Genomic DNA, 144,179 nt, shown 5'->3' on the forward strand with positions numbered 1-144,179 from the left:
GTACAAATAATCTTTTGTAGCACGTCTAGAAGATCAGAAGGTATAAAGTTTGAATACTTTATTTATTCAGAAGATTCCATTATTGTGTCTACAAATGAAGAAGAACTAAGAAGACGAAGAATCGACGAACAAGTCACAACTTCATTGTTTAAATGACAAGGAATATTTATTTGAGCTAGTTACAGATGAACCAGACAGTACATTTGTGTATCAGCTCATCAGATTAATTATTCTACGTCAAAAGAAAGTGGCCGTTCATTCAAGTCGAAGATCTTAATTGTTTACAGAAGACTGAAGACTCTGAAGAAGAAGAAAAAGGATAGTTGATTATCTAATTATTTAATCCACTTCTCAAAATAATTATATATGATGTGTAATTTATTTATTAAATTAATTCTATCTCGAATTAATTTAATTTATGAATTTATGCATTTAATATAATTAAGTGGATATTAATTGGTTAATTAATTAAAAGAAATAAGGGTTTGTCTTGTTGGATCAAAAGGAAAGACAATTTGGATGATTGTCTTAAGAAACAACAAGGTAAGACAATCAAACAGATTGTCTTACCGTGCCATTTCTCTCCTCCAACACACGGTAAGACAATCTCTGTAATTGTCTTACCGTGCCCCTCATTGTCTTACCGTGTGGATGCCAAGACAATCCTTCTAATTGTCTTACCATGTGGCTTCCATGACAATCCTTCTGATTGTCTTACCATTTGGAGTGTAAGACAATCCTACAGATTGTCTTACCGTGCCCTGATTGTCTTACCGTGTCCCTGGAATTGTCTTACCACTTCAGATTGTCTTACTAAGCTATAGACAATGCTTATGATTGTCTTACCTTATGTTTTTCAGCAAGACAAAGTGCTAAATTGTCTTAGCAACCACTAGATTGTCTTTGCCACCATTGTCTTGCCTAGTTCTTGAGATTTGCCTATAAATATGGCTCATTCTCATTCATTTGTTCTTGTTCAAAGTATTGTAAATCTTTCAAGTTGTGCTAAACTTGCTATTCGTTAAATCCACAGTTTACTGTGCTTTGATCATTCGGTTGTTTTGTTCCGCTGAGTTAGAATACTTTCTGTCAAATTTATTCTACGAACTAGTGGACATTAAAACGAAACATATTAATTATATAACGACTTAAAACATTGTTATATTAATTAATCTTAATCTGATTAACAAGTTACATTCCAATCAGATTTATTCCGCCGCGATTATTTTTAGTGACGATTGTATTTACCCCCCCCCCTTCTACAATCGTTCCAGGACCTAACACTTACAGAAACAATCGGCAAGACAAATTGAATTGTCTTGCAGTGACCACTTGAACTCCTGGTTAGACAAAACAATTGTCTGATCAGCTGAAGACTCCACTCGGTAAGACAATTCTAAATTGTCTTGCTGAGTTGGTTTAGGTGTTAAATAATGAAATTTGTAATTTATATTAAATAGAAAATTATCCACTTAATTAAGTTAATTATATAAATTCATAAATTAAATTAATTCGAGAGTGAATTAATTTAATAAATAAATTACATAATTAATATAATTATGTGTGAAGTGAAATAATAATCTATTAAATATTTAATCACTCAATCTTCAGTAGAATAGTTTCATGTCTTCTTTAAACCTTAATAACTTCTTCTTGATCTGTCGAACGAACGAACTACCACTTCTGCTTGACTTCAAATATTTAATTTGAATAACTGATACACAGATGTACTGTCTAGTTCATCTGTATCTAGTTAAATCAAATATTCTTCGTCAAATAAACAATAAGAAATTGGTTTGTTCATCGAGTCTTCGTCTTGTAAGTACTTCTTCATTAAATGGAATCTTCTGATAAAATAAAGTATAGTAACTTTATATCTTCTGAACTCCTGGACGTGCCACAAAAGATTATTTGTTCACTGAGGCTTGAACATATTAATGAACTTCTTTCAGTTGTGTGCAGCAGCATCCTGGAATTTATCTGACATATAATTCCCATAAATCATTTGACGTTCTTCGTACGGATTCCGATGACTTGCTATTTACTGAGCTTTCTTATCTGAGATGAGTTGTACCTCTTTAAATACAAATAGGCTGAACATATGCCTTTCAGAGGTCGGCCTCAGCGGACATGGGCTGATCAGTTAAGTCTAGACATGGGAGCCCTGAATCTCACAGGTGATATGACGTAAGATAAGAATGCTTGGAGACGGCGTATTAGAGTAGTTGAGACTCGGTCTCGTGGTTTACAGAGATTATGAGTATTATGGTGTTATGCTTTAAGGGTAAGGTTCAGCTCAGACATTGATAGATGCATTGGCGACACAAGGTTTGGAATATTGTGGAGCTCTGTTTTGAAGACAAAGCTCAGATCATTCATTGCCAACTGTATTCACGATAAAGGTAGGTCCCATGTGTCAAGAATCACGGGCCAAGGTACTATTTACTTATATCTCACACAATACTTTGTCTTGCACTAAGCCAGGGGTCTTCACAGAAACAGCCTCCCTACTCTTTGGCGTAGGGGCATGGTCTACGTACATCTTACCCTCCCCAGACCCTGCTCTAATCGGGATATGTTGGATATGTTTTGTTTGGTTCGGTTATCAAGAAGAACGGTATGTATGTACGTTATTTGTGTGTTTTATGTATGTTTTTATTCATGATTGTAATATATTGGTTGTTGAAAGTTGTGCTTGAATCGTATATGATCGGGAACAAACAATAATAAAAGTTTCAAATAAGGTAGCAAAAGTGGCAGCTGGTAAAAGTTGTTGAATAATCGTATAAAATGCAGTTACATATCGATCTTATGCAGTCATGAGTTTGACAGAAGCATATGATCAGGAACAAATACATATAAACATTAATAAAAGTTGCAAATAAGGTAGCAAAAGTTGCAACTGGTAAAAGTAGTTAAAGAAATACATATAAAATTTAGTTTTGTATTGATCTTATGCAGTCATGAGTGTTTGTTGGAGTGTAGTTTTGTGTTTTGGAAAATGAATGCATATTTATGCTATCATGTTTGTGATTAAATGAGACTTTGTTGATAATGTTTGTCATGCTTTATTAAATTAAGTATTCAGTATTTTGTGACATTCTATTAAGGAGGCACAGTAGGGTCTCACATTTTTTTATTAGTGTTTATGTTTATGAGTAGTACGTTAATAAGCACCCTTGGCTGAGATATGCTCCCGATCCCACATGTATTCCTGCACCAAGATATGAGCAATATCTAGTTCATCATTAGGAAAATCCGGCATAGTAGCATAATACTTGTCACATGATAACATGTATATCCCACTGTCTCTGCATCAAGAAAAACATATCAAACTAAATCATAACATATAATATGATTATGTAGTACATCAACTTAATAAACTTGAATAGTTTTGTCACTTACACAGGAACGATGTAAAATCAAAATGATGCAAGAAAACTCCAAACCAATCAAGAGCTGACTTATTAGAATATGCATTTGCTATGAAATCCATATCCGTTCGATCGTAAAAACCAGTTGTCTCGATATACTTTGGCAATAATTGGACGAATGGAATTTCTGCCTTTACTAGAATATCCCTCACACCATCGCAGTTCAGAGTGTTGTATATATGGAACTCCCTAACTATAAAGCTCAATCTCCCAAGAATTCAATGTTCTTGCTCGACAAGCTAGATTAGAATTAAAACAAAATCACCTAAAGCCCAGGGAATATGCATCTGTTATGAAATCTATATCCGTTCGATCGTAAAAACCAGTTGCCTCGAGATACTTTGGCAATAATTGGACGAATGGAATTTCTGCCTTTACTAGAATATCCCTCACACCATCGCAGTTCAGAGTATTGTATACATGGAACTCCCTAACTATAAAGCTCAATCTCCCAAGAATTCAATGTTTTTGCTCGACAAGCTAGATTAGAATTAAAACAAAATCACTTGAAGCCCAGGGAATATTGCAACCGATGATATTGCCCATGATAATTCTTGCAACGTCTTCATCAATCATAATGTCATCAGCTGTTCCAAACAAAGTAGAAAGTCTACTCTGAAAGTTCGAATCAATAGTAGTAACTTTTGCAAATGCAAAGTTCGACTTTAGCTTTTTCCTCAAATGATTAAAAAAAGACATCAACGTGTTGCAAATAGATATTTAGACATATTGTTAACAAGAATTAAAAAAAACCGTGCAAGCTACAACTATACAAACAACAAAACTTACTGAGTTGGTCAAATTATTGTTGCCATACTCTAAAGTATGAAACCAGACCTTTTCAGATATTGAATGATTCCCTAAATTGAGAGGCGGTCTGATCTCATTAATTTTTCTTTAAATAGAATGCAGTTGTCCTGGAAGAATATATGCATAGCATGTGTTAGCCATAGTTGTAATTATAAGTTGCAAATGTGGTTGCAACCTTTGCAACCATAGTTGCACAAGTTGCAAATGTGGTTGCAACATTTGCAGGCATAGTTGCACAAGTTCCAAATGTGGTTGCAAATGTTGCAAACCCATAAAAATATACATTTAAGACTAGTGCCCCTACTGGGCCTATACTGAAATTCAAAATAAGAATAAATGGGACTAGTAAAATACATTTATGTGTGTATGCATGTGTGTGTGAAGTCATACTTTTTCTTCATACTCATCCCACTATCCAACCAAGTTATGAAACTTGTGTTATCTTCTAAACTTGGCAAGTGCCCAATGTTGTCGTCTAAATCAAAAAACCCTTTCAGATTCTTCAAACCTTCAGTATTTTTACCTGAAGTTGAACCAAAATCTTGCAAAAATGATGACTTCAAATATGCAGAAAGTTTAAGGGTCCTTTTTGCAACGGCATGGGTGACATTACTTCCCTAAGACATAGTAAATAAATATGAGTAACTAGAAACTAATGACACAAAAATGAAAAATGCAAGTCGAGAAAGACATATATATATGGCGAAAATACTTTATAAAATTTACCTGTTCAACGGCGGCTTTCGTGTCAACGTCTGCAACTGTTGAATTCCCTAATCCATGTTGCGGCAAAGATTTCCAACCCTCATCTCCAATATATTCAAGAAGCGAATCGTCATTCATATTGACATCATGATCTTGGTTTGTGGTTGCAGCCATCTTTATTGTTGTGTCAAGATCAATCAATTATGTTTCAGACATTGTTCCAGCCTCACCCTCCTCAACAACATTTGGACTCCCAGTTCCATCCTCTATAACCTCCTTCCTAGCCTCTCCAACTCCAACTTCCTCCCTGATCTCATGGACACCCACAACAGCCTCAACCATGTCCTTTACATTATTATCTCACCTTGTCATAGATACATCCCTAGTAGCAATATCTTGGTTGCTTTGTGGCCAAGGATCCCAATCATCATTATTGACCGCAAATTGATTCATATGCGGCAAAGGGTCCAAACTGATTCCATTCTAAAATCAATTCCACAATAAACAATTAGTCATACAAAACATAGACAATCACAAATAATTAGATTTTATTTAAACTTTATGTCTAAATATGGTAAATTATATAAATAATGTTAGAGTTGCAAAGGTTGCAATAGTTGCAACTGACAGAAGTGTAGTTAAATAATATGATGGGTGCCCCTGCGGGGCCAGTTCGCTACAAAGCCAAATAAACATTGCAAAAAAGCTTACAAGAGGAGACGCTACATAGTAATACAAATAAATAAAACTAAACCTAACTTTAATGTTCAAATAATATATTTAAAATCTATGTGCGAACATACATAAAATCCATTTTCAAATAATGCTATAAATTATATACATAATATACGTACTTGTTTCTCAACAATGGCACGCAACTTAAAAAACTCCAAGTCAAAGTGTGAATGCATATCACCTATAGTCTTCTTTAAATCAGCTACCTCGGAAGTCAACAAGGCAATCTTGTTTTCCATTTCCAACTGTGACATACCGGACTGAGGTAGATTAGAATACGTAGAAGCGCCCCTATTTGATGGGGGAGGATGACCAATAGTATCAGCATCCATATGGACAGTATCTTCTAACTGCAATTCTTCAATCTCCTTTTCAGTTGGAGATATATACCTTAATTGCAACTACAGAAAATACATGATTGTCAGTTGAACATATATATAAATACAAAACAAGCATAAAAAAGATAAGGTATGCAATGAAAACATACCTCTGAAGAAGTCAATGACAACGTCTGATACGTTTCCTCAAACTTGGAACCGTATTCACCAAACTATTTTAACATACGGGGAATACAAGCAACATCTTTCATATCACTATATAATCTCCTATTCAGGTACGGACAGCACTCATAAAACCAAAGTTGAAATGCATATGGAAAGCCAACAAGCCTATAGTAGTTGTCTTTGGATGTGATTCTCACAATATATTTCAATGAATCTAAAGTGCACGTAAAAACTTCCTTACCCCAAGGAAAGTTATCAAAATCTTCACCATCTATCAAGTCTAGGTAAGCTGTAGGGACTTGAGAATCATATGTCGAGCTAAGTAGGAAATTTTTCAAGAAATAAATTTAACAAAATTCACGGCATCCTCGTCTGTTTCCCACCTTCGAGATTCAAAAACCTGCTTCACATTGCTACTGTATACACGTTAAGTGTCTCTGAAATATCTGCTCATGAAGTTGTTCTCAGTCCTAGCATAATGCTTCTTGTCAACTAAACCAAAACACCCGAACCAGTGACAAGAGCAAATTCTTTGATGCCAAAACACAGCTTCATTCAACACCAATCCATATCTCGAGAGGGTTCGGCTCTTTTATTTGCCTAAGTAGAAGATTGTGGATGAGCTGGTATTGTATCTTGAAAGATGATAGCCGGGTAAAATTTCCAAAGTAGCCGGAAGCAAAAAGAGATAGCTGTAGTGATGATAACGCGTCCCATATATCCGTAATAAGTTCGTACTTATTGTTGGTACTGAGCTTCGCTGTTTTGTGATTTTTAACTGGAATAACATAATCCATCCCCTGTAGTTGAAAACAAGACATGTGTCGTAATATGTAAGCCTTTACAAATATTTAATTACAAGCTATAACCATGTTTGTAACCTTTGCAAACATGGTTGCAAAAGTTTCAAACATGGTTACAAAAATTGCAAACATGGTTGAGCATGTCTGTAGAAGTTGCAAAAATGGTTGCAGAAGTTGCAATCATGTTTGCAAATTCTGCAAACATGGTTGAAAGGTTGCAACTGATACAAAGAGACAGTTTTTATGAGTGCCCCAGTGGGGCCTATAAAGATAACACAAAAATGGAAAAATAGAAATAGTAAGTACCTCATTAACAGGAATTGGATCTGTTCAGTCCAAAGTATCGTAGAAGGGGGGTTGAATACGATACTCACTACAATTTAAAATTTTTTCGAATCTTGCGGATAAATAAATTGCAGTCCTGTAATGGGTTTCGTGTTCTGGATATTTATCGGTTCGGTTTATGAGGATATGAAAATATTAAACCAACACACAATATTTTAAGATATATCTATATATTGATAAATACCTCGAAGGGTGCTATAAATCCAAACCCGAAGGTTCGGCTGCAATGACCACTCCTCTAAATATTACAAGCCCTATCCACTACAAATATGGTGTAAAACTAGGTTAGGGTGTGTGAATATTTGAGAGGGGTTGTGCACAGCACTTGGCCATCCATGCCTAAGGATGTGTAAATTGTGAGAGCATAACTTACATATTTATAGGCTTCATAAACTAATTATGGTTAACGAGTTCATCTTGGATGAATTGAGTTCGTCCTGGACGAGTTGAGTTCGTCCTGGACGAATTCAAATTTAACCAAGTGCGGTTAAATCTGAATTGGCGCAAGAAATAAAAACAATTAATCAAACTTGCGCCAGGATATATATACAAGTATATATATCACTAACTTGCTCCACTGAAGTTGCTCCACCATGAATTTGCGTCCGAAGTTGCGCCACTTGAAGTTGTACCACTAGTGTTCACTGTGTGTGAATGACTTAGAATAAAATTCTAAGTACAGATGAACTTGCGCCTTTACAGTGAGTCCCTCTTGTTCGCTCTCCTGAACATGTGAATAGGTGAAGTTGCGCCTGGAGTTGTTCCTTGACCACCTAGAGACTTGAATTTGCTCCTCCATACATACAAGGTGTATGTATGGAGCAATTTTGACTTAAAAAAATCTAAGGTAAGATGAACTTGCTCTTCCATTGTAATGGTCCCAGTGTTATCACTCATTTGACTCATATTTGACTTAAGTTTGCTCCTCCATACATACAAGGTGTATGTATGGAGCAACTTCCCTACTGAGCAAATTTCACTCAAATCTGAATTTGTTCCTCCGTAGTGAATGCTTTCCTTGATATCTCTCCTTTGACTGAGATTGACTTGAGTTTGCTGCTCCATACATACAAGGTGTATATGGAGCAACTTCCCTACTTGGCAAATTTTACTCAAATCTTTGAGTTGGCACAATTCATATATTATATATTTATTATATTCATAATATTATATAAATATATGTATAAATAAAGATGGGGGAAACTAAACGTACACGGTTGTATAACGCAACTTTACAACCACTAAATCCTGATCGTTGATTAGGTTAGATCTATGGTGCTGGGCGTCCATCAGTGATTTTAAGTCACGGATACCGTGATATTAAGTCACGGATACCGTGACTTGATATCACTAATGTCCTCCTAATTATCTTTCGCCCACTATACCCTTGCCGTGAAAACAACATCAGTGAGTGGAAGTCCCTGATGGAGTACACATTAACAACATCAGTGAGTTGAAGTCCCTGATGGTGTACACATTAATAACATCAGTGAGATGAAGTCCCTAATGATGTACATATAAATAACATCAGTGATTTGAAAAAAATATTTCTTGATGATTCAACTGTACAGATGTCAAGGTCTGTATGTTCCATTGATATTACAAGAATATCATAAATAAATAAATTTATTTGGATTGAGAACTTAACAGTCAACTAGTGGTTTGACTTGTACTAATAACTAATAATCATGTATTCGTGTTACTATTTTTTAAAAAATATTTCTGAATGATCCAACTGTATGGATGTCAAGGACTATATGTTTTAGTGATATTATAGGAAATTTAGGAAAAATAATTTTATTTGGACTGAGATTATAATAGTGAACTAGTCGTTTGACTTGTACTAGTAACTTGTGTTTTATCATGTATTGGTGTTACCATTTTTTTGAAAATATTTTTTGATGATCCAACTGTATGGATGTCAAGGTCTATATATTTTGATGATATTAAAAAAAATTCAGAAAAAAACAACTCTTTTTCATTTGAGATTTTAACAGTTAACTAGTGGTTTGACTAGTACTTGTAACTAGTGTTTTAACATGTATTGTCGTTTCAATTTTTTTGAAAATATTTCTCGATGATCCAAACGTACAGATGTCAAGGTCTATAGAGAATTTAACAGTCAACTAGTGGTTTCACTTTTACTAATAAATATGTTTTATCATGCATTGTTGTTTTCATTTTTTTGAAAATATTTATGAATGATCCAACCGTACGGATGTCAAGGTCTATATGTTTTTGTGATATTACAGGATTTTCAAAAAAAAAAATTATATTTGGATTGTGAACTTAATAGTCAACTAGTGGTTTGAAATGTACTTGTAATTAGTGTTTTATAATGTATTGTTGTTTCCATTTTTTTTAAAATATTTCTGAATGATCTAACCATACGGATGTCAAGGTCTACATGTTTTAGTGATATTAGATGAATTTTAGAAAAAAAATTTTTTTATTTATTTTGAGATTTTAATAGTCAACTAGTGGTTTAATTTTTAGTGGTAACTAGACATTTATCATGTATTGATGTTTCCATTTTTTTAAAAATATTTCTCGACGATCCAACCGTACGGATGTCAAAGTCTATATATTTTAATGATATTAAAAAAGTTTTAGAAAAAAATAACTGTTTTTCGTTTGAAATTTTAACAGTCAACTAGTGATTTGACTATGTAAGTAGTATTTTATCATGTATTGCCATTTCAATTTTTTTGAAAACATTTCTCGATGATCCAACCGTACGGATGTCAAGATTTATATATTTTGCTGATATTAAATAAGTTTCAGAAAAAAATTCTTTTTTTTGTTTTGATATTTTAGCAGTCAACTAGTGGTTTGACTTGTATATATAAGTAGTATTTTATCATGTATTTCCGTTGCAATTTTTTTTGAAAATATTTCTCGAAGATCCAAACGTACGAATGTCAAGGTTTATATTTTTTAATGATATAAAAAATGTTTCAGAAAAAAAATAACTTTTTTTCGTTTGATATTTTAGCAGTAAACTAGTGGTTTGACTTGTATATGTAAGTAGTATTTTATCATGTATTTCCGTTTCAATTTTTTTGAAAATATTTCTCGAATATCCAAACCTACGAATGTCAAGGTTTATATATTTTGACGATATTAAAAAAGTTTCTGAAAAGAATAACTTTTTTTCGTTTGATATTTTAATAGTCAACTAGTGATTTGAATAATATTTTAGTTATTTGTAAGTCAAATATGTTTGGATGATAATAAAAAAAATATAAATTATATTATTAGTTATAAGTTATGACTTTTTATGTCAAGCAAAATAATCATCTAAATTAAAAAGATAATATATGTTGTGTTGAACTTGTGCAAAATTCCATCCTTTTCATATTATTGTTCTTCAAAAATCATGGACTTAGTTTTTTTCGTGAATCATAGATATAATAAAACTCCTATACCTTATGTTAATCAACAGCTAAACAAAAATTAACAATTTTTTCCAGTTTTACTTAAAATCATATCAGTAACTTGTAATCACTAGTATTTACTTGGAATTTTTTTTCCCGTGTCGCTTATTTGTTACTTGGGATTCTTCCCAAGCCTCTAAATCAATCCCCAGAATTACAACAGTGACTTGAAGTTACTGATGTTCTTTACTTAAAATTTTTTCCAAGAATTACATTAGTGACTTCAAGTCAGTAATGTTCTTTACTTAAAATTTTTTCTAGCCCTCTAGTTTTGGGGAGCTACTGTAATGATTTAATTAGTGACTTAAGCTCACGGATATCTCCGGATATCTCCGGAATTACATTAGTGACTTCAAGTCATTGATGTTCTTTACTTAGAATTTTTTCCAGCAGAATTACATTAGTGACTTCAAGTCATTGATGTTCTTTACTTAGAATTTTTTCCAGCCCTTTAGTTTTGAGGAGCTACTGTAACGATTTCATCAGTGACTTAAGGTCACGGATATCTCCAGAACTACAACAGTGACTTGAAGTCACTGATGTTCTTTACTTAAAATTTTTTCCACCGCTCTAGTCCTGGGAGCTATTGTAACGATTTCATTTCATCAGTGACTTAAGGTCACTGATGTCGCATTTATAATCTTTTACTAGGTAGTTGGGGTGTCGATACGCTGTTGGCTGGTGTAAAATAAATGCAACATCAATGATCTCATGTCACTGAAGGTGTGATGGACAATACCGAAATTTTAGGTTTTTTGCTCAACGTCAGTGACTTCCAATCACTATTTAGTGACTTGAAGTCACTAACGTAGATATTTAATATTTTCTTCACGCGTCCGGAGGTCATGTCACTGATATACTTCATTTAATGCACATCATCAATAACTTCAAGTCACGGGATGTGTGCACATACTGTGTCTTCAAGTCACTGATGGTGTACACCTACCTCCCCTATCCAATTGTGTACATGTAACCGGCCCCATATATATTATATTTAATTAAATATAAATATATATATATATACTTGTACATATACAAATATATAAGTGCATACATATATAAAATAGGTCACGTCCTGATGTGGCAGTAGAGCGGTACTTGCATGGCACTGCATCAGCTGACTTTGGAGATATTTTGAAGGCCTGGCATGGAACAGATGACTTGATAACTTAATCAGTTTTTTCGATTGATAAATACTTTGCATAACTCCATACGTGTTGACGCTTAGTGCACTGGTCTGGTTCACAAACGACTAACACTAAAGTCAAACATTATACCATCCTTGTCAGCAAACATTGATTAGTCGGTTCCGGGTTACTTTATGCTTTAATTGTTGATCGTGAATAATCAACCAAAATATATAAACTTGCTTCAGGGGTTGCACTGAAATCTTCCGAGTACTTGGACAACATCTTCATTGCTTCCACAATCTTGAATACTTCAATCTTTATTCTTCACTGAAGCATGAACATATTAATGAACTTCTTCCAGTGATCTTATTCTTTCAAGACTGTAGATGGCTTCTTCAACCTTTATCTTCGTATCCTCCGATTCCGGTGCAAGCGTAGTATTATTTACCTGTCTTGTTCTGTTGTTGATGTAGCGATTGATAAACTCTCTAATTAGCCATTGATACTTCATGACTAGTGATCGATCTTCACTTCACTTGGATAGATTACTGTAAAGCATAATGTAACGTAAATGTAATTACGATAACTCAACACAACAAAAGACAGGAAACAATACTTAAGTATAATACAGGAATCTACAGGTTGGAGGTTCGATGCGAACAGACAAAGACAATCAAGATATCTGAGACGAGCATCCGTCCACTGAAAGAAGTTCATTAATATGTTCAAGCCTCAGTGAAGAATAAAGTTCTATGTGTTTATGCTATCAAGATTGCCTGAAGATCAAGTATCAAAGACCAGAAGATTCCAGTATATTTAATTTGATTATTTATAATCAAATTTATCGAAGCAACACCTAACCCGGAATGACTGATCAAGTATATTATCAAGCAAAGGATTCAAAGAATTATTTCAGTTCGAGTCGTTCGTGAACCAGACCAGTGCACAGGACGTCAGGACGTACGAAAGTATTCAGTGGATTCAATCAACGAATTAATTGATCAAGTCAATCGAGCTGCTCCTAGATTTATTGCCAAAGGGACCTATTAATTAGATATATATATATATATATATATATTAATTGTGAATTATTTGAATTCAAATAATTCAAGTAATTAATTAAACACAATTAATTATATATATATGTATATTTAATTCTTATACAAAACGGGTAGCCTTATGAAATTGTTTAAGTGATCACTACAGGGGAACCATCATCACTGATGAAGCGCAAACTTTGACTAAGTCAAAGTTTGCGCCTCAACCTTCCTTTAAACACTTAGAAATTTTCTAAGTAACCATTGCATACACCATCTCTCTCAAAGCGCAACTATTGACTGGAAAGTCAAAGCGCAACTTTCAGTTGCCTAATTCTTTCTAAGTCAAGTCATACAGGGGTACACTCTCGTGAAGAGGCGCAAGTTTTGACCGTGTCAAAGCGCAAGGATTGACTTAGTCAAAACATGCGCTTGACAATTAACTCCGTTTTGTGGCTAAGTGAAGATGTACACTCTCCTCTTGTATGGCGCAACTGTTGACTGAAGTGGCGCCAAGTTTGACCACAGTTGTGTATATATGCATTTGGGGCGCAACATTTGTATATATATATACTCACATATATGTATATGAAAGTGGCGCCACCCCTCTGTATATTCTGAGTTAGATTTATTTCTGATAAATCGAATCCGTCCAGGACGAACTCAAGTCGTCCAGAACGAACTCGTTAACCATGGTTAGTTGTTGGAAAGCCTATAAATAGAGGTTGATGTTTTTCATTTGAAAAAAACTACACACTTTGTAAGTGCACACACTATACACATTCTCGAGAGTCAAATTAGAATATCGTTTTATCGAGAGTTTGTAATAGAGTGATTGTAGTCTCTGCAGCCGACACTTGTGTTGGAGTTTGTAGCACCCGAGGATTATTTCTAATACAAGAATATTCCCCGACTTGCTGGAGTTATTTATTTACGATTGATTTAACATGGACTGAAACAAAGATTATCCGCAATTAAATTAAATCGAAGAAATTGGTACGACGTATTCAACCCCCCCCCCCTTCTACGTCTGATTGGACCTAACAATTACATGACTTCAAATATTTACAATTATGTCACCCTATCTATACATCCATTGATAGATCAACTGCTAATCTAAAAAGTATACATTATTATCATATCGATCGCTAACATGCTCCAGCTTTTTTACAGTACCCCATCATCGATTGATGGGTGAATCTGATCGATTGCTACTGTCTTAGCATGCTAGCAATTGATCAGCTGCATTCAGTTTTATTCCAAGTCAGAATAAAACACTTTGTATCATCTAGCATCACATATTCCTAACAATGTTTGCAACTGCCAAAAACATATTTAACAATTATATGTTTATACAAAAACTAAACAACACTAATGCACGTAGTAAATTTAAAGAATCTAGCAAACATAGTACCTATAAACTGATGTGCGCCCATGCGGGGCCTAGAGTATGTAGCATAAAACTGATTAAGATCACTAAATCAGGAGGAATTGTCGACTTATGTACAAGCCTACATAATCCTTACAAACGACCCTACATAATGACAACTAACAACATTCCAATTAAACACAAACATTAGGACAATAAGTATACTTTTATTTACCATAAAATAAGGTGAAAACAGATCAATGCAAAGTGTTTCTTAAGAAAACAACTCGTAAGTAATTGACCAGATGCATCGAAGTTAATTTTAAAATAAAATGTGAACATATGGTGTTCCACAAATCCTCTTAAACAACTCAACACATAAGCAATAATATGCTAACAACTTCATTTTTTATTTTTATTTTTAAAGTGAATCTAACAAATTGATTACTAACATTCTAGACAACGCACATCACTAAACAACCGAGACACATACATTAGACTGGTCAATGCAGCAATAGATACAAATTAATTCACTTGATGAAAGTCACTTCACAACCGAAAAATGACAACACACAGATCAACACAATATAGATGATACAAACCAATTCGCTAAACAAGTCCAAGTTCGTTAAAAATTCAACTATCAACCACAAGATTCTATCATATCCTCTAAAACAACAAATCAGCACTTAACAACATAACACTGATGCTTGTCATGATTTATGTTCATCAACACTTAACAACATTCAATTAAATACAAACATTAGGGCAGTAAGTATAGTGATAGTTAACAAAACAATTATAAATGAAATCAGCAACTAGTTGAATAATCACAAAACAATTTCATAATCACAGACCGTCCAATACTTCAATCTGTATTGTGTGTGTGTGTGAGAGAGAAAGAGAACGAGAGAGAGAGAGGGAGCAAGATAGAGATAGAGACATAGAGAAAGCTCGAGCGCGCGCGCGAGAGAGAGAGGGAGAGTATAACATATCTGTTGAGAGAGGTCGACAGAAGTCAACAGAGTTTCGGTGGAGAGACTTACGAGAGACGAAGGAATGCAGTGCAGTGCTTGAGAGAGAGAGACGAAGGAGAGACTTGTTGAGAAGAAGGTCGTAATTTTGAAAAGAGTAAAGGTGAGAGAGAAAAGTAACGGTATAATTAAAAAAACGGTAGTATAAAATTGAAAGTGCAAGTGAGGTGTAGTAAAGTTGTAAACAAAAGTTAAAAACATATATAATCTTGTAAATTTCTCAAAAAAATTATGCTTTTTGATATCTCCTGTTTTTAATTTTATTTGTTTGAATTCAAAAATTCCTAAAATAAAAAATTGTAACTTTCTTTTTTTGATAATGAGTTGTATTTTTTCGGATGTATGATTTATCTTAATTTATTATTATTATTAGACAAATTGGGTATTTTAAGCAAATTTTTATTAATAATCATTTAATTTATTTTGCCAATTCCAACTAAATTTGAAATTATTATATTTCAGTTTAAAAATTGTCACTAATGGTGAAGTAATCATAATGAGAATAAGGATCTTAAAACAATTTCATGATGCTTTTTCGAGATTAAAACAAATGAATTAATTATTTATTAATAAATTAATAAATAACTAATAAATAAAGCTAGTGGAAAGCTCAATGGTAGCGGAGTATTTAAGCCTGAATTAGAGTTTAACCTGAATAAGTTACACATAGTCGTTGTAATCCCACAATGTACTAACAACTAGGTTTACCTAGGTATCGCAGAATTGGTGCTTATATATGCCTAGTAACCGGGTTGTGACAAAACGGGACAGAGAATAATAACATGATGAGTTCCTGTCTTGATTTCACTGATCCTATTCCCGAGGTTGATTCTGATCATGATTCTGTTTATGTAGAGCACGACAGAATGTTGTTTATTCAAAGTTTAAAAGCAGTCGGGAATTCATTTGCTCTTGTTCGTGAAAGTATTAATGGTTATCCCACCTACTTAATGTATGAAGGTCTCAGTGATGATGATCATTCTCCTACACATATAACTAGAAGTTTAACTCGAAACAATAAGGGAGAGAAGGATCCCAACATCAATGCTGCTCCATCCAGAACACATGGTGTTCTTCGTAGGACGAATAAGAGACCTCGTCGGGGTTTGGGGAAAAGGGGGAGGAAGTATTTGGATGAGGGTGCTAACAATGGGAAAGATGTTTACGATCTTCGTCCTAGGGGAAGTCGAAAACGTAGTGTTGCTAAAAAGCGCAAGTTTGATCAAGGCAAAATTGGTGAAAAAGAGAGGATTTGTGTGATCAAGACTCGGGGTGGGCAAGGTAATCGGGTTGTGAAAGAGAGGAGGATTTGTGTAATGGGAACTCGGGGTGATCAAGGCAATGGTCAAGATTATGGTGATTCTAAAAGGGCATATGATATCTGGCTAAACAATATTGGAAAGGGATGTGGTCTTGAAAATGGTAATGCTGAAACGTCTTCGGACTCTGAATTAGAGGTGTTTGATAAAGATCCGCAATGCAGTGAATGGAAATATACCCCAATTTCAGTTTCTGATGGACTTGATACTTTGGTAAATATTTATTTGAAGTTATTAGTAGTGGTAGTGATTCTATATCTCTTGATATACATGACTTTGATTTATTTATTTATGTGCAATTTTTGTTTTTCTGGTGCTGTTCATGGTAAAGATGAAGGATGATGATCTCCAGTACATAGGAGAGCGCAGTAAACCTGAGAATCCCCAGTTCAGGAAAGATGTTGAGGACATCCTTAGAAGGCCTTATGATGAGAAAGAGTATGAAACCCTTTGGCTACAAATGAATTCAAGAAAGCCGATGCAAGGTTATAGAGAATTACGGGGGAATTTAAAAGCATACTCGAAAGATGCATTGGGAAAATCTTACCTTGATGAGTACCTTGGTATGCTGAACCTCAATCATTAATACTTGCTATTATGTACAACTAAACATATCTTTCTTACAGTGCTTTCATGCTAGGAATATATAATAACCCGAATATATGTTTGATTCTGCTAAACAAACTTCTTATATATCATAAATTTGTAAAGCGAAATAGATGTTTTAGACTTAAAGTTAAAAACAAGTTTTTATCCTGTTATATATAATATGTCTTTTTGCTGCAGACCTTCGAATAAAGCTTGATACATTGGAAACTGATCTGCCTAGAAGGTTGAATGTTTTGCGTGGATTCTTTTACTACTTAAAGGTAATATATATACTGTATCTAGTTAGTTTTCTTATTTTTTTTCCTATCAGGAAATGTTTGCTGTTTTGCCCCATATATATCAGAGTATTATTAGAGAATTCTTCTTAGTAAGAGAATCTAAAGAAACTATTTCACCAGTTCTTTGAATTTGATAACAAATACTAATCTCGGTCATTCACATCAAAGGTAATAAAAGGGGAAATATGTAAGCTAGATTTACCAGTTGAAGTAGAACATCCACCTTCGTCCCGCTAGTGGCCTGGAACCACAGATTAATCACTGACAAATAACTACAAGGTAGGTAACAGTGAAAAGAAACATAATAATGATGATATAATGCATGAAAAAGGCCTCTGTTCCATTTAGTTGAATTAGGTTATTATGACTCTCTGGCCAGCCTCATGGATAAGCAGGAGTATACAGAGTAGTGCGTCAGATTGCTTCAATTTAGGTCAGGGTATCTGGTAGGTTAGGGCTTCCTTTTAATTCTCGTACCTGTATTGATTTCAAATTAGCATTGCAGACATCCTAAAGAAATTGATTGAAAACAGGGAACAAACGAAAAATATAGTGGCTAAAATTCCTAGAGGATGCCTGTCGAACGTTAATTTGATCCCTATAAATTGGTTGATCTGTGACTTTCTATTTCCCTTGAACAAAGTCTAAGGAGGCACTAACTGTGAATAGTTCATCTTCCTTCCAATGCCAAAAGTTCTATATCTTTCCCATATGAATTATCTGTTCGAGATGAACCTCTTTGCAAGTCAATGCCATGCTATACTTGGTTCTAATGCGATAGAATGACACAAAATGCAAAAAAGAAAAAGAAAAACTAATCAACTTCAAATGAGTTTTATATATGAATGCATATATGCATAAATTTATTCTTGGTTTTAATTTGCAAGCAAAGATGGATCCATCCATCCATCCATCCTTGCCATATATATCATTAATAACTACAAATAAAGAGGAAGAGTTAATTTTACCAAAAGCATATTAAATTGGGTAAAAATAAAAAGAGTTAATTAAATTTGAAAGTAGCATTGAAGTGCAAATATTATTTGATTACAGAAAAACACTTGTTGATGCTAACAGTGCCTATAGCTATTTTGCATCTAGCCTCAGGAGAGTAAATTCTGCTGCCAAGACGAGGGATTTTCACCGTTAGTTTACTGGCAAAGTGGTTTTTGAACAATGTATGCTACTTTGCTAAATTACAGAGAAAATTTGTTGATGCTTGCACATTAACCAGTGATGCAAATTCTATTCACTTGGCTCTGCTATCTTTAAATATGTAATGATAGATGACTTCTGTTTCTTAATAAGTTACTGGTAGATATCATTTTGGTTTAGACTCTGTGAAAGATTATGTATCGGTTTATTTCAACTGTACTCTCGAATCTTTAACTATACAGTTAGTTGTTCCCTTAAAATTGATTATTGGTTTGAACATTACACTTTGAGGATGAACAAGTTATATTCTAATTATTTATTTATACACAGTTAAGGTTATCTGGTTAACATCAAGTATTAGTACATAACACATGTTCTGTCTTGAAATTGATTCATTCACAGAAAAGAATTCACTGCAGCATAAAATGTGTTGGATCCAGGATTATGTTTAGACTTGGATATATTACTGTTTTGGTACATTTCCTGCTACATATTTATAAGTTATAACTAACTTATTCTCTTGTGTTTGGATTGTATTAGAATATAGCCAATGATGGAATATTCAAACCATGGTTGGATGAATCATGTTTGGCACTTGACCCAACTACTCAGCAGACTCTTCAAATGGAAATCCAAGATGGATCGATGAGATGCTGAGATCTGACTTGTAATCAAAATGGGTTTTCCACTCTTAAACTTATAATCTTTGTTCCGGCACTTACGATTGTATTCTTTTCTCCCTAAAACAACTCATAATAAAACACCGCATGTTATCATACTGATGTTTGTTTGTTTGTTTGGGATTCTTAGTGGTCATTTGTTAAATCTGGATGTCTATTTCGAATTAGTTCATATTTCTGAATCATTATTAAATCTAAATATTTAAATCAAGTCATTTGATGATTATTTTTTTTTGAATGATTCTGAATTATATCAAAAGAATTTTGAAATTATGTGTTTAACAATTCAATTTATCATACTACTAATTTATACTACTTTTTGATACTTTAATTTGTTTTTCATTTATCTAAGCATACACTGAATATACATTACATGATTAAGAAATAAAATATAAATAAATAATCAATATTTGCTTATAAATACCAATATTAAGTTGAGATAGAATATGGTGCCACTGTGTCAGAGTTCGTTCACAAAAATTTAGACGAAATTAGATTCATTAACATATAAAAATTATTAATCAAATAAGCTGAACATTGTCTTGAAACAAATCTGTTTCATTCAAGAGTTATCAAATGACTTCGTATTCTAAAATATTTACGATTTTACGCTGGTCAACATCTTTTTATATAATAAAAAAATTGAATATGAGTTAAAATTTTGAAGTTGGGAGGATGTATTTTTAGACAACCTATTTTATTTTTAGAATTTTTTCAAACTACACAATATCATTCGAACGAGTAATGTTGAATTATATTTATCAGATGATAGTTAAATTTAACAAGTAACTCTAACACTATCCTCACTCCCGAGTTGGAATATGAAGATAATAAGAGATTAAAAAAAAAAAAGTCAGATTTTTCTATGTTTTGCTCTCACGACTTTCTAAAATATTCCCTTTTATCTTATTTTCTTTAAAATTCCCGATTTGCACTATTCTAATTCTAAGGAAAAAGAAATTTGAAGCATGCTAGAGAAACTATTTTGAAATTTTTCCAGCTTTAGGTCTCTTTCTCATTTTTTATTCAAAACTAATAATATCTTCGTTCCGCCCAAAGTTTTGTAATACCTCTGGAAGTAGCTCTGTCAATGGATCGGGTTCGGATCGGATCAATCTAAATCCATATCCATATCCATTTATTTTATCGGATTCGGATCGGATCGGGACCGGATTTTTTACAGGCTGATCCATATCCGGATCCATTAGGATCGCGGATCGGATATCCGGATCCATTTAACTTTTTCTGATTTTTTTAAAATTAGATTTAAAAGTATTTTAAGAAAATTCATGTAGGTGATTCTTCGAGTTCAGGAAAGACAAGATTAAATGAGACATCATGATGTAGTAGCTTGGTCCATTTTCACATTTTTATTTCTGTAAGAAAAATCACAAATTAAGTGAGAGGAAAATACACATACCAGTACTAATTGTTCTAACTTTACAACTCATACATACTAGTTAATTAAATGATCAGTCAAACACAGTCACAACCCATGACTCACATAAATGTGACTCACATAAATGTATTCAGTGACTATTATAATTAAAAAGTCTTTCTAGTGTGCGCCAACAAGCACATACTAACAACTATTTTTTACTTACTTGAGGAATTTTGATTGGTAGAATTTTTTGTACATGCAAAGGGCCATCATTATTAATGAGATGAGAACCAATAAAATTCAACACTTGAATAAAAAGTAATTATTAGTGTGCCTATGGTCACACACTAGAAAATCAGTAAATAAAAATAACTACTACAATTAAAAAATTATAATAAACATGTTAATATATATATTTATATATATATATGTGTGTGTGTGTATTCTACCAGATCGGATCACCCTAAATCCATATCCGCTCCATTTATTATCGGATTTTTCTTATCGGATCAAATTTCGGATCAGATTTTATTTTGATGAATCCATATCCGCTAAGAAGACCCCGGATCGGATCGGGTCGGAGCTCCGCTCCATTGACAGATCTATCTGGAAGATACATGCAATCGTTAACAGGAATTAATCACGGCCCGATATGTTTCACATTCGTAATGAAAAACCGTCATATCAGGTTATTAAAGGTGGTTTAATCAAAGCAAGAGATGGCTTTCTTGTTCTTTTTCTGTACCTTACTTTGCTAACAGTGCTGAGGCAGATTACATGCTTCAAATTCTCTCAGATCCCAAGCTCGAGTTGAGATGAAGCAGATTTCCAGGCATTACAATGAAGAGGCAGAAGTTTGGGCTAAAACTAGATCCTCGACGCCATATTTGGTTGGAGGGGTAAGTAGTGTAGAGGTCCTAATAATATAGCAACCTAAGAAGAGGGTTTTTGACTCTACCTTTTTAACATCAGTACACTTTTCAATTCAAAGTAAAGAAAAAAAAGTAAGAAACTGGAGCTCCCAATGTAGAAACGTATAAGAAATAGGATAGTATAAGCTGCCCAGACTCCAAGTAGATTGAGCACATGTACAAGTACCTCAGTCAGCAACTTACATAGGATGCAACATTTACAACATATATAGAACAGAGACTGGAGATTGGCTACCAAAATGCACATGGCATAGTGGGTAACACAATTGTCGGAGTCAAGAGTTGATTAAAGCAACACTAAACAATCAGTTACTTATTATCAAGCTTCAACTGATTGATGATGAGTCTGTCTATATACATGAACATTTAGAGGATGCATTTTCTGTTCCATCTGTTAACCAGGTACGAAGTAGTCCATCCTTTCCACAGGCAAGTTCAGAACTGATGTTTCCACCTTGAAAGAGTAGAAAGATATATGTCAAACAAAGTATCATGCCGCATATACGTTCTCACAAACAGCATTTGTAAACACCACCACCAAACAGATATTAAGATTATAAAAATCTCTAGGAAGTCTAAGAACTAGTTATTCATTATATATAAATCGAACACGTTGGATAGATATGCCATGCAACCATAAATAACTAAATTAAATAGCAAATAAGATAATCATAATTTATGTACTTACCAACAACAATAAACCAATAACAACAACAGTAATATACAATAGAAGTAAACTCTTTTTTAAAAGGCTGGTAAACTTGGAAGGTCATTTGCATTTAAAATTCAAAATATTGCATTCAATTATACTTAAATAAATTAGAAAATACTTTATATCATTCACAAAACAAAAAGTAACCATATATGAAATAAGGGTTAAATATCAAAGTGGTCCCTGAAATGGAAATCATATATCACTTTGATCACCGATCTTAACGGGTATTATTTTAAGGGAATATGGATTTTTTTGTCACTCAACTTATTGTGTCCTTAAAAACTTACCACTAAATTATAATTTTTTTTATTTTACTTACTAATGTTAGGTTCAGATTTTTTTTTAACACTAAAGTTAGGTTCGGATTTTATTATTAGCATTATATTAATTCTTTCTAGCATTATTAAAATATGGTGATATTCTGTAATATTTTGATGATTTGATATATGTCTATATCGTTATATACAGTACTTTTTATGCCCCCAAGATCGTTTACCTTGGGTGATAAGAGTTTGACACGCATTTTATGGCTTCTAAAAAATGTAGTTTCTTAAAAATTTAGCGTTCGCATTTTTATACACAAAAAGAAAATCCCAAAAATGAGCTATGAAACTATGTTTTATAAGAGTCCTAAAATCGTTTTAAGTAGTAGAAAAAACTGTAAACAAATGAGAGGGACGGAGGGAATAATAATAACATAAAATGATGCATTATAGAGGACAATCATCGAATATTAAGTTTTCCTCTCTATTTATTTATCTTTATCTTGAAAATTGTGATTAGATATAGTTATTAAAAAAATAATGAAGATAAATTAAAGAGAGATCTTAGGCTTAACTAGTCGATTGAAACTTTAATAGTGAAAGAGATGCATTGTATCACTCAATTAGACTTTATCAATCATTGATTCCGTATTGATGATTTAATGAATTTCTAGAATTCTAATTAATATTTTTTCTAATCTTAATTTTTTATCGGTTCGTTCTATATTATTATTGCTATATATAAATATATAAACATACGTCACATCATCAAAATATTACATAGTATCACTATGTATTTATGATGCTACAAAAAATTATCATAATGTTAGGAATCAAATCCGAACCTAAGTTGGTGACAAAAAAAAATTCCAAACTCAACATAGCAAGTAAAAGGGAAAAAAATTAGGTTGAATGATAAGTTTCCAAAGACACAAAAAGTTCAGTGACAAAAAAATCTATTTTCTCTTATTTGAATTACTAAAGCCATAAGAAATATCAAACAAAAATTTTTAAATATGCGGTCAGGATGTTGAATAATATTTATTGAGTTTTAAACATTTTTTCGAATATTACTGGAACCAAGTAATAAGTTGTGAATTCTAGTATTTCAGATAATATATTTAGATTTTAAAAAGCTTATTTACCATTTATTTTAAATTTTAGAGTTATTTAATTTATTATTTTAATTTAATAAATTTTAATTTATTATTTATTTCAATTAAAAAAAAGGAAATAACTCTAAAATTTAAAATAAATGGTAAATAAGCTTTTCAAAATCTATATATATATTATCTGAAATACTAGAATACAGAACTGTTTACGTGACTCTGGTAACATTCAAAAAAAAGAGCAAAACTTGATCAATATTAGTTTTACTCCCCGAACACATATTTAGAGGCACATGTTTGATATTTATTATGACTTCAGCGATTTAAATGAACCCCGTTAAGATCAATGAACAAAGTGATGTATGACCTCCACTTCACTGACCACTTTGATATTTAACCGTATGAAATAAATACCAGAAACATGACATGGAAGGAAGAAAATACCTCCTCGAAGGGTATGAATACAAAAGGGGTCAGACCCCTCTTATGTGAAATAGCTGGGACGTCAGGGTTGTGTGTTTCATCCTCCTCCCAACCTTCTATGATTTCAAGAATGTTTTCATCAAGGCCAATCATATCAGTGTCATTCACTCCACTCGTCACGAGTGAAAGCAGATCCATCCGATTGTTCGCCCCAACAATTGTACCCCTTAACCTGTTGAAGGAACGCATAAAGTCAATATAGTCCGTGACAAGGATGGCATTATGAGTTTACAGAAAGGGTGAGTTACTGTTGTGTATCTCGTTACAACCAAGGTAGTAACTACCAACATATTTTAGTAAATATAAGTCAATACATCTAGCAGATACAGGCACAAAGTACTGAAATATATAAGTAAATATCCTGAAAATGAATTAAATAGGCGATGTGAAGTGAAGAACTAATTAACTGAATATAACTTCATCCTCAATAACAAATGCTTGATCAACATATTTGACACACACACACATGTACACATGTATATATATAAATGTATCCGAATAGTATAATGCCATGTAGATACGTATTATATATACTTATATATAATAAGCGCAAGGGAGATAATTTGATCGCATGGTTGCATGGTCCAAAAGCTTATCAACCGCTTGATCGTATATTGAACAAATAAGCACCGTTAGATTTAAACAAAATTAACTTTTATTCTATAAAGCAACTGATATCTACTTGCATGTTCATATTTCCTTTTCTGAATCCAAAACAAATTATGTCTTTCACATGTTTATGATTTTTCTTAATCCAAAATAAATATTTCCTACCAGTTTTAATTGTGGAATCATATAAATCGCACCGTCACAAATTATTTCTATCTAATATATTTTAAAATTAATAAGCCGGATATTTTAATCAAAAATAAATATTTCCTACCAGTTTTAATTGTAGAATCATATAAATCGCACTGTCACAAATTTAAATCACATTATAATAATTCTAATATAAAATACATTTATAAATATAATCTAATGGAAGTTGACGTCACATATTTTACTCAAAATATATTAAAATTTGATAGAAAGAATTTAATACTTTGGCATGATGCATATGAGAAAAGGAATGGCTGGATTACAATAGTTTATTTGAAGCCATTAATGGCTGTGATGGTGTATTTCATACTGCATCGTCACTGTCGGATGATCCAACATGTGTGACAAGTTTGTTTGTTTTTTTTACAGAATCAAGTCCGAAAAGTAGAGCCTATATATTTTTACAATAGTTTTGACTTACAAACAAATCATAATTTCAAATTTTATTTAATTTAAAATTTTAATTTATTATTTATAAATTAAATTCTTTCACACCATTTAAAATATATTTAAAAAGTTTATAAATAATTAAAAAGCTCCCGTGCCTTGCACGGGCTATAAGCTAGCATATATTAATGTAATTAATGCCTAAACCACTTGGCTGCGGAATTGTAATCACATATTGACCTGTAAATTTATTTTCAAATCACAATATATTCTCGCAACGCACTGGTGTTAACACCTTTATATCTGATAGATAGGTAATGACCCTGAGCTAGTTGATTAGGACATCCCCTATTACATTATGGGCGTGAATGAAAGAAATTACTACTTTGTTTCAAACATGTCGCACAAACATTCCTCGTTCTTTTCAATTCAGCTTTGTAGTGTGCTCTTGAATCAAGAGAAAGCAAACAAAATAACATATACATGTCCAGATGCACATTACAATCAATCCTCAAGTACCATATTAATGTAATTAATGCCTAAACCACTTGGCTGAGAATTGTAATCACATATTGACCTGTAAATTTATTTTCAAATCACAATATATTCTAGCAACGCACTGGTGTTAACACCTTTATATCTGATAGATAGGTAATGACCCTGAGCTAGTTGATTAGGACATCCCCTATTACATTATGGGCGTGAATGAAAGAAATTACTACTTTGTTTCAAACATATCGCGCACACATTCCTCGTTCTTTTCAATTCAGCCTTGTAGTGTGCTCTTGAATCAAGAGAAAGCAAACAAAATAACATATACATGTCCAGATGCACATTACAATCAATCCTCAAGTACCAAAGAGGCTTAAGGAAGACCACGTCATAAGCAGCCTCACCCTCAGATACCACCCATGACTAATACTAAGAGGATATTATATATATATTTTTTAAATCTGTAGCTTCTTAGATATATGAAGAATATGTTCAGAGACATGATTATTGTTAACGGAAAAGTATATCAATACAGAAAGCTGCTCCTTAGAAAACAAAATATACCTTAAGCGGATTCTCCACACAGTTGGACGTAAACCAGGATATAAGACAGCAGCTTCCACCTGCAATGAAAAAACAAATGTTGATATTTAAAATAGCTGAGAATCACATAAACTTAACTGAGAACATGCATTTCACAAATTAAACGTTTTCTAGTTCTCTCAACAACAAATCCTATCCTGCAGGCTGCAGCAAAGATATTGTGAATAATCTGCAACAGTATTACGTTACATAGTGTAGAGCTGGCATTACTATTTTGAGTCATTAAAATAGGGAAGACCTCTTTGTACTTTGATGGGATCAGGAAAAAAATGGGTAGCTACCTTAAGATTGTATTAATCCTTGTTTCTAAATGGGAGAGAATTCAATACATATGATTTATTAGTATGCTTCTTAAAGCCTAAGAACATAACTATTAGAAGTGGGTGTGGTAAATGGGATTTTCAAGATCTGCCGTTTTGATACTTAATGTGTACCATAGAGATAGAATTAGGATTTGCAAAGTCCGTAATAGAGCCTTGATCCAAGTTTGCAAAGGGAATGGTGCTCCAACAATAATATATGCTTTCAGAGTAGAGACGAAATTTGCACATTGGATATAATCTAAAGGAGACGGTGAGTGCTCAGGGAAGTAACAAAGACCATCTGTGAGTTAGAGTACAGACTACTTAGATGGTTAGTGTACTAAAGAACCTATGACACAAGCCAGTTACACATAAAAGTTATGATCTTTACAAATCTCCAAAGTGAAGAGAAAGTTCTCATTATAAATCAATAGAGATTCTCCATAAAGAATTGATACAACAATATGTGAGGTTTGTTCATAAAAATAATTGACCAAAGATAATGAAGAACATAATTTGACCACTAAGGATGATTGATCTAAGGTTCAAGTGTTTAATTATTATAAATAGAATGGAAAGTAGATTCACTTGAGTGATACATTGCTATGAGCAATGTTGAGGGTCCTTGCATATCAAAAAAGAGCCACTATAAGGCATACTTGTCGAGGCATAATTGGTACAAAGTTAACATTTGTTACCACAAAAAGATACACTGTGATATAACTAAGCAGAGTCAAATTATATATTAGAAATAGTTGATATTGAATAGTAGAACATCTAGGTCTGTTACATCTAGAGACATTGCCCAACTCGCCTAGGCCACACCTAATTTCCCTTCCCCAATAAAATTAAGGCAGGCAGGACGCTTATCCATTTTTTACTGTCTTTCTGCCTAGGCGACCTTAAGAGCTATGTCATAAGGATATCATTTCTTAGTAGTAACAAGGATGGACAGGTGGTTTGCCTGTACTCAGACTAGACAACATCTGTAGTAGATATTTAGAACAGCATACAAATTTAATCCTCTGCAGAACCAAATTTCATAGAGTATCCCTGCTTGAAATTTCTCGGCCACATATAGTAACAAGGAACTAATGAAGCAATTTTCCAAAAAAAGGATCTCGAAAACTTTCTTGCTCCCTTAATATTGAAAACTTGTAGCCCAATGATGAAATCACAAGAAGTATATTAAAGAGCAGCAACTTTCATTACAATCATCTTTTCAATAGACTTGCGACTTAAGATTTTCATGAACGAGGTTATTTGAAGATCCAGTTCTGCCATAAAAACAAGCTCCAGTCTCCTATTCTCCTTTCCAGACATACACTTAAGGCCAGATAAGCATTCAACTGGGACTAGATACTGGACAGAAGTATTTGGAAAAACTAGAGCCTTCTAATTTACATTTAAAACATCATTATAACCTCCTAGCTAGTATAACTTTAGTTGGTTAATTTGGTCATTCATAAAATCATAAACCAAATCTTTTGTTCGATAATTAAATTGTTAAAATTATTTGGGATTCATACATATATACAGTCCTTCCTTGAGGAATGATAAATGGTAATTACCACTATCTTATTTGTTTGCAATTGTGTTTGCACATCCAGATTTTACACAAATAAAATTTTGGTGCCGCTGCTGGAGACTATTTTAGTTATTAATTGCGAATTGATATTCTTACAGTTATGATTTTTATTACTCCCTTAGTGAGATTTATATTGGCCACAATTCCAAATTTACTTGTCCCAAAATTATTGGCCAAATTAAATTTATATTGAAAGTTAAGTGTTAATTATGTTAAGTTATTTACAAAATGATATAGTTCTCCATTAACTATTGGTAAATTTAAGATGATTGAACAAAACATAAAATTTGATTGATGGACAAAATAAGTTGGACGGAGGGAGTACTTTTGTGCTAACGGGAATAATTTTTGTGCTTCTCAAGTTTCCTTGTGTATGAGCATTTACTCCCTGGATTATTTACCTTTAATCTAGTAATCAAGCAAACAATCAACAAAAGAGAAATAAAACACAAGATCAAGGAGACACAAGTAGTTATGGTTGACAACGTTAATAATGGAGTAATTCCTATAGCTCCAATTAGTCTAGTTGTGATAAATGACAGAGATAAATGATAGAGATCGTGTTGTTCGACAGTATGTGGTACCTGCTTTGATGAATTAAATTTGGTAATTATGAGACCCGATACTCAAGCAACACAGTTTGAGCTGAAACCAATCATGTATATACTTTACAGTGCGAGTTAGTTTAGCAGGATGTCTACCGAGGATCCTCACCTTCATCTCTGTTCATTCATGGAGATAACTGATTAATTCAACTATCCAGAAGTAACGGAGGATGCTTTGCGATTGAAATTATTTCTTTGTCCTTTGCGAGACAAAGCTAAAGCTTAGCATAAATTAGTGACTTGTAACGATTTGACTGAAAAATTCTTGAACAAATATTTTCCTTTCACTGTGAATGCAAAGTTCCAAAGTTCCAGAATGGGATCAATTCTTTCCGGCAATTATGAGATTCTCAAGACAATTGCTACGAATAACTATTAGTGGCCATCTTCTAGATGCCAAATAGGTAAAAAAGTAGCTGAGATCTATGTTGTGGACTCTATAATTTCGTTGAAGGCTCAATATCATCTATAGAGAATATGCTCAAGAATATGAGCATGGGCGGTAATCAATCTATCGGTTGGTCATTAAGTTCATTAGTTAATAAAATCAAGTATGTTTCTTGTGTATATATTTAAAGAGCCTTATACTTTTGATAGTTGACCTTCTACTCCGGAATTTGTATACTACATGGGAAATCAAAATAAGGGTGACCCTAATTCAAATACTTATAATCAATCATGGACCCAACATTGTATCTTTTCTTCAAGTAATCAAGGGGCAAACTTCAAGCAACACCATGAGGCCCAATTATCCACCTGAATTTTCTCAACAAGCCCAACAATAGTTTCCACCACAAGCATCTCAGTCTAGTTCAATTTAGAACGAGGTTAATACATCTCAAACAGGAGATCTTGTCCAAAATCAATCAAAATCCCGAAGAAACTAGGAGAATCAGGTTGGGCAACTAGTTAAGCTAAGGAATCATCCACATGACACTCTCCCGAGTCATGCTGAAAAGCCTAGTGGTGTCGGGAATGAACAATGTAAGGTCGTGACATTTAAGAGTTGAAAAGTTTTGAAGAATGCTAATCCCTCCGTTCCCCTCAATTGTTTACGGGGGCGGGTGCTCGGCACGCATTCTAATGCTCTCATACAAATATAGTTTGATAAATTATTTTGAACTTTTTTTTCTTCTAAATAAAAATTTACATAGTAAATTTTTTTAAAAAAAAGTTATGGAACTATGTTTTATATGCACCTTAAAATGCATGTCGAGCAATGATGTTTTTAAGCAACTCCATATCAACAATTCACTTGTAGAGGCCCTTAAGCATATGCCTAACTACATGAAATTCATGAAGGACATCCTTACAATGAAGAGAAGGTTGGGAGTGTTTGAAACAGTAGCTCTAATAAATAAGTGTAGCTCATTCTTACTTATAAAGTATAAACTACCACCAAAGATGAAAGATCTGAGAAGTTTCACTATTCCTTGCACCATAGGTAACTTACTGTGGGATGACATTGTGTGATCTGGGACCTTAGCATAAACTTGATGCAAGAAATTGGGGATCGAAGAAGTTCAACCTACAACCGTCAATCTTCAATTGGCCGAAAGATCTCTTGTTCATCCAGAAGGGAAGGTTGAAGATGTTCCCGTCAAGGTAGACAAATTCATATTTCCCGTTGACTCCATTATGTTTGACTATGAGGCCAATCGAGAAGTTTTCATCATCTTGGGAAGGCCATTCCGTGGTACAACAAGAATTATCAAGATGCAAAATAGGGAGCTAACAATGAGAGTTCAGGATGAAAATTTGACATCAAACTTTTTAAAGCAACGAAATATCTAGATGATGTAGAAGATTGCTCAGCTAGCACTTTATTTACTTTATTTGATGATCTAATTTTCAATATAAATATTGAAATTTTTATAAAGAAAAAGATGATGTTAAACTCTTAGCTTGATTGGAAGCAAGCTAATTAAGAATGATCTAATATTCAAGGTCAATGGTCAGAGACTCAAACCCTTTTTGAAGTATCTATTTGTAAAGGATGTCGAGTGGGTGGATCTTAACTAATCATCCGGTAGTGAGTAGAATTTGCTTCGGATGGAGTCTTCCCCACTTAGTGATGTGGGGGGGGGAGACATGAAAAATCTAATGTTGGACAGTATATGAAGCAAGATTAGTGCACGAATTCTATGAATCCCCGAAATCATTAATAGTTATATTATTCCTGAGAAAAGAATATAATCAAGCCTCATGTATCAGGCGCGGTATAGAGATATAAAACCTAATGGGTTAACAATCCAGGACCAAAACATAATAATAAATACTATAGAGGCGAAAAAGTGGTATATTTGTAATTTTTTCAAAAATATAGAGCCAAACCTTGTCTTCTGACAATGTGTAGCTGCCACTATAAACACCCTCTACTTTCGCTGAGCGAAAATTCATAAACTTGGCCACGTCCTTGACTTTTTGCGATGAATTCTACGTTGCACATTGACAGAATCAAACCACAACATGAAAAGAAGTTTTCATATACAAATAAGGCACCAAGCCATATGACCAATCTAACCTTGTAAAGAAATCTGCCAGAAGGATAAAATCTCATGTAGCGGAAATAGCAGACCTGCATTTCAGAGATAAGAATCAAGTACTAGCTACTCGCAACTGATAGCCTTCTACATAAAGATGAACCCTTCAAAGCAAAACACACTTTATCAATCGAAAATAATTAGAAATAAGAGGCTAACCACATGAACTGGATTCGTAACCTTCCATTCAGCCACCCCGGCTCTTATGTAGGTGTTCCTACTGACATATAGACCTGACGGGACAATACATATCAGTACAATAAGATGTAAAGCTAAAGATGATAGAAGTTATTAGTTTGGCCTAACTTATAATATAAGCACAGAAAAAGATTGAAAGAAGCATAATATAAATATCGCAGTCTAGTCTAATCTAACAATCATTTAAGGGACTACTTGAAACCTAACTGAAGCAGAGAAAGATAAATTAAGCAAGTTCATCTTGCTTTATCCGAGGACAGCTTCGTATTTTCCTCTCATCCATTTTTGTTGCTTAAATTATCATAAAGTTTAAATAAACACTTCTTAGTTGGATTCAGCTGTAAACCAGCAAATAATACAATAGGATCCACAGAAAAAGTTCACATTAACAAGGGAAAGATTTCTGTCCATAAATAAGGAAAGAATTGTAAGTCAAAGAAATTTAAGGGTCTCCTACGAAACCCTGATCAGATTACCACTATGCTAAAGATTTGGTTTTTTTTTTGGCAGGAGCACTATGCTAAAGTTTGATCCCACAAATTTTGATGATTATATAGAAGAGCGTGATGGCTTGAAGCTGCACGATTATCGCAGGAGTATACGAGTAATGATCCTAGACACATATTTCACATCTTAGAAGGGACCTAGGCCTATGAGACCTTTGCTATTTGCATGATCAAGGAGTCTGAAAACTTTATTTAAATGTGCCCCTTTAAACTGTACTATACTTACTTTACAAGTCCTACATTAGAGATAATATTAATATGTCTTGCACATTTAAAGTGGATTAAGAAAACTTATTTGAAAAGTTTAATGCACTTAAAAATACAGGGATATGAAGTTCGACCAATTACTATGCGTTTGAGAAGTCTAGAGGATGATTTAATCGAGTGGTTTTTCTTGCGATTTATGGTGAAAGGGAAATAGAACAAAGAAGAATCGGTGAAGCTCTTTGCAGTTCGTTCGTCCCCGATCCTAGAACAAACGCAACCAAAAAAACGCTCGAAGCAGCATTCCATACGAACACACACGGTTATTGTTGAGATAAACAGATCTATAATTCAGATGATGCCATAGGACATCAAATCGGTTTTCGTTCGATATAATTGTCTGCAGAATGATGAAAAGAAGAAAAGGAACAGTGGTTGTGTGTATATCTAAACGGCCACCGATTCAAAAGGGGTACTAAAGCATACCAGCATTCCGCCCCTTAAATCTCCAGGCCCAATAACTTTTCATATGGATCAACTGTTAGTGTTGAAAATACATGAAGTCTAATGAATTAGCTCATTGGCCCAATTATCTTATAAATCACAAGCTAATTAGTTCTTTTATAATACACAAGACAAAATAATTTAATTTAATATAATTTCAAAAAAATATTAATAAACAGGTAAGTTTATTTCAAAAAAAAAATAAACAGGTAAGTTATTAATTAGAACTGAATATTTACCTTTAAAAAATATCTAATTATATATTAATTTTTTTCGAAACTACCCATAGTACATATTCCTTCGTACCCAAATGTTCCATCGTACCAGATTCACTGAAACTTTCGCGCATCCAATTCGTCCCCTGTTTCGAATCGATCCTCGACCTATGTAACATTGGTATGGAACCGTCGACCAGTCACATAAACTAGAAAAGTCTTTCTATGCCTTAGTTTCTTTCTAGGCCTCTATGGTCATCCTAAATCGTATGATCTAAGACTTGGCCGTTTTATGAACTGGACCATTCTCCTACCAGTTATTCAAAAGCAATCATCTCTGGCCTACCCAAACAAAATTATGGAAGGCCAAAGGGTAGTCCTTGCTCAGGGGGAAGATACAGAAAATAGGCTTTGCTTCTATGATGCAGGTTAGTTTGCACAGGACATTAGAGTTCTAAATCAGAGGTCTTAATGATTGATAGTGATGAGAAAGAGGCGTCTGATTGAGAGGAATTAATACAAGTTAATGAGAAGCTCTACTCATTGTTACTACAGTTGTCATAGTTGAATAAGATCAACAGGGCTCGAAATCAGCCTCATGAAAGATAATTGAGGGATATGCTAAGAGACTTGCAAATGTAGGCAGAGAACATTCAATGCAAGCTTAAAAACAACGAGTCTGTGACCATCGACTTCCCTAATAGAAGAAAACTCATTCTTGGCGTCCTTAGAGCATCTCCAACAGTGTTGGTTAAAATGATTGGCTAAAATGGTATAAAATACTGATTATGTAAAATTTGTTTAAATTGTAACGCGTTATGCTTCAACGGTAGTGGCTATGATGGTTGGCTATATTTCCAAGATATATTATTATTACTATTATTTCAAGTTATAAATAGAATATATTATTTTATTATGGTAATAAATGATACACCTTTTTAATGATAAACTTTTGCAGGATGACAATGGGGTGACTTGTTAATAATATCCTATTAGTCTATTACTCCATAAAACCAAACTCTGGTATGAATAAAGTGTCAAGTTGAAACTGATGATATCCAAACCAAGAGATCGGGTTTTCATCTCTCTTTATCTTTTGATATCTCCCTGTTACCTTAATATTTATGTGCCTCGGTCTGGAGAGGTCATTTCTACATGACTAAAATAAGACTCACAGAGACATGAAAGTACATTTTCTTATATGGCTTGCATAAATTTAGCAATACTAATAGACAGGTTCTATTACAATATCAAGACATCCAGCAACATATAAGTGTATACAGTTTTGGGCAATTGAAATTATAATTACGCTTTAGTTATTGAAAATAATCTTTGCATCCAGACTATAACAATACAACATTATAAATATTTAGTACAACTTTTCTGAATTATTACAAATTAGATTGTTTGCTCTTAACACACGCGCCAAATGGAAGTACATTTTCAAGCAATAAAATTATTATTCTTTCCCAATTTAAAGGCAAATGACGTCTATCAAAGTTTATCTTAAATTGCAATCTTACTTATATTTACACCTTGGTCCAGTTATCATTTTATAAACTCTATTCGCTTGCAAGTTTACAATTGGGGTAAATTATTGAAGACCGCCTAATAACAGCATAAATATTTAATAATTAAGGAGCAGAACGTTTAACCGTAATCTAAGACAAATAATAACAATGACTAGCAATATCAGAGCTTTTATATGAAGAGCAGCATACAGATATGTAGGAAAAGAAACAAAATTATTCACCTTAAAAGTAAGTATTTCCACATCATGAAATTACAGGCCTTGAGGTAATCATTTAAACACTAGTATTAGTGTAAGTCATAAAAAAGGTGAAAGAGTCATATCCTACCGTCAGTGCGAATCCTTGGCCTTAAAAGCCACATTTTCCTCCATGAACCATCATATTTTGATTGGAGAAGCTTATAATTTTCCACAACTCCATAAAGCTTCAAAGACAGCATTTCAATAATTTAAGTCTAGATAATAGTAGCAAATAATGGCAATATGTTCACTACGATTACATTCTACCTGCCAGGCCTTTAAGCATGCATTGCGCCAGTATACAGGGTTACGGATCGTGTATTTCCATTTTCGACAGACACAAGCAGCCCTTCCTAAGGTGTATGGGCTCATTCTTGTAAAAATCTGCAGATTAATATTTCCAAAGGACACTTAATATCATATTTTATAGAGACAAGTTCTTTGTAGACCACAAAAACACTGGAGTATCGGAGACCACATCTCAGCCATCAATTTATTACAATCCAACGGTTATCATATTTCTGTTTATTTTTAAAAAATTATTTATTTATTAACAATACACACAAAAATACGTTTCGTATACTGAACGTACGCTCTGCAGTTATGGCAGTTTGTTTTGCTTATCACCGTGCTATACTTCTCTGTTCTCTAATTACGGACCTCATAATCCTCAACCATAACAGACTTGTTCCTCTGGTCAATTCATTGTGCTCGAAAAGTTATTCACTGCATGCCTCTAAACATTATGCGGGATGCTTTTGCTTGTGGGTTGTGCTGCTGATATCGACACGGTTTATAGTATGTTATCTCCGAGAATCGTTCTGCAATAATCGTGCTGCAATGTTTTGTAACTGCTGTATTTTCGTGAGTAGGTTGCGGGATGCTAATCCCGTATTGTACGTCTATGTCTACAAAACGTACGGTACTTTTAGAGTGTACAAGTGCTGTTATTCAAATTTTAAAAACTGCTGGGACAATCTCAGCCGTGCAACAAATTTGTAATCCAATGGTGGATTAGATGGTCTTCGAAGTCTAAGGAAATAATAGTCCCCCACTGAACCCAACTCTATATATATATATATATAGGCTCATGATCAGATAGAAACCACTCTTAAAATAAAAACTAGAAACCAGTTTCCCCACCACTATTTATAACTACGGGTATCACTAATTTATACTGCACTAATCACTGTTTTTATACAGTATGTAAACAACGATTTTTATTATCAAAATTGGGAAAATCTACTTATCTAAATCATTGATAATCGATTATAGATAATTAATTTCATCTATAGGAAGGTTCTTGGTGGTAGGAAGCCGCAAGAGAAGTTGTATGATGATGGTAAGTAGTCGTAAGTTTTATAGGTTATGATGAAAAGTGTATGTGACTATTGGTGATGATAGACAATGGTGGCAAGTCATAGAAACGTTTGGTAATGGTGGTAAGAGGTCCATTATTACGATTTGGGTGAAGATGATGGTCATATACGTCGCATATATGTGTATATATATGCTTATATTCGCGTGATATGCTATATATAAATTAGTGATATGTTATGTACAAATTAGTGATCTCTTTAGTTAAATATAGTGATAAAAAACTGTCCAGAAACTGGTTTTTAGTTTTTAGGCTAATTTGGTTTCTATTGGAGTAGGACTCTATATATATATATATATATATATATATATATAGAGAGAGAGAGAGAGGGAGAGAGAGAGAGAGAGAGTCATACTCCACTAGAAACCAAATTAATCTAGAAAGTAGAAACTAGTCCCAGACCAATTTTTGATATTTGTTTTTCACTCGTTCATACATCTACTTTGCATATAACATACAATGTATATCATCATCATCATCTTCACCCTGTAATGATGGACCTCTGACCACCAATACCAACACCTTTTACCACGATTTACATGGCCACTACCGTCTACCATCACGAATAGTTATTTCCGCATGCCATCATAACTTACCACCACTAGCAACTACTTACAACCGCCACACACCTCCTAAAACTACAATTGATCATCCTTAATCGACCACTTAAGTGGATTTTCTCAATTAGGAAAAACAAAAATTGATTTTTCCTACATAAAACAGCGATTAATTGTGTATGAACGGGTGATTTCTGTAACGTTAAACACTAAACAGTGACTGCGGGACTAGTTTCTAGTTTTACTAAGAATTGGTTTCTACTACCATACGCACACACACGTAGTCAGATAATTATTTATTATCATAACCTGATGTAATTGATTAGGTATTCTGGTGTTGTGGCATTGTTGGATGCCGTAGTAACTATGCATGCAATATTTTTTATCTTCCGGAAAAGTATGTCACCTTATATATTGTTCGTTTGACCATATTATTACACCATGTACCAAGTTTTATGTGACGTGGCAAAAAGATACCCTTGGATCTTTTAATGCTTTTATAAAGCATAAAATAATGCTATTATAAAGCATAAGATAGCTAATTAACATACAGATGACGTTTCATATAAGTTAAGACACCATAAAAGAATGACGACTGTACCACAACTGGCATCATCGTCAGGAAAATCCTAATAATTTATTAATGCTGGAACCACATTGGTTAAAGTAGTACCTCAAAAAGTAATTCTTCAGGCAAGTATCGGTGAATCAAAGCAGGATCAATAGAGGATTTACTGATTGCACTTCCATAAGGCACCACGGGTTTAATGTAAACACCATAAAGATCTGTAAAAGAATAAAACTAACATAAAATAACGAACCACTCGAATTAGAAAAGAGAAGACGAAGACTAGTACATATATTAGTGTAAAATTGGTACGAGGATGATACAGAGCGTAAATTGTGCAATTTTGATTGAAATTTATCAACAACAATTAATAACAAAGAAATGGAAACAAGTGGATTTAGGGCATCACCAAGCCAAGGCCTCTGTGTTGAAAAGAAATGAGCAGCTCTCAATTGAGAAGCAGATTCAAGCTCAGCTGAAACATCCAATCCATAATCTGAAACGAATAAAATGTCAAACAAGTAGACTTTTATTCAATACAATTTCACAGTGAATTGGGGGAAAACAAACAAGATTTTTAACTGGAATGAATCAACTAAACACAAAAGGCAAACAATTCATGAAAAAATCTGTGCACCTGAAGTCATGAGATTTGATTCGAAGCCCCTAGAAAATCTCGGAATCGCGTTTATCCGTACATATATGTATGTCTCTTCTGGACATAAATATCTCTTCTTTTTAGTTTTTACCCGCGGTGGTCAGAAAAGCCGAGAGTTCATTTGTTTATTTCTTTCCTTTTCCTTTTATCTAATGATATTAATTAATAATATTAATATTTCTCAATTTTTGTTTTATAAAATTGCTTTTTGTCCGATTTGAAAAGTCTATCTACCTAGATTATTATGCGATCACATTAAAAGAATTATCTCTAAATTAAAAGGATGCATGATTTAACTTTAACAGTTATGAAAAACAAAAATAAATAAACAATCATAAAATTTGAAAATATATATTATAAATTGATTCTTAATTGCATAAACAAAAATAGCTAAATAATTTAATTATCTATATAATTCTTAAAGCACGAGTCATTTTTTAAGGCTGGTATGGTAATTTCACATGCTCTTGGATCAACCCATTAAGCTCCGGATCGACCCAGCATCTTCCTCATTCAAATTAACACTATGAAAAGATATTTTGGATCTTTATGTGACCCGACCCGGATAATATTGGATATGCAGCATGTTCTTACCATATCAATAGCGCATCATTGAATGCAGTCCCTTCGATCAGGCCACTCATTACAAGCTCATTCAAATCATATCAGGATCATCATATTAAGATCAGAATTTCAAAATAGCATTAATCACGCATCCTTAAATCGTGCCACTAATCACGACGTCAATTCAGATTTAAGCTTTGCTACTTATTTGCATATGATATTCTTATTAGATCAAAGCAGATAAGTTGAATTTCACATTCGAAATCATTCTTTCTTCCACGCCTCTAATCGCGACGGGTATGTTTTCTTACTTGGCTTTCGAACTGATTTGTGTCCTCGGTCGGATTTTGCTGCAGTACTACTGATCTTGGCTTTCTTTACACATTAATTTCTCTATTTACGGACTTTGCTTTGCGCTTATTTACTATATTGTATAATCAAATTCTACTTATCTTGCACAAATCGCGATGATCAGTGTATGCATCAGGTAGTAGAGATTCACAAAAGATCTGTTCGGGCCAGATCCAGACCGGGCCAAAAAAATCCGGATTTTTTTATAATCAGATCGGGCCGGGTTTTTTTAAAAATCGGGCCGGGCCGGACTTTTCCAAAAATACTAGGCCTGGTTTAGTTATAAAAAGTCCGGATTTTTCAAAAATCCGGATTTTATCCGGATTTTTTTGAAAATACTAGGCCTGTTTTAGGCCCTCGGACCGGGCCGGGCCAGACCGGGTTTTTTTCGGATCGGGTTTTTCAGATTTTTTTCCAGATCGGATCGGATCGGATTTCGGATTTCGGATTTTTTGAACAGCTCTATCAGGTAGTATCCGTCAAAGTCCTCTTGCGACGATGCTTCGACAAAGGACGATGTCTCGAAGTCAAAAAGAGAATAACACCATTGGCCGTGAAATAAGTCTGCACTATTTCCACCTTACTTTACAATATTTGCTCCATTGTGTATATTCGTTCATTCTATTATTTTTGAACGAGTTCTGAAATTTGTTGTTTGAACGCTGCAGGTATCATAATCAGTACATGATTTTGTATTTAACGTGTTTGATAATTTTCTACAGAGAAAAGTTGAGAGATCCGTCCTCGCGATTTATATTGATTTCATGTTCCAGAAATTTGAGAAAAGGTTCGAACACTTTAGTGCAAATGAAAGATTTGTGTTGTGATATAGAACTTGAGATTATTTTTTGAACATCATTTCTAACTCTTCGTGTTGGGATTTGTGTTGTGCAAAAATTAATCTTAGTGTTTTGTTTTTTAATTCTTTTGATTTCAATTTATTTTAATTTTGTTATACTTTGTCATGTATGATTTCTGATTTATGATTAGTATAATTCATAGGTCATAAAGTGTTTGTTAGCATGCCTAAACTAAACTGTCTGTTCTTTGTGATAGGTCCATTATTTTGCACATTTTAACTACCTATTTATTGCTTGTTTTCGAATTTTTATTAGTTAATTGTTTTGTTTACAGATATTTTAGAGAAATCGAGAATTCAAGAGAAAAAGGAACAAAAAGGTGCAAGAAGGGAAAAAGAGGAAGAAAAAGAAAAGAAAAAGAAAAAGAAGAAAGAAGGAAAAGAAAATCAAGACACAAAGACCCTTCTACCCCTAAAACCCTAATCTTGGCCTATATAAACATCCTTTTCTCTCGTTAGCCACCCAACTTAGTCTAGCTTAGTTTACCCTCGTTTTTACCTAGTTGTTAGTAGCCTCCTTTATCATCTTCCACATCTAGAATAGCTTGTTCTTTCAAATTGTAATCTCTCAAATATTGTAAACACTTTCATTTATATAAGTTCAAGTTTGGTTTCTTTATCTCTTGCATTCTTACCTTGTTGAAATTTATGGCTATGACCAACTTTCCCTTCAACAAGTGGATAAAGTGGCATTTATGCCAACCACTTGTGGGTTGAAAGAGCCTTTAGTTTATGTTTTAAGCTTACATTTTTAGTATTTAGCTTGAGCCCCTTTTAATTCTCAATATTATTAGTGGGTTCAATGATTTAGTTGATATTTTGGTTTGTATTTTGATGGGGTTTTGTTAGAAACATGGTAGATAAGCTAGTTTTGAAGTTTGGCTTGATTTGGAGTTAGTTTGGTATGCTTTGGTGTTGTTCTTGTTCTTGGTTTTGGTATTTTTGGGGGGTTTTTGGTGTAAATTTTATTTTATGATTTTGAATTGAGGTTAGTGGGTTTATGTTAGAAATATCATGTTTAGGCTAGATTTGAAATTTGGTGTAGTTTGGAGTTGATATGGTTTAATTTGAGTCTTGTTTGAGTCAAAAATGGGTAGTTTAAGAGCTATTTAGTGTAGACTTTATTGTTGAATTTGGTTTAGAGTTTAGTGGGTTTTTATTTGTCATAGTTGGAATAGTAAGATTTTCCGGTAAAATTAATTTTCCGGCGATATTTAAGCTGCCGCTTGGTTTTTATTTTTTTTTATTTTCCTTTTAATTATTATGTAATCATTATTTAATCATTAGATTAATCATTACAATCATTACATAATCATCACTTCAAATGTTTGTTTTTTCCTTTTTAGTTTACGTAGTGTTTTGATTTCTAATGTTATGTGTTATTTTATTTTATTTTTTTTGCTAAGGTTTTTTTAATCCTTTATTTTAATTATTAATTTAGATTAATCAAAATATCTCAAAATCTTTTGGTCTAATTTGATTAAGTTAAAAATTAAGGTTTTCACGAAAATAAATTTAGTCCTTGGAACGAATCTTATATTACTAAAACGGGATCGTGCACTTGCGATTAATTTCATATATTTCTAGCACATCACTTTGTGTTGTTTAATTCATGTAATATATTTTTTATTCCCAACATGTTAATCTCTTCAAACTCTATTTGTGTTTCACATTAATGTTAAAAGAAATGAATGAAGATCTTAGAGTGAAATCGGTTCAAGTATCACAAAATGAGTTCATAATTGATTTCCACACTAGAGTAAAGTTTCCATAAGTATTTATTTTCAAGATACAGTACTCTTGATCTTGATTTCTAAAAAGCCTTGGACGTGATCGTATTGTTGTTAACTTCATGTAGAATCATTTGTGTGATATACAACAATTTGTAATAAGTTTGTGTATGTTATTTAATAGGTGTTCTCATGTGGGGCGCTCATTTGATTCACCTGATATTAGATTAAGGCAGCCACTGGCTGAAAGTTTGGAAAGATGGAGAGGCTTTTATGAAAGTATACGACTTACACATATGGAATTGTAGCTTAGCATTGGTGTATGTTCTCTTTTTTGTTCCAGTTTTTGGGTTTTTTTTTTATATTGTATAGATGACATGATAATTTGTAATTAATTTTTTAAAATTATTTTTGCATAATTTCATTTCGTATTGATAGTGATTATAATGATGCATATATGTCCTCCATTGTATTTATTGAGCCTCTTTTTGTTATTGAGTTTTCCTTACATGATTCGTCCAGGCCACCATTGGATGCTCATCGTGTGAAAATTTGTATTCACTTTTCCTCAACATCTGCTTTATTGATCTAGAGTTGTTGTTAACTTCTTATCGTGTGCCACTGTTTTTTGACAAGAGACACTGAGAATGAATATGACGCAATCCGGATACATGAATCAAGCCTGCTACAACTCATATGTAAATGGGGAAAAATAGTCAAAATATATTTGATTTTCAATGATTTTGGCATTTGGTTATTACAATCCTTTTTTGTATAATATGTAGTGGTTTCCATATTCACTATGTTAGGTCCAGATATGATTGTAGAAGGGGGGGGTTGAATACAATCGATACCAAATTATCGCGGAAGTGAATCTGATTGAATAAAACTTGTTAATCAGATTATAATTAATTAATATAACAATGTCTGAAGTCGTTATATAATTAATATGGTTCAGTTTTAATGTCCACTAAAGTTCGTAGAATAAATTCGACAGGGTATATTCTAGATTTAGTGATTAAAACAACCGGGTTATCAAAGCACAGAAAACTGTGGATATAACGATCAAGCAAGTTACAAACAACTTGAAAGCTTTACAAATGCTTTGAATATCAAAGTGATGAACACTTGAAATGAAGAATACTAAGCCATATATATATAGGCAAAGCATTTGTACTTGTAAGACAATTGAAAGACAAGACAATTATAAGTAGCAAAGACAAAGTGGCAAGGGCAAGACAAATGCAGATTGCCTTGCAAGCACAAGACAAAGCGGAAAGACAATCCACAAGAAGGGCAAGACAATCCACCTTCGGTAGGACAATTGGAATTGTCTGCAGGAACCATTCGGCCAGACAATCAAGGATTGTCTTGGAAGCTTCATTCGGTCAGACAATCCAAGATTGTCTGGGAAGCCACAAACATTGTCTTGTAGGCAATTAGCTCGGTCAGACAATCCATAATTGTCTTGGAAGCCACAGACATTTGGTAAGACAAAGTGATTGTCTTGCAGACTCACACAACCGGTCAGACAAAAGCAATTGCCTTGGCAGAAGACCAACACACTTCGGTAAGACAATTTTAATTGTCTTGCTGCCATTCATTTCCTTTAGCAGAAAATCGGTAAGACAATACAAATTGTCTTGCTGAGCTTGAGTAGGTGATTGAATGTAATTTGTTGTTTATATTAAATAGAAAATTATCCACTTAATTAATTTAATCATATAAATTCATAAATTAAATTAATTCGAGAGTGAATTAATTTAACAAATAAATTACATAATTAATATAATTATTTGAGAAGTGAAATAATAATCTATTAAATATTTAATCACCCATTCTTCAGTAGAATTGCTTCCCGTCTTCTTTAAACATTAATAACTTCGTCTTGATCTGTCGAACGAACGAACCACCAAATCTGCTTGACTTCAAATATTTAATTTGAATAACTGATACACAGATGTACTGTCTGGTTCATCTGTATCTAGTTAAATCAAATATTCTTTGTCAAATAAACATTAAGAATTTGATTTGTTCGTCGAGTCTTCGTCTTGTAAGTACTTCTTCATTAAATGGAATCTTCTGATAAAATAAAGTATAGAAACTTTATATCTTCTGAACTCCTGGACGTGCCACAAAAGATTATTTGTGCACTGAGGCTTGAACATATTAATGAACTTCTTTCAGTGGTGTGCAGCAGCATCCTAGAATTTATCTGACATATAATTCCCATAAATCATTTGACGTTCTTCGTACGGATTCCGATGACTTGCTATTTACTGAGCTTTCTTATCTGAGTTGAGTTGTACCTCTTTAAATACAAATAGGCTGAACATATGCCTTTCACACTATATTCAATTTTCAAATCTAGACTTTTTGTTATAATTTAAATTAATGGAGTCTTTTTTCACTCCACAATTTTAGCTCTTAATAACGAAGTTTTCATATATTAGATTTTTAAATATTCGAATACATGGATCTGGACTATTATAGCTCATATGCAAATAGGGAAGTCAAGTTTTATTTGATTTCCACTGATTTTGACATTAATTACTAAATAAGGAAAAATAGTCAAAGTTTATTTGATTTAACTGATTTGGCCGATATTATTACACTTTTTTTTGTATAATATATACTGGTTTCCATATTAAATACATTCAATTTCCAAATCAAGACTTTTAGTTATAATTCCTAATCAATGGAACACTTTTTAACACCAACTGATTTTGGCCGTTATTATTACACTCCTTTTTTGTATAATATATACTGGTTTTCATATTCAACACATTCAATTTCCAAATCAAGACTTTTAGTTATAATTCCTTATCAATGGAACACTTTTTAATACCACAATTTTAGCTCTTGATAATAAAGTTTTTATATATTAATTTTTTTATATTTTCCGATACATGCGTATAGACTACTATAACTCATAGCAAGTAAGGTAAAGTAGTCAAATATAATTTGATTTCCACTTATTTTAGCATTTGTTACTACAATATTTTTTCGTATAATTTATGCGGTTTCTATTTTCACTATATTCAATTTTCAAATCGACTTTTTGTTGTAATTTCCGATTAACGGAGTATTTTTTTTCACTCCACAATTTTAACTCTTGATAAGGAAGTTTCTATATATTAGACTTTTTAAATTTTCAGATACATGAATCTAGTCTGGTATAACTTATATGTAAATATGGAAACATAGTCAAAATTTATTTGATTTTCAATGATTTTGGCATCTATTATTATTTTTGTATAGAATATAGTTGCTTCCATATACATTATATTCAATAAGCAAATCAAGACTTTTTGTTATAATTTCAAATTAATGGAGTCTTTTCTCACTCCATAATTTCAGCTCTTGATAAGGAAGTTTTCATATACAAGATTTTTCAAACTTTTGATACATGGATCTGGACTGCTATAGCTTATATGCGAATAGAGAAGTCAAACTTCATTTGATTTCCACTGATTATGACATTTATTATTACAATACTTTTTCGTTTCATTTATGCGGTTTCCATGTTTATTATATTCAATTTTAAATCAAGACTTTTTGTTATAATTGCATTATTAATAGAGTATTTTTTCACTCCACAATTTTAGCTCTTGATAAGTAAGCTTTTATATATTTGACTTTTTAAATTTTCGGATAAATAGGTCTAGCCTGCTATAACTCATATGTAAATAAAGAAAAGTAGTCGATGTTTATTTGATTTTTGCTGATTTTGACATTTTTTATTACAATTCTTTTTTCTAATATATGTACTGGTTTCCATATTCACCACATTCAATTTTCAAAACTAGATTTTTTTTATATAATTTCATATCAATGGAACACTTTTTAACTCCACAATTTTAGTTCTTGATTATGAAGTCTTTATATACTAGGGAATTATGCCCGCGCTTCGCGTGCGGGTAAATTATTAAAATTTTCATTAAAATGAGGTTGGAAAAAGAATTAAACCAATATTAACATTAGATTTTTAATTTTTATTTAGCATATTATGTGTATTATGTATATTTACAGATACTGCATCATCAAAAAATTAATTATTTGGGATATATGGTATTTCCCGTTAAAAATTGAGATTTATGCTAACAAAATATAGTGAAAGTAATATTTGTATCTAAATTATACTTATTAATTTATTAATTTTTATATATTACAGCATTTTTTAAACTAATAATGCCAATATGTCCAAAAGAAATTATTATTCAATTTATGAATACGGACTAAAATAGTAATAATGAATTTAATTATAGTTGACAGAGTAATTCCGTTAAAATCTATGGCTGAATAAATTTTTAAGTTAATTAAGCCAATACATATCAAACTACTTAATAATGAATTTAAAGATTATGTTAATAATGACCAAATTAGTTTATAAGTTAAGCTGTGTATTACTTTATGTTGTGTTTGGTTGGAGAGAATGGAATGGAATGGAATGGAAGGAGTAAAAATTACTTGAAACTAATAGAGATAGGAGGGAAGTTTTGGAATAAATGTAAGTGAGAGCAAAATTGCTATGATGAGATTTGAGAAGAAATTGGGGGTAACAGAGAATAGAGCATTCCATCTCAAATTGAAGGTATGATCTCTAGCACATAATGTAAGGAATGGAATGGATGAAAGAATGAATTTTGTTAACAATTGCCTATAATATAGTTCATATTTCATTTCATTCCTTCTGGAATCATTCACCCCAACCAAACACAACATTAGTGTCTGGAAGTGAATTTCCAAGATCTGCTAGATCAATACATATAATTATACATGTGTTTTTGTAACTATATGGCAATTGTTAAAATTGTTCATAGCCAAACAGACTGCATTTGTTCTCGGTTTCAAAATCTACCTTAAATCTAAGAGGCGTCGCAGCATGATATTATATCGTAAACTAAAAGTTGCTGATGCTCACATTTGGATGATCAAAAAGCAAGAAATACTATAAATACTAATGTTGCGGTTTAGAGGTATGCTGAATTTATAGTCTGTACTATGATATCTTGAGTACATAAGGTTCATGTCCCGACCAACATTACTACGAATGAAGAATTGTGTACCAGAAGCAAAGAAAACAATATATGCTGGAGAAAACTACTTGTCTGTTTATGACTTCTATTGTAGCTGCTTATTCTTTTTTTTATATATGTCAAGTTATCGACCAATCTCAGGATTCTTTGGATCAGACGATTAGTAAATGCATTTACAACACCAAGTTATTGCTTGGTTTTACAAAGAATTAGCCAAACTATATGACAAAATTTTCAGCAGTACCAATCAAGCATTTTCTTCTTTTATAATTTATCTAATCTTGTAGTTCCGGAGGAAGCCATTCATTCAATCACACATTGATGAGATTTGTACAGTCCGTCTGCTAATAATTGAACCATACTTCTCTCAAGTTTTTTTGCTCCTGGACCTGGTCTCAAAACTTCAGCATCGCCCCATTCAGTACAAATGTCATCTTCAGACTCACCTAGACACTAACCCCCAGGAGTTGGCTTCCCTGGATCACGGCCTAGAACATTCTGGTCAATGATATCAAGAACTGGGTCATTTGGGAGAAATGGAGAAGCAGAAGCAGCTCTAGTATTGAATAAATCATCAAGATCACTAGAATTGAGCGGGCCGGGTTCCTATAGGTCGTCAAGGGCAGCATGCTGGAAATTGTGGTTGATTATTGTTTTGCGGAATTGCTTAGAGGTGCATATGAGAGATGGAAAATATACAGACTGAGTTGAAGGAGAGTTTTACAGGTACATGAGTAGAGTCCTTGGAAAGTTTTCTATACCGAAGATGCAAAACTCAACTAACTTGCGGCTCAGTATGCCGGCAGCTGCTTATTCCCAGTGGGCGAGACTCTCAGTGTATAAAAATGAATGATATTGAGTCGGAATCCTACAAATCATGAAATTCTTCACTATCTTCCTGTTAAGATCACACCACACTTATTATTACCATCCACCTTAATGATCTTACCATCTTCTTTTCCAAATGCCATGCACAGCCCCCTGAATACATAATCTTCGCTGATTTTATTTTTGAATATTAGACCTGGAGCATCAGGTTGAGTTATCACTGAATGACAACCTTGCAATAATAGAAAAAACTTGGAAATTATATAGTGTTCTATGAAGTAACTAAAAAATAGAAATAATAGAACTACGATTAAAATGCATCATTCTTACTGAAAGATGTTATGCGGTGATATATTTATAATCTTAAGTGCAGAGAGAGAAATTGGTTCACTATGGTGTTAAAAGATAAAACAAACAAAAGAATAAATTATACAAATTGTGACAACCTGGATTTTCAGGAATTATTCTATTATTTTTATTTGTAATTTTTCCAGAAAAATGAGAAATAAAATTCAATATTTTATTCTAGTTTGATAATTTATAAAACTTATTTGTTTTAATTATATTCCTGGTCTTTGGGGTTATAGGAAATATCTATCAATCGTGCAATTATCTGTTACGAGATTTAATTGAATTATTATTTGTTTAAGATTATGTCTGTGTGTGCATTTATTTCCACTTCTAATATTATTATATTAATTTATTAAATTTGTTACTCTTTTAAATGGATCTTTATTTTTATAAAAACATAAAGATAATTTGAAAAATTATTTTAATTGCTCGATAGTGAACATAAATATTTTAGGAGTTTTTAAAATATTAAAAATCTAATTTCTATAAGAACATGATTTTTAATTAGTTTCTGAACGCAACTAACTTCTAAATTTTGTATACATTTTGAAAATGCTCTATAAATCCCGAAACTTTTATTTGATTAGTTTTATGATAGTCCGGGATTTATAAAATTATTTTGATGATGTTTCCTAGATTATAAAATAGCGAGATATTCCGATAATTTAGTTAAAAGCGGGTCCGAGTCAATTGTTTATTCAGATTATTAAAGGCACGTGGAAGTACAAGACTTAACCACGTACCCTTTTCATCACCGCCCTGGTTTTGCCGACCTTCCTCGCTTTATTACAAAACAAATCTCACCCCTCTCATTCCTTTAAATCTCCCGTTCTCACTCTCTCTCGCGTATTTCTCCTCCATTCCTTTTACCCTTGTTCTTTCTTTTTCCACAAAAAGCAATCTCTCCGCTATTTGCTCTTTCTTCTTTCCTCAACCACGGCCGCCAATCTCTGGCCGGATTACCGCCGCCGAGCTTGAGTCGCCGCCTGTGTTTTGGCGAGTCACTCCATCGCACCTGCTATTCGAATATCAATGGGTATAAAGTTTAGTTTCCCTTGTTGAATCAGTGTATATATATGCGTGTATTTACATGTCGGATAATCGAAATTATAATCGGGTGAACGGTGTTTATACGTGTATAATCTGATTTATGTGTGTATAATCTGATTTATATGTGTTTGTATGTATATAAACTGATTATATGCTTGTAATTGAAGGTTGATTGAATTTCTGAGATTGAGATTGGTGTTAGTAATTGTATGATTGAATTGTGTGCTTAATTGATATTTGAACTGGTTGTTGTAAGTTGATTATAAATAGTGCGCCAACTAGTAGTGTAATCGGATGACTTGGGTACTTGAATTATGGGAATATATAACTGAGTATTCAAGCTTTAAGGTCTGAGATTTTTTGTAAATGTTTTCAAAGTGGTGTTTTAAGAGTTTAAGTATTGGGCTAAAAAAAAAATTTTGATTTACACATATTCGGTTGAATTCTAGATTGCTGTTGATCTGTTTTGAATTACAACTCTGGGATCATAGAGTTGAATTATATGCTTAATATTTGTGTGGTTATGTGCTCCTTAGAGTCTAGTTTATGTGCGCGAAAGAACCGAATCGATTCGATTAGCGAGCTAGGAGATATGACCGTTTTAGTATAGTATGGTGCTGAAAATTCTGGGCAGGGTTGTCCTGTTCCAGGCTCTGTTTTACAGCTTTAAACTTGGATTTTCTTTCTGAAAATTTTACTGTAGGTTGGAATAATATTTAGGAGTGTCTCATAAAAAATTTCGTATTAAAAAGATAAATTTTCAATTTATTAAAAATCATAGACCGAGGGCTGTTTGAACTATTTGTTCTATTTTTCTTTCTTTGCTAGTGCATAGTATGAGGTTATACTTGACTAATTGCATATGATTGATTATTACATTGATTGGCCCGGTTAACCTTGTATATCTAATTAAAAGTGTTTTGCGTATAACAAGTTAGCAATCCTGCTAAAAGATTTTATTATATGTTTACTACAAGTCAAGACAGATTTTCTTATGTGTTTACTGCAAGTCAAGGGATCTTTTTATATTAATAATTCATGTGTTAGCAATAGTATTGGTTGGTTGTTGGCATTGCAAACAGGTGGATAAGCTTATAAACAGAGGAGATGCTGCCGAATTTTCGTTAGAAATTATATGGATTTAATGCCTATAAAAAGGGTTGTTTGTACAACTATGTGCTATGTGTTTATGTGACTGTGGTATGTATATGCGAAGGGTAGATATATATATAGGTCTTAATGCAATTCAGGGTTAGTCAATATGTCTAATCCGACGACTGAAATACTATTTTATCATCGTATAGAATTGAAGACATTGACCGAGGCATTAATCGAGAAGTGATTGAAAGGGGTATTCAGAAATAGCCAAGCAGAATGTTACAAGTTGAAGTAGGACGGAGATTTGTTATAGATAAAAGTGTGTCAGAAGCTGGCAGAAAGGAATGATTATGCGGTATATAGTGTTACTAGGAATCTGAGCTAAACTTTGGAGTTAAGGCAAGTACTTCTACCTTCTCTCGCAATTTAGAAGCAAGTATTTCTACCCTACTCCTCTAGTACCTATAGATACTAAAACCTTCTTTATATCATGATTCAAATTATTTGCAATTACTTTCTTGTGAAGCATATCTAGTACTTTTAAACTTTTTGGTTGAACGGATAACACTTTTGGTATCAACTCTACACTATGATATGCATAAAGAAATTGTTTTAACAAAATGTTATTCTGGCTCTTGAATTACATGATGGAACTGCAGATTGTTTTAAAAATTAAACTATTGGGTTGTTTTTGCGTAAGAGGCTCGGGCACCGGCCCAGCGTGAAAGGTGGCTCCTTAAGCCCGGATTACCGGAATTCGTAATATTTGTCAACCTTGCTGAATAAGCTTGGTTTATGGACTATAGCATGACTGATCATCTGTTATAGCCAGGTGTCCAATTATTTTTAAAGCCCAATAAAATTGTGAATAGTTTAAAAAGAAGTTACCCTGCCTTCAAGAGATATTTGCTTATACATTCATTTCTGCAGTTTTAAATATTTTCACTTCTTTATTATGGCATTGCTGTACAACAAATATCAATTTCATTTTGTTATTCTTGCTGAGCATTATTGCTCATTCTTGCTATTCCTTCTAACCCTTTTCAGCTAGGAATAAAGATGATTCACTTAAGACTAGGCAAGGATTGCAAGTGGTTGAGTTTCAAGCAGATGGACAGGTAGAGTATTTAGGACGATGTCATTAAGACTAGATGCAGTTGGAGTTCTGCAATTCAATTCAGTTGGAAATTAGATTTGTTTATTTGGTTATCAGCTACTCTTCTTATCGAGGTTTAGCTGATAATGTTGTTTAATTTGTAAATAAGATTTTATAGTTTTAGTTTCTGATTTCAATGCTGTAGCCTGTGTGCGATCCTGTTTTCAGGGGGTGAAATTGATTTTGAATTAAAGACCTTCTTTTAAAAAAAAAAAAAATAATAATATCCAGGTTTAGAAATACTTGTTTTTACTTTCTTCCAAAAATACAGGTTTTAAATTGTTTTTCTTTCAGTGGCTCAAAACTACAGGTTTTAAATTATTTTTATTTACACGTGGCACCAGATCCAGACCCCCGGATCTGAGGGTGTCACAGTTGGTATCAGAGCCGCAGGTTATAAGTTATTGAAATCAGAATATAGGTGGTAATATCAGGTTTAATAAAAAGGTGCGTTAAGTGTAACCTCACATAGAGGTAGTCTAGAGCTATTTGGAATAGCATGTGTCAATAGAACCAAGATTCACATATAGTATTGACCTTGAGTATATCATAGTGTGTATGATAGGTTTTCTGTTTCAGAACTAGCAAGTTTATATCTCAAGGAAGAAAGAGCAGGCCTCCACCAGTTTCTATTATATTGAGTATTTAGTACCAATACTAGCAACCAAATAGATTCACTTGTTGAGTCTAGACCGTCCCTAATAATTTCATAGTACCTCGTCACCAAGATAGAGATAAATTGGAAGAGTAACTTTATGTGTTTTTATTATGGATCAAAATTTCTTAACACCAGTTTAATTGAGTTAGAAACTCATAGTAGGTGGATAAGATTTCTTTTGGTGGATTTAGATTCAAAACCATTTGAAGGATGAAAGATACATCTATTAGGTGAACTTTATAATGGGAACCAATAGGTGAACTTTATAATGGGAACCAATTGAGGCTGGACTAGTATAGATTCTCACATAGTCTAGAGTAATCTTTGTAGTGTCTGCCAATTTTTGAATAATATTTGGGGAGTTATCTTTGATTCTTGTTAAAGATATATAGAATTGGTGAAAGAATATAGGTGTTAGCAGGTCTGAATTTAAAGCTTTGTATATAGTGAAGTAGTGAGCATTAGAGCTAATACAAGAATATGAAACTTGTAGGGTCAAGTAAGAAGTTCCGTATATAGTTAAATAATGAACGTTAAAGTTATTTAGAGCTCGTGTAAATTAGTGGATATGGTACTTGTGAGTAAGTTAAGACGTCAACACTCAGTGGTGATGATTATACGAATCTCGATAATATTTCGGACTATGCGAAGCTGAGTAGGACTTCTGACGATCATGGATATTTATAATGAGATCTTCACAGACCATTGTGAGTCAACGATAATTTACGTTATTGAGCATCATCGACCGCTGAAAAATAGAAGAAGATTAGAATCGAATAATGATCCATCAGAGCAGCATATCTTGTAGAATCTTGGCAATACCTTTCTCTTTTATTGATTATATTGATTACTTTCTTCATCAATGAATTGTTTTGACATCTTTTTCCTAGAGACATTTAATAAATACTATATTTTTCTCTCCTGAGTTATAAAATGATGCTTGTGTCTATTTCATCATTTCTAACTAATCTTTTCATCAAAACTAGCACCTTTGGAACTTATTCAATTTTTTTAACCCAAGGTGCGCATCAAAGATTCATTCATCAAAAAGTCAATCATTTTTGGTTGATTTTGAATTTCTATCATATTATTCAACTCTAACTGAGATGAACAACCCTACCTATAGGGGACACAAGGACTACCGGTCTGTGTGATAGGAGTTGGATGGGACGCCATCACTTGTGTGTGTTGTACATTACAAGAAGGTTAACTACCTTTAGTAGTGTCTTAATTTAGACACGCAACACCGAGTTCTTTAGATCATGTTGATCTCTCAGTTACTCTTCAATTTCAATCACGTAACATTTGCTTCGGTAGATGTAATCTTCATATTTCAATCTCCAAAATTCTTGTAATTTTTAATAGTTAAAGGTATGCCAACTAAGTTGTTAAGATAAATTAAGCCTTTGTAGCACGAAGCAACATAAGGAAACGAGGATGATGATGCAGATATACGGAAATAATTAGGAGAATTTTATATCAGAAGGGAGAATCACGTATTAAAGAGATCATACGCTCTAGTTTTCTTTTCGCTGATTCCGAGGACAGAATCCTTTTAAGGGGGGTAGATTGTGACAACCTGGATTTTCAGGAATTATTCTATTATTTTTATTTGTAATTTTTCCAGAAAAATGAGAAATAAAATTCAATATTTTATTCTAGTTTGATAATTTATAAAACTTATTTGTTTTAATTATATTCCTGGTCTTTGGGGTTATAGGAAATATCTATCAATCGTGCAATTATCTGTTACGAGATTTAATTGAATTATTATTTGTTTAAGATTATGTCTGTGTGTGCATTTATTTCCACTTCTAATATTATTATATTAATTTATTAAATTTGTTACTCTTTTAAATGGATCTTTATTTTTATAAAAACATAAAGATAATTTGAAAAATTATTTTAATTGCTCGATAGTGAACATAAATATTTTAGGAGTTTTTAAAATATTAAAAATCTAATTTCTATAAGAACATGATTTTTAATTAGTTTCTGAACGCAACTAACTTCTAAATTTTGTATACATTTTGAAAATGCTCTATAAATCCCGAAACTTTTATTTGATTAGTTTTATGATAGTCCGGGATTTATAAAATTATTTTGATGATGTTTCCTAGATTATAAAATAGCGAGATATTCCGATAATTTAGTTAAAAGCGGGTCCGAGTCAATTGTTTATTCAGATTATTAAAGGCACGTGGAAGTACAAGACTTAACCACGTACCCTTTTCATCACCGCCCTGGTTTTGCCGACCTTCCTCGCTTTATTACAAAACAAATCTCACCCCTCTCATTCCTTTAAATCTCCCGTTCTCACTCTCTCTCGCGTATTTCTCCTCCATTCCTTTTACCCTTGTTCTTTCTTTTTCCACAAAAAGCAATCTCTCCGCTATTTGCTCTTTCTTCTTTCCTCAACCACGGCCGCCAATCTCTGGCCGGATTACCGCCGCCGAGCTTGAGTCGCCGCCTGTGTTTTGGCGAGTCACTCCATCGCACCTGCTATTCGAATATCAATGGGTATAAAGTTTAGTTTCCCTTGTTGAATCAGTGTATATATATGCGTGTATTTACATGTCGGATAATCGAAATTATAATCGGGTGAACGGTGTTTATACGTGTATAATCTGATTTATGTGTGTATAATCTGATTTATATGTGTTTGTATGTATATAAACTGATTATATGCTTGTAATTGAAGGTTGATTGAATTTCTGAGATTGAGATTGGTGTTAGTAATTGTATGATTGAATTGTGTGCTTAATTGATATTTGAACTGGTTGTTGTAAGTTGATTATAAATAGTGCGCCAACTAGTAGTGTAATCGGATGACTTGGGTACTTGAATTATGGGAATATATAACTGAGTATTCAAGCTTTAAGGTCTGAGATTTTTTGTAAATGTTTTCAAAGTGGTGTTTTAAGAGTTTAAGTATTGGGCTAAAAAAAAAATTTTGATTTACACATATTCGGTTGAATTCTAGATTGCTGTTGATCTGTTTTGAATTACAACTCTGGGATCATAGAGTTGAATTATATGCTTAATATTTGTGTGGTTATGTGCTCCTTAGAGTCTAGTTTATGTGCGCGAAAGAACCGAATCGATTCGATTAGCGAGCTAGGAGATATGACCGTTTTAGTATAGTATGGTGCTGAAAATTCTGGGCAGGGTTGTCCTGTTCCAGGCTCTGTTTTACAGCTTTAAACTTGGATTTTCTTTCTGAAAATTTTACTGTAGGTTGGAATAATATTTAGGAGTGTCTCATAAAAATTTCGTATTAAAAAGATAAATTTTCAATTTATTAAAAATCATAGACCGAGGGCTGTTTGAACTATTTGTTCTATTTTTCTTTCTTTGCTAGTGCATAGTATGAGGTTATACTTGACTAATTGCATATGATTGATTATTACATTGATTGGCCCGGTTAACCTTGTATATCTAATTAAAAGTGTTTTGCGTATAACAAGTTAGCAATCCTGCTAAAAGATTTTATTATATGTTTACTACAAGTCAAGACAGATTTTCTTATGTGTTTACTGCAAGTCAAGGGATCTTTTTATATTAATAATTCATGTGTTAGCAATAGTATTGGTTGGTTGTTGGCATTGCAAACAGGTGGATAAGCTTATAAACAGAGGAGATGCTGCCGAATTTTCGTTAGAAATTATATGGATTTAATGCCTATAAAAAGGGTTGTTTGTACAACTATGTGCTATGTGTTTATGTGACTGTGGTATGTATATGCGAAGGGTAGATATATATATAGGTCTTAATGCAATTCAGGGTTAGTCAATATGTCTAATCCGACGACTGAAATACTATTTTATCATCGTATAGAATTGAAGACATTGACCGAGGCATTAATCGAGAAGTGATTGAAAGGGGTATTCAGAAATAGCCAAGCAGAATGTTACAAGTTGAAGTAGGACGGAGATTTGTTATAGATAAAAGTGTGTCAGAAGCTGGCAGAAAGGAATGATTATGCGGTATATAGTGTTACTAGGAATCTGAGCTAAACTTTGGAGTTAAGGCAAGTACTTCTACCTTCTCTCGCAATTTAGAAGCAAGTATTTCTACCCTACTCCTCTAGTACCTATAGATACTAAAACCTTCTTTATATCATGATTCAAATTATTTGCAATTACTTTCTTGTGAAGCATATCTAGTACTTTTAAACTTTTTGGTTGAACGGATAACACTTTTGGTATCAACTCTACACTATGATATGCATAAAGAAATTGTTTTAACAAAATGTTATTCTGGCTCTTGAATTACATGATGGAACTGCAGATTGTTTTAAAAATTAAACTATTGGGTTGTTTTTGCGTAAGAGGCTCGGGCACCGGCCCAGCGTGAAAGGTGGCTCCTTAAGCCCGGATTACCGGAATTCGTAATATTTGTCAACCTTGCTGAATAAGCTTGGTTTATGGACTATAGCATGACTGATCATCTGTTATAGCCAGGTGTCCAATTATTTTTAAAGCCCAATAAAATTGTGAATAGTTTAAAAAGAAGTTACCCTGCCTTCAAGAGATATTTGCTTATACATTCATTTCTGCAGTTTTAAATATTTTCACTTCTTTATTATGGCATTGCTGTACAACAAATATCAATTTCATTTTGTTATTCTTGCTGAGCATTATTGCTCATTCTTGCTATTCCTTCTAACCCTTTTCAGCTAGGAATAAAGATGATTCACTTAAGACTAGGCAAGGATTGCAAGTGGTTGAGTTTCAAGCAGATGGACAGGTAGAGTATTTAGGACGATGTCATTAAGACTAGATGCAGTTGGAGTTCTGCAATTCAATTCAGTTGGAAATTAGATTTGTTTATTTGGTTATCAGCTACTCTTCTTATCGAGGTTTAGCTGATAATGTTGTTTAATTTGTAAATAAGATTTTATAGTTTTAGTTTCTGATTTCAATGCTGTAGCCTGTGTGCGATCCTGTTTTCAGGGGGTGAAATTGATTTTGAATTAAAGACCTTCTTTTAAAAAAAAAAAAAATAATAATATCCAGGTTTAGAAATACTTGTTTTTACTTTCTTCCAAAAATACAGGTTTTAAATTGTTTTTCTTTCAGTGGCTCAAAACTACAGGTTTTAAATTATTTTTATTTACACGTGGCACCAGATCCAGACCCCCGGATCTGAGGGTGTCACAAATGATCAATTTTACTTCCTTTTATACATCTCGATGCCTATAAATTTTGACAACATATTCTATCTCTCTCAATTTTTGTATCAGATCAGTGCTCCCAGAGATTTGCTTTTATCAACATACTCACCATATAAAAAAACACTTGAAAAAAGAAAGAAGATTATATAAAACTCTCTTTTCACTAATCCCAAATTCTCAGCTTATATTTGGAAACTAAATATATTGATCATAGTAAAAGCAGCTAGCTCCAAGTCACCAAGTTCAGTATAACAATTAGTTATTCCTTCATAAGCTTTCGTGTTTACAGTGACTTTTTTTCTCATTCTGAAACTGTCAGGACCACAGAATAGCATTGAACGGCCTTATAGTATTTTTCTTGCCTTTGCAGTGCTTCTCCTAAAATTTAGCAAATGTAGAACACTATCAAATATAGACTACAACGCAGGTGTGCATATTTATCACTTTAGAGTATGCATATCCATCACTTTTGTTAAAGAAAGCAACATTGTGTATGCGTAAAACATTTGTAATGCACATAACAGAAAAACAATTGACATATTATTTTTATTCATTCGGCTGAGAACAGAGACACATTTTTCTCTACCTTAAGCCATATTTTATAAATCAAACTTCATTAGCAAATGGCTACTTATTAACAAAAGAATATATAAAACAAACAGTTAGTCAATTTAACTAAAATTATATTCTCCAGAAAAGAAAGAGATCAATTATTCTACTTTTATCATCAGTTAAATACAATACCATTTTTTATGCCGCTTATTTTACAGATAGCACAACTTCGTATATTTAAGGAAACTGATAGGTTTTTAATCCATAACACATCTGAAAAAATAGGATCTTAAGAACATGATACCTTGATGATCAGCGTTGGCATTACTTGACTGCGTAATTCCAAATTGCATAGGGGTGTCGGAAACTTCACATTTTTTATTAGATGATGTGTCAGTGCAAGAACAACATCCTGAGAACTATATACATCTCTGTAACAAATGAGGACTTGCGATCAGAATACATAGTATATACTTACATGTCTCAATTGCAATAAAAAACAATTTTCATAGTCACACCTGATGATAAAACAACGATAATATATTGCCAGCCAAGAGTAGGTGTGTGCCTCCGAACTGATCTCCATAAAAGCCACTGCCATTATCGCGTAAAGGTTCTTCTCTACATTCACATTATTTACACAAATACACAATTACCTCACCAATTCATGTGCATAGGAACATCAAATTCAACTGGTTAGCATATTTCAAGTATAACCGGTTATTTTTCGCTTATATTTGTTAAACGAGTCAGGAAAATGGTTATATTGGTTAAATATGTGTGACCCGTTATATTAATTTAGGAATTGGGCATAGCACTCATTAAGAATATATAGCACTCATTAAGAATATATAGATCATTAAGAATATATAGATTCTTCCTAACAAATACGCCAACGCTAAACATATCATATATAACTGAGAATATATAAAATTTACTAATATTGGTTTCTAAAGCTTAAGCCACTTTACATCCATGCTGGATAATCTATCTTTTAAAACATTCTTTCCATAGCCTTTAAACTCTGTTCTTGGGAAAGTATTAGTAAAATAATTTTTTCTAAATTCTACAGATACTGATTTCAAAAAACAAAAAAAAAAAATTCTACAGTTACTATATTTACTAATAAAGGGCCTAAGTAAAAATAATATCAGCATATAAAAGTCTGAAAAAACCATAACTATAATCATATGGCAATAACATTCCTACTGCCCTATACACTTAACTAATGATTGACAAAAAATTCGAACCTTACACCACTGCCACACCTAAAATTAAAAATCAGCACAAAAGCAAAAGTCCATTTAAGAAACATGAAATCTGCAAGTAAAATTGATTCAGTTCTACAACTCAGCAGGCCGAACAAACTACTTGTATCGCTAAATACATACACAGTGCTTAAATAATATTGATGAACTTGGCAACATATCCTCACAAATGATCTGCTGTGCTAATCAAACACACATAACTCCACATAGCAAAGAACAAAACACATAAGGAAGCAATATCAGTACACTACCTTCAAATAGCCCAGCTGCTCTGAGTTGGGATCCTATTCCTGAAAATAGGATAAAGATAAGCGGAATTTATAAAAAAAAAGAATAAAATGAAATTGAAAAATATAAATGAACACACCGACAATTTAGAGAAGTTGCAGATTGGTAGAAAAATATGTTATTAAGGACCTTTTTACCCTCAAACAATCAGAAAGGATGGAAGGAATGATAAGCTTGAACTTGGGAGCTTCAGAGAAAAGCATATAATAGGTTGGCTTATCAAACAATTAATATATTTTGAATGATATCCTCAAGTCATTGATTCCAAACTTGTAAAGGATGGAGGCAAGGCTAGAATGTAGAACCATGATTCCAAACTTGTAATATGTAATTACCTAGATAAGTACAAAAACTTAAAGCAGTCAGTGCCTCCATGTAAATATGATAATAGCTAAAGAAAATCATAAAAGTTTAATCAGTGCCTCAGTCTAGCATTTTTAGCATATTAATCACAACATAAATTAATCTATAATGAGAGCACTTGATAAAAGTTGAACCAATTTTCTTGTACACGCAAAAATTTTCATATGCAACTGAATCTATGTCTTAGGTAAATCTAATCTGTTACACCAGAACTACTAAAGGAATATATATTCATGTAGTCTAAAAAGCTATGGAAGAAAATTAGTCATGGGTTACAGATTGTGGATAATAAGCTTGATGTTCAAATAGAAAAAATATCATCAACTCTCTACACATACGCAAGACCTCAATTCTGAACATATTAATAACAAAAGGGTAAGAATTAAATAAGAAAAATGTATGTTACCGACAATAAACAATGGATGTTCCAGAAAGTTGAATTAAGAAAGGTAAGATTCGAAATAATAATGTATGTTGAGTCTGTTGACATAACCTCTGTTGACTGGCCAATGATCAGATTTCTGAAAACAATGCAATATATTTTAGTTTGTGACATGTGATTACATCAAATGGAAGATTCACAAAGCAATTGACACTGCCAGATCTTTTTAAATGGGATATGCATGAAAAGTAATTAAAAAGGGGGAGTAGAACACACACATGATTTCTAGCTAATTAATCAAGACACAAATTGTGAATATTCTTAATTTGTGTGTGTGTGTGTATTATATCTTTGTTTTCAACCATTTTTTTTACCTTAGCCAAGATCCCATAAGAAATAACCACCAAACCCAATCCACAATTTCAAGTCAGCAATACCCATATACCTGCATATGAGTGTTCCAAAATCATTCTTCTGTAGCACAAGTGGAAATGTAATACAAATTATGACTCGATCGGACATCAGAGTTTTGAGAAAAAATTAAGGTTGAGCAAAAGAGAAATAGCCAAAGCATTGATATTAACGAACTGAGCACATACATTAAGATTATATTTTTAAGCGTGGGAATACCTAAATCAGGGTCCCAACTGAAATTGTCATTCAGTATTGTAGTCCAGATTTTTGAGTCCCATGTTTTCCTTGCATACCTGTAAATCGCAGTCAAGAAATTGATAAAGAAAGCCTATGATACACAAATTAATATAACCATTATTTTATAATCAATGGACTGCGATTACAAGTTCTTCTGATTATGTTTAATTGATTATGATCAATTATCGGTGGTAAAAATTTCATATATAATCAATTAAGAAAGCCTTAAATCGAAACCCATAATCAATTAAAAATTCCTAACCGAAACGAAGTAGATGGCGGAATACCCTGGCAAATTTAAGATTTAACTATTAATGCTTTATTCAGGTTATATAGAAGAGGGATTATTTAAGTTGCATCTGATGTTGGTTGAAGAGTTCTACAACATGAAAAAATAAAACCTTTAGCTAAAACTGGTTGAAAACCTTGACAACAAAATGACATTTCTAATATTCAAATAAATATTACCTCGTCTTGCGTAAGATTTAGAAAAACTTCCTTATTTGGAGCCTCCTTGCTGAACTAATGCCCTGGATATCTACAATGTAAACGATGTAAGAACACCTAAAACTTGATTGCAGGTGAAAAAAAATAGCCAATGCAGTAGAATCAAGAGAATTAAAATCTTATATTATTTATAAGCCTTATTAATGAATCTGACCAACATTGTACCTAGCTCTTATATTTCACCACTGAATCTTATTGAAAACGTGAGACTGAATAATCTGTATGTCATGATAAATACCTCAAAAAATCAAATCAAGACAAACACTAAAAATATAAGAATTAGGGAGATTAATCTAAAGAGTATGCGGCACAATATATATAATCAGTACCTTGTGTATTAGATGAACCATGTCCTTCCGCTTCGCTTGTCTGGCATGTTTTAGAAACATGCTTTTCCTCAGTTATTTTATATTGTGTGATGCCGCTGAGCTCTGTTATTCAAGAGAGTAATGACCATCACTTGCGACACAAACTAAACTTAATCATATTTAGAACCATTTAGGAATACCTTGATGATATTCATCAGCCACTGTCCTCTTTGTAATAAATGTACTGGCCTTCGAGCTATGAGAATCAAGGATGGTACTGATGCTTGGAACACTCTCACTCCATTTAGGGTCTGTCAGGAACATGATATCATAATCGAATTACGTTTTCAAAGTAAAGTAAAAGAATTTGTTTCATGAGCAATGGATGTGGGTGTCTACATAATTTAAATCATTCCAAAAATGACCTATATTGAGTATTGACTAATTTTTTTACAAATTGTTAAAACCAACAGTTAATTAGGTCACAAACAGGGCTTAACATTATCAAATATGACCAAATGTTACACATATATGTAACTGGAGAGAGAGAGGGGGGGAGGGGGAGAGAGAGGACCTTTTTCTGTTTGCCCCCGCCAGATTTAGCAGGCTTGGAAGATGGGGAGGCGCCTGCAATAGCCATTACATAAATACATATTCATCATCATATATACACGCACATATACACACAGATTAATGATGAAAATGCTTACCAACTGATTTGTAGAGAGAGAGTGGAGAGATGAAGCGGCTGAAAGAGCAAGTGACGAAGCACCAAAAACCCTAGCAAGGCGTTTTTATTCTGTTTCTTGACAAAAATTGAGAATCAAGTCATCGAATAACTGAGAAGTTCTTGAAATCGAGATATTCTGAAGAGTGATTTTGAATTTTGAAGGCACCAGCACCCCCTGATTATCCATTCTTTCCGTGTTTATGCCAGCATTAGGGAGTACTGAATTTTAGATAAAAAAATAGAATTTATCAGAATTTCCATGCTTGGCTCCATGATTTTAGCTGTTGATATAAAAATTTGGAAAGCAAAGATATGTAAATATATCTCGACAGCTGTGAGATTAATTGGTTGTCCAAAGCGCGTGCGAATATTCATCTCTGATAAATACATTGGGTAAATTTATGTAAACGGGTAGAATTGGGTAAAACATGGGTAATCTGTGGGTAAAAATCTAAATGGGCATTGCGCTCATTAAGAAGATATAGAATATAGATATAGATTAGATTTTTATATTTTCAAATATACGGATCTAGCAAGCTATAATTCATATGCAAATAAGAAAACGTAATCAAACTTAATTTAATTTTCACTAATTTTAGCATATATTACTACAATGTTTTTTCGTATAATTTGTGCAGTTTCCATTTCAACACATTCAATTTTCAAATTAAGACTTTCAGTTATGGTTTTCGATTAATAAAGTATTTTTTCACTCAACAATGTTAACTTCTAATTAGGAAGTTTTTATATATCTGATAAAAAAAACAAAAATCATACTCGTGTGCGTAGCATAGGCCAAAATGCTATGAGTATATATTTATATAAACAAAAATCTGATAAATTAGCAGATTAGAAGTTCAAATAACTTAACAATAAAATTTTTTACATACAGTAAATTATAATTTTTTGTTATTTTATTTAAGATAATGGCGACCCCGAGAAATTTTAATTATATAGTCATTACTATTTTCATGTCTTAATAAATATTTTAGAAAATTATATAAAATCAATACAGAATCTATTTCATTATAGAAATTTATCAATTATCACGTATATCTTCTTATTATCAATTTTCAATATAGGCAATAATTGTAGCATATATATAATTTTAGTAATGTAACTGAATTATATCTACATATTTATTCTTTTAAGGTTAATTGTTTCTTAACCTATTTATTAATTTTTATTAGGGACGGAGAAACTCTATCATCAGCATGTTCACCTTAATTTTATAATTAAGGAATGGATGGAAGATTTATAATCTGCATAATAGGTTAATGTTATAATTATTTATGTTTCTAAATACAAAGATTTATATAGTCCGCGTCGTTATGATTTTTGTTGCGTGATTTTATTTTTTTTCAATTGAATTATATATATTATCTTTAACATTTACAGCGTACTGATCGCCAATAATGTAACTCGAGTATTTTGACTCTTACATTAGTTGCCTTTAATAACTCATATCTCATATTATACTGTTTGTTAATAAAAAATGTATATGTTAACTAAATAAAAAAAACAAAAAATCATACCCATGTGCGTAGCATGGGCCAAAATGCTATGAGCATATTTTCATTTAAATAACTTAACAATAAATTTTTTTACAGACAATTAATTGTTATTTTTTATTATTTTATTTAAGATACAAGGGTTCGCCGTTAGGCGACCACGAGAAATTTTAATTATATAGTCATTACTATTTTCATGTCTTAATAAATATTTTAGAAAAATTATATAAAATCAATAAAAAATCTATTCCATTATAGATATTTATCACGTATATCTTCTTATTATCAATTTTCAATACAAGCAATAATTGTAACATATATATAATTTTAGTAATGTAACTGAATTATATCTATATGCATATTACTTTAAGGTTAATTATTGTTTAACCTATTTATCAATTTTTATTAGGGACGGATAAACTCTATCATCGCATGTACATCTTAGTTTTATAATTAAGGAATGCATGGAAGCTTTATAATCTGCATAATCAGTTTAAGTTTATAATTATTTATGTTTCTGAATAAAAAGATTTATATAGTCCGCGTTGTTATAATTTCTGTTGCGTGATTTCATTTTTCCTCAGTCGAATCATATATATTATCGTTAACATTTACAGCGTACTGATCGCCAATAATATAACTCAAGTATTTTGACTCTTACATACGTTGTCTTTCATAACTCATATCTCATATCATACTATTTTATGATAAAAAATGTATATGTTAACTAAATAAAAAAAAACAAAAAGTTATACCCGTGTGCGTAGCACGGGCCAAAATGCTATGAGCATATTCTTATATAAATAAAATTTTGATAAATGAGCATATTTTCAATTAAATAACTTATCAATAAAATTTTTGCATATAGTTTATTATAATTTTTCGTTATTTTATTTAAGATGCTAACGGCGACCCCGAGATATCTTAATTATATAGTCATTACTATTTTCATGAATTTTATTAATATTTTAGAACATACGTACCTTTCATAACTCATATCTCATATCATACTGTTTGTTAATAAAAAAATATGTAGGTTAACTAGATAAAGAAAAACGAAAAATCATACCCGTGTGCATAGCACGGGCCAAAATACTAATAAACACGTGAAATTTTATAACTTAAAACTGATAATAAATAGTTTGACTGCGCCGATTACCCGTCAAATTTGGAGTTAATCACGACAGAAAGTATAGGTTAAGTTGATAAATAAAATCAAAGAATCAATACCCGTGTGCTTAGCACGGGCAAAAAAAACTAGTCTTATAAATATTTAAGATATATGTCTGGAAAATATTTAAAATCTTTAAATTGTAAATTTAAATAAATTTTAGTTATTCAAGACGAAAAGTTTACCAATTTCGAAAAAGAGATGAATAAATAATCTAATGAATTTATAATAAAAATAATTCATATTTATGATTTGTGAGGAATAAATGTATTTTACTCGAATATATAAATAAATTTAAAAAAGTTATTAAAATCACATCGTTGAATTCAATAATTAAAGAGATGGAAAGAAAATTCAGTATATAAATTAATTTTTAAAAGTTAATCAAAACGCATTACTTCCTTCATAAATTAGAAAAAGAAAAGGTAAATCAGGTTGAACCAATAAGATGAGTCGGTAAATCAGATAATTAAATGGGTTTCAGACCGTATATGAGTTATGGATATGTACAATTTATAATTGGATTATATCTAATTTCGATCTTGCATAGTTTTAATCGATTTTGATTTAGATCGAGTCTATTTTGATTCGAGTCAAATTTGAATTGAAATTTGTTAAATTTTGGATTAAATTATTTGTTACTTTGCAAATAAAATAAAAGATCAGTTCACATTTTTGTAAAATAGAGTTTTATCCATAAATACTCAAATAAAATGATTATTCAAAAAAATTGAGATAAAGTGTCATAAGACTTTTAGACCATATAGTGTTTTTAATAAATAGTAAACATATTTAGGGAAGTGTAAATATTCAAATATTCAAAATTATGAGGTTTACCTACAGACACCTTTTCAGTCCATTCAGAAAAGTAAATTTTACACACATTTGGTACACTTTAAAATTGGCATGAGTTGCATAGGCTAAGAAGATTCTGATGACTTTAAGTCTTGCAACTAGAGCAACGGTCTCATCAAAATCAACTTCATCAGCTTGTGAATAATCCTTTGTAACAATCCTAAACTTGTTTCTTTGTCACTATGTCATTCTCATCCATTTTGTTTCTGAATATTCATTTTGTGCATATCATACTTCTATTTTTAGGCTTGAGCACCAGCTTCCACACTTTATTATTTTCAAACTGATTAAGCTACTCTTACATAATTAAGATCCGATCAACATTTTTAAGAGCTTCTTCTACTATCTTTAATTCATCTTGTGACAAAAATGCACTATATAAGCATTATTCTTGAGTTGCTTTTTTTTTTTTCATAACCTTAGCATTAGCATCACCAATGATCAATTCAAATGGATGATCTCTAGTCCATTTTCTTTGTAGCGGTAGATTTTACCTTAATGAGCTTGCTTCATTTGTGTTATCTTTATTTGTAGAGTTTTGATCTTGACAAGCTCCCTCGGAATTTGTGAACTCATGATTTCTAACTGCTAATGGAGTTCTTGATAAATCATCAGCGGATATCACATTTGAGGTATCAACATATACTTCATCTTAATTTTCAACGAATGATGGATTATCCGTTGATTGATTTGCTTCTCTATTATTTATTTCAATAATCTCGTCGTCAATCACATGCATAAGGCACATCTTCTCCTTCATTTTTAAACTTCGCAATGAAATATTGAATATTTATTCTAAATTTCAATGAGTATTTCGCTGTTATTTGAATGAAAGTATATTCTCAATTCCTCGTATTTTTGAATTATTTTTGACATCATTGAATAATTATTCTAATTTTAAAAAAAATAGAAGCACATGAACAACTTTTTTTTAAAAATATTTTTAAATTATACAAACTTTCGCAATAAATTTTTCAACTATGTTTAGAACTTATCTAAATACGTAAATATAATATTACAAAAGATTCTGACATTTTTATGCATTCACTTAATTTTATATGAATAATGAAGTAATTAAATATAAAATTTTTCATGTGAAATAATTCATACCGCACATAAATACATGCCAATTATTAAGGATTTCTAAGTATTTTGTTATCCTATACGAACGGAAAATCAATCTAATAATTTTACAAACTGGCTCATCAAACTAAGATAATAATATATTTTATTAATATAATTATTAATTTACAAATCCGAAGTCTCAGGTATAAAAATCCTCTCGTCCATTTTGGCGTTCTTGATGTCCTGAAAATGAAATATCATCGGGAACCTCTTAGCGTCACAGGTGTGTCCTCACAAGGTCATTACAAAGGGCGATGTCATTTTAGAGCTTCACCAAGTCCGCTTCCCGGCCTCAGTTGGAGTTTGTTTCCTTAGGCTCTCATCGTCTAACAAATCCTCTTTGGGAGCTCATTTTTTGTGACAATAAGAGTTGTAGGAGCTAATAGAGTCCTCTGTACCGATATATTCACTGTAGGCTGGTAGGCTGATGCTCTTTTGTAGTTCTCCTTTTAGCCTCATGATCTCTTTTCTTGCCTCACTTTCAGTTCTAACAGCTTATGTCCCCATCGAGAGATCCCAGCTTTGGTTCGAAAACCCCAACTTTGCTATAATATCTAATTTTTAGAGAAATATTTTTTGGCCTGAGTTTCTCTAAATGTAATCGGGCGTCACTAGTGAGAACTCTCTTTCCATGAGGAGTTGCCACCATGGTTCGAGGATCATCGTGTCGCCGCCTCCTTCTTTCGATCGAACCTAACTGTGCTGGACAATCATAAGGGCTCTCTAGCTTCTAGAGGTCACTGCTTTTTCCAGATCGATCGTAGAAGGCTCAGACCTCTGTCCCCTAGTTACTAGTTCCACTTAAGTTACTTCTCTCATATGTAAATAAGGATTGGTTTCCTAATCTCCCACCTCAATCTCATCTTACCTCCTCATCTAAGTATAGTAGTCCCCCTCCTTCTAGAAACAAATGTTGGCTCTGATATATATATTACTACATTATCTATCAATTTCCAACCTCTAACTCTATCTTTTTTTCATGTATTTATAGCCGAATTTCGTTGTTGGGTTTGTTTTTGGACTTATCTTTTTCTTTCTAAGTTGGGACCAAACAATAGCTCTCCTAAATCTCAATATTTAAATAGGAGACTATCAACGAGAGTGTTATTCCAAAGTCTTCCGCTGTTGAAAGCTAATCAGCTCGCTATTTTTGTTAGAAATTCCATTATTCCAGTGTTGTTTTATGCTCGAGCTTGTGAGAAAGATCTTGCTTAAAGTATAACAAGTATCACCTCTCTAAAAATTAAAAGCTATAATGGTGCAACTAGTATTTAAAAATCATAAAAATTCTCTCTGTCATATCAGGTAGACATAATTGCTGATTTTTAATAAAAATAATAACTTTTTTGAGCTAACAATTTCGATATATGATATGAGGGGCTTCTCGATAAGCACTGATATGTCACGGGCCAACAAGTAATATTGTACTTTCAAATTGAGTCAAAAACTCAAAATAATACTCATCAGGTGTCAATCTTCCATATATGCGGTTCAGTTTTTCGATTTTGATTTTGCTCACTCTTAGTCATAATGTGACAGTCCTTCATATATTATTAAAAAAATGTTGAGATTTTCTTAAAAATTATAAGATCGATGAAACTAAGAGTATCATAATATCAAGATACTTTATGAAGAATCTAAAATTAAAATACTCGCTTAATATAAGTGAGTCAAATCTTTTGATGTACATATTCATCAAATTCCTATAACCACTAATATACAAAAAGCTTTTCTTTTCGAGGTACACATACTTGTATAAGAATGCAACTCTGGAAGATGAATTTTTTATTCAAAATGATTTATTATCTAACCGAAGGACATGTAAGACATCAACGAAAGTTTAGACAATAGAATTTTAATGTTCAAATCCTCACCTTGTTCCTCACTTAGCAAGAGATAAAATTAATCTAATATTAAAAAATTTTATTTTTGAAATTAATAAAATAAGAAGATTTTAATGAAGGCGTAATCCAAACTTTAAGTAAATTAAAAATAAAATTAAATTTAAGCCTTTTCTTTTTTATATTGCAAGATGAGAATAAATTTTAAGTTGGCAACTTGTTGTTTGATCATTGTAAAATGAAGTCAAAAAATACCCTAATTCTTCCTCATGGTGTAAAAAAAAAAAAAGCGAACCCAAAATATTTACCAGGGTGATGATTGAAAATGTGGCATGAAATAATTTGATTAAAAATGCGCCACAAAATATTTGAGTTCCCCATATATATATCCCGGATATATAGTTACAAAGTAGTTCCCTTATTAAAGATTGAATGAACGAAAATAGGTGTTGACGACCAAAAAGTATATAATGGGGACTCTTGATTCAATACGAATTCGGTGGGTAGCCCTGCAAAACACCATCATTTGGTTAAGCACCCCACCCACCCCCTCATCCTGTGCAATTCAGCAACTTATATAATCTCTTCCACTTGTTCTGCAAACATATTTGCATTCATTCTAGCGAGCGGAAACATGCAAATCCAAACATCCAAAGGTTTTTTCAATTTGTTTTACATGTGATATGCATATCTCGATCCCCATCAATTTTGATTATAGGTACCCAAGTGATTCAGAAACATTAATTGAATGGACCTTTTCGAGAAAGCCAAAACAGTTCGTCTAAGAACGATTACGGATAAATTTTTGGTTGCGGAAGATGACGAGGAGACGGTGTTCCAGAGCCGAGAAGATTATTCGAAGAATTCAATATGGAAAGTCGAGAGAATAAGAGGCAGGTATGTACGGTTCAAGAGTTGCCATGGCACGTACCTGACGGCCTCAGCTCAGCTATTTGTCCCGGGAATAATTGGGAAAAAAGTTGTGCACCAATCCATTCCACAAACAGCGGATGACGTGTGGATCGACTGGGAACCGGTCAGGGACGGCTTTCAAGTGCGGCTACGTAGCCGAAGCGGGAGCTTTTTACGCCCAAATGGTGGGCTCCCGCCCTGGAGAAACACCGTAACACATGATATGCCGCATACTTCTAAAACGCATGAGAAGGTTTTATGGAACATTGATGTGGTGGAGGCGCTTCCTACACCTCATCGACGGAGCTGCTCGGATTTTACAAAAGCTCCTGCACCTCATGTTGATGATCATAAGACCGCTGCATCACATCCGCCTCATAAGAAATTGACTACATTGGAGGATTTGTGGTAGTGTCTTTTTTTTTTTTTTTTGTCATGTGGTATACTTATCTCATGTATGGGAATTTGCAGATTACAAAAAAAATTCCAAGTTCTAACAACAACCATGACCCAAAACTATAGTTTCAAACATCTAGTTAATTATATAAAACTAGCATTTTACCCGTGCTACGCACCGTATTATTATTATGTTAATTTTTAATTGAATAGTAAATATATTTAGTAATTGTTTTAAAAGTGCAACCATACACTTTCATGCTAAGTTTTATTTAAATTAATTATTCTACTCCGAATATTCCTCGATGGTTTTTTTTTTTTTGGGCAGATTTCCTCGATGGAGTTAAACATACATAACAAAACAATTAGGTTGAACTGAACAGAATTTTCGTACTCATGAGATAAGTATATAAATTTGTCGGACAACATATTTTTATCTTTAAATAAGTAAATAATATTTTATCGTCCATTACTCTACATCCAATAGAGATATTCCTAAAATAAATATGAACCTGAATCTAAATGTATGCGTGAAAAGTAACTTTGTCCTATACAGATTTAGGTTTTTTTCTTCTCGTTATGTCCATCGTCATTGTTGCGAGTGCGTTTAGTGGATGGTGGTTGCATATCCTTTGTAACGACATCAACATTGAGTGGTGGATCTTGTACCTGCAAAAGGGGTAAGAATAGTTGTCAGTTAATAAATGTGTCAGTCAATTATTTCAATTAAAATTTTCACACTTACCATGGCATTGATTTCAGACGAAGATGTGGTATTTTGATTTAGGGTAGTTTCAACCCCTTCAAACACATCCGAGGCGAAATATACCGTTTTTCCATGAATCAAGTTGTTAGTGTTCAGAGATAGTGTGAGTTTAAGGGTTTTCCCAATGATATCCTTCAACTTTTCTGGGAAGTGTTGTCCTTTCCCTTCCTGTAATTTAATAATATATTTTGTGAATCGTAATATCATGGAAGTCAGTTTATATGTTTTTAATTTGTGTGTAACGTGTACTTACCTTCAGGTTTTGACCAATGAGGCTGTTTACAGTTGTTGATATCAAACGCCTGACCTCACGATCGAACATAAAAACTTGAATTGTCTCAGTTGGATCAGTAACATACATTGCAAGCTTGAATCTATAATATCAATTTAATATTAGTTACCGGATATGTGTGCATACTCCGTTAAGAGTAATTTATAATTTAAATTTTGTACCTTTTGTCCGGATATGATACAATCTTGGCACATTCTTCACAGTTGTATGTATTATTGATGAAAGAGAGTTCTCCTGGGCATGAGTCACAGCTATAGAACCACCATTTGGACTGTGCGTCAACATCACACACTGATACATGACATATAACCTCCAACTACAATAAGGTTTCAACAATTTAGCAAACGTAGTCTAAGATGCATTGAGTTGATAATAAAATAGGAGTGAATTTACAAACCGTTTGAGGATCTGAATTTCTGAGGTCTGTTATTTGCTTCAAATTGTAAGTTGGTATTGTCTTCTTTAAGCAATCTGGCACTGAAGGTGTATCTTCCACAACAGTCGGTTCATTCACACCATTGAGCCTGTTGCAGAAGTTGAGTGTGATATATTTTTTTAATTTATGGAGGCAATATATTGACGATAAGGTGTGAAAATAAACTGTATATAAAAGGTGATATAATGAAATATTTGATAAGGATTACTGACCTATTCCGTAGAGGGTACACTGCATCATAGTCTGGATTTATATAGAATTTTGAAGGTGATAGTGTGCTTGCCTGGAGTTGTTCTGTAAATTTGGAGTCTATTGTCAGTTTTGTATGTTTACTTTTCTTTTACAGAAGTATTATGTTAGTTAATTTAGATTCGGAATGGTATTATGTTAAAAGAATATACTTACTCTGATACGTAGTTATCCCACAACTTGTAAGAATGATAATAATTTGCTCAGTATTAGCTTTTTGTAGTTCTTCCTGTAATTTGTGTGCTAGTTCCGCCCACACTGTTACCTTAACCTTTGCACTACACCAAAGTATATTGACATAAGAGGACATGGAATAGTATATGATGTTGAAAAAACTATAAAGTTAATGATCTTACCTCCCGTCACTAATGTCAAACATTAATATATCTTTTGGGCCTGTTGCTGTGTTTCGACTTTGCATTGGGAGTATATTTTCGACCAATCCCATCAGATCTGTTAATGAGATGTGTATTAATGTTTCAAACATTTTATAAGTACTGATTTATGACAGTGTAGAATATTATGTATTTTACCTGTTAAGATTTTTGTATTTCCGACCTTTTCTTTCAGGGCATTGAAAGCTACCAGTTCGAACTTGTGTTGTGGAATCATGTCATCCTCCTCCTCAATCAGTTTCATGTTTGTGCGTTTTAAGAAGTAGATTTCTTTTTTATTGCTGACGGGTGAATAAGAGTATTTTGCATCAGCAACATTAAACTCTGATGTTTCATAAATCTTTCCCTCTTCTGGGACCTCGTCTATCCCATTGACAAATTCTAATCCGGCAAAAGCATGAATATGGGTTTTCTGCATATGTACAAAACCATTGTTAATTCTGGGAGATAATGTTATTGCATATTAAACATAAACAGACATATACGTATTTCACAAACATGTCTATGTTAGTTTTAATGCTACCTTTTTTATTGACTACCTTAATAATAACATGGATTGTGACATGTACATAAGTATTCCATAACAGAACTATTCTATAGCGGCTGTCCTGTTCTTAGTTGAAGGCATTACAAATCTGAATTATGTAATCATTCAAAGGCATAAATAAACATAACTATTCTATAGCAGATGTCCTTTTCTTACTTCCAAGCATTACAAATCTGAATTATCTTATCATTCAAAGGTATACAAAAGGTATGATATGGAGTAGACAGTATTGCACTTTGTATCTTATTACATCACCTAGCATTAATAGTAGTATGTAATTGACCATAGGCATGTTTTGTACTTGATCATGATGGCAATAATAGATCCAGTTGAAACTTGGAAGTTATGTTATTGAAAAATATAGAGTACATATATGTGGTTGTATATAAAGAAGATATACTTACATCATCGTCCAATAGTATCATGTTATAACCTTTGAAGTCACCTGTTTTACTGTTGATACTTTTCCAGAGGCGTGTCATACGAACTTTGATTTTCCAATCAGTTTTGTTGGATGTAAGCATGCTAATGCAATCAAATCTTGTTGATTCCATGAATACAGATTAAAGTGGGAGAGTATACTGCTGAAACGTGTTATGCTGGAACGTCTTAGAGGTTATGTGAAGGTTTGGTGTGTTTATATAGTTGTATTATTGCAATTAACGTATTCTAAAAGGAATAGATGTAATATATGGTTACCTTTTTAGAATAGAATTCAAATTAGTTGTATTAAAATTCTATTTGTTTTTGGTATCTTTAATATATTAATGAAATTTACAATTATAGAAGTGTTAGGTCTTTAGAAGTGCAAGTGTTAGAATTTTTTTTATAGATTTGAAATAGATGGTTTACCTTTCTGAAATAGAATTCAGTTTACGTACGAATATTCTATTTGTTTTAGGATTAAATTATTAAATTTACAATTATATTTGTCATATGAATTTGAAATTGGAAGTCTTAGAGCTAATTAAATAGATGTTAAATAGATGGTTTAAATTTTTAGAGTAGAATTCAAATTTATGAAGTGTCAGTAATGAAGTTGTTGACATGTGCAAATGACATAGCAACATAACCGGCTGGGTGTGGGAGGTTTTAGGCTATATATCATTTTTAGAAGTTAAGTTGATTCTTCTGATTCTTATTGTAAGAAAGATCTCTACGCAGTAAACACCAAATGAGAAGAACAATTTATTTTTTAAGAAATTAATTTATTAGACCAATATGGGTGTAAAAGAAGAGAAAATAAAACCTGAATAGTTGGCCAAATAGCTATAGCAACAAGAGCCTAAGTTGACAAACGGAAAAGCCATTTTTCAACTTTCCAGAGCAATAAATCAAATGATTTTGAAGAATCGAGAATTCTGTTCCTGCTTGCCTGTGTATTCTTATGTTAACAAAACAAATTATAAGAGTGAAGAAAGATAGTGAAATACTTTTACTTGAGTATGATTGGACCAAAACTATAAAAAAATTACCCATGAGAAAGGTTATCAAAGTTTTAGCCACCACTATCCTGTAGACAATATAGAAACAGACACCGTACAAAGAGATTTAGAGATATAGAATAATGTTATTGGCAAAAATTGGTAAAAAAAAGGCAACCGGGAGAGCATTTCACACAGCGGATTTAGAATAACAATTAGGTGGCAGACTAACATTAGCAATGGGCTGCTTGCTTGGTCCAGCAATAATATTTGAGTCCCCTCATGGCCTTGTGAATGAGTATGTTAAGTTAGAAGAAATAAAGGCTGGAAATCCTGGAGACAGGTGATGATTCATACCAATGCCATCAGTACTATTAGTAATGCCATCAGAGAGTAACAGATATGCATAAGCAGTGAATTATAATTTTTGTCAAAAGCAATATATTTTTCATTGCAATTTCTACAGCAAACTAAATGGTCTTTGCATTCATGCTACTAATGGTACTATGGAGACATATAACATTGTACAGACCAACCTGAGCTAAAATATATGTCATGTGAATGTAGAATACAGAGTAAAATTCAGATAGAATCAATTTTCCTCTAAATAAAAACCTTTTACATCAAGGAGATTTGGTATACCAATGCAGATGTGTGTGTTATAACAAATATATAAAGACGTGGAAAAACTAACTAAACAAAGTATATCTATAAGATCTGATAAGTCATACATGCATATCAGAATTTGGGCAAGTTGTAGAAAACTTCTTCATAAACTATATTTTTTGTGGTTTTTTCCTCCTTTCCACTCCCATCTCCTAGTAAGATATGCAAACCGGCCGGAGAAGTTACTCGTGAGACAGCAACGTAGACTTGGCCATGACCAAAAGCAGGGCTTGGAAGATAGAGTCCAACTTTCTCCATCGACTGCCCTTGGCTTTTATTGATTGTCATTGCAAAACAAATTTGTAATGGGAATTGTTTTCTCTTAAAATTTATTGGCCATTTTGAGTTGGTCTCGCATGGTGTGGTGGAAAATCTTGGGATAATATGGTTACTTCCCGCATGGCTTCCTGTGATTATCTCGCATTCAACTGTCCACCTGAGTAGTCTTTTAACAATCATTCATGTGCCGTTGCATAATCCAAGAACCTGATTAGCATTTCTCGTTAACATGACAACAACACCGATTTTCAATCTGAGTTCATGCTTTGGGAATCCTGGCATGTCGATTGAATTTAAAAATTCTTCAGGAAAAGTTGAATTTTGTGCATCCTCATTCACTGGCCCTTCATCAATAGTATTAACACTTAAATAGACATGTTCCTCTCCAGGTATACGCTCCAAGACATGACTATTAATTTCATCTACTATTTTGTTGGTCGGAGAAAGAATTGCCCTGTCCTTGAGATATTGATGTTCTTTATAATTTAATTCTATGTCAGGATATACAACATGAACAATATTTTAAAGGATTTCCGGTGTGTGGTATGATAAACTGGTCAGGAATTAGAATTTCAGGATCTCTGTTCGGGTCGTCTTCACTAACAAAGGAATTTTTACCATCACCAACATCTAATATCCATTTATTGAATGAATCAATAACGTTATTAAGATCGTCAGAGTTACCTCTATGTAGCCTCATATTCTGCTTTAGTGTGAAGACCGTGATTGAATCCCAGATATATGACCTGTTAATGCAAGCAGAAACAATATCTTGTCTATCTCCTTTCTCAACAACAGGTAATATTTGTCTAAAGTCTCCCCCAAATAATACAGTAATACCACCAAAAGGCTTCAATCTGTTTTCCGATGAGACACAGCCCATTATGTCTCTTAAAGAGCGATCGATGGCTTCAAATGCATATTTTTTAACCATCGGGGCCTCGTCCCAAATTATGAGATCCGTATTTTGCAACAGCTCAGATATATCTGTACCCATTTTTATTCCACAACTTGACTGATCATCTACGTCTAGTGGTATCCTAAATCTTGAATGGGCCGTGCGTCCACCGGGCAATAGTACCGCTGCAATGCCGGATGATGCGACAGGCAACACAATCTTTCTTTCTGACCTTAGTCTTGCAATGAATGTCCGCCACAGGAAGGTTTTACCACACCCCCCACTGCCATACACAAAAAATACTTGTCCCTTCTTATTGTAGACAGATTCAATTACAGCATTGTAAATAGCCATCTGATCTGCATTAAGATTTGAATGCAAGTTTTTGTGCTCCACTGTCATGGCAGTTATATCATAGTTTCGTTCTTCCGCAATGAGAGTGTTTGAAATGTCGCACAAATACTGATCAGGTGGAAATGGCATATCTGGATAGTTTCGTAAAGATTTCCCTATACAATTGAAGTTCCTTTCAAGGTCTGCAGGGAAAAAGGTAGAATATAAAAGATGAGTATCAGATTGTAAAATATATTGTGGTAGGCGGAGATTTTGATGATGCATAATATAGTTGAAGAAAGTAACCTGCCAACGCCCACCATTGTATTTCATCTTCAGGTAGTAATAGCTCACTATCTTTTAGCACATGTCGACGCATCCAAATTATGTCATCGGTAAAGTCATTGATATGATTGTACCATAACTTTGATGGTTGACTAACCTCAGAGTTGACCAATATATGTACAAATAATAGACGCAGTTGTGACGCTGTAGCATGATGAGAATTCTCCTTGATTGCTTCATGCCACTCCATATCATTTTCAAGGAGTCCTAAAGCATTGCAAGCATCTTTAAATGTGTCATACACCTGGCCGTTGACAGTTCGAAGTTCTGTAAAAGAAGTTGCCCCCTTGAATCTAGTAAGAATCATTCTCAAGTAGAAAGAATCTCCAGAAGTGACATATGTTGAATGCAACCTGCCAACAACAAAACCTTGTTTTCTTGGGGTCCATTGGCAACCTTGAGCGTCCCATACAAATGAGAGGGGGAACTCTTGATAGGTTAGGTTTCTGGCCCATGGATATGTTTTGTTTGCTTCAAACCATGCTTGTAATTTACTATGGCGGAACGTAGCACGACGTGCAACATTTGACAAAGAGTCATTATCCTTGAAAGTAATAGTTTGCATATCCTCTAAGTGGATGGGAAGTCTTTCAACAGATGGAGTCCTATGGTGTACACTGAATCCATAAATTCGCCAAACTGCTTCTGCAGCACATACATAACGACCATCCAAATATTGCTTAATCTCATCAACTGGTGTTGTTTTTACAGGGACGGCATTGGACTGAGCAATATCTATAGTTTTGTTTTCTTTTGCTTTGACCAATAACATAGTAGCTCTATCATGACCTTTCATGCAGTATTTAAATAGGTATTTGATACTCCTTGAGTGATTGCATACTTCGACATTTATATGACACTGAAACTTTACCAATAGGTCTCTGTTATATGGGACGACCCACCGATTGTCGAGCTCTACATTATTCCTTCTGACAGTGTGGTTTGTTTTGCGCCGTCTATACACTGGATATCCATTTTCATCAAATAATGTTTCTTGAGAGTACCTTATAAATTATTAAAATGTAGAAGGTTATATAAGTAACACGCAGACAATGTGTGGTGTAAGTGAACACTTTCATGCTAATGAAGTTAATGTTGCTTAGTAAATGAATAAATTTGTTTGGCTCGAGTATAATGTCAATAGTCTTCAATACCAAAAAAATTATGAGCTTAAAATGATTACCTTTTTGGGAAATGGCGTGTGCAAGCATTGCGTTTCAAATCCATGCAGGGAGATAACATATTTAGTTTACCACACGGTCCATGTATCATAAATTTTTGCACAGCATCGTATCCATGAGGATCTTGTTGTTTGTCTGGAATCTCAGCTGAAATTATTTGATCTATTTGTTGAATTGTCTTTGGTTTATCATCGGGATGGAGCCAAATTACCATGTGCGCATGAGGCAATCCCCTCTGGAATTCTATGACATGTAATGCTGAAACACAATAGTACAAATAGTTAGTGGCAAAAATACAGTAGGGTCAGTTGCAAGGGATTTGTAGTATTAAGAATAATGGTGATGATCTATTTAATTTAGACTTACTTGTTATTAGGATTAACATAATATAATAATATATTATATCATAATATATTATATTAAAAAAATATATTATAATATAATATTATAATATATTTTATCAATATATTATAATATATATATATTATAATATATATATATATATTATAATATTATATTATATTATATTATAAGTAAATGTATTATAATATATGATATATATAATATAGGATATATATATATATATATATGTTATAAGTAAATGTATTTTTTTACTTCCTGATTAGTCATGTAGAATACATAATGTACAATTCCAAGTGTTTATATTATAATTATAAATAAATACCTCCAATACAGCGTCCAAAAAAGTTTTTCTTCTTTATGACATGAATAAGTTGATCCAACTTCAACTTAAAGACTCGAGCAACTACATCAGGGGCATCATCTGCAGTCAAGCCAGGAGTGTACTGAAGCATGTCTTTAATTTCTGGCCATTTAGTATTAGCTGTCATAGTTAAAAAAATGTCGGGATGTCCAATAGCACGACATATTGCAAGAGCATCAAGAAAGTTTTGGTTCATGTAACGCCTTGAACCTGTAAATGATGCTGGTAAAATATAAGACTTGCCGCAAGAACTTGGATCATCATCACCTTTTCTTACATGATCACGAATGTTTTTATACATATCGGCCCTCACCGTTGTTTGATGAGTTTTATACCAGTAAAGACGTGTTTGTTCGATAATAGAAAATGCATCAACAATATATTGTTGGTATAGACGTCTTCCATATCGTAGTGTCATCCCTGTATAAAATTTGCAAGTTTGTAATGTCATGAATTAATAAAATAAGTCACCTTTGATTTGAGAGGTAGACTTGTACAATATACTAAAAAGCATATATTGATATTTTAGATATTTATACGATATATTATTGCATATATCTTGTAAGAAATTGAGGAAAAATACCTTCACTTGGTCTTATATGTAATTGGTAAGAGTAATATTCCTTCAAAGTGACATGTTCTCTTTTCTTGCCAGTATTTGAAGCTGTGCGTATGTATCTTATACCTGTATGGAATCCATCCTCGGCTCGTGGGAATAAAATTGGATACTGAAGTGCCATAAAAAGAGGGTGTATGAAACTTATTCTTTCTAGGCCACCATGTTTAAGATGGAGAATGACATCTCTATCACCAATATTAGGATCATTTTCACCGACAATGAATACAGCAATCTCTGAAGACGGAGTAATATGATTTGGACGCCCAGATGCAGAACTGGATTCTTTAAGAAGGATCTTAAGTTCCGGCGGTTCTCCCTCTTTAAAACGGTCCCTTGCTTGTCGAAATTTTTTGGCTAAAGGACTCACCTCATCAAACATATTTATTAGGTTCTGTACAATTTCTGGCTTTGGACGATCCTTAGCATCCTTAGACTTATTGGTTTGAATGGCACTAATTCTATTGTTAACTTCATTGTCAGTGTCATAAAAGTACAGCTGACAAAATCTTGGTTTTTGACCTTCAGTTGGCATCAAAGTTCCCATTTGGTGATGATTCTGACCACCTTGTCGATAACAGAATGGACCTCCACCATGAACATTTATAAGCTTATCCACTTTACCCCCCAATGATGAATAAGCGAACATGGAATTATAAACTTTAATACGATCGTGGAAGTGTCTCCATTTAGAGCCTCCAAATAGTAGTTGACCAAGGTAAGGAGGAGGTTGTCTTACTTCAGGCAATTTAATTTGTCCATCTGCACAACATATTGAGAATGTAGGAATAGAGGATGAAGAAGAAGATTTGTTATTTCTTTCCTCTTTCCACATTATTGAATGACAGCACATACATTTGTATCGTGGAGGACCTAAACTCAAGTACTCGCTTGGAAAATCTGAAAAAAAATTATGCCAATATGCAATAATTAGAATGCATATGCCTGGCAAATTCACACTTGTACTTGGGCATACTTAAACTGAGATATTGACTTCTGACACCTAAATAACATAATTACGATGATATCAAATGTGGATGAACATAATAATGCTGATGACTTCTAACAAATGAGAACGTACATACTTATCAATTTACTATTTTAAAATTAGTACCTTGGGTTGCCACTGTTGTTACAGTATTATTATCGGTTGAATCTTCAATATTGCTCAAATTATCATCATTATCACTGTCAACAATATAACCTGCATGACCATCAAAAAGGAAATTTATAAAGACAATGCATATAATGTAATGTATATGCTTATGAAATTCTATGACATTTTTAGCTAAGTAACAGTAATTATATATTATTTATGAGAAAATGTTAGGTATATATGTTGTACATATCAACTAAAACATAATGACTACCTTCATATGATTCTGAATTATTTAATTCTTTGGAATTCAATGAATTAACATGTTTATTGTTTGCATGCTTTGATGTCAGTCCACTCATACTATTGCCAGTACTAACAGATGAATGCCCAATTTCTGCAAAAAAAATACAATTAAATCATGATTGCGCAAGAGGAATCCATATTAGAAAATATAATGATGCTACAATAAAATACGCACTTTTGGTTTGTTGCGAGGAAGATGGAACATCGAAAATGTTACTATATGACAAAGATGGCAGTCTTGGTACCAAAGGACGAAGGTTTCCTACAAAATCAATATATGCAGGGTTATTACAAAAACATATTGGAAAGCAAAAGTTTGACACTTTGTGTCATGTATAAACATAAACATATGGGACTAACCATTTGGTTCAATATAAGTATCATGACATAATGTAGTTGTCTTCATGATGAGAAGTCTGGATGGTCCTGTAAAACGTTGTATGACAAAATTACATTATAATTGAAAATAAATGAAAAAGTACAGAAAAAACCTATTGTTAACATGAAAAATATACCTCTGACTATTGTTTCACCGTCACTTATTTAATTTGTATGCACTTTTCTTGGACGGCCTGTTAGCAATGCAACTTTTTAGTTATCCATTACCATATACTATCTTAACATATAATTATAAATAGTAACATCTGTAAAATTTGTGACACGTGTAAAAGGGAATGCGAAGCTATACCAACAGGTCTTTTTTGTGGAGGTGGAATGAGTTCAGATTTTGAGTTTGAAACCCCGACACCTTCGTTAGGTTGAGATGTTGTGCTTGAAGTCTCAACACCTTGGGATTTTTTTGGCCGACCTGTTATTTGCCAATAATTCATAACACAATATGATGCAAACAATTAGATAATATGGATACGTTCCACTAAAAATAAAAGCCTTGATAATATAAGAAACTAAAATCATAAACAATCTACAAAGATATTACAATATATTACATAACTTTGTAACAAAAGCCGTGATAATAGAAGAAACTAAAATTATAAATAATGTAGAAAAAATTTATAATTAGAACCTTTTTAACAAATATATGTATCACTAAAAACGTCCATTTGGGAATATTGACATAAATTAATTATTTCCGAGCTAATATAATTTTATATTTTATCTTGTCAGATTTATAGCATGTCTAAAGAACGTGTTGTAAAATAAAATTAGTTAAAACATAAAAATGTTAAGTAATACCAATCGGTCCCTTCTGCCCAAGCAAGATGTGCGGAGATGTCATGTTTGAAGTCCCGACAACTTCGGCTTTTCTTGGTCGACCTGTTATTTGAAATTGAAAAGTTAAAAAAATAATAAAATAAAAAACATTTAACCTTAAATCAAAAGGGATAAAAATTAGATCAAAATATTAGGAGACCTCTTTTTCGTTTCTTGTTGGAAGAGACAATGTGCTGGGAGTTATCCATTATTTCAAAAGATCTAGGTAAACTCTGCAAATACAAAAATCTTTCAATTAAAGAGAGTATAGCCTCCTGACAAAAGAAAAGAAAAGAAGAGAGTGAAGCCTGGAACCGGTTCATGCAAATATGACTCATTCAGATATTGACTATATGGAAGTGTAACTTTAATTTGTTAAATCCTATTTTTTACTGTTTTGGTAGCATAAGAATATATATTTTATTTTTTTATTTTTATTTTGAAAAGACGACCTTAAGATGGACATTTTTTTTAAGTAAATGTATATATTCCTCTTCTTTTTGGACAACAAAGTTAGGAGAATAGTACTTATAATTTAATTGGTATAAATTTTAGGCTATTGATTGGATGATCAGAAGTATAAAGTTGTCCGAATGATGGCAAAAGGGAAGTCAGGACTTAAATGAAGTTTAGCTTAGCAATTACTTGGGTAGTCTTAGAGCAGTACCAACTGAGGATGCCAGGATTCTTCTGATAAGAAAAAAACTTATGTTTTATGGACACATTAGATGCCAGGAGTCTTCTGATAAAAAAAAACTTATGTTTTATGGACACATTAGCTCTCGAAGGAAGTAATGCTCAGACTGTATTTTTGACAGTTCTAAAAGAGATATATAGGATCATAAGTAAGAAATCCCTTGCCATTAAAGATATAGACTATAAGGGTGTGTCTCTCAAGGCGACTAAATTAATAATCCCTGGCCAGGAGTAATGTATGTTGTATTATTCTGTGTTGTATTCTATGTTTTATTATATTATATTACTCAAGTAATTGGCAATAACACTCGAAGTAACACAATTGACTACATATTGCATACCATTTTTCCTAGCTATCTAATATCTTGAATGAAAATCAGATAATTGAACATTCTGCACATCTAGTGAGATCGGAATAAAGTTTTCTCCCAATATGGACTATCCTGCAAAGATTGCTGCTATAGTGCTATCGGAACTTTAGCCTCTGTGATATATTCTAAATCACCCTGATGGCATGGTTGAACTTGCTTAGAAAAAATACAAAGTATAACTTGGACAGCATGAAAACAGCATTATCAGATGCAGAATGGCACCTTTTATTTATACTTATAGCCGTTATTTTGTTTTAGTTTTCTTCCAATATCGACTCTGCTACAAAGATTGTGCTATCGGAACTTTAATTTAGCCTCTTGATAGATTCTATCTTGCAAGCAAAAACACAATTTATCACCTAGACAATTACACAAACACATAGTCTTCCATTTTTCTAAACAGAATTCAATGAAAACACCTAATACAATCACATGTACACATCAAATTAATATTAGTAAAGATTTAAATAAAGAATTTTACATCAAACACAATCAATATGCATTTATAAGGATTGGGAGTGTGACTTACAGTAATCTAGTCAAGATCGATTATTACTAAGGAGCGGCGAAAAACAACCGAGAGAGAGAGAGTTTAATTTGAAGAAGAAGAAAACCATTAGTGTTCAATATTTTAAGGTTAAGCGAAGTTTTAAGCTTTAGCCACCTGAATTGGAAGCTCGGTAGGAATAGATGAAGTTGGCTTGTTACCGGGAGATCCATGACTCAGAGTTTGTGTTGGTCTAAATTTTAGATTGCTATTTTATTCTTAAAAATTAAAATTTAATCACTAATCATGGTTGAACCTCAAATTAATTAACTAAATGTGTGTTATAATATTTTGGTCTAAATTTAGAATCAATTTTTTATTGGTTTTAAAATAATTCCTCTGAAAAGATTGGTTGACCGGAGATATTATTAAAAATTAAAATTTAATCATTAACCATGGTTGAATCTCAAGTTAATGTTATTTTATTATTAATTAAAAATTAAAATTTAGAGTGTCATCCTAAAATAATTCCTAATTTCTGATTGGTTAACTGGAGATATTATTAAAAATTAAAATTTAATCACTAACCATGGTTGAATCTCAAGTTAATTAACTAAAGGAGTCATAATATGATTGGTTTAAATTTTAGGATCAATCCTAAAATAATTCCTCTTTTCTGATTGGTTAACTGGAGTGTGGTTAATTAACTAAAGGACTATTATAATTTGATTGGTCTAAAATTTAGGAATGACTTCTGATTGGTCCTAAAATAATTTCTCTTTTCTGATTGGTTAACTGGAGTGTGCATGGTAAACTCAGGTATTATAATATAGGATACTAAAAAGATTAATAAAAATGGGTCATGTAACCAAACAATTTCATTAATTAATAAATTTGAAAAAAAATATAAAAATAGTGTTTAAGTAATTTTATGTTATAAAAATTTATTATTTTTACAATATCCTACACTATAAAAGATTAATCGAAATTGTCAAAAATATAAAGTGCAAACAGACAAAGTGTTTCTGAACGCATAACTTGCTTCAGACCGCTGTCTCCATTGAATTTTTTAGCCAGTCTAAATTTTTTATGGAATTCTCAAATGGCCTAAAATAATTCGGAACATTATGAAATATTTTAAGATAATCATAATATATAAGCGAAGAAGTGATCAAACAGTGCCAATTTTGCATAGCTTATTTGGATTAAGTCGCTTAATTGCTGATTATTGTTGCGTAAAATACTAATGTGCAAGTGTACACAATCACAAACAAATAATCTAGTAATAAATACCAAATATCGTTCCTCAAGGACTATTTATACGTATTAATTGTAAATAATTTCTAACAACTTGGTTATCGAACACAAGAAATTGTTGATGGTTCTTATACTAAAACTAAATTAACCAATTAAAATTATGATAAAGAGTTTAATGAGTTTTAGATATGAGGAGATAACTCAGGATAATTACTTCCCCCTAACACAAGAATATCGGTAAAAGAGTCGTGAAATATTGAAGCAATTCACAATTTACTAGCTAGAATTCAATGGTCATAGGCTTCTCTCGAAATCATTATGGTATAATTCCTACAAATAAACTAACATGGGTATATAGAAATAAATTGGATGAAAGTGGAAATGTGACAAGAAACAAAGCAAGACTTGTTGCCAAAGGGTACTGTCAACAGGAGGGCATTGATTATGATGCACCTGTGGCAAGACTGGAGGCAATAAGAATCTTTCTTGCTTTTGCAGCTCATTGCAATTTCAAGGTATTCCAAATGGATGTTAAAAGTGCTTTTCTAAATAGAGAGTTGGAAGAAGAAGTGTATGTTGAATAGCTCCCAAGCTTTGAAGACTCAGAAATGGATGATTTTGTCTACAAGCTGTTCAAAGCTCTTTATGGCTTAAAACAAGCACCTAGAGCATGGTATGACACTCTGTCAACTTTCTTGCTGGTAAAAAAATTCACCAGGGGTGTTGTGGATAAGACGTTATTCTACAAGCACCATGGTGAAGACATCATCTTGGTTCAAATCTATGTTGATGACATCATTTTTGGATCAACAAATGAAGAGCTCTGTGAAAAGTTCTCATCTTTAATGAGGAACAAGCATGAGATGAGTATGATGGGAGAATTATCATTCTTTTTGGGATTACAAGTATACCAGAAAGAAGATGGAATCTTCATAAGTCAAGCCAAGTATGTAAAGGAGCTTCTTAAGAAGTTCAAGCTTGAAGATTCATCTCCTGCAAAGACTCTTATAGCTACTGCAACCAAGATAGATCAAGACCCTGAAGGAAAAAGGATAGACTCAAGCTTGTCTAGAGTAATGATTGGATCACTGCTCTACTTAACTGCAAGAAGAACAGATATCATGTTTGCAACATGTCTCTGTGCAAGATTTCAGGCTGACCCCAGAGAATCGCACATGATGGCTCTCAAAAGAATATTTAGATATCTAAAGTGGACTCCTAACTTGGGTTTATGGTATCCCAAGGGCACTGGATTTAAATTAATTGGTTATATAGATTCAAACTATGCTGGCTGTAGAATTGACAGAAAGAGCACAAGTGGAAGCTGTCAATTTCTTGGTGGAAGACTGTATTCATGATTTAATAAGAAGCAACACTCAGTTTCTCAATCAACTGCGGAAGCTGAATACATTGCTGTTGGAAGTTGTTGTGCACAAATTCTATGGATGCGGAATCAGCTAATGGATTATGGTCTTGTGTTAAATGGAATTCCTATCTTTTGTGATAACACAAGTGTCATGGCTATCTCTGACAATCCAGTTCAACACTCAAGGACGAAGCATATTGATGTGACATTTTATCCGGGAACATGTTGAAAGGGGGACTGTCAAGCTGATCTATGTTCCTACAGAAAAGCAACTTGCAGACATCTTCACAAAGCCATTGGATGAAACGACCTTCAACAGATTGGTGAGTAATCTTGGAATGTTGAACATGGTATGTTAAACTCACTAGTCTGTAAATTTTTTATTTTCTTTTGAAGCTTATGACAACAACTTGGAAACTTGCTCTCACGAGATATTTTCATTATATCTTATTTGGATTATTTGATTACTTGACAGTATGTGATTCGCATGAATATTTGTTTAATACTTATCTGTCTTGTTTTTAAATTTATCATTAAAAGACGTAATGATGTACATTTATTACGTGGTCTAATGTGATTAGACATTTACTGCACGCCTATTGGTTTTGTAGAGGTTGATATTGAGTTCCGAGGCGTTTCATTAATAAGAATTAAATGGGTAGATGTAAGGGTAATACACCTAAGTGTCTTTTGGTTAAAAGCCCTTATCAAGTTTGCCTATAAATAGAACCCACCTCTCAGTAGTTCTTCACATCTCTATATTGTTTGATGGTTTACAGATAAGGAGCTTATAAGAGAGGCTACCAAAATAGATGGAAGGGGAAAGACAAGTCACATGAGATAGTTTCCTTGTATTTTTGTGTTTATAAAGTATAGGAGGCATACAAAGACGGTAAAATTTTGACACCTGATATTGATGTCATTGTTGTATAAAATTTTGACACATGGTGGACTAAAAGAATATAGTTTTTGGTCATGAATATAGTTAAGTTCATTTTTCACAACAATGGACTTTTTAACCATCATTGAATTGAGTCGGATTCACCGATTCAATAGGATCTCTATAATGAATTATGTTTATTTGCCAAGTTCATTTTTCACAACAATGGACTTTTTAACCCTCATTGAATTGAGTCGAATTCACCGATTCAATAGGATTTTATAATGAATTATGTTTATTTGTCTTCGTTGAAACCAAATCAGATTGAATTTAATGCTGCATCTATATCTTTACGAGGATATTTTTTGACTCATATCACTAAGATTTTTCAAATTAAAACCATAGATATATCTTTAAAGAATATAATCCATACACGTTCCAAATGGAACAAATAATATGGGTGAAAAAAATTGATGCCAAGAAGTAAAAAGTAAATCTTAGGAGGAAAATACAAGTGATGGAAGATTGTTTAGTTGCTCAAACGAAACAAATATTATGTATATGAAAAATTGAATACCATCAGCAGATTTAGCCAAGAGAGACTAAAAAAACATGACAAATGAAACCACCAGAATACCATCTGCAGATTATGGCCAGCCCAATATAGCACGGAAAATGTCAAGAAAACTGCCATTCATAACAGCCTTCAGAAATCTCAACTTACGGGTTGTATATGGTGGGTACCTTTCAGAGGCATCTCCAAGATAACTTCGATACATAACTGCCTTCTTGTGACTGAAAGTGTCGAATGAAAATTTTCCATGGTATCCACCCATGCCACTCTCCCCAACTCCTCCAAAAGGTAAAGTGGGAACTGTAAGCTGCAACAAGTTTTTCAATCGTGCCTTAGTACCATGGTACATTAAACTTTGTGTGTGTGTCGGTTTCTCAACAGAGTAAACATGCATCCGTCTTGTCAGTGTTGTATGCATACATTACCAAGTTGAGTATGGATGTATAACATGAATTTTTTTCTTTAAAATGATACAAGAACAGAAGTTGAGTATGAAGGTTTATTTTGAAGCAAGCAGTAAGTCTTGCTCCAAAAAAGCCAGATAGTATGCAATATAAAAAAAATCTACTGCTTAAAATACTGAGACCCAAAATGTAAATTGCATAAATAAACCTTGTGAAAACAAATTCCTACCACTGTTTCAAGTTGTCAATTACATGCCTGAACTGTATAAGAGGAATATATAACATATTCTGGAAAGTAATCACTAAATACGAGAGAAAACCATAAGCAGTACATATAAATCATACTAGGTGCAATTTGTAATAACACAAAGAAAACCATGATGTAGAATTATGCATATGCATGTATATGAACTTGAATATAATATCACAAGGACTGTATACAAATACTGATCTAAGGAGAAGCCACGGAGAAAATTCTCTGTCACAATTATCCTCCCAAAGTAAAGAGAGGGAGAAAATGTTCCATACCCAATTTAATCATCTATTCCCACCAAAAACTGACGGAACTTAACTGACGTCTATTGATGATTTGAATTATTAACTCCTACCCAGTACACCCAACATTAAGTATCAGGTTGACAACCAGTTTCCCGCTAAACTCTGAAGCTAATCATAAATATGAACTTGATGCATGCACGAATCATCAGCACACATGATTATCAGCATTTGTATAAATCTCATATATAACATGTCGGTATTTAGAAAGATATACTTACATGTAAAGTAGTATCATTAATCAGTAAACCTCCTGCAGAGACATCACCCACAAACTTCTCCTTCAACTTCTTGTTGTTTGTAAATAAATATGCTGCCAGTGGTTTCGGTCTTGAATTAATTATATTAAAACTCTCTTCCAGACGATCAACCTTGTCAAAGCATAATAAAATCAAATTATCACAATTGATGCAAAACATATTTGAGGACTAAAATAGTATCAAACCTGTATCAACATAATCCATCTAATATTGATTCTAAAATTACATGAATGTTAATTGTTCGTAAGATAAAGCGGGAAAACAGAGGGCACGTGAACAATTTTGGATGGAGACCAAAAGGGAATGAATTTTTTCCACTTATTGCTTTCTTATGGGAAAGACATAATTCAAGCCCATCTTATAATGTTCACACATATCATTGTATAGCAACAACCTAAATTCAGTTATTACCATTCTACCAACCTTTTTGGCAAAAGCTTAGCTTACAGTACTAAATTATTGATTGAAAGGAGATATAGCTTTTAAAATTCAAGGGAATACTGAATAATATTTATCAGTTAATCGATTAGGATAATTTACCGTCACAATAGCAAGTAAAGGACCAAATATTTCTTCATTCATGATTAGAGAATCTTCCGGGACATCTAGCAATATAGCTGGAGCAATCTTGCTGTAATGACAAAGAGAATGTTCATAATCTTATTCATGTAAATCATAGGAGATACAATGTACAGAAATGCAGTCAAACTCACAGGTTGACTATGTCCCTTTGACCTCCATGAACAATTTTACCAGATACCTTATCATCGTCCAATAATTTAATCAACCGATTAAAGTGATTAGAGTTCACAACACGAGACAAGTCATCTGATTTCAGTGGCTCCTCCCCGTAGAATTTTAGCAACTGAAGTTTCAGACTATCTACCTGGTGAAGATGATGACATCAAAGATATATAGGGAGATCAGTAGATCAGTACTTTCAACTTTGACAATATTGACTATCTCAAGGATTAGAGTTCTTACCAATTTTGGGGCAAAATCTTTTGTTGTTATAATGTAATCCGGAGATATGCAGGCTTGTCCATTGTTGCATCCCCACTTTCCTGAGATAATACGCCTTGCTGCAATCTTAAATATAAACAGGAATTTACCATTACAAATAACGACACAGCCAGTAGTAGTGGACTATGAAACAAAGAGAGTGTCTTCTAACTTTTAGATCAATGTCTGAATCAACAATAATAGGAGATTTTCCTCCAAGCTCTAAGACAACAGGTGTAAGATGCTTTGCTGCAGCAGCTAATACAATACGTCCAACTTTTGAGTTTCCTGCAAAAGTACTTTGCGCATTACAATCATAGCCAGGGACTTAAGTCAGGAAAAATAAAGGTTTTACAATTATAGAAGAAAATAATTAATAAAGCTTGTCCTTTTGAAAGGCTTCAACCCAATTAAGCCCAGCCCTGGTCTAGTTGGGCAGGGACAAGGAGAACTTGGTTATTATTACAGTACTCAATGAAGAAAAATGCAAATCAACAGGCATGGACCACCAGTGTATTGGTGGTTCTGACGGCCTATATACACCAATTAGTACTGGAGATTAATATGACCAACTAGAATGCAAAGGTCCTGGAGAACTTTAAGTGAAAGAATTACTTAAAGATTTTGACGTATAATAGAAGCATCGTGTATATTTTTAAGGTACGAAAGATACAGAAGGGTAATTTTGACAAAGACATAAAAGACCACACAGATAAAGAAGTGAATAGAACCTTGGTCAAAGGACCTGGAAGGAGGAGGGGGTTTCAGTACTTGACTTCAGTCCATAAAACAAATTTACGAGAATATTTTTAATGTTAACCACTATTGCAATGTTTCCGAGTCTATTAAATATGCATGCCCTGTAAAGCAATTCAACTGTGCCCCATGTTTGTTTCATGGGATAAAGTATGAGATAAGACTATGGTCCTTTAACTTTTCCAGTCCCATGTTTGTTTTGAAACATCTTAGTCCAAGGATTAAACAATTTAGTCGAGGGATTATAATCCTTTTTCCAGTCCCATGTTTGTTTTTGGAGTAAAGGATATAAATATAATCCTCCCTAATACTATATTTGAGGAAGTATCATTGAATCCTCTAAACTTGAACTCCTCACCACAATCCCATGTAAAACAAACATAGGATTAGCAAATTTAAAGGATTGTAGTCCTATCTCTTGAATCATCCCTCAAAACAAAATAGAATAAAAGTTTAAAGAATTATAATCCAATCCTAAACATAAATTTTCAAACAAACAAAGGATGGGGTAACTTAAAAAATTGGAATCCTTTAGAATTAATAATGAAGAGACAATAATCCATGGACTCTTGACCAGGGATTATAAAACTTTAAACAAGCATGGCCTTAGTGTAAAAGCAGCGAGAGCATAATTTTGGCGAGGGTTCAGTAGCCGAGATCTCGACTCAAATGCATGCGTTGATTGCATTGTGTATATATTGACGTCTAATAATTTTTACAATTAAAAGTTTATCTAATGCCATGTTATAAAGGGTAAAAATGAGTAAGAACTTGAGAAAACCTGTATAGAGTATCTTGTCCCACTTTTGCTCCAGAAGAACTGATGTTTCAGGAATAGCACCCTCTACAACTTTTACAGCTGAGCTATCCATGTATTCCCCTATATATTTTGCGAGCAATGAAGATGTGGCTGGAGAAACTTCTGATGGTTTCAAGACCACGGTATTTCCTGCTGCAATAGCTCCAATAACTGGATCAAGAGACAGCACTGCAAATGGAAACATATTTTGCGAGCAATTAGGTATGATTCATCTACAATTTCAGCTACAAGCACAGGGTTTCTTTAACCCAACAATCATGGGATATCTTAATGTGACGTCATGTCGGGTATTATATTTGGTTTGATTTTGAGTGCTTCTCTTTCTTTTGAAAATTAATTTTATATATTTATTTACAATATATATTTAAATTTTTTCATTTGCCGACTTTCCGTATCCCTATAATTTTGACTTTACCGAATTCCCGTACCAAGCACCCCCGCTCCGCACCCACACCTGCACCCCCACCCATGCATAATAGGCCATACCGTACCATACAGACATGAAGGAGCAAAAATGAAAAAGATGAATACTCTGATACCAACAATAAGAGAAAAAACGCTGATCATGCATTTTTGAATGTGCAAGACTCAAGCATTAGAGAATATGTCAGGAATTATAGCTTTTAGTAAATAGAAACAGACTTTTAAATAGACTCAGACTTTTATAAGTTTTGAAGAACTGATATGCATAATAGCACATCAGATTCTTAATGTAAAACTTCTATCAAACAAAGTTATCAAGAAAGTATAAGAAACAAACCCCATCCCAATTCTGTGCGCCAACACCCAAACCTCTTCCATATGCAAGAGACCCCAACTAATCTCCTTTTTTAAAGGATAATAATGCTCACGATAAAACCCAAAGACATATTCTTTTCCTAATTAGGTTTGCTGACCTGTAAAAGGCCATCAGGCAACCAAGAAGCAAACTGCGGTTTGAGCAGCGAAACCGAGCATTTGCAGATTGGAAATTATTGAAATTAGTCAAGGTGGGAAAACTCCAGTTGCTGACAATGGGGCGGGCAGACCATGACAAACATTTCTTAATTATCCTTCCCTAGAGGAACAGAGGTGCACCATATCTATTGTATGTTGTACTTATAATCTCTCATGCTTTTGTCCACTGACATTGAATATCTAGAGTATGCAGCTTGATTTGGAAAAGTCTACTAAATGGCTTAGTCAAATATAGCTAACTGAACCCGTCAATATATTTATTTTCCATCATCTAGTAGGTATTATACAAACTTTGAACATGGAGGCATCTTCCTAGTTCCCATAACAGTTATATGTTTCAGTGACAAGTGATAATTCAAGGTTTATACAAGAAAAGCTGGCATTGTGGTAATCAAGGAATGGAGCTCAAAGAAGAACACAATCCTACTCGCATCCTACATATATATGCATATTCAAATTTGATGTTTAAGGAGATCAGACAAACAAATAGTATGTCTCTTTTCTGCTCGGATTGAGGACATTGTAGGCAAGTTTACTTCATTCACCATGAACTACCTCTAGAATACGAGTAAAAAAAGAGAGTGACCCAAGTTTGACCTATATATCAATTTCAACTTACAACTATAGAGCTGAAGATCATTTTTCTTAAACTTTATTAGCAAAATATAATTCATCAGAAGGTCAAAACATGAACATGAGGAGAAGCTTCAACATACAGAAAGGATAATTCCACGCTGATATGATTAATACAACTCCGAAAGGTTCTGCCACGATTTCTGCACTCGAAGGAAATGTTACTAATGTTGTACCAACCTGTAAATTAAACATATTGTCATTCATAATGTTTCACTTCAATAAGCATTGTAAACAACATCTTTCAATCAGAAGTACAGTTCGAAAAGGGATTACTTTTTCTGGCTTCATCCAACGTTTAAGTTCCTTAATTGCCAATTTACATGATGTCTTGATCAACCATATCTGTGTAATAACAAAGAACCATAGCTTAGGACATCAGAGATTCTATCAGATGTATGCTAATTAGTTCAACAAAAGATATAACTAAAAAGAAGGAGGGGATATAAAAAGTCTCTTTGAGTTATATTAGCATCTTCCAAATTACCTGGAAACTTTAATATTCTTCAGAAAGTAAGTGGTTAAGCCTTTTTATCCATATTCTGTGAGTCAATTGACATGTTTTAAGGTAAAGGGATCATATGAAGATCCCTGTAGGAAGTTTCCGAGGACTCTAAACAGAGGACCTAAATTTTAGGTAAGCCCTTCATGAGTTGACATATATCGGAAACTTTGAACACTTACAATGAATTTGTCAACAAAAAAAAAACTTGAGCAAAGGCATATATGGTTTTTAAAAGCTCCAAACTATTGAGTTAAGCACCTCTATAATGTTCCCGTACGTATTAAATATCTGTTTTTGTGGTGATTTTGTCATCAGATGGAGGCGTGTATGCAAAATTGTACAATAGCTTTGCAAACCATCCTAAACAAGCCTTTTATAAAAACAAAAAGACTCCACATATATGACACCAGAAGTAGCCATATATTTTTTTTTTTTTTTGACTAATATGACCTATAGCCTTACAATTGAGTATCTGTTCTTAGACAATCTCGAGTTGAGCCGGCGTCGAACCCAGGACATGGGTCAACAGAGGATAAACCCTTAACCACCGGGTTATCCAAACGTGCTCGAAGTAGCGATATTGAAGCATTCGCAGAGTATGTAGTTGTGATGTGCAATAAATGCTCAAGAAACAAGCATATACATTACATTTATTATAAGATGATGATGATGAGAGAGGTGTAGTGTACGTAATCTCCATGCAGAAAAGAAAAAAGAAAGATAGTCTAAACTAAAATCATCGAAAAAAATAAAATCATAGAAGAAGCAAGCAGAGTAAAAGGGTTGAAAAAGAATTTCGATGGACCTCATGGACAAAGGATTCGAACTCGGGCTTGGAGATATCGGAGTGAAGAGCCTGAAGAATCTCGGGTTCATGAAACTCGGCAATCTTGAGAAGATTATTGAGCTGGCAGATCCTCCATTCATAACTCTTGGTTTTACCAGTAGAGTAAGTCTCCCTCAATTCTTTCATCATCACCCTCGCTGACTCTCCATCAAACTTGGAATCATTATCCATCTCTCTCTCTGTCTCTTTCTCTTTCTCTCTCTCTATCTCTTTCTCTATCTCTATCTCTCTTTCTTTGTTTATATATGCAGATCGCATATATCTCTATCTTTAGTATCTGTATCTTTTTATATAAACTACCGTCTCCTTGTTTTATACCATCTTAAACTTGTACTTGCCGCAGCCGCAGGCCTTTTACTCTAATTATTATTATTATTCAATTGCTAGCAAGGTAGGATTCTTTCCAGGGTGGCGTGTCACAATATATAAAAAAAAAAATTAATAATATAATTTAGGGAAAGACTCCAATTTCTCTCTTTTTTTTTTCTTCATATTACTAATAATAAGATTCTTAGATATATTTTGAGAACGACATTTGGGAGAGTTAACGTAACTTTATCTTTTATCATATTACGGTATCATACGAGAGTTAAGTTCTATGGAGTACATAAAAATATTGGAGTATTGGAGTACATATCATAATTTTTCAGTTTGATCCTATATAATATCTTTGATTATCCAAATTTTGATATAATCTATCATTTATAAGTTGCCTTGCACATAATTGTCAATTAATCATTAGTATCTTTCAACTTTAACAAGTATTAAGATTATTGTTTTGCTTATTAGTTATATTGCAGAACATAGAGTCCTATGATTTATAAAAGTAATTATTCTACCATTTGATCACGATGTTTATGTTACAGAACATAATGTGCAGGTTGTCAAATATTTACAAATATTATTGGACAAAAAAAATTGAAATTTAGATGACTAGATTATATTTTATCAAACTTTGTACTCCAATACTCCAATTTTTTTTTACTCCATTGAACTTAACTAATCATACGATATTATTACGTTAATTAATATGGTATATCTTAACGGAATATATTGCACGTTACTTACCATAAAATACGTATATTCATGAGATTGTGAATTCATGATTTTATTCGGAGTTGGGGCGTGAGTGATGGCAGACTACAGAGGTTTATGAGAATTAAAGACGTGGGTGTTTAGGTGGGGTTAAGTTAGAAGCACTTATTCGTATTGTTTTTATAGAAAGTTGAAAAATACTTATAAAAAGTTAAGATTTCTAACATCTGTTTCATGAATTCTTCTTTTTTTTCCCCAAATACTTTAATCACTTATAAGTTTTAGGTAACTTCTATTTCACTTTTTTTGCTTTAGAAACACTTATTTTAAACTCATCCAAACGTCCCCTAAATTCCGTAACTCTGTGTACATGTGTATTGACAAAAAAAGTGGTATTCAATTATTTATTATAAAATTATTATCAAACTATTCAACATTAATCGGGGAACAAATTCTTGACTATATAAATTAGTGAATTAAATACTTTTTTATGAAAGATTGACGAGTTCAATTTTGATTGACGAATTTATTTACATTATCTTGATTTTGATTCTTATTATAGTTTATGTTTATAGTTGAATTTTCGCATTCCTTAGAGTTTAGGAGACTATGGCATAACAAAAAGTAAAAGTTGGGTCAACTCCTGCAACAATATGAATCAAAGTGTTAGATGTATCAGCTCATCAACCAACAGCGCTTGCGTGTTTCCTCAGATTTTGTACAAACACCGGCTTGTGTTCATACTCCAACGATGGCAACTGCGGGATCGGACACGGTTTCCGGATATCCAAACCCGATTTATTATATTTCGAATCGGTTCAAATCTAAATATATAAAATGAAGATCCAAATCGTATCTATCAGATTTTTTAGAGTTTCGGTTCGGGTTAAGGTTTAATTAGAATATTTAAAGAAATAAAAAATCATATGCTTAAGAAGAAATGTGATGATTGGTCTTTTTTTTTCTTCAAAATATAGAAATATAAAAAAGGCCACTATATGTTTCATATAGTACAATAAACATTGAAACATGTTAAATTAATTGTTTACAATCATTCAACTTATCGTTTATATTTGTATTATATTTTAATTATTTAATGCACGGTAATTACGAAAAATACAGTGAAATGAATGTAAATTTTGTATCGGGCATAAAAATTAAGTAAAATGTTAACATACATACCTAATAATTCATAATATGTCAATATAGAGTAAAGTTCTATGGAGACTACTTTTTTTGGAGACCGTCGAGACCGTTTATGTTCTTCAAGTAAAATATGCATAAAAATATTGAAAAACTCATAATTTTGAAAATTATGTTGTACAAAGATCATTGTATCATTTAAAATCTTGAATATCATGTATGTTTTGCATGTAGAATATTATATAATATTTTATCCTGCGGAATATGTTTAGTTTGCATAACATACACATTCTACTTATTAAACATAGATGTTCATCAATAATTTTAATGAATTGGTGATATTTCTTCACAATATAATGTATTCTGCAGTATTTTGATTTGCAAAATTATGAGTTTTGTAATGTTTTTATGCAATATTTTACTTGCAGAACATAAGTGGTCTTTACGGTCTCCAAATAAAGTAGTCTCCATAGAACTTTACTCTGTCAATATATATAATGTATTTAACTCTCTCTCTCTCTATATATATATAATATTTTGTATCTAAATTTTTATTGGGTTTCAGGTTCGGATTTGGTTTGAATCGGGTTTCGGATTTTGGATCGGGTTTCAGTTGGGAATATTTGAGATCCATATACAAATTCAAAAAAAATCGGATTCGGGTAGATCCAATTGGTTCGGAACGGGTCGGGTGAAACTGTCCTCCCTCCGCACTCCTGCTTAGTAATTTTCTCATCTTCCACTTCTATATATTAAACTCTAAAGGCAAAAAAGTCAACTAAGAATTATAAAAATTACAATTGTTTTCTTTTATATTAGAAAATTGTAAAAATGACGTTTTCTAGTATTTTTACTAAAAATTGTTAAAATCAATCAATCATCAATTTTAATATATACTTTATATGAAGGAGAAGTGAGGGGCGTTGATAGGATGCCCATAATCTGAAAAAACCGATTAAACCAACCCAATCCGCCTCTAATTTTAGCTGACCCAACCCGATTATTACACCGAACTTTTAATGGGTGAAACACTAAAAAAACTCGAATTAAATAGGTTGGGTTAGGGTTTTGATAATTTTTAACCCATTCCAACCCGACATATATTATGTATTAATGAGGCGTACTACTAGTTTACTAATTGACATAGAAGTTAATATTTTTTAAAAATTAATATGTTACATACTTAAATTATGAATTATATTTAATATATTGATGTTCAATCTATATGTAATGTAATTTAGTTTTTTAGATTGTAATGTATTTTGATGTGTATATGTGTGATAAATTGTATAATTGCATACTAGATTAAGTTAGCTCGTGATTTTGATTCTTAGACTTCTAAGTTATTTTATCACTGACCAACAAATACAAATATATATTACACTAAATTCTATTTTATAATTAACCCGATCAACCCAACTAACCCGATCAAGCCGAACCAACACAACCCGAATTTAAAAAGGTTTACGATGGGTTCAAATTTTATAAAACTAATCTAATTGGGTTGGTTTACTAATTTGCTAGCAACCCGCCCAAATCGACCCGCAAGCACCCCTACGCGTTGAGGTGGCGTCTCTAGGATAGCTATTGTAACGTCTGTAATATTTGACTTATATATATATATTACAGTATTTCATTTTGGTGATATATTAAATATCGTGTTTTAATTGCCAAACTATGTGAATTGACTCGTTCATTGTTACATGACTTTCGTATATCGTTAAAATGTACTTGTATGTTATTTGACGAATAATTCTCGCTACGCGATTAAATAATATTACTAGTTGCGACGGTTTTGACTTTATAGTAATAAAAGTGATCGTTGTCGCTACCCGATTTAATAATAATAGATATTGATACAATTTAGTAATATTTGATAAATTGCGAGTAGCCAATAAACTTTAACTTGTAAAATAGCGTTTGGCATATATATTCTTCTCGAGATTTTACGTGTATTATATTCGTGTTTTATATTTATGTGAAATGTGATTATTAGAGCTCTACTTGTAATATTCCTTTTAAAATTCATTCCTTGTTCAAAATTTGTGAAAACTATTTTATTAAACTTCTAAAATCTCATATTATTTGTGATATTAATTTCATGATTTATCGATTTGTACTTTAATTATCAAAACTCTTTCTTTTAATACTCTTTTAATCACACTTTTATTAATTATCAAATGTCTATATTACCCTTGCATGCATTTTACACTAACACTTGAGGAGAGGACAAGCTAGTCATTTCTACACCCCACTACCACTTTCTAGTCAAAAGGAGAGTCAAAACAAGTGCTTGACTCCACTTGTCACATAACCACACACCCAACCAAACCCTCTTCTCTCCCTCACTTCTCTCCCTCTCTCACATTCGGCCGAGCTCACCCCCTCCCCCATCTCCACCATTTCTTTCATTTTCTTTGAGATTTTAAGCTTTGCAAGCCAAGTTCTTCACAACTCAAGCTTGATACTTCAAATTCTAGGTGAGATCTTACTTGCATGTGTGGTTTGGAGCCGAAATGGGGCTTTAGTCCTTATGGACTTAGAGTCACCATTTTGGAGGTTCCTATATGATGATCTTGATGTGTTTTTGGTGAGGTTTTATATCTCTTTTTGGCCAAAAAGCATTTGTTTATCACCCTCGGCAATGAACTTTAAGAGAGCCGAAGGGAATGGTTTGTTTTAGCATTTTCATTCGAAATTTATGATGTTTTGTTTATGTTTTAAGTGATTTTGATCTTCTACTATGAGTATGTTAAGTATTAGAGCTTGCATGTTGAGATTTGCTTAAGTTATATGAATATGATAGTGATACCATGACCCCTACATTCGAATGGATGCCATTTGTGGTAACTTGGAGTTTTTGTGTGATTTCGGTTAATGCATGTCATGATTTTTGTGAGATATGGTTAGTTCTTGACATATATGATAGTTTACAATGATGAACAAGGGTTATTTGTGAGAATTGCCATGTGTTATATTCGAATTTATGCACTTGTATGCTTCAAGAAATTCTGCTCTGTTTTGCTTCATAAATGCCTCGGTTTTGTGCTTTTAGATGGATAAATTTTGTGATATCTTGCCTTGTGTGACTAGTAAGTAGGTGTATGTATATTGTAGAGTAGGATTGTGGCTTGGTGTGTTGGTATATGGAGTTTTGGAGGGTGTTAAGGTGGAAGGAGTCACACACACACCATGGCAGATTTTTGCACCTTAGAAACCATGAGAATTGGATGTGTCATGCTTAGGCCCTCATAGGCCCAAGTCTCCTGGAGTTGGGACTTGATGTATACAAGTCTCCAGTAGCTTTAGAAGTCACAAAAACCATCATTTACATAGATGCACCCACACATTTCAGGTTACACCCCAGAACAGGGCACAATTGTGTCATTTGCACTTTTGAGGGTTAAAAACCTTGTCATTGTTGAGGCCCTCATGGGGCCTTGATTTAGATAAGTTTAGGGAAATCTTAGGAAGCTATTTGAGTCATTGGATTGGTGTAGTGAGTGAGTTTAGTGAGTTTCAAGTTGGTAAAGTCAGGGCAGTCCACACAGCATGTCAGGGTGTTCTGTGCCAACTTGGCATGGAGGCCCAAGGAGGCCTGAGCAAAGCCTTGGTGTCATTCCAAGTGCACAACTTAGATTTAAGTCTTAGGTATCCAGAGGAGTCACAATTTCACCAATGCAAATGGTGGAAACACTTGTTTTTGCCAAAACCCCCAGGAGGTGTCAAACTGCCAAGGCAGAATGGTCACTTTAAGTACACTAGTTTTTAAGGACCCATTTAGGCAAGGCCTTTGAGTCACACCACTTCATAATGTTAGCTTAGGATCATATTAACCTTTAGAAGTCAGTTTAGAGTGAATACCTTAAGTGGAGATGCCTCATTTCCACTAAAGAACACAAGTGTCACACATGGAGCCATACCTTAGAGTTCACTTAAGATGCATTGCATTTGAGTGTGTCATCAGTGAGGCCTTGACCTCATATTGAGTCCATGAGTTATTTTTAAGTCATATTAGATAGTGCAAGTTAGTTTAAGTCAATTCACTTAGTGTAGATGCATTATTTTTACCAAGGCACCCAAGTGTCGCCAAGGTAAGCATACTAGTGAGTCACTTAGGTTGCACTTCACTTGTAAGTCTTGGGAGGTGAGGTACAAGTGTGCCTTACTATTAATTGGTTAAGTTAAGGTCAGTAGAGTATAGTTAGGAGGTATTGGTCTTAGATCTTATGTGTTACTTGATTAATTGCTTAAGTGATTTAAGTATAGTTGGAGGATTACTAAGTGATAATAGTTAAGTAACTAAATGCCATGCTTTACTTGTTATGTGCATTACTTGATGATTATGTTACTTGTTTTAATTAAGTTTTAAGTGTATATTTATTATATATGTATATATATATATATATATATATATATATATATACACGAAAGGGTAGTTAGTGACGAGGATACTATTAATTATAGGTGCAAGTAGGAGGCCAGGCAAGGAACCCCTAGAAGCATCTATACAAGAGTTCAGTAAGCTTTATCCAGGCAAGTGAAACTCTTCTTTATACTTGCTTTGTAATTGTATACCCTGTGAACGTTGAATTACTGTTTACATAGAATTGAATTACTTTATCACCCCTCATGATCATAACTTTGGATTCCAATAATACCCTTAATAATTGAATTACCTTTTTCATATAATATCACCTTACAACCACATGATTATACTCCAATAGTCCCTTGATGAATAATGAGAACCTGATACCCCACATTAAACTGAATTATCTCATTTGGAACCCTGATCTTAATAACATCCTTTACTTTAGAAAGATTACTTGTATTTTGAAAACACCCTTGCTTATAACTTGTCTTTGATCAAGACCCCTTTTTGAAAATGATTTGATTTGAAATGACCTTAAAAGGAATTGGATAATAATTTATTAAGACTGAGGCGCCAGTCAATTTTTGCAGCATCTGTAGCGGGGAGCCTGATGTCTGTTTATGGCCAATGTGTGCCGAGGATCCTCCCTGGTTGAATCACTTTATGTGGTTCGGAGCTTGGCCGATCACCCCTCAATGCTCGTAGCGCTGTGTGTTTCCAATTCCAATAAATTGATATCCCACATTGCACCTTTACTTGTGTTTATACCTTGTGATATCTGTTGTTGCTTTTGCACTTGTTATCTTGCATATTGTGAACTGTTATATATATACTGCTTTCACTTTCTGAGCTTTTTGCTCATATATATATTGTTGTTGTATAACCCTTCAATGAAACCCGAGAATGGCCCGATTCAAGCAGACCGCTCGTAAGACCACCTCAGGCAATGGGATTGCATATCACCGTATGATGGAGCAGGTTGGGAACTCGTAGTTCCCTAGTGGTTATCTTTTGAACTTTTGGGATTTAAAAACTGTAGTAATGACTCAGACTTAATTTGGATTTTAATTTGGGTTGTAATAACTTTAGTTGTTGTTCATACTCATTCCTGGTGATCCGGGGATCGTGGATTTAGATTTTAGTTCTAATATTTCATAACTCTATAATTCTAGTTTATTTATCGTTTACGCATGCTTTAGTCGGTTATTTACGTTGGGTCCGTCACAGTTGGTATCAGAGTGACAGGTTTGAGTCACTGAACAACATAGGATAAATGAACATAAGATAGGAATTAGAGGTTAAGATGAACTTAGATCACGTGGGACTTGGGGCGTTAGAATCTTTTAAGTTTTCTCACCCTTTTGACTATAACCACGTATATATATATATAACTGTTGGCAGGCATCGTCATCTTCTAGTCCCGGATTCCCGGCTACTGTTCCGTTCCCGCTTTACGAGCAGATGGTGAGGCTTACTGACCGACTCGAGGGCCAGAACACGATTCTCCAGCACCGGATTGACCAGCTGTACCGTGAGGACTTTGATGATGAGGGCAACCGTCCCCGTTTGATTGCTAGGGTCGAGGAGATCATTCGCATGGCCGAGGACCGTTTGGCAGCTATTCCACCCTACCGCGAGCGTGAGAGCCGTATCACTTTGACCGCCATTACTGACGAGCTCCGCCGTGTGATTAGCAGTCTCCGTGAGCCAGTTGCCAGTCCACCAGCTTCACCAGCATCATCACCATCCCCCTAGACTACTCCTTAGTCTATTTACCTTTATTATCATGTTATCCGTACTTTGACTTTCATTCATACTTTGTACCCCCGGATTGTTTCGAGAAGACTTTTATTTGCACTTTATTTCCGTTCGTACTGTTCCGTACTTATCATTTGAATTAATGTCTAATTTCGCACTTTGACTATCTATCCCGTATTGTCGTCATATTGTCATTATATATACCATGCTTAGATAGAAATTGCCATGTTAAACCCTTTAGAGCTTGATCATGCTTAAACTTTTCCAATATACCATGATTGTGACCTTGATTGAATACTTATACTTTTGCAATATGATACCTTAGACTCTAATAATACACACACACATACCTCGATGCCATAATAATAACCATAAACCGTTACCATGTGAATAACTCTTGAATAATACCTTTGTACCCAATATTTCCCTTTGATATAACTTGTATGCATATATTGAACTGTGAATAAACTTTCCTTGTCTACATTCAGAATCATGCCTCCTCGAAGAGCCCGCAACACCAACAATGAAAATACCGAAGAACCACCACCAACCTTGGCTCAACTTATGCAACTTCTTCACCAACAATCTGTTACCCTTGCTCAACAACAACAACTACTCCAACAACAACTCCAGCAACAACAACAAGCACCACCACCACCTACTACTTTCAAATCTTTCCAAGCTGTGAAACCACCCGAGTTCCGAGGAACTCAAGACCCTGTTGAAGCTCAATCCTGGCTAAAGGAGATGGAGAAGGCTTTCACCTTGGCTGTTGTGACCGATGATAAGAAGGTTGAGTATGCGTCATATTTTCTGAAAGACGAAGCAAATTACTGGTGGGAGTCAGCCCGTGCTTTAGAAGAAGGAGATGTTATTGCTTGGGATAGATTTAAGAAGATCTTTCTAGACAAGTATTTTCCAAGGTATATGCAAACTCAAATGGAGTTGAAGTTCTTTGAATTGAAGCAAGAGGGAATGACTGTTGGGGAATATGAAAAGAAGTTTACAGAATTGGCAAGGTTCGTGGGAGATTATGTGGACACGGACGAGAAAAGAGCGAAGAGATTTCAACAAGGATAGAAGCCTTGGCTACGAAGCAGAGTGGCTACTTTTGAATTGGCCACATATGCTGAAGTGGTCCAGAAGGCAATGGTAATTGAAGGAGAAAGTGATCGGAACCAGAAGGAGAAGGACAACAAGAAGAGAAAGTTTGTGAGTAATGGTGAAGGTTCGGCTCAAGGGAGCCAAAAAGGGAAGAATTTCAAGAAGTTTGGAGTTCAGAATCAAGGAGGTCCCCGAGGATTCAAGAAAGGTGATAATAGGAACGTGAGGAAGATTCAAGGACCAAGTGGTCAAAGGAGTCAACAAGCAAATTCAGAATGCAAGTTTTGCAACAAGAAGCACACGGGAAATTGTAATAAGGCTGATATTGTCTGTTTCAAGTGCAACTCGAAGGGTCATTATGCGAACGAGTTCCAGAACCCGAAGCCTTCTGTTACCTGTTTCAAGTGTGGAAAGACCGGTCACGTGTCAAGAGATTGTAAAGCTCCTAGAACCAGCAGGTTGATGCAATTGGCAGCTACCCCTTACAATCAAGGAATGACATCTTCTGCTCCGATTCTGCAACTACCTTCTACTCAAGTTTTTGAGTCTGCAACTCCTGTTTTCCATCCCTCTTATCCGGCTCAAGCAAGGACATTCAACATGAATATCAAAGATGCTGTTCAGAGTTCTGAGGTTGTGGCATGTACGCTTTCTGTCAACAACAACCATGCTAAAGTGCTATTTGATTCTGGAGCTACTAGATCTTTCATATCTGAATCTTTTATTGGCAAGTTGAATTGTGGAATTGAACCGTTAGTTGAACCATTATCTATCATTGTTGCTAATCAAGAACAAGTATCTGTTAGAAGTATTTGCCCCCGGTGTACTATAGAGATTTCTGGCTTTAGTTTTCCTGCTTCTCTTATACCTTTTCGATTAGGAGAATTTGATGTTATATTAGGTATGGATTGGTTAGCGGAAAATGGTGCTCAAATAGACTGTAAGAAGAAGAAGATAATCCTTAAGTCTCCTCAAGGCAAGAAAGTAGAGTTTAAAGGGCAGAAACAAACTAAGACATTCTTGACGATAATTCAAGCTAAGAAGTTGTTAAGGCAAGGTTGTGAAGGTTATTTGGCTCATGTAATTGATAGATCTAAAGAGACGCCGAATATAGAAAGCATTCCGATAGTTAATGAATTTCTTGATGTATTTCCTGACGATCTTCCTGGATTGCCTCCCGACCGTCAAATTGAGTTTTCTATCGACTTAGCACCCGGCACGGAACCAGTTTCAAAGCAACCGTATCGAATGGCGCCGGCAGAAATGAAGGAGTTGGCCAAGCAATTGCAAGAATTGTCAGACAAAGGAGTTATAAGGCCGAGTGTATCCCCGTGGGGAGCTCCAGTTCTTTTTGTGAAGAAAAAGGACGGAAGCATGAGATTGTGCATCGACTATAGAGAATTGAACAAGTTGACAATCAAGAATAGGTATCCTTTGCCTCGTATCGATGACTTATTTGATCAACTCAAAGGAGCAACTTACTTTTCGAAGATTGACTTGCGTTCAGGATATCATCAATTGAAGATTAAGCCGGAAGACATCCCAAAGACCGCTTTTAGAACTCGGTATGAGCATTACGAGTTCCTGGTTATGGCATTTGGATTGACAAACGCACCAGCCGCCTTCATGGATTTGATGAACCGTGTATTCAAGAAGTATTTAGACAAGTTCGTCATTGTATTCATCGACGATATTCTCATATACTCGAAATCTGAAGAGGAACATGCTGAACACCTGAGGATAGCTTTGGAAACACTAAGAAAGGAGAAGTTGTATGCAAAGTTCTCTAAATGTGAATTCTGGCTACGAGAAGTGCAGTTTTTAGGGCATATTGTTGGAAGTGAAGGTATTCGAGTGGATCCAGCAAAGATAGAAGCTGTGATGAATTGGGAAAGGCCGAAGACCCCAACTGAAGTTAGAAGTTTCATGGGATTGGACGGATATTATCGAAGGTTTGTGAAGGATTTCTCGAAGATTGCAGTACCGTTGACAAGATTGACTCGGAAGAATGAGAAGTTTGAATGGACCGACAAATGTGAAAAGAGTTTTCAAGAGTTGAAACAGAAGTTAGTCACCGCTCCAGTTCTAGCTTTGCCAGATGATCAAGGAGATTTTGTTATCTACAGTGATGCGTCGTACAAAGGATTAGGTTATGTCTTAATGCAACACGGGAAAATGATAGCCTACGCGTCAAGACAACTCAAGCCACACGAACAAAGATATCCGACTCATGACTTGGAATTGGCAGCAATTGTGTTTGCTTTGAAGCTTTGGAGACACTATATTTATGGTGAGAAGTGTGAAATATTCACGGATCACAAAAGCTTGAAGTACATTTTCACGCAAAAAGAGTTGAACATGAGGCAGCGAAGATGGTTGGAATTGATTAAAGACTACGACTGCACGATTAACTATCATCCCGGAAAGGCGAACGTAGTAGCAGATGCGTTAAGTCGCAAAGAAAGGTTGAATATGTTGACCATGGCTCAAGAACTATCACAAGAATTTGAGAAGATGGGAATTGAAATTCGAGCTCCAAGTGCACCTACAGAAATGATTTGTACCATGACTTTTCAGCCTGAATTGATGGAGAAGATAAAGAAGTGCCAAGAAGAAGTGATGAATGAAAAGATGAATGAGTTGACCGGAGAAGAAATCTGCACACAGAAAGACAACCAAGGAATCTTGAGGTTTTCATCAAGAATTTGGATACCAAACGTGGAGGAATTGAAGAATGAAATCTTGAAGGATGCTCACAACTCAGAATTTTCTATTCACCCCGGAAGCACAAAAATGTACCAAGATTTGAAGCAAAACTTTTGGTGGCCAGATATGAAGAAGGAAATTGCTCAATGGATTAGTAAATGCTACACATGTCAAAGAGTAAAAGCTGAACATCAGAAGCCAAGTGGATTGATATAGCCTTTAGAGATACCAGAATGGAAGTGGGAGCACATTGCAATGGACTTTATAGTTGGATTGCCAAGGACGAAATCTAATCATGATGCTATTTGGGTAATCATTGATCGATTGACCAAGTCGGCTCATTTTCTGCCAATTAACGAGAGATTTTCAATGGACAAGCTAATTCACATGTATTTATTTGAAAGAGATTGTTACTCGTCATGGAGTTCCAGTATCTATTGTATCAGATCGAGACCCTCGTTTTAACTCTAGATTTTGGAAGCAATTTCAAGAACATTTGGGAACCCGACTCAAGATGAGTACTGCCTATCATCCACAAACGGACGGACAAAGCGAGCGTACAATTCAAACTATCGAAGACATGTTAAGGTCTTGCGCTTTAGACTTCAAAGGAAATTGGGACGAGCATTTGCCTTTGGTTGAGTTTTCGTATAATAACAGTTATCATGCCAGCATTGGAATGCCCCCGTACGAAGCTCTTTATGGAAGGAAGTGTAGATCTCCGATATATTGGGATGAAGTTGGAGAAAGAAAAGTAATTGGTCCAGAATTGATCCAGCAAACAAAAGAAGCAGTAGATGTGATTCGAAGCAGATTGATTGCAGCTCAAGATAGACAACGAAAGTATGTTGACCCGCATAGAAAAGATGTTGAGTATGAAATTGGAGAAGCCGTTTTGTTGAAAGTGTCACCATGGAAAGGAATAGCAAGATTCGGAAAGAAAGAGAAACTGAGTCCAAGATTTATTGGTCCTTTTGAGATTTTAAGCAGAATTGGGAAAGTGGCGTACGAATTAGCCTTACCGCCTCAAATGCAGCACGTTCACAATGTTTTCCATGTCTCATTGCTTAAGAAGTTCAACCCCGACACCAAGTGCATTTTAGAGAATGAACCAGTTGAAATAGAACCCGATTTGTCTTATATCGAGCAACCGGTTAGCATTCTAGATAGAAAGGATAAGGTGTTAAGGGATAAGACAGTTCCTTTAGTTAGAGTTTTGTGGAGAAATCCCAAGGTTGAAGAATCAACGTGGGAATTAGAAAGTGATATGTTAGATAAGTATCCTCATTTGTTTACTTAGATTCTGGGGTCAGAATCCTTTTAAGGGGGGAAGGATGTAACGTCTGTAATATTTGACTTATATATATATATATATATATATATATATATATATATATATATATATATATTACAGTATTTCATTTTGGTGATATATTAAATATCGTGTTTTAATTGCCAAACTATGTGAATTGACTCGTTCATTGTTACATGACTTTCGTATATCGTTAAAATGTACTTGTATGTTATTTGACGAATAATTCTCGCTACGCGATTAAATAATATTACTAGTTGCGACGGTTTTGACTTTATAGTAATAAAAGTGATCGTTGTCGCTACCCGATTTAATAATAATAGATATTGATACAATTTAGTAATATTTGATAAATTGCGAGTAGCCGATAAACTTTAACTTGTAAAATAGCGTTTGGCATATATATTCTTCTCGAGATTTTACGTGTATTATATTCGTGTTTTATATTTATGTGAAATGTGATTATTAGAGCTCTACTTGTAATATTCCTTTTAAAATTCATTCCTTGTTCAAAATTTGTGAAAACTATTTTATTAAACTTCTAAAATCTCATATTATTTGTGATATTAATTTTATGATTTATCGATTTGTACTTTAATTATCAAAACTCTTTCTTTTAATACTCTTTTAATCACACTTTTATTAATTATCAAATGTCTATATTACCCTTGCATGCATTTTACACTAACACTTGAGGAGAGGACAAGCTAGTCATTTCTACACCCCACTACCACTTTCTAGTCAAAAGGAGAGTCAAAACAAGTGCTTGACTCCACTTGTCACATAACCACACACCCAACCAAACCCTCTTCTCTCCCTCACTTCTCTCCCTCTCTCACATTCGGCCGAGCTCACCCCCTCCCCCATCTCCACCATTTCTTTCATTTTCTTTGAGATTTTAAGCTTTGCAAGCCAAGTTCTTCACAACTCAAGCTTGATACTTCAAATTCTAGGTGAGATCTTACTTGCATGTGTGGTTTGGAGCCGAAATGGGGCTTTAGTCCTTATGGACTTAGAGTCACCATTTTGGAGGTTCCTATATGATGATCTTGATGTGTTTTTGGTGAGGTTTTATATCTCTTTTTGGCCAAAAAGCATTTGTTCATCACCCTCGGCAATGAACTTTAAGAGAGCCGAAGGGAATGGTTTGTTTTAGCATTTTCATTCGAAATTTATGATGTTTTGTTTATGTTTTAAGTGATTTTGATCTTCTACTATGAGTATGTTAAGTATTAGAGCTTGCATGTTGAGATTTGCCTAAGTTATATGAATATGATAGTGATATCATGACCCCTACATTCGAATGGATGCCATTTGTGGTAACTTGGAGTTTTTGTGTGATTTCGGTTAATGCATGTCATGATTTTTGTGAGATATGGTTAGTTCTTGACATATATGATAGTTTACAATGATGAACAAGGGTTATTTGTGAGAATTGCCATGTGTTATATTCGAATTTATGCACTTATATGCTTCAAGAAATTCTGCTCTGTTTTGCTTCATAAATGCCTCGGTTTTGTGCTTTTAGATGGATAAATTTTGTGATATCTTGCCTTGTGTGACTAGTCAGTAGGTGTATGTATATTGTAGAGTAGGATTGTGGCTTGGTGTGTTGGTATATGGAGTTTTGGAGGGTGTTAAGGTGGAAGGAGTCACACACACACCATGGCAGATTTTTGCACCTTAGAAACCATGAGAATTGGATGTGTCATGCTTAGGCCCTCATAGGCCCAAGTCTCCTGGAGTTGGGACTTGATGTATACAAGTCTCCAGTAGCTTTAGAAGTCACAAAAACCATCATTTACATAGATGCACCCACACATTTCAGGTTACACCCCAGAACAGGGCACAATTGTGTCATTTGCACTTTTGAGGGTTAAAAACCTTGTCATTGTTGAGCCCATCATGGGGCCTTGATTTAGATAAGTTTAGGGAAATCTTAGGAAGCTATTTGAGTCATTGGATTGGTGTAGTGAGTGAGTTTAGTGAGTTTCAAGTTGGTAAAGTCAGGGCAGTCCACACAGCATGTCAGGGTATTCTGTGCCAACTTGGCATGGAGGCCCAAGGAGGCCTGAGCAAGGCCTTGGTGTCATTCCAAGTGCACAACTTATATTTAAGTCCTAGGTATCCAGAGGAGTCACAATTTCACCAATGCACATGGTGGAAACACTTGTTTTTGCCAAAACCCCCAGGAGGTGTCAAACTGCCAAGGCAGAATGGTCACTTTAAGTACACTAGTTTTTAAGGACCCATTTAGGCAAGGCCTTTGAGTCACACCACTTCATAATGTTAGCTTAGGATCATATTAACCTTTAGAAGTCAGTTTAGAGTGAATACCTTAAGTGGAGATGCCTCATTTCCACTAAAGAACACAAGTGTCACACATGGAGCCATACCTTAGAGTTCACTTAAGATGCATTGCATTTGAGTGTGTCATCAGTGAGGCCTTGACCTCATATTGAGTCCATGAGTTAGTTTTAAGTCATATTAGATAGTGCAAGTTAGTTTAAGTCAATTCACTTAGTGTAGATGCATTATTTTTACCAAGGCACCCAAGTGTCGCCAAGGTAAGCATACTAGTGAGTCACTTAGGTTGCACTTCACTTGTAAGTCTTGGGAGGTGAGGTACAAGTGTGCCTTACTATTAATTGGTTAAGTTAAGGTCAGTAGAGTATAGTTAGGAGGTATTGGTCTTAGATCTTATGTGTTACTTGATTAATTGCTTAAGTGATTTAAGTATAGTTGGAGGATTACTAAGTGATAATAGTTAAGTAACTAAATGCCATGCTTTACTTGTTATGTGCATTACTTGATGATTATGTTACTTGTTTTAATTAAGTTTAAGTGTATATTTATTATATATGTATATATATTTATATATATATATATATATATATATATATATATATATATATATCTATACATGAAAGGGTAGTTAGTGACGAGGATACTATTAATTATAGGTGCAAGTAGGAGGCCAGGCAAGGAACCCCTAGAAGCATCTATACAAGAGTTCAGTAAGCTTTATCCAGGCAAGTGAAACTCTTCCTTATACTTGCTTTGTAATTGTATACCCTGTGAACGTTGAATTACTGTTTACATAGAACTGAATTACTTTATCACCCCTCATGATCATAACTTTGGATTCCAATAATACCCTTAATACTTGAATTACCTTTTTCATATAATATCACCTTACAACCACATGATTATACTCCAATAGTCCCTTGATGAATAATGAGAACCTGATACCCCACATTAAACTGAATTATCTCATTTGGAACCCTGATCTTAATAACATCCTTTACTTTAGAAAGATTACTTGTATTTTGAAAACACCCTTGCTTATAACTTGTCTTTGATCAAGACCCCTTTTTGAAAATGATTTGATTTGAAATGACCTTAAAAGGAATTGGATAATAATTTATTAAGACTGAGGCGCCAGTCAATTTTTGCAGCATCAGTAGCGGGGAGCCTGATGTCTGTTTATGGCCAATGTGTGCCGAGGATCCTCCCTGGTTGAATCACTTTATGTGGTTCGGAGCTTGGTGTGGGCTGATCACCCCTCAATGCTCGTAGCGCTGTGTGTTTCCAATTCCAATAAATTGATATCCCACATTGCACCTTTACTTGTGTTTATACCTTGTGATATCTGTTGTTGCTTTTGCACTTGTAATCTTGGATATTGTGAACTGTTATATATATACTGCTTTCACTTTCTGAGCTTTTTGCTCATATATATATTATTGTTGTATAACCCTTCAGTGAAACCCGAGAATGGCCCGATTCAAGCAGACCGCTCGTAAGACCACCTCAGGCAATGGGATTGCATATCGCCGTATGATGGAGCAGGTTGGGAACTCGTAGTTCCCTAGTGGTTATCTTTTGAACTTTTGGGATTTAAAAACTGTAGTAATGACTCAGACTTAATTTGGATTTTAATTTGGGTTGTAATAACTTTAGTTGTTGTTCATACTCATTCCTGGTGATCCGGGGATCGTGGATTTAGATTTTAGTTCTAATATTTCATAACTCTATAATTCTAGTTTATTTATCGTTTATGCATGCTTTAGTCGGTTATTTACGTTGGATCCGTCACAGCTATGTTATATATTTCTAATTTTTTGGAATTTCGAAATTATTAATGTCAAAAATAAAAATTACTTTTTAGAAAATTTCAAAATTACCTTTTCCGATTTCAAAAATATTGAAAGGAAGTTATGTAAACCTAACATTTTTATTTACTTAGATTTTTCTAAGTAGAATATACTGTTACAGCCAGAGTATGTCTTTGTAGTGTTTTCATAAATGTCATGTAATAAAAATGTACTTGGAAGAAGTTCATTAAATTGTTCATGCCTCAAGCCGCACATTGGAATGACATCAATAAAAAAGGAATGCTACTGATAGTTAGATGATAGCACTGCTACAAAAGACAGACAGTAGCAGGTCACGATAGATGGTTTATATCTGACAACAACATTGGTGGAAGCTCCGCAGAGCAAGTTCCGCACGCAAGACAGTAGGACTTGGATTTTCTAACAGAAGCTTTTACAGGATGTCATTGTCATTCAAATCATTGTTTGACAGCAAACAATGGTGTCAATATGTCACTGTCATTGGAGATACGAGATTGGATTTGAATCTTCATCAAGTCAAACCCTGTGGCAGATAAAGATGTTCAAAGATCAAGGATTCTGTAGAAAGTTTGTTTTGTAGCACACCTACAAAGTCTACAACAGAAACTCAAAAATACATAAATTCGTGGATAGCCGCCTGAAAAGAGTCAAGTCACTTTCCACTGAGATTTGCAAAACTTAAAATAGAATGTATCCTAGGTGTTTGACGTAGGATAGGATTGATTTTCATCATTATCCAAATAAGGGTTTCCTAATAAGGTGTTCGCAAACTATGTTGGGGGTCCTAGATCCTAAAGAAAATTATTTAGGTACATGTACAACTTTCAGAATTAAAATAATGGAGAGTAGAGATGTCGAAAGACAAAAATATGTACCCGAAATTTCTGAGAGAAGGAAGAGGTGCAAAGCTTTGATTAGAGTGTCGTCTGAGGGTGTCGATTTGAGAGAGATATCTAGCAGCACTTCGTTTATGCGAAAGTAAAAAATGGGAGGAAATTAAATGAGAAAGCTTTATATAGGCAGGGAAAAAGAAGGTGGAGGACAGCTGTCAAAATCACGTGGCGTGACCGGACTGGGCAGTTTTCCTAGGCATCGAGGCACGACTTTCGATCGATAACTGATAAGTCCATATTTGTGCATATATTAAGTGCCTATTTATTGTTTGTTCTCGAGTTTTAATCGTTTAACTTTTTTATTTCAGGAAATTATAGATAAATAAAGAAATAAGAGAAAAGGGATGAAAAAGAGAAGAAAAGAAGAAAAAGAGAAAGTTGGCAAGTAAGGGGCAAGTGGATGGCTATGATACAACCAACACACAACACACATGGATGGCCTAGATTTAGCCACCCTACCCCTAAATCCTATATTTTTAGTTATAAATATCCCTACCTCTTAACATATAATCACCTTCTTTTTCTACCTAGTCATTTTTCATAGTTAGTAACTTAGATAGGTTTACATTTTGCTAGTTTCAATTCCTTTTCCAAGCTTGTAAACACATCTTATTTTAATGCAAATTTTTTTTATATCTACTATGTTCTGTTCCATTTTCTCTAGCACTCTTTTTTATCCCTCTTTAAACCTCAATTTTAAGGAGGGTGTGATTGCTTAAATTAGTAGTTAAAATAACTCTTTTTAATTCTAGATTTGATTTTTGAAGAGTGATTAAACTCTAGCGCAAAAATGATTTGTATAGGGGTTTAATTTCTAAATGTCAAGGCTACCATATATTAGTGTTAATTCTGCAATTTAGTTTTTATACTTAAACAGCAGCCCTTGTCTTTAATAAATTTACTTGGTTTATTTTTATTGAACATTTGTTTTGAGTACAAAAACTATATTCCCCTATTTCTTACTTTATACAAACCCATTTCCTTGTTTTTCGTTTAAACACATAAACCAACTCCCCTATTTTGCCGAGTCCGTTTCTGAGTTTTATACACGTTTTCACCAAGTTTTGCCACTGAGTCGAGTACTGAGTTTTCTTGTCTACTGAGTTCTACTTTACGGCGTATTTGCTTTCAGCTTTGTATGTCTTGCTATGTCGCTTTGCTCACTGTTTTTTCCAGCTGTTTAGATTAGCATGCAGTCCTCGTGCCTGACTGGTTAAGTCGCGAGTCATGTCAGAGTTTAGCCCCGATTTCGATTTGCTTGTTCTATTAATTTTGCCCTTGTTCCGAGTACAGAGTCGCTGGTGTTTATTAAGCTGAGTCTTTCCTTGAGTTTGAATGTGTCTTGCAGCGTTTTTGTTGTTGCGCCAAGTTTCGTTTGTCTGGTTTATGAGTCTAGTTCAAGTCAGTCCTTGGTTTTGTTTTGTTAAGTAGATTAGGCGAGTCCTGGTGTGTGAGTCGAGTTAATACAGTTTTTCGATTTTGCTGTTGTTGATTTCACCGAGTTTTTTTGTGTGCATGTACTGCGAATCCATGACTGAGTTTTTTTTTCGAGTTGGTTTGTGTTGCGTCTGTGTAGGCTGAGTTTTAGGTAGAGTCTTTGATAAGTTAACCATAGAGTCCATATACACCTAAGGGCGTTTCTCCAGGCATAATATGTCTCCTTCTCCCCTTCAATCATTGATCATGTTAATAATTAGAAAGTCTTCAGCAACTTGACACGCCCTGAAGATAAGGCGCGCCCACATTTCATGGCGTAGTCACTTGGAGCCTGGTCCAGTTTCGAAGCTATCAGCCCATCATGGTCTTCTTTCATGGGCCGGGTCTTCATAATTAAGATTCATATTTTTGCGTATAACAACTACCCCCCCAGATCTTGGTGGCATTGAAGATGTCGACGAGATCTTGATGACCTTCATTCCCTGGGATGTCCCATCTTGGTTGTTCTTCGTCGCTGCAGAAGATGAAGACGTTCCTTAACTAGGCACGCCATATGTTGCCGACCATTAGGACTTTATTGACGGATAATAGCTGAGTCTGAAAAGTGAAACTGAGTCGAGTGAAGGAGATTCCTCTGAAGCCGATTTTTAAGAAGTTATTTGAAGATGAAGATGATTCTGCTTGACGGAGGCGAAGACGATGTTCGCTTGAGGTGGAGGCAACATTTTCTTGATGGATGTGAAGGCAGTGTTTGCTTGATGGAGGTGAAGGAAATGTTTGCTTGATAGACATGATGACGAGGTCACTGAAGATGAGGCCGCAGAAGCCGAGGCTGAAGAAGACGAGGCCGAGTCGATGAAAATGAGGCCGCGAAAGCCGAGGATGAAGGAGAGATGAAGCTGAGTCGATGAAGATGAGGCCGCGGAAGCCGAGGCTGAAGGAGAGATGAGGATAAGGCCTCGGAAGCCGAGGCTGAAGGAGACAAGACCGATTCGATGAAGATGAGGCCGCTGAAGCCGATGTTGAAGAAGAAGAACGTACCTTAGATGAGGATGAGGCGCGCCCTGATGGTGAAGCAAATTCTTCTAATTGTTGTTGACTAGGATCTCAGTTCTAGAGACATTTGAGTTATAATCGAACTGGGCGCGCCTAATGTTGGATTTTGGGTGTAACGACTACTACCCCCCGGTTCCGACTTGTCTTGAAGATGCAGGTTGGATCTATATAAAATTCTTCTTCTATGAGGAGCTTTTTATGTGAGACACGTCATTCTTGAAGAGTTATTTGTAGGAGGGCATAACTTTTTTGTAGCTTATGGATCGTTGATCAAACATTCGTGGCTTTGGATATTTCTAAGACAAACGAGTTGAATACTGGAGTGGTGGCTGTGTCCCTGTACACAATTATATTTAGCAAAATAATAAGATAAGTATTTACCTCATGGCGCGCCCTGTTAGGGGAAGGCGCGCCTCGTTTTCATTCTTTCGCGTTATCCCTAGCTCCTTCCTTTCCTTTCAGACAAGGACTTTGTTCCACCTCCTTATATGATTCACCATTAAAACCTGCAATTAGGAATTGTAGTGTCTTGCCTGTTGCCCCTCTGACGATTGAAGATTATGCACTTGATGCGTTTGGAGTAAGTGTGGAGAGCCATGGTCTGATGTTGCGTCCTTGGCGAATGAGGGAGTCTTGATTACTTTGGCAAAGAATGGCGAGAGGACTTGATTGGGAGTGATGTGTCAAGATTCTCTTGAGATTTGTCGATGTTGATTGTACCTGATCCTTGTTGGGTTGAAGGATCGTTGTAGACAGAGTGTTCCTCGGAGCAAGAAGATTTGTTGATGAAGAGGCGAGGAAAGTTGTCGAGCAAGATGATTTGCTGATGAAGAGGCAAGAGGAGTTGACGATGTCGGAGCAGGAGGTTTTGCTGATGATGAGGCGAGAGGAGTTGACGATGTCGGAGCAGGATGATTTGCTGACGTTTGTTGTCGAGTTGTGTAGTTGATATGAGCATTGAAATGAAGTGAAGCACGTATGTGCCTAAGGTGTGCCATGTTAGAAGAGACGTGTACCTTCTAACATACATCCTTCCATCAAAGGATACAGTCCACAACAAATCGTATACGAGCAAGAAGAATATTTACCTTAAGCCGTGCCTGGTCAGGGGGAGGCGCGCTTCGATATATTATTCCCTCCTGCGAAGGATACAACTAACACCACATATCGTATACGAGTATCAGGGAGAATATTTACCTCAGGGCGCGCCCAGTCAGGGAAAGGCGCACTCCCTAACATTCTTCCGCCTTGGGGCGCGCCCTGCAGGCTCGCCCAGTCAGGAAGAGACGCGCTTCTTAATATATTCTTCCTCCCTGCAATGGATAGAACCAACACAATATACTATATACAAGTAGTAGGAAGAATATTTACCTTAAGGCGTGCCCTGTTAGGGGGAGGCGCGCTTATACTAACATTATTCCTCCCTGCAAAGGATTCAACCAACACAACATATTTTATACAAGTATCAGGAAGAATATTGACCTTAAAGCGCGCCCAGTTAGGGGGAGGCGCTTCGACATATTCTTCCTTCCTGCAAGCGATACAAACAATACAATATATGGCATACAGGTATTGGGAAGAATGTTTACCTTGGAGCGAGCCTAGTCAAGGGAAGGCGCGCTTCTCGATATATTGTGTCATCCGCGGGACTTGCTTCCTTCCGAAACCCTTAGAAAGTCTCCAGATCCGAAAGTCACGCTTCCCTCATATGTTGGCTTCTGGAACCTTCGCTCCGATCTTGCCTTCATCTTTCGTCCTCACAAACTTGTCTTGTTCAATATCGATGACAAATAACCATGTTTACCGTCGTCTTTCCCCTCTGAATGAACTTCTCCATCGAGCCCCGTCATCTTTCCCCTCTGAACGGACTTCTCCATTGAGCCCCGTCGTCTTTCCCCTCTGAACGGACTTCTCCATCGAGCCCCCATCACGATATCTGAGACATCCTTTCTCCTAGATGTAGATCTTAAATTCCCCTCCTTCTAGCGCCAATTTGTTAACAGAGGAATTTGGTTATTAACAAAATTGTAGGTTGCAACCGGAATCAAGATCTGTGATGGTGGCCGCTTCCTGAAAACTCGCACTGGAGAGTGGTGGTTTTGTATTTGGGTGTGGCTAAGATCGTAGGCATAGGGTTCAAGATCGCAAAGAAGACTAGGGGTCCATTCACCTGCCTCCTGTTCCCAAGAATTACCCATGCCTATGATGTGCCTACGTACCCCTATTTATAGGGGATCAAGCCGGTACGTAGTTCTTTCTCCTAAGAAACCTAATAGGATTAGGTTTCCTTTTCTGCTATATTCCTCTTGAAAGGGGCCCAATACGATGAGGTCTATACTTGAGCCTTGTAGACTCTCGAGCATCTAAGGCTTACCCCAAATGCAACCCGCCAGCTGCAGAGATAGAGCCTTCTAGGGCGTATCTTCGAGAAGGTTCCACAAGCTCCCCGACAAGGACAACTTGCCAGACTACAGAGCAAGGCCTCCTTTAATCGTCATTCTCTATCTCCCAAGGAGGGCAGCTCTTCAGACTACACAGTAGAGTCTTCGACAAGTTAACAATAGAGCCCCTATACACCTAAGGGCGTCCCCCAGACATAATATGTCTCCTTCTGTTCATTATTAGAAAGTATTCAGCAACTTGGCGCGCCCTGAAGATAAGGCGCGCCCACATTTCATGGCGCGGTCACTTGGAGCCTGGTCTAGTTTCGAAGCTGTCAGCCCATCGTGTTCTTCTTTCATATGCTGGGTCTTCATAATCAAGATTCATATTATTGCGTATAATAATAATAATATGTTTTTTGAACCAATCAAATTAATATTTTTTAATATTGACAGTGAAAAACTAATTAATATAACATACCTTTGTTAAAGAACTAATTATTATGTACTTCTTACAACTAAGTACATTTAACTCTTTTTACAATTGATTGATTGATTATTTGATAGATATTAAATATTAATTATTTAATATAAATATAAATATATATTACAGATAATTTGATTTTGAACATTGATTATTTCGAAAACGGTAAATGAAATTTATGTATATTTTACGTCTAAGTCGATTATAAACATAAATAGTGTCATCTAGTATCGATTAAATATTACTACAAAAATGAATATGGTGATTAACTTTAGTTATAATAATAGATTAGATAGTTTAAAATATTTGTATAAAACCCGTGTGCGTAGCACATGCATATTGCTAGTGTTAATATAATAATATACGCAATTCAAATTTGAGAGTATATTTCAGTAGGAATACACTAATATAAACTTAATTGGTGTAATTATATTTGTTTCCTTGTTAACAAAGTCTGTATCAGTGTAAAGTTGACAATCTTTCCGCTCGTTAATTTGTGATAATTAAGATAGTATATATTGAGTTCCAATAAAAATAGCATATATTCATTTAACTAGGTACTCTTGCCCGCGCTTCGCGTGCTCTAAGAAGATTTTTTCGAATTTATTTTAATTTTGTTGGTCATATATTTTTATATCGTTTTTTCGCTGTAGTCTTATAGTTTTAAATTTGTTGTTTTTTCTAGTTTGAAATGGTATATATACCGTATAAATAGACACAGGTAATTTAAAGTATACTATCATCGAAAATATAGTTATACCTTTGTAGATTTATCATAGATCCTTTTGTTCAATTAATAAGATTTATATTAAATTTCAATAATAGTGTAAATTATACTAAGGTGTGTGTATTCTATAATAATAGTGTAAAATATGTCAAAATTTGTCTAAGAAATCCCTTGAAAGGCATATGTTAAGCCTATTTGTATTTAAGAGTATTAACTCAACTCTGATAAGAAAGAAAGTAAATTAGCAAGCTCTATTGAAGGAATCCGTACGAAGAACGTCAAGTGATTTATTAAAATCATATGTCTGAAGAATTTCAGGATGCTGCTGCACACCACTGATAGAAGTTCATTAATATGTTCAAGCCTCAGTGTACAAATAATATTTTGTAGCACGTCCAGAAGTCCAGAAGATATAAAGTTTTAATATTTTATCTATTCAGAAGATTCCAAACTATTTCTACTTATGAAGATGAACTTTGAAGACAAAGACTCGACGAACAAGCCACTTCTCAAATGTTTTATAATTATTGAATTAATTATATTAAAGAAAATCTATTTAAAACTGATTTTGGGCACGGTATGACAATCATATAGATTGTCATACCGCACCTGGTTTGTCATACCGTGTCAAGTGGCATGACATGCACATTGTCATACCGAATTGTGTAGCATGACAATGTTACACTTTGTCATACCGATTTGGCTTAGCATGACAATGTTATGTATTGTCATACCGAAGTTAAGTAGTATGACATTACTTTGCATTGTCATACTGATCCAAACTTAACCTCCAAGTCATATGTCATACTATGGATTGTCATACCGAAAATTGTTGTATGACATTAGCTGACATTGTCATACCGATTCCAATTGCAGCATGACATGAGCTCACATTGTCATACTGATTTCAATTGTAGCATGACATTAGCTCACATTGTCATACTGTTCTTTGTAGCATGGTCATACCAACTTTGTCATACTAGTTCAAGTGATTTGCCTATAAATAGGCCTTCACCTCTTCATTTGTAAATGTTCAAAGCTTTGTAAACTTTCAAGTTGTTTGTAACTTGCTATTCGTTATATCCACAGTTTTCTGTGCTTTGATCATTCGGTTGTTTTATTCCGCTAAGTTAGAATACTTCCTGTCAAATTTATTCTACGAACTAGTGGACTTTAAAACGAACCATATTAATTATATAACGACTTAAAAATTGTTATATTAATTAATTTAAATCTGATTAACAAGTTAAACTCCGATCAGAATATTCCGCCGCGATTATTTTGTGACGATTGTATTCAACCCCCCCCTTCTACAATCGTTTCTGGACCTAACAATTGGTATCAGAGCGGTTGATACCATTTTCCGTATCAGATCCTATACACACTCTATAACGTCCAAATATTTTTTATTCGAATTAATTTTATTCCAAAAATTAATTTTGATTTAAAATATTTTTCTTTCAAAAATCCAAATCTCATCCAAACACTATTCACTTCAAATCCTTAAACATGAGTACACAAAAGATCAGTAGCATTAAAATCCCACCGTTCAGCAAGGAACACTTTGGCCTATGGAAGAGGCACATGTTCCTATTCCTCCGCACTGCGAACAGAAAATACATCGGGATTTTGGACAAAGGTGTTACTACTCTGATGAATGTCATATTAGCACACGAAGAGGATGGTGTGTTAATACCTCATCAGATCATTCCGAAAGAACTTTCTGAGTACACAGATGAAGAGAGTGAACAGATGAATTTAGATGATGCTCTTCAACTAATTTTGGTTGAATCTCTAGATCCAGTGATGTACAATGCTGTTGTAAATTGTACGAACGCCAAGCAAATCTGGGATACGTTAGAGATTATCAATGAAGGCTCATAGGAAGTTAGGGAAAACAAGAACGAGATACTGATGGCTCAGTATGAACAGTTTGGTTCCCATCCCGGTGAAGGGATTTCAGAAGTATTTATCAGACTTAATAATTTGATAAATAATTTAAATCTGAATGGGAAATTCTACGACAAGAAAGAGGTCAACATGAAGTTTCTCTTAACCCTTCCCGAACATCTGGAACACAGAATCACTGCCATCAGGGAAAGCAGAGATCTGAATGAGATTTCTCTAGAAAGACTCTACGGAGTTTTAAAAACTTATGAACTGGAGCAAGTTCAGAGTAAACAGAGATATGGCTGGGGTAAAACACAGAACCATTCGAGAGCTCTAGTTGTTGAGTCACCTGTACTGGAAGAAAAGAAGAAGGATGTTGTTGTTCCTTCTAAGACTACTCAGGAATTTGTTGTACCTGAGATGGGTCAGACTGCTTCTTCCAGTGGTGACGAAGAGTTCTATACAATGGAAGAGCTTGAACAGTTAGAAGATCAATCTCTATCCCTGTTTGCCAAGAAGTTTGGAAACATGAGATTCCGGAAGAACCCTTCCTATAAATACAAACCTACTGTTAGTAAGTTTCAGAAGGGAGGCTATTCATCTTCAACAAGCAAAGGAGGATACAAGACTGGGGTGGTGGATAGAAGCAAGTTCAAATGCTTCAACTGTGGTGAACCTGGACACTTTGCAACTGAATGCAAACAGCCCAAGGTTCAAGGAAAGAGAAAAGATTCGTACGATGAGCTGAAGCAGAAGTATGATGCACTTGTGAGAAAGCATCAGGGTACTTCTGGAAATCAAAGCTTCAAGAGCAAATCATATCTGGTAGAAGGGAAAAGCTGGGATGATACAGATAGTGACGAAGAAGAGCAGATTGGGAATGTGGCTCTCATGGCTAATGTTGGATCATCTTCACCTCCTCCTGCTGGAAGCCTTCAGGTAGAACCTACATGCCCTAAACTGTTTATGCAATTAGGACTTGAAAGAGATGATGCTATTAAAAAAATGAAAGCTGCCAATCTTAAAATTGATACTTTAGTCTTAGAAATTCATGCTTATAAGATGAATGAGATGAAAGTATTAAAACCTAAAATAGAACAATTGACTATGGATTTAGGATTACAATGTGCTAAAGTCAAAGTTCTAGAGAAAGGTGAGATTGCTTTAAGACTTCAGCTAGACGAAGAGAAAGTTAAGTGTAAAGCATTTAAGGATGCCTCCACTATAGTCAAAGAACTTAATGATAAACAAGAGATCAAGAGAACTGTTGGAATAGGTTTTGACTATAACAAATCCGTAGGTAAGGCTAGTAACATTACTCCTTTTAAGAAGAGTGCTGAGGAAAGAGGGATTCCTTTTGTTTTGAAAGATTCCCTTAAACCTTTGTTTAAAACCTCAGAAGCTGAACCTCTTTTAGAGACTCCTGTTGTCATTAGATATGAACTCAAACAGGAAGACCTTAAATTGAAAGAGAGTAATGAGAAGAGAGATGAGATCCTGACATCACTGAAACCAATCAAAGTGAAAGGCTAGAGTAAGAACAAGAACAATAGATGTCATTCTACTGAGAACTTTAAATCTGATAACAAGGTTAGAGTAGAATCCATTGATGTTCCTACTACTATGACTGATACTCCTGTTGTTCCTACTTTTGATGCATGTCATAAATGTTGTGGTGTTGATAATTGCATGACTTGTGCTTTCAATATGATGTCTGCTTATTTTAGAAATTTGCATGCTAAAAATGAAAACACATCTCCTAGACAACACACAAACAATAAGCATGCTAGATCAAAGACTGCTAGTCCTCCTCGTGTCAGGAAGGAGACTTATGTTCCAAAGCCTAAAACCAAGGTTTTCAAGGCTGTTGTTAAGGAAGTAAGTTCAGTCAAATCAGAACCAAGTATCAGTCCAAGAGGCTCTGTTGTATTACCTGATAGAAATCAGTTTTTTAAGTATGCTGGACCCAATCAAGTGTGGGTCCCAAAGAATGTTTAATCAAGTTGTCTTTTGCAGGGTGCCAGTGGAATTGTTCGTGTTACCTGGGTGCTTGACAGTGGAGCGTCAATGCACATGACTGGCAATAAATCCCTGCTGGAAGACATAAGAGAAGGAGCTGGCCCTACAGTCAGTTTTGCTTATAATAGCAAAGGTCGTACTGTGGGATATGGCAAGTACAAAATTGGAAGGATCATCATAGAAGATATTGCAATAGTTGAAGGACTTCAACATAATCTCCTGAGTGTCAGTCAATTCTGTGACAAAGGATATGTTAGGTCCTATAAACTCACTATATAAGATGATATAGTGATCACAATATGTAACACAGTATGACAATATAAGAGATTGAAAACAATAAACTCTTATTCACAAAGCTTGAATGGTTACAAAAACTCTCTCAGTGATTTATATTTTATCACTAAGAGCTGCTAGGGTTCTTAACAATGTACTCGATAACTCTACTCATATAGAGTAACCCTAATCTGTGTTTATATAAACACAGTTACAAAATCAATCTCTGATTTGATATCCTATAAATCAGCTATGTATTCTATCAATCAAAGATTGCTCCAGTTTTCTGTTTAGTTTCCATAGTCAGCAAATCACTCCTCCGCTTCTATCCTTCCTTGAAGTATATCCGCTTCTGAGCTCTTTCCACGTGTAAACTCTGACGAGTCTTGACTATGTAAACTCTGATCAGACTTTATCAAACTCTGGTCAGACTTTACTAAACTCTGATCAGCTTCATCAAACTCTGATCAGCTTCCAGTTTAAACTCTGATCACTCCTGTTCTAAAACAAACTTTAAGAACATTAGTAATCATCAATTATATCTAACAATCTCCCCCAACTTGTGCATAAATATGTTATGTGCAAGTTAACAGATAATTGATGATGTCAAAACAGATAAGTCAAATGCAACAGAGTTTAACTATATAACAGAAAACTTTTAAAACTTACAGATACTTTACTCCTTAGCTTCATAGACACCATTTGCTGTCTTTAGATATCCTCTGAGGAGTTCTCTTTCAGCTTCTTCAAGTACTGTAATCATCTGTCTCTTGATCTCTCTCAGCTCTGGATCTGAAACTCCAGTTTGGTAAATTGCAGCTCTGAGATCATATATCTTATTTCTTCTCAAGTCTCTATCCAGCCTGATATTGTAAGCTTTATCAGACTCTTCATTAAATGCAAGAGTTCTGATTCCAGCTATTGTCACTATTTTTGCTGAATTTTTCTTCATCTCCACCAGCTGTCCTTTATGATTGAGGTATTTAGGAATGAAAGGTCCAGCATTTTTGTTTCCTGTAATACCCATCTTTCTTCTGATTTGATCTTTGAGCAGATTGGAGATGTGTTGGCATGACTTGTTCTTTACAAGAAATATGTGTGAGACATATCTCAATTCCTCCCAGTGTTTAGCATAGAGATCAGCTTCAATTACTCTAAACACTGTTCCATCAGACATGAAGTAGATAAGAATGTTATCTCCTCTGTCATTCTTCACCAGTTGGACTGAATCTAATTTGTCCATTCTTTCTTGCAATGCTCCAGTCTTGGGAGCACAGAGAGATGAGGGGTCTGTTGACATTGATCCTATACTCTGATCAAATTTTTCATATTTAGATCCCAGCCCTCCTTTATCTCTTCCTGCTTTTTGACGAGAGATTGGTTGAATTGAGCCCTTTTCGAAGTTTATCTCAGTCATCAGACTTGGCTTTGCAAATCCTGGCAATGGAGTAGTTGTTGGTTTGAACACAGCTTGAGCTTTGTCAGAGGTTGTGTCTCTCTTTGCTTCCTTATTAACTTGAGCTGTGTCAGAGGTTAATTTTTGTTGTTGTGATTCTGCAACATGAGCTTTGTCAGAGATTGCAGCTTCTGATTTCTTTTCCTTTACAACTTGAGCCTTGTCAGAGGTTGTAGGCTTCTTCTTAATCAATCCTTTCTCAAGGTGTTCATCTACTTTGCTTTTTCCCTTGGATGTATACTCATCTTCAGAGTATACCTTTTTGACTGGTAAACTCTGATCAGCAACAGTAGCTTCCTTGATCAATATCCCTTTTTCTTTTGGCTTGGTAGTTGATTTTGCAGGCTTTTGGATCTTTCCAGATTTTATAGCTTCAACATGTTCTTTCTTCAGCTCAGCTTCCTCTGCAGCAATCAACTCCAAATCCAATTTGGCTTCTGGATTTTCTTGTTCAAATATTAATCTAGCAAGTTCTTCATCAGCCATAGGTTTATCTGATCCAGCCACTGGTCTTTGCTTTGACCCAGATGTGACATTATGTGTTGGCACTGGAACAGACTTTTGCTTAGATTTTGAACTGTCAGAGTTTATAGCTTTTCCATCAGTTCCTGCTTGAAATCTCTTGTGCTTTGTGAAGTCATCCACATCATTATCATCATCATCATCCTTCTTCTTTCTCTTCAGAGTTTGAGTAGTAGACTTGCATTTGACTTTAGTTACTCTCTCCCCCTTTTTGACATCATCCTCATCAGGAATCAGTATAGAAGTTATCAGAGAAAGTGAGGATTGGATGGCTTCAAGCTGTTTGGACATTTTCTCTTGAGTAGACTCAATGGTGGTCATCCTCTTTTCCAGAGATTCATTTGCAGACACCAGCTTCTTAACATCATCTTTCAGAGGTAGTAGAGTCCTTTTCTTCTCCATAGTCTGAGTTTCCTTGAGACTGGCTACCTCTGTTCTAAGACCATCTATAGACTTAGAGGTCTGAGCTTGAGCAGGATGAAATGTCTTTAAATAAAGAACTATAGCCTTGAGGCTTGACATGACATCAGAGTTTGTGATTTTATTCTCTGCCATAGATAGAAAATCTTCAGCTTTTGTTGGCTCCAGAGAATGCTGGTGGCTCAGCCAGAGTTTATCCCATACCTCATTTGGTGGATCAACCTGAAGATCCCTGGGAAGTGGCTCAGAGTTTGTGTCCAGAGTTTGCAGCCTAGCATTATACTGGCTGGTAGATTCCCATTTTTGTTGTAGATGTGACAGAGGAACTTCATCATCATTGTCAGCATTGTCATCATCTGAACTTTCATCATCCTCATCATTATCAGATGCAGGATTATCAACTTTCTCAACAGGATCTTTAGCAGATTTGTCTTGAGCTTCAGACTTCTCCTATTAAAATGTTTTTCATGCAAACCCACTAATAATACATCCGTTTGAAACACTCTCTTCACATTCTCTGAATATTTGAACTCCGGAAATGTACAAGATTTTTTTAAAAAAAATCAAGATCAAATCTCTCGAATTTTAAACTCTGAGATTTAAATCAAAGAAAATAGATTTCTAAGTACCTCAGCATAGAGACATAATTTTCAGAATATTCATCAATAAATCAGAGTTTGTTATAGAATCCATAGCTCAATAATGTGCTTGTGAAATAATGTGTGTGATTTAACATATGAGATCAGAGACTTAGAGAATTTCACAATTTCGTAATTATAAGGTAGACAAGAATAATTTATTTAAACTCTCAAGACATAGACAACAGACATACTCTGATGGAGAAATATTTAAACTCTCGAATTTATTATTATTTTTTTTTTTCAAGGACGCTTTTCAGTGTAAATGAATCACGACCTTTAAATATATTTTTGCAACAGTATTTCTCCAGTAATCAGAGATTGTGACTGGTCACCATAGATTATAAAATCTTGACAATTACTTAATACCAGTAAATGTTTGGGTCTTCCCAGTCACTGTCATATAGACATCTAAGATCTCAAAGGAGTATATCATGGCAAATGTGTGAGCAATACATATGGTAAGTTGACAATTTAAATTTGAAAGATCTGACCATTATGTTTACTCAGTTCCTGATATCATGCCTAGCTCATTCACCAGTCTAGTAAAAGTTGCTTCACTTAATGGTTTGGTGAAAATGTCTGCTAGCTGCTGTTCAGTAGGAACAAAGTGAAGTTCAATGGTTCCTTCCTCCACATGCTCCCTTATAAAATGATATCTTATACTGATGTGCTTTGTCAGAGAATGTTGAACTGGGTATCCTGTCATTGCAATAGCACTTTGGTTATCACAATAAATAGGAATTTTAGAAAAGGATAACCCATAGTCCAACAGTTGATTCTTCATCCAAAGAATTTGAGCACAGCAGCTGCCTGCAGCTATATACTCTGACTCTGCTGTTGATGTTGAAATGGACTTCTGCTTCTTGCTGTACCAAGAAACAAGTCTTCCACCCAGAAATTGACAACTCCCACTTGTGCTTTTCCTGTCAATTTTGCAACCTGCAAAATCTGCATCAGAGTATCCAATTAGACTAAAATCTGATTCTCTAGGATACCATAATCCCAATGATGTGGTTCCCTTGAGATATCTGAATATCCTCTTTACTGCAATCAGATGAGGCTCTCTTGGATCTGCCTGGAATCTTGCACATAGACATGTGGCATACATGATGTCTGGTCTACTTGCAGTCAGATAAAGCAAAGATCCAATCATTCCTCTATAGTTTGTGATATCCACTGATGCACCAGTATCTTTGTCTAGTTTGGTTGCTGTTGCCATAGGAGTAGTTGCAGCTGAACTGTCTTGCATACCAAATTTCTTCAAAAGATTTCTGGTATACTTGGCTTGATTTATAAAAATCCCATCTTCAGTCTGTTTAACTTGTAAACCCAGAAAATAACCGAGTTCCCCCATCATGCTCATTTGGTACCTAGACTGCATGAGCTTGGCAAATCTTTGACAGAGTTTAGCATTAGTGGAGCCAAAAATAATGTCATCAACATAGATTTGAACTAAAAGCAGATCATCACCATGATTCAAATAAAACAGGGTTTTATCTATGGTACCTCTAGTAAATCCATTTTCAAGAAGAAATTGAGCCAGAGTTTCATACCATGCCCTTGGAGCCTGCTTTAGTCCATAAAGTGCCTTGTCCAATCTATAGACATAGTCTGGATGCTTTGGATCCACAAAGCCTGGAGGTTGTTCAACATATACCTCCTCATCCAGTTTCCCATTTAGAAAAGCACTTTTGACATCCATCTGAAATACCTTGAATTTCTTGTGAGCAGCATAGGCCAGAAAGATTCTAATTGCCTCCAATCTTGCAACTGGAGCAAATGTCTCATCATAATCAATACCTTCCTGTTGTGAATACCCTTTTGCCACAAGCCTTGCTTTATTCCTTGTTATGACACCCTCACTGTCAGTTTTGTTTCTGAAAACCCATTTTGTACCAACTATGGATCTATTTTTAGGTCTTGGTACTAGGGTCCACACTTTGTTTCTTTCAAACTCATTTAGCTCCTCTTGCATTGCTTGAATCCAGTCAGCATCTTGAAGAGCTTCCTCCACTTTCTTAGGTTCTGTTTGTGACAGAAAGCAATGATGTAAACACTCATTTGCTGTAGCTGTCCTTGTTTGCACACCTGCTTCTGGATTTCCAATTATCAAATCAGGTGTGTGAGATTTTGTCCACTTCCTAGCATGTGGAAGTTGACCATTTTCATCATTGGATCCTCCCCCTTGATCCATGCTCTCTTGATTCTGTTGATCATTCTCTGTAGCTCCCCCTGCATTTGTGCTATCAGAGTTTGAGTCAGTATTCTCTGATGAGGTTGAGTTAGCATTCTCTGATGAGTCTTGGGTAGAGTTTGAAACATTCTGATGCTCCCCTTCAACAAGTGCTTCATCATCATGAACTTGTAAATTTTCATCAGAGTTTGCTGTATTTTGTTCACAGTCAGAGTTTGACTGTTCATCAGAGTTTGTCGAATCAGAGAATATTTCTTCATTTTCAAAATGCAATCTGTCATGATCATCCATGTCTGCTAAGCCAATAATTTTCTTGTCATCAAATGACACATGTATGGATTCCATGATCACCTTGGTTCTGAGATTGTAGACTCTGAAGGCCTTTGTTATCAGAGGATAACCTACAAAGATGCCTTCATCAGCTTTTAAATCAAACTTGGTAAGCTGTTCTGGATGAGTCTTCAAGACAAAGCATTTGCACCCAAATATATGAAAGTACTTCAGATTTGGCTTCTTTTTCTTCACCATCTCATATGGGGTCTTGCCATGCTTATTAATCAGTGTTGCATTTTGAGTGAAACAAGCTGTTTGAACAGCTTCTGCCCAGAAATAAGTAGGCAATTTAGCCTCATCAAGCATAGTTCTGGCAGCTTCTATAAGAGTCCTGTTTTTCCTCTCAACTACACCATTTTGCTGTGGTGTACCAGGTGCAGAAAATTGTTGCACTACACCTCTTTCTTTGCAGAACTCTTCCATTGTTGAATTTCTGAACTCAGTTCCATTATCACTTCTAATGATCTTTACTTTGTCTTCAGATCCATGATCCAGTTGCTTCACATGATCCATCAGATGCAAGGCTGTTTCATCTTTAGAGTGAAGAAAATATACCCAAGTGTATCTAGTATACTCATCAACAATGACAAGAGCATATTTCTTCCTTGCAATGGATGGTACATTAACTGGTCCAAATAGATCAACATGTAGAAGATGATATGGTTTCTTTATTGAGAATTCAGTCTTACTCTTGAAGGATGTCTTTCTCTGCTTGGCCTTTTGACATGAATCACATAATCCATCAGATGTGAGTAGAGATTCAGGGAGTCCTCTCACAAGCTTTTTCTTTATAAGCTTATTTATGGAGTTGAAATTCAGGTGTGAGAGCTTCTTATGCCACTTCCAGCTTTCTTCTGCAGAGATTCTTGTAGATAAGCAAATTTCTTTTCCTTCAGAGTTTGTAGGCTGGTGGATTTCATAAATATTTCCATGTCTGTGAGCAATCACTGCCACCTTGCCTGTTGACTTGCTTACTATCTCACTGTGTTCTTCATAGAAATCAACATGATATCCTCTGTCACAGATCTGACTGACAGAGAGTAAATTGTGCTTTAGCCCTTGAACAAGAGCTACATTTGATATGATGACATTTCCAAGATTGATGTTGCCATATCCCAGAGTCCTTCCTATGTTGCCATCTCCACAAGAAACACTTGGGCCAGCTTTCTCCACAAACTCTGACAGCAGGGACTTATTTCCAGTCATGTGTCCTGAACATCCACTGTCCAAGACTAGAATATTCTTCCTGTTGCCCTGCAATCACAAAGACCACTAATTGTTAGTTTTAAGGACCCAGACTTGCTTGGATCCTTTGGCCTTATTAAGTTTGTTAGCTTTTGCAGCGGAATTATTTTTATCAGAGTTTGAGCTAACAGACTTTAGATCAGAGTTTGTACTTGAAACAGATTTTGTACTTGCAGAGCTTTTATTAATCTTCTTCAAAGAAGGTTTCAATTGATAATAATCATAATACAAACTATGATATTCTTTGCAAGTATAAATAGAATGCCATAAACTACCACAATGAAAACATGGATCTTGTGGTTTATATCTAATACTACTTTTTCTAACTCCAGACTTTGTAGGTAAGGAGTTAATGTCTTTGTTCTTCCTGCAAAAATTAGCAAGATGATTAGTATTTCCACAGTTATGGCATGTCTTCCTAGGTGCATTTGGAACAGGTATGTAGTTATTACTCTTGTCTATTCCAACCTTGCCATTTCTATTTTTCCTAGGCTCCTTGTCTCTGCTATCAGATTTTACCTCTTTAAGCTTATGCTTAAGCTGTTTCTGAGTCATCAATCCTATGTTAACCTGTTTGGGCTTAACAGTTTTTAAATTGTTGTTAATCTCTGATTCTGGTCTACTCTGTTTAGACTTAGAGAATTCAGCAACAAATTTAACAGGTTTAACCTTAGGTTTTTGAGTTTTAACAAACTCTGTTTTTGATGACTCAGCTTCTGAGTTATCAATGTAACCTAGTCCCTTCTTCCAGTTTCCACTACCTAAGATATCCTGAGTAGTTTTGCCTGAATTAGTCCATGTCTTAATGATCTCCCTTTCCTTAGCAAGTTCTGATTGAAGAGATGCATACCTCTTTAATAGTTCATCTTTGACAATGACAGCATCATCTCTTTCTTTCTGAACTTCCAACATCTGAACTAATTCTTTTTCTAGATAATCATTCCTTTTCTTTACACTTAGAGTTTCAGATTTTAATCTTTCATTTTCTAAAGTCTGATCTCTAAAGCTGATATGCAAAGTTTTAAGAAACAATCTTAACTCAGTTATATCTTCAGTATCAAAGGCAAGAGTAGAATGAGGTACCTTTGCAGTAGATTCAGAGTTGTTGTCAGTGATTACCATCAGAGCATAATTGACTTCTTCTTCTGAATCAGATGTATCTGTCCAGTTTCCTTTCTTGGTGATAAAGGCTTTTTCTTTTTCCTTCTTGGCTTTCTTGCATTCAGATGCAAAGTGACCCTTTTCACCACAGTTGAAACAGGTATACTTGTCAGCTTTTCCAGCTTTCCCTTCCTTGCCCTCATTCTTCTTGAAGTTCTTCTTATCATAAACTCTGTCAGAGTTTCTGTCTTTCCTTGAAAAACTTTTGCCTTTGTTGAACTTTTTGTAGGCCAACTTCTTGAAGCTTTTCACCATCAATGCTGCTAACTGCATCATTTCACCATCACTGTCATCAGAGTCTGAGACATCAGAGTTTGAGTCATCAGAGTTTGATGACTCAATGTCAGACTTTGTGACATGAGCTTTTCCTTTGCTCTTAGCAGCTTCCTCTTGAACTTTCAGAGCAACAGACTTTGATTTGCCTCCATGACGTTTGCTTCTTTGCTCCATCTCAAGTTCATGGGTCTTCAGTCTTCCAAAAACATCATCAAGAGACATATCTCCAAGATCAAGATTGTCTCTTATTGTGGTGACTTTCAAATCCCACTTTTCAGGAAGAGCCAGAAGGAATTTGAGGTTTGAGTCTTCAAGATCATATTCCTTGTTCACCAGAGATAAGTCATTCAACAGTTTGACAAATCTGTCATACAGATCTGTCAAGGACTCACCAGACTTTGAGTCAAAGTGCTCATACTCCTGTGTAAGGATTGTTTTTCTATTTTTCTTTATGGCCTGAGTTCCCTGACATCTGGTTTCCAGAGCATCCCAGATTTGTTTAGCAGTTTTGCACCCAATCACCCTATTAGACATTGCATTATCAAGGGCACTGTGCAGAAGGTGTTTCACCTTGGAGTCTTTACCAATTGACAGGATGTCCTCAGGGGTATAATCTTTCTTTTCTTTTGGAACCATCTTCTGAGGTTCATCAGCAAGCCCAACAGAGAGCTTGGTGGGCATATGTGGTCCATCATAGATCCTGTCAAGGTATTCTGGATCAATAGAGTCTAAGAATATGATCATTCTCTCTTTCCAGACTGGATATTCAGATGCCTTAAGGATTGGAACTCTAAAGGATGAAGCTTGTGATTTTTCAGACATGATTGTGATTAGATCTCACTGTAGTAATCTTAACAGAGCTGGCTCTGATACCACTTGTTAGGTCCTATAAACTCACTATATAAGATGATATAGTGATCACAATATGTAACACAGTATGACAATATAAGAGATTGAAAACAATAAACTCTTATTCACAAAGCTTGAATGGTTACAAAAACTCTCTCAGTGATTTATATTTTATCACTAAGAGCTGCTAGGGTTCTTAACAATGTACTCGATAACTCTACTCATATAGAGTAACCCTAATCTGTGTTTATATAGACACAGTTACAAAATCAATCTCTGATTTGATATCCTATAAATCAGCTATGTATTCTATCAATCAAAGATTGCTCCAGTTTTCTGTTTAGTTTCCATAGTCAGCAAATCACTCCTCCGCTTCTATCCTTCCTTGAAGTATATCCGCTTCTGAGCTCTTTCCACGTGTAAACTCTGACGAGTCTTGACTATGTAAACTCTGATCAGACTTTATCAAACTCTGGTCAGACTTTACTAAACTCTGATCAACTTCATCAAACTCTGATCAGCTTCCAGTTTAAACTCTGATCACTCTTGTTCTAAAACAAACTTTAAGAACATTAGTAATCATCAATTATATCTAACAGGATATTATGTTCATTTTGAAAAGGAGATATGTATCATTAAACATATCAAGGATAAACGTCCTTCACTATGTGGCATAAGGAAAGGCAATATATTCGTAGCTGATTTGTCTTCAGGACCAGGAAACGAAGTTCACTGTTTCTACGCCAAAGCGTCTGCTGAAGATAGTTGGTTATGGCATAAGAAGCTCTCACACCTCAACTTCAAAACCATGAACTCTCTAGTCAAGAGAGATCTAGTGAGAGGGTTGCCTTCCCTGGAATTCTCAACTGATGATCTTTGTGAAGCTTGTCAGAAAGGAAAAGCGAAGAGAGCATCTCACAAAGGCAAAACCATCAATACCATTACAGATCCACATCATTTGTTGCATATGGATTTGTTTGGCCCTGTGAATGTTGCATCCATTGATGGAGGAAGATATGCCTTGGTTATTGTGGATGATTTCTCAAAATTTACTTGGGTTTACTTCCTGGCTTCTAAGGATGAAACCCCGTTGACAGTGATTGATCATATAAAGTTAGTTGAATTGGATAAAGGTGTGCCAGTCAAAGCTGTAAGGTCAGACAATGGCACAGAATTCAAGAATCAAACTCTAATCAACTTTTACTCTGAAAAGGGAATTAGAAGGCAGTATTCAGCACCAAGGACTCCTCAGCAGAATGGAGTCGTCGAAAGAAAAAATCGTACACTGATCGAAGCTGCAAGGACTATGATTGCTGAAGCAAAGCTTCCTCTGTACTTTTGGGCTGAAGCTGTGTCTACTGCCGGCTATACCCAGAATAGAACTTTGATCAACAAGGATCATATGAAAACTCCATTTCATCTGTATAACAACAAGAAACCTTATGTCAAACATCTTCATGTCTTTGGAGCCAAGTGTTATGTTCTCAAGGATGGTGAAGAGAACTTGAACAAGTTTGAGCCAAAGGCATCTGAAGCAATTTTTGTTGGTTATACAAATAATGCTTATAGAGTTTTTGTAATTGATACTCTGTCAGTGAAAGTTAGTGTCAATGTAACATTTGATGACACTAAACTACCAAGTTTACAATCTGCTGATCCATCTGAATCTCTGAAGTTTGATAACTATCCAGATTCTGATTCAGAGGATGATGTGCCACTTGAGGTTGCAACAGGTGATGACAACAATGATAATGATCCAGGCAATGGTGGAGGAAATGGTAATAATGCTGGAGATTCCACTGATGCTAGTGGTGGATCATCAAGTCATCCTGGCAATGATTAGTCCATATTTTTGCATATTTAAGTGCCTATTTTTTGTTTATTTTCGTAGTATTAATCGCTTATTTATTTTATTTCAGGAAATTGTAGATAAATAAAGAAAAAAGAGAAAATGCAAGAAAAAGAAGAAAGGGAAAAGAAAAGAAGAAGAAAAAGAGTTGGCAACTAAGGGACACATGGAGGGCCACAATCTTCCCAACACACAAGGCACATGGATGGTCAAGATTGAGCCACCCTACCCCTAAACCCTAATTCTTTAGTTATAAATACCCCCTTCTCTTTACTTGTAATGATGAACCTAGCAACCTAGAAACCTAGCTACCTACCCACATTTTCTACCTAGTCATTTCTATAGTTAGTATCTTAGATAGATTTATATTTTTCTAGCCCCAATTTCCTTTCCAAGCTTGTATACACTTTTTAATTTCTATGCAAATCTCTTTTAGCTTAATCTTGTATTGTCTTTTTAATTTATATTCTCCAAGTTGAATGACTCTTCTAAGTACCACCACATGCTTTTAAGCTTTTGGGAAATGAAGAATCATTAGGCTTGTGATCTGTAGATTTGTGATCTCTTGAAGTAGTAAACTAAGTCCTAGCACAAAATTAATTTGTGTTAGGGTTTAGATTTGATATCCTGAAATTATCATATTTATACTTTTAAGTGCTAGTAGTAAAAATTAAAAATCAATAGCTTGTTTATTGTTTCCATTTACACCCAAAATGTTCTGCTCTGTTTTCGTTTTTATTACAAAACCCACACTCCCCTGTTTTCGTTACTCTGTTTCATTTAAAACATAACAAACGACCACTGCTTTCCTTTTCTTTATCGTTTTCTTAAGTTGCTGAGTTTCGAATTATTGCTGTGAGTTGTTATTTTATTCTCTGATTTGCGATTTACTGTTGAGTGCTTGTGTTTTGTTTACTCTAGTCTATCTGGGTTTTGTATTGAGCCACTGAGTCGCGACCGAGTCACCTCGACGAGTTGTTCTCAGTTTTGTTGTTGGGTTTGTCTCTGTTTTCAGCTGAGTTTTGGGTTGTTCTTGTTTTGTTTCGAGTTGCTGGGTTGTGTAGTTTAAGTTTACTGTTAGTTTGAGTAGTAGTTGTAGTTTCCGAGTCATGTTCTTGAGTCCGAGTTGCGAGTTTGGCTTTTACTTGTTCTGCTGTTTTCGTAGTGTTGAGTGTGTGTAGCGGTCCTGGTGTTCGAATCTGTTGTCTGAGTTTGTATATTGTCGGGTTTAGCTGTTCTTTTTCGAGTCACCATTTGCGGTTAAGATTTTGCTGCGAGCTTGACTTGTGGGTTTCGTTTTTGCTGCGGAGTTTTTGTGTTTGTAATCTGAGTTCGAGTGTTAAGTTTGTTTGCCGAGTTTTCTTTGTATTCCACCGAGTCATTCTCGTTTTCGCCGAGTTGCTGAGTTCTGCCACTCGAGTTCGTTACTGAGTCGTCGAATCGTATGTTGAGTTGTCTGCTTCGTTGATTTCCAATCGAGTTTTCTGATTTTCGCTGCTTGATGTGTTGATTTTTGTTCGAGTCATTAGCTGGGTTTTAGTGTTTTGCTGCGTTAGTTTTGTACTGGGTCGTAATTAATCTGCTGAGTCGAGTTTGGCCGCGTTTTTGCTGAGTTGTGGTTTGTGAGTATTCAGTTGGTGAGCTGTTGGTGGCTTTCATGATAAACTTACGTAGTGCAGCATCTGTTCTTTTTAATTTCTTTTATTCACTGTTTTCGTTCATTACAGTCAAGTTTTAGATTTGGTTTTGGACAATTTCAAGTATTCTACTTTAAAATATTCTACGACAATGTTTTCTAAATATTTTCGTTGATAAATAGTTAAATAAATCAAAAAGATCATTTTAATTTAGGTAATGATTAGCTAGACTAATTTAGAAATCTTAAACTCTTACTTAAAATTGGTTCTAATTCGCCTAGATTTTAAGTAAAGAATTGCGAAAAATAATTTTAATTTCTGTGGATCGAATCATAAATATTAAAACGGTGATCGTGCGCTTGCGATTTATAAGGTAATATTTCTAGCACATCAAGTTTTTGGCGCCGCTGCCGGGGATTAAAATTAATTTTTCGCTCCTTTATTTTTAATCTTTCGGATTAGTTTGTTTCTCACTATTTTTTTTGTTCTTTATTTCGAGGAGGAATATTCGGGATTCTTGGAGTAAAGTGAACAAAATTTGCTCGGATTTGGAAGCTTGCTTTGGTATCCCGTATCTCTCCACTCTTATTTTTCGTTTTTATTTAGAAAACCACAAACAAATCTGAAAATTGAAAATCACAAACAAATAAAAAATTTAAAATCCAAAAATATTAGTTAGAACTACATATGTGTTGCATCATGCATTTTTACACTTAGGGCACATCATTTAGATTTTAATTTTTGTTTTTAAATTTTCGTACCTTTAATTGTGGTGATCGCTGGAGGACCCAAAGGTACGTTAATTTCTTTTCTTTAGATTAAAACACGTAGTTTAAGCATCCATAGTTGTTTATCGCTTTAATTATCTCGTTGTGTGGTGCATCATTTTAAATAAATCTTAAGGGCAAAACCCACTCACAAGATAAGGGAAGAGATTTCATCACTTTTTCCTTGGCCCACAACGACTTAATCCTTCATTTTGCATTTCCCTAGCCTTTTAATAAAATTGAATTAGACATTAGCCCCTAGGATTTCGCGCTCAACTAGGAAGGTACCTAAAAGATGAGGTAATCTTTAATTATTCCGACTTTTCGGTGTCTAAGGCAAGCGAAAGCTTACCTGGCCGATTAAGGTTTGGTGTCTAAGCGCGGAGATTGGCCTCTTGGCAATGCCTGCTCCAAACTGGCCAGACCGGTCCGAATAATTTTGGATTTATCGAGTTTTTGGTGGTCCTTAACGTTAGGAGCAAGGTCTAGTTCAGTTTTTTTTAGGGAACCCTAGAATTAAGTTTTTCTTTCGCTTTTACACCCTTTCTTTTGTTTGTTTTAATTTTTGCACTTATTTGCTACATGTTTATCGTTTATGCGAACTACTTGGGTTAGGAGCGAGTCATCTAGATTAGTAAGGCCTATAATCGAGATTCCCTCATCCCCTTCGGATTCCGAAACCCTAGAAGTTCCAGAACCGATAGTTAAAATGGCGTTGTCTCTTAAAGACCGCTGTTACCCGTCCCGTTCCGCTCAACCTTCATGCATCACCCTTCCTCCCGTTAATGGGAATAATTTCGAGATTAAGGCACATCACATTAGCATGTTGCCTAAATTTTTAGGGAGTGATGGTGAGGATCCCTATCTCTTTATTCAAGAATTTGAGGAGGTTTGCGGTTTGCAAAAACTCCAACAATTGAGCGAAGACTCCATTCGGCTTAGACTAATCAACTTTGCTTTAAAAGAAAATGCTAAAAAATGGTTGTATAGTCTTCCCGTCAATTCTATTTCCACTTGGGAGGGATTTGTGGTAATGTTTCTAAAAAAGTATTTTCCAAACCATAAAACGACTCGAATTACAAATGAAATAAATCAATTTCATCAAAGGGAAAATGAGTCTTTTTGGAAATTCTTTGATCGTTTCAAAAATCTTTTATCACAATGCCCCCACCATGGAATAGAGAAATGGAGACTTTGCAAGATTGTGTACGAGGCCTTAGATAGTCAAACCACCGCTTTATTAGAGTCTATGTGCCAAGGCAAATTCATGGAGAAAGATGAGGACCAAGGGTGGGAATTTTTCGAGGACTTAGCCGAGAAAACAATGTTATGGGAGTCCACTAGGGAACCTAAAAAATCGATCGAGGCGTCTAGCTCTAGGGGTGTGCACTCGATAGGAAACAATGTGGCAACCGATGCCAAATTAGCAACCCTAACTAAGAGACTCGAAGCTTTAGAGTCTCATAGTGGCCCCTCATCTATGCCTATGTTCCCGAACTATAATGCTTCCCATCCCGAGATCCAACAATCTCATGATTTTGAGCAAGTGAACGCGATGTTCCAACCTAAGCCTAGAAATGACCCGTTTGCACCAACGTACAACCCCGGGTGGAAGAATCACCCGAATTTCTCGTGGAACCAAGGGCAAAATTTTCAAGCTCCACAACCTAATTTTCCTAGGCCCAATCCCAATTCTTTTCCAAATTATCAAAACCCGAGTCAAGCTCCGTTGAATCCTCCCGGGTTTAATGATTCGGATAAGAGACTCAATTCCTTAGAAAAGAGCATAGAGGCCTTAGTGAAATCGCAAACTAACTTGACACAATCCCAACAAACCTTCATGACAACCCTAACCCAAGATAGGCAAATTTTGCATTCTAATGTGCAAGCCGTGTCTAAGTTAGAGGCCCAATTGAGTCAATTAGCTAGCGCATTGTGTGAGCGAGAGAAAAACAAATTCCCAAGTCAACCCGAGGTCAACCCTAAGTTTCCTCTCAATCAAAGACCTCACGAGAATGTTAATGCGATTATTTCTCTAAGGTCGGGAAATCAAGTGGATAACAAAGTTGGTGAGAACGTTAATGAAAATGAGAAATCGATTCCTAAATCAAATCCTTCTTTGTCTAGCACTAATCATGATAAGCCCGAATGTTCTAGAATCCGTGAGTCCATGAGTGAACCTAGTCCTGGGCCCATTTCTCAAAGGCCCAACGAAGAAGTTTATAAGCCAAAGGTTCCTTACCCACAAAGACTCATTCCTCCTAAACAATCGGCTCAAATGGAACAAATATTAGAGGTTTTCAAACAAGTCAAGATTAACATTCCTCTTTTAGATGCCATTCAACAAGTTCCTTCCTATGCCAAGTGTCTAAAAGATTTGTGTACCCATAAGAGAACCACTCATGTTCCAAAGAAAGCCTTTTTGACCTCACAAGTTAGCTCGATTCTCTCAAATCAAATTCCCGTGAAATATAAGGACCCCGGTTGTCCTACAATTTCTTGTGTCATAGGCAATACTTTTGTGGATAAAGCTTTACTTGATTTAGGAGCGAGTGTGAATCTTCTTCCGTTCTCGGTTTACCAAGCCCTAGGTTTAGGGGATCTCAAGACTACCAATATGACCCTTCAACTTGCCGATCGTTCGATTAAAATGCCTAAGGGGATTATTGAGGATGTGTTGATAAAAATCGGTGATTTTATCTTTCCCGTTGACTTTGTTGTTCTCGAGACTCAACCCGTCTCGAATCCTAAGAACCAAATTCCTATCATTTTAGGACGACCTTTTCTTGCTACATCCAATGCCTTAATTAATTGTAGGAATGGGTCAATGAAGCTCACTTTTGGAAACATGACCATAGACTTAAACATTTTCAATGTTGGAAAAGAACCCAACGAACTTTATGAACAACCGATAGGGGTCAATGTGGTTAACAAGTTTGTCACATGGTCTAGTTTTGATGATAGTGAGATTGAGTCTCTTCTCAACGAGGACTTCAAAGTCAACAACGAGAACAATAGAGAATATCATGAGTCTTTGAAAGATTTGACCTCGGAGGAGTTGCTAGGAGAATTGAACGACATTTGTTCAAAATGGGAAACTCCGCCCGAGATTGTTCGTGTTGACCCTAGGCCCGATTTAGAGAGTCATGTAGGTGAATCACCGACATTTGACTCGTTGTTCCATCATTCACATAGCGCCTTAGGAAAGGATAACATCATTTCTTACATCGTTCCTAGTGATTTATCCTATGACCAAAATTGCATCGTCTCTAATTTGCTTGATAATAAAGAAGCATTAAGTTGGTTTAGGAAGAACATTAGTGACACTTGTCCTATAGGGATAAACGATTGTAGCATGCTAGAGAAAGTCTTTGTGCCTAAAAATTTTCATACACATTTTGACTCTTTCTCGAAGCTTCCTCCCATCTTCCCTTCCGGAATTGGTTGATTTGGTTCCTTCTTCCTACCTTCCCTCATGAAGTTCAGGTATGGGGAAGGAAATGTGTGCGTGCGTAGGTCTTGTTAGTGTTTCGTTTGTTAATAAAAATCCCCTTCATATCCATTTCAGGTATTTTCCCTCTTTACTCTCTTATTTTAATTCTATCTTTTGCATACATTGAGGACAATGCATGATTTAGGTATGGGGAGGGCTTTAGTGTAATGCTAAAAAATGAAAATCCCTAAAAAATGAAAAATTAGAAAAATCCAAAAATAGAGATTCTTTTAGCTAAGTTGTCTTTCCCTCACTCGAACTTTAGGAGTAGTTGGTGTTTATCATGTTTTCGAAAAGTATATATATGTAATGTCTTTTAGATAATTTGAACGTAGTTGAGTAAGGTTGTCTTTTTGAAGCTTGTATCGACCGATTTGTACTTTAAATTCCAAGATGGCACACACTTTTGCACGAGACCTTTGATGGAGAGATTGTCTAGTGATATTGTTCGATACCTGAGAGAGAACCCACATGTTGAAACAATGTCGAATCGAACCTTTGCGAATAAAAAAAGGTGAAGAAAGAAAAAAAAAAAAAAAAGAGAGAGAAAAAGAAAAGGAATAACTACTTCAATACCCATTGTTCTTTATAGATAAAATCTTTAGATAAATGGGCAAAAGTAGATTGGCTAGTCTCGTTTTGTGGCCTTTGTTACTCGAGCAATTAAGTCCGTAGGGGGATTTCAAAACCTAGTGCCCTAAGACCGTTTGGTTTGGGAGTCACTGACCCAAAGCTCGCTACATGGGTAACACTGTTTGCCTAAGAAAACGGACAAAATAAAGTCAATGCAAAAAAAAAAAAAAAAAGAAAGAGAGAGAGAAGAATAAGAGTTTGTGAAGTTTGGCTAGATATTTGTTTCGATAGAGATTGGGTCAGTTCAAAATTGGTTGAAAAAGAGAAAATGTTCTTAGACAATTAGGATCCATCAAAGGCCTTAAATTACTTACACTCCTTGGATTTCTAGTAAATCTTTGTGTCGATTCAAGTAGATTAGAGACAACTGTATCTTGATTATTAATAGATGAGTCTTTAAGTCGTATTTTCCTTAAAAACGCTTTTTGTTAACACCAACGAAATTAAAGTAGAGTCGAGTAGACACTTGCTAGAATGTCTCGAAGATTTTATGGGTATATCTTCTGTAAACCCTTAGGAGACAAAACTCCTCTTGTAGAGATCGTCTACGAGTTTAACGGGTTGGTGAACCTAAAATCACCCGTCACGCCTACGAAAAGGAGCCTAGGAATCGCATCTAGTTTTCTTAGTTTATTTTCTTTTCTTTTGATTTTTACTCGAGGACGAGCAAAAGATAGGTATGGGGAAGTTTGATTAGTCCATATTTTTGCATATTTAAGTGCCTATTTTTTGTTTATTTTCGTAGTATTAATCGCTTATTTATTTTATTTCAGGAAATTGTAGATAAATAAAGAAAAAAGAGAAAATGCAAGAAAAAGAAGAAAGGGCAAAGAAAAGAAGAAGAAAAAGAGTTGGCAACTAAGGGACACATGGAGGGCCACAATCTTCCCAACACACAAGGCACATGGATGGTCAAGATTGAGCCACCCTACCCCTAAACCCTAATTCTTTAGTTATAAATACCCCCTTCTCTTTACTTGTAATGATGAACCTAGCAACCTAGAAACCTAGCTACCTACCCACATTTTCTACCTAGTCATTTCTATAGTTAGTATCTTAGATAGATTTATATTTTTCTAGCCCCAATTTCCTTTCCAAGCTTGTATACACTTTTTAATTTCTATGCAAATCTCTTTTAGCTTAATCTTGTATTGTCTTTTTAATTTATATTCTCCAAGTTGAATGACTCTTCTAAGTACCACCACATGCTTTTAAGCTTTTGGGAAATGAAGAATCATTAGGCTTGTGATCTGTAGATTTGTGATCTCTTGAAGTAGTAAACTAAGTCCTAGCACAAAATTAATTTGTGTTAGGGTTTAGATTTGATATCCTGAAATTATCATATTTATACTTTTAAGTGCTAGTAGTAAAAATTAAAAATCAATAGCTTGTTTATTGTTTCCATTTACACCCAAAATGTTCTGCTCTGTTTTCGTTTTTATTACAAAACCCACACTCCCCTGTTTTCGTTACTCTGTTTCATTTAAAACATAACAAACGACCACTGCTTTCCTTTTCTTTATCGTTTTCTTAAGTTGCTGAGTTTCGAATTATTGCTGTGAGTTGTTATTTTCTTCTCTGATTTGCGATTTACTGTTGAGTGCTTGTGTTTTGTTTACTCTAGTCTATCTGGGTTTTGTATTGAGCCACTGAGTCGCGACCGAGTCACCTCGACGAGTTGTTCTCAGTTTTGTTGTTGGGTTTGTCTCTGTTTTCAGCTGAGTTTTCGGTTGTTCTTGTTTTGTTTCGAGTTGCTGGGTTGTGTAGTTTAAGTTTACTGTTAGTTTGAGTAGTAGTTGTAGTTTCCGAGTCATGTTCTTGAGTCCGAGTTGCGAGTTTGGCTTTTACTTGTTCTGCTGTTTTCGTAGTGTTGAGTGTGTGTAGCGGTCCTGGTGTTCGAATCTGTTGTCTGAGTTTGTATATTGTCGGGTTTAGCTGTTCTTTTTCGAGTCACCATTTGCGGTTAAGATTTTGCTGCGAGCTTGACTTGTGGGTTTCGTTTTTGCTGCGGAGTTTTTGTGTTTGTAATCTGAGTTCGAGTGTTAAGTTTGTTTGCCGAGTTTTCTTTGTATTCCACCGAGTCATTCTCGTTTTCGCCGAGTTGCTGAGTTCTGCCACTCGAGTTCGTTACTGAGTCGTCGAATCGTATGTTGAGTTGTCTGCTTCGTTGATTTCCAATCGAGTTTTCTGATTTTCGCTGCTTGATGTGTTGATTTTTGTTCGAGTCATTAGCTGGGTTTTAGTGTTTTGCTGCGTTAGTTTTGTACTGGGTCGTAATTAATCTGCTGAGTCGAGTTTGGCCGCGTTTTTGCTGAGTTGTGGTTTGTGAGTATTCAGTTGGTGAGCTGTTGGTGGCTTTCATGATAAACTTACGTAGTGCAGCATCTGTTCTTTTTAATTTCTTTTATTCACTGTTTTCGTTCATTACAGTCAAGTTTTAGATTTGGTTTTGGACAATTTCAAGTATTCTACTTTAAAATATTCTACGACAATGTTTTCTAAATATTTTCGTTGATAAATACTTAAATAAATCAAAAAGATCATTTTAATTTAGGTAATGATTAGCTAGACTAATTTAGAAATCTTAAACTCTTACTTAAAATTGGTTCTAATTCGCCTAGATTTTAAGTAAAGAATTGCGAAAAATAATTTTAATTTCTGTGGATCGAATCATAAATATTAAAACGGTGATCGTGCGCTTGCGATTTATAAGGTAATATTTCTAGCACATCAGGCAACAACTCAGGGGGAGCTGGTGGATCAACTAGTCATACACATCAGCCTAATGATAATACTGCTGAATCATCAAGGACACAACTTCCAAGGGAAAGGATTTGGAGCAGAGATCATCCCTTTGATTTGATTATTGGTGATCCTGATGTTGGTGTAAGGACTAGAAGTGCTACGACAAATGAATGTCTATTCTCTGGCTTTCTTTCACAATTAGAACCAAAGAAAATAGATGAAGCACTTGCTGATCCTGATTGGGTTCTTGCCATGCAAGAAGAACTCAATCAATTTGAGAGACAAGAAGTCTGGGCCCTGGTTCCAAGACCAAAAGGAAAGTCTACAATTGGATCTAGATGGGTCTTCCGTAACAAGTTAGATGGTGATGGCATTGTTGTAAGAAACAAAGCCAGACTGGTTGCAAAAGGATATTCTCAGTAAGAAGGAATTGACTACGATGAAACCTATGCTCCAGTTGCACGTCTTGAAGCCATCAGAATATTTCTTGCATTTGCTGCACACTCCAACTTCAAGGTTTATCAGATGGATGTGAAAAGTGCATTTCTGAATGGAAAGCTAGAAGAAGAAGTATATCTGGAACAGCCCCCTGGCTTTGAAAATCCAGAGTTTGCTGATTTTGTGTACTTCCTATTCAAAGCTGTCTATGGGCTTAAGCAATCACCAAGGACATGGTATGACACCCTCTCTGAGTTTTTAATTGAAAATAAATTTACTAGAGGTGTCATAGACAAAACTCTCTTTTACAAATTGCATGATAATGATATGATATTTGTTTAAATATATGTTGATGATATTATATTTGGTTCTACTAATGATAACTTGTGCAAGAGGTTTGCTAAGTTAATGCAGAGTAATTATGAGATGAGTATGATGGGTGAATTGTCCTACTTCCTTGGTCTTCAAGTAAGCCAAAAGGAAGATGGAATATTCATTTGCCAATCCAAGTATGTCAGAGATCTTCTTCGAAAGTACAATCTAGAAGACTGTTCACCGGCAAAGACACCCATGGCCACTGCCACTAAGCTTGACCAGGATAAATCTGGTAAGAAAGTTGATATCTCAAGCTATCGAGGTATGATTGGCTCATTACTCTATCTCACTGCTAGTAGACCAGATATCATGTTTGCAACATGTTTATGTGCTAGGTTTCAGGCTGATCCTAAGGAATCACATCTTATAGCCGTCAAAAGAATCTTTAGATATCTTA

The 144,179-nt window shown here is 34.3% G+C and overlaps 7 protein-coding genes and 2 long non-coding RNA genes across 31 annotated transcripts; 3 read left to right on the top strand and 6 right to left on the bottom strand.

Moving 5' to 3' along the window:
- The first annotated feature begins 15,966 nt into the window (after positions 1 to 15,966).
- Positions 15,967 to 19,485, top strand: LOC108198852 (uncharacterized). 3 transcript variants are annotated; one of them, XM_017366632.2, is made up of 5 exons: positions 15,967 to 16,874; positions 16,993 to 17,224; positions 17,448 to 17,530; positions 18,650 to 18,726; positions 19,244 to 19,485. In XM_017366632.2, exons 1-4 carry the CDS (start codon positions 16,125 to 16,127, stop codon positions 18,719 to 18,721), a joined length of 1,137 nt encoding a protein of 378 aa, XP_017222121.1. In that variant the 5' UTR covers positions 15,967 to 16,124; the 3' UTR covers positions 18,722 to 18,726; positions 19,244 to 19,485. The 3 variants fall into 3 exon arrangements, with proteins under 3 accessions (XP_017222121.1, XP_063944827.1, XP_017222120.1); XM_064088757.1 differs by lacking the exon at positions 19,244 to 19,485 and having other exon boundaries at positions 18,635 to 18,709; XM_017366631.2 differs by lacking the exon at positions 18,650 to 18,726 and having other exon boundaries at positions 15,968 to 16,874.
- Positions 19,486 to 21,791: 2,306 nt separating this feature from the next.
- On the bottom strand, positions 21,792 to 38,284 carry LOC108197295 (F-box protein 7). The gene is made up of 11 exons (XM_017364873.2): positions 38,144 to 38,284; positions 37,916 to 38,002; positions 37,612 to 37,724; positions 35,271 to 35,387; positions 35,092 to 35,188; positions 31,765 to 31,838; positions 31,587 to 31,640; positions 31,397 to 31,498; positions 26,529 to 26,587; positions 24,228 to 24,438; positions 21,792 to 22,150 (listed from the first exon to the last, which is right to left on the bottom strand). The coding sequence occupies exons 1-11, from the start codon at positions 38,151 to 38,153 to the stop codon at positions 22,091 to 22,093; spliced, it is 984 nt and encodes a 327-aa protein (XP_017220362.1). The 5' UTR covers positions 38,154 to 38,284; the 3' UTR covers positions 21,792 to 22,090.
- An 8,478-nt stretch (positions 38,285 to 46,762) lies between these two features.
- On the bottom strand, positions 46,763 to 62,394 carry LOC108199237 (uncharacterized). 14 transcript variants are annotated; one of them, XR_010290681.1, is made up of 13 exons: positions 62,054 to 62,394; positions 61,918 to 61,970; positions 61,544 to 61,654; positions 61,365 to 61,466; positions 61,201 to 61,253; positions 60,997 to 61,066; positions 60,508 to 60,584; positions 60,252 to 60,322; positions 59,096 to 60,016; positions 58,095 to 58,197; positions 57,881 to 58,007; positions 47,657 to 47,731; positions 46,763 to 47,575 (listed from the first exon to the last, which is right to left on the bottom strand). It is a non-coding gene; the product is annotated as an uncharacterized LOC108199237 (long non-coding RNA). The 14 variants fall into 14 exon arrangements; XR_010290678.1 differs by having other exon boundaries at positions 46,763 to 47,767; positions 59,096 to 59,134; positions 59,212 to 60,016; positions 62,054 to 62,393; XR_010290673.1 differs by having other exon boundaries at positions 47,657 to 47,767; positions 62,054 to 62,393.
- Positions 47,980 to 57,014, top strand: LOC135151769 (uncharacterized). 8 transcript variants are annotated; one of them, XR_010290670.1, is made up of 6 exons: positions 48,541 to 48,922; positions 50,241 to 51,152; positions 51,485 to 54,368; positions 55,686 to 55,882; positions 56,531 to 56,597; positions 56,980 to 57,014. It is a non-coding gene; the product is annotated as an uncharacterized LOC135151769 (long non-coding RNA). The 8 variants fall into 8 exon arrangements; XR_010290666.1 differs by lacking the exon at positions 56,980 to 57,014 and having other exon boundaries at positions 47,980 to 48,922; positions 50,241 to 50,437; positions 51,086 to 51,152; positions 55,686 to 56,834; XR_010290667.1 differs by lacking the exon at positions 56,980 to 57,014 and having other exon boundaries at positions 47,980 to 48,922; positions 50,241 to 50,437; positions 51,086 to 51,152; positions 51,535 to 54,368; positions 55,686 to 56,834.
- A 6,930-nt stretch (positions 62,395 to 69,324) lies between the features above and the next one.
- Positions 69,325 to 69,900, top strand: LOC108198174 (uncharacterized). Its single transcript, XM_017365943.1, has one exon. The coding sequence runs from the start codon at positions 69,325 to 69,327 to the stop codon at positions 69,898 to 69,900; it is 576 nt and encodes a 191-aa protein (XP_017221432.1).
- Positions 69,901 to 70,442: 542 nt separating this feature from the next.
- On the bottom strand, positions 70,443 to 73,123 carry LOC135151497 (replication protein A 70 kDa DNA-binding subunit B-like). Its single transcript, XM_064089978.1, has 10 exons — positions 72,974 to 73,123; positions 72,161 to 72,434; positions 71,984 to 72,080; positions 71,784 to 71,905; positions 71,591 to 71,672; positions 71,340 to 71,466; positions 71,104 to 71,258; positions 70,904 to 71,024; positions 70,630 to 70,818; positions 70,443 to 70,553 (listed from the first exon to the last, which is right to left on the bottom strand). Exons 1-10 carry the CDS (start codon positions 73,121 to 73,123, stop codon positions 70,443 to 70,445), a joined length of 1,428 nt encoding a protein of 475 aa, XP_063946048.1.
- Positions 73,124 to 74,972: 1,849 nt separating this feature from the next.
- LOC135151051 (uncharacterized) lies at positions 74,973 to 77,494 on the bottom strand. The gene is made up of 2 exons (XM_064088540.1): positions 76,476 to 77,494; positions 74,973 to 76,372 (listed from the first exon to the last, which is right to left on the bottom strand). The coding sequence occupies exons 1-2, from the start codon at positions 77,308 to 77,310 to the stop codon at positions 75,435 to 75,437; spliced, it is 1,773 nt and encodes a 590-aa protein (XP_063944610.1). The 5' UTR covers positions 77,311 to 77,494; the 3' UTR covers positions 74,973 to 75,434.
- A 199-nt stretch (positions 77,495 to 77,693) lies between these two features.
- Positions 77,694 to 79,923, bottom strand: LOC135151498 (uncharacterized). The gene is made up of 3 exons (XM_064089979.1): positions 79,003 to 79,923; positions 78,381 to 78,839; positions 77,694 to 77,953 (listed from the first exon to the last, which is right to left on the bottom strand). Exons 1-3 carry the CDS (start codon positions 79,886 to 79,888, stop codon positions 77,694 to 77,696), a joined length of 1,605 nt encoding a protein of 534 aa, XP_063946049.1. The 5' UTR covers positions 79,889 to 79,923.
- Positions 79,924 to 87,176: 7,253 nt separating this feature from the next.
- On the bottom strand, positions 87,177 to 94,381 carry LOC108197406 (aldehyde dehydrogenase family 3 member H1). The gene is made up of 10 exons (XM_017365015.2): positions 93,978 to 94,381; positions 92,944 to 93,012; positions 92,751 to 92,847; positions 91,039 to 91,245; positions 89,674 to 89,789; positions 89,484 to 89,588; positions 89,213 to 89,385; positions 89,040 to 89,130; positions 88,461 to 88,610; positions 87,177 to 87,587 (listed from the first exon to the last, which is right to left on the bottom strand). The coding sequence occupies exons 1-10, from the start codon at positions 94,275 to 94,277 to the stop codon at positions 87,354 to 87,356; spliced, it is 1,542 nt and encodes a 513-aa protein (XP_017220504.1). The 5' UTR covers positions 94,278 to 94,381; the 3' UTR covers positions 87,177 to 87,353.
- Between the last annotated feature and the right edge of the window lie 49,798 nt (positions 94,382 to 144,179).

Source organism: Daucus carota, chromosome 3 (genome assembly GCF_001625215.2).
Source record: "Daucus carota subsp. sativus chromosome 3, DH1 v3.0, whole genome shotgun sequence".
In the NCBI taxonomy this organism is placed as follows: Eukaryota; Viridiplantae; Streptophyta; class Magnoliopsida; order Apiales; family Apiaceae; genus Daucus; species Daucus carota.

What these genes read in the sequence shown, in the direction of transcription:
- LOC108198852 (XM_017366631.2), top strand. Translation starts at nt 16,125, where the DNA reads ATGATGAGTTCCTGTCTTGATTTCACTGATCCTATTCCCGAGGTTGAT. An exon ending in CTGATGGACTTGATACTTTG is followed by an intron (nt 16,875 to 16,992) that starts GTAAATATTTAT and finishes TTCATGGTAAAG; the next exon opens with ATGAAGGATGATGATCTCCA. An exon ending in TTACCTTGATGAGTACCTTG is followed by an intron (nt 17,225 to 17,447) that starts GTATGCTGAACC and finishes TTTTTGCTGCAG; the next exon opens with ACCTTCGAATAAAGCTTGAT.
- LOC108197295 (XM_017364873.2), bottom strand. An exon ending in TTACGAATCCAGTTCATGTG is followed by an intron (nt 31,641 to 31,764) that starts GTTAGCCTCTTA and finishes TCTGAAATGCAG; the next exon opens with GTCTGCTATTTCCGCTACAT. An exon ending in TATTCATACCCTTCGAGGAG is followed by an intron (nt 22,151 to 24,227) that starts GTATTTTCTTCC and finishes TACTCTTTCAAG; the next exon opens with GTGGAAACATCAGTTCTGAA.
- LOC108198174 (XM_017365943.1), top strand. Translation starts at nt 69,325, where the DNA reads ATGGACCTTTTCGAGAAAGCCAAAACAGTTCGTCTAAGAACGATTACG.
- LOC135151497 (XM_064089978.1), bottom strand. Translation starts at nt 73,123, where the DNA reads ATGGAATCAACAAGATTTGATTGCATTAGCATGCTTACATCCAACAAA. An exon ending in TGATACTATTGGACGATGAT is followed by an intron (nt 72,435 to 72,973) that starts GTAAGTATATCT and finishes GTACATATGCAG; the next exon opens with AAAACCCATATTCATGCTTT. An exon ending in GAAATTCAGATCCTCAAACG is followed by an intron (nt 71,259 to 71,339) that starts GTTTGTAAATTC and finishes ACCTTATTGTAG; the next exon opens with TTGGAGGTTATATGTCATGT.
- LOC135151051 (XM_064088540.1), bottom strand. Translation starts at nt 77,310, where the DNA reads ATGAAAGGTCATGATAGAGCTACTATGTTATTGGTCAAAGCAAAAGAA. An exon ending in ACAATGGTGGGCGTTGGCAG is followed by an intron (nt 76,373 to 76,475) that starts GTTACTTTCTTC and finishes TTTTCCCTGCAG; the next exon opens with ACCTTGAAAGGAACTTCAAT.
- LOC135151498 (XM_064089979.1), bottom strand. Translation starts at nt 79,888, where the DNA reads ATGTGCTGTCATTCAATAATGTGGAAAGAGGAAAGAAATAACAAATCT. An exon ending in ACATATAAGACCAAGTGAAG is followed by an intron (nt 78,840 to 79,002) that starts GTATTTTTCCTC and finishes AATTTTATACAG; the next exon opens with GGATGACACTACGATATGGA. An exon ending in TTTTGGACGCTGTATTGGAG is followed by an intron (nt 77,954 to 78,380) that starts GTATTTATTTAT and finishes ATTGTGTTTCAG; the next exon opens with CATTACATGTCATAGAATTC.
- LOC108197406 (XM_017365015.2), bottom strand. Translation starts at nt 94,277, where the DNA reads ATGCGATCTGCATATATAAACAAAGAAAGAGAGATAGAGATAGAGAAA. An exon ending in AGCGTGGAATTATCCTTTCT is followed by an intron (nt 91,246 to 92,750) that starts GTATGTTGAAGC and finishes TTCCATTTGCAG; the next exon opens with TGCTGTCTCTTGATCCAGTT. An exon ending in TTAATGATACTACTTTACAT is followed by an intron (nt 87,588 to 88,460) that starts GTAAGTATATCT and finishes AACTTGTTGCAG; the next exon opens with CTTACAGTTCCCACTTTACC.